The sequence below is a fragment of the Anabas testudineus genome, chromosome 9, assembly GCF_900324465.2.
Source record: "Anabas testudineus chromosome 9, fAnaTes1.2, whole genome shotgun sequence".
Classification (NCBI taxonomy): domain Eukaryota; kingdom Metazoa; phylum Chordata; class Actinopteri; order Anabantiformes; family Anabantidae; genus Anabas; species Anabas testudineus.
In genome coordinates this window covers 1,510,655-1,612,153 of record NC_046618.1, presented here as the reverse complement: position 1 = coordinate 1,612,153, position 101,499 = coordinate 1,510,655, and the positions used below count along the sequence as shown (strand labels likewise).

Genomic DNA, 101,499 nt, shown 5'->3' with positions numbered 1-101,499 from the left:
TCACAGAGCTCAGTTGATCTAAGCCCTCTAACCTATCTCAAATATCTCAAATCACAGTGCACTGATAGATAAAGCATGTTGAAAGCTTTATTTTTCAAATTCAAATTCGGCCTGACAGTCTAGGTCAGGAATTTCATACTCTACTTCTTAGAGGTTCTTCTAGATTAATTTACAGCTTAGTCAGCATCAACATCTCTTCTTCTAAGGTCTTTTCCACACAATAACACAGGTCTACAAACTTGAGTGAACACCCAGATTTCTCTTCTTTAAACAAAACAGGGCATCCCAGAATCACAGCTGATTGACAGACCACTAAAAGAGGACCGACTCTAATTTTGAGTTCAAATTAACTAATAAGGCTAGATGTTCAAACACAAAGATTTAATATTGAATCATTTTTAAGAACAAATAAATTATTATATAATCAATTTCAATTCTACTGCCAAACAACCCGAAAAAAAGAAAAAGTAATTCTTTCTAAGTGGCAAGTGGAAAACTCCTATTCAGCAAATGCACATGGTTGAACTGATGCAGTTTGGTTGACTGCAGCATTAAGCAGGTAAAATGGGGTAAAGATTGGTTAATTAAGGCTAAGAATCCCGATGTAATTAGGAGCAGCAAAGATTAGTGGCTGAGGATTTGCAGGTAATAGACTTATTATTGGGGCTGCCTGAATGTTACTTTATACATCTGAATAAACAAAAACAAATTAGGAGCAGTCGTCCAATAATGGGTTATCTTGTCAAGGCCTGACAGAAATCCATGCCCCTATAACACAGTGTTAATTTTATGCACCACTGACAAGCACAGTGCTAATCAATAACACTAAAATAAGGTGAAGCATCAATCTGCAGCGAAGGTGTTGGAAGGAGCTGTGATCTAGAGAAATATGTCAGTATTGTTTTTGGAGAAATTTACTACTTTGTCTGTGCTCAGGGTGCAGTGCATCCACACAGACTGACACAAGCAAGAAGGGAGCAGCGAGTGCTGACTGCTTCTTCACTCCAACTTTTTACAGTACAACACAATACACTCCTGGTCTAGAACTGCTATGTCTGAATGTAAAACAAGACATTTCCTAACAGCCCCAGACTACAGCCCACAGATCATGTGTCACCAACATGCTTACTTATATGTGCTACTAATGATTTATAAATTTATATTTGAGGCAACAACAGTGCTTGGAGCATTGCTTTGTTAATGTAGAAGCAGCACAGGAGGACGTGCAGTTGTGCAGAGTTTCTTGAAATGAAGGAATGGGTCCCTCAGCAGCTGTACAGTAGCTATGTCTAGTTTAGGAGTCCGGATCACAGATGGAGGCAGTAACTACAGCACCACTGTTTCCACAAGGATTTTCACTGCCATGAATTAGTATGGGAATTAGTATGGGATTAAATCATTTTAGATCCATGTTCATGTATGAAGCACCATAACAAGGCATGGAGCAGTGGATCCAGTGCTTAAAATGCAAGCTCATGACTGAAAGGTTGCTAGTTAAATCACACCACCTAGCAGATTTGGACAAGCAGGTACCCTTGAGCAAGGCCATTAATCTCATGAATCTGCTGGTTGAGATCCATGTAACTGTGTTACCTCCTTTTTTTATTTGGCCACTACTATGACGCATTAGCATGCCACACATGACATGCCAAAATCTCTGCTGCATTTGTTAATCTTTTTATTTATTTGTTGTATTTCTGGGATTTCGGGAGTTGCAACAGAACGGTTAAGATGAAAGAGTTACTGCAACAACATTTTATACATATAACATACTTTTTTAAACATTTAATAGTATTTTTCAGCGGTCACTACAAGAAATGGTTTTTCGTTTTCCGTACCTCTTCTGTATTGTTGCTGCTGTTGCTGCTGTTTCTGCGGTGACACTATTTCCTTGGACCCGATCAATAATCTCATCTAACCTCATCTCAGTTTACTGAACTAAATTCATGTTTCTCGTCGGATGCACAAACAGTATTCCAAACTGCTAGTAAAGGCCGTAATCTAATCTAATGTTTCCACCTGATTTGTGGGATTGCTGAGGCATTACATTCACATTTACAATTAGTCATTTGGCACACTCTTTTAACCAGAACCACTTACAAGTGAGGAACACACACATCAATAGTGACAGAGCTGCCATGATAGCTTCTGGCCATATACAGCTTCATGTTCTGCATTTTCTCTCGTTCTCTGTCACAGCCCAGTTCAGTCTTCCCTCTTCTGCCTCTATACATACGGATCTGCCTTCACTCTGGTCTCCTGTCGCTCACTTACACTCTCACCTTAATCACACAATTCCGAGAGTTATTAGTCTCCTTCTACATTCCTACTGTCTTCCTGTGAGTATTTCACTTTACTTACTCATTTGTATCATTCTGCTTTTGCAATTTTGAAACTGTTTGATCGAATGTACAGGACGCAAAAGGATTTTCTCAGAGGGAATTTGTTTTCACTAAATAAAATCAATTGACCAGTCAATGTTATAACTGCTATGCATTTCTTTTATCACTGGTATGCATCAATGTTAATTTGTTATGCTACCAGGCATCAAATCAATCACCCAAAGCCAAGCTGAAATAGCACATTAACAGTGTTAGTCCATATAATTTGTTAGCAACAGGTCCAAGTCTAAGTCTAAGTCAGTAGTTTCCTGACTGCTTGTATATCCTCTACCTAACCATAAATCAGCTTGTACTGCTATGTACAAGCACCATGGAGTTCCTTCTCTTTGTTTGCTAAAATCTATAGTGACAAAACAAATGGTCAAAAGTAAGACACATTGCTCATGTAGAGATTATCTTTCTCTCTAACTTTCCACAGTTATCCCCAGCTATTCTTTTTCTTTTCTCACGCCATTGTCCACTTACCCTATCCAGTTGTGGCAGATGGCCGCCCACCCCAAACCTGGTTTTCCTGGAGACTTTCTTCAGTTAAAGGGAGTTTTTCCTCTCCACTGTTGCTCTTGTTCTATTCTTGGGACTTGGGTTTTTCTTGTAGGTCCCCAAAACACTTTAACTGCTACCTCAAACACCTACCAGTCCAATAGTAAGAGTCACAGGCATGTGAGTTGATTGTTTGAGGCATTATGAGTTGTTCAAGGAAGCTCTTCTTTTATCTTTTAACTTACCAAATGTTAATGATAATTATCACTGTTACATCAATAATGTTTTCATCACGGTCAGCATTATGATAATACCAAGAAATCACCATCAATTACTGGTGGTCAACATTAGCAGACTGGGGGAGGGACTCACTTAAGACCCCAACAGCCAACAGAGGAGGTCGGTCAAAAAGGGTTCAAGTAGAAAAGGCGTATTATTGTTTATTTTATTTCATTTTATTTTATTTTTGTCCTACTCCCCCCACTTTCCAAAAACATGGCTTTTTTTAAGAAGAGCTCCACTTGAGATAAACCCAGACCTGTGGAGGGATAGGACCACCCACAGACCCTTCAGGAAGGAATCCATCTGTTGACAGATGAGTCATTTTCAGTGTATATACATTGAGAGTTTATTCACATTCTTTGGCTTGAGTAGTGTTTTTGGTTGGAGAAGTGTCTTTTTTCCCTTGCATGGACCAGCTCAGACCTCCTCTGCCATGTCCTTAACACCAGCAAAACCCCCAAAACTGCCAGAAGCCTAAAATGGCCCACTGAGCAGAGGGTGGCTCTCTGGGATTAGGAAGCAAAGATAACAATAAGATTAGTGTGCACTAGTCTTTCTGTGCTGGCACTATCTGGCCGTTCAGCAATTCAGCAAGGCCACAGTTTAAGAACGTGTTTGGGATACCTCAGCCAGGTCGGTTTCTTAGATCAAGTTTCCTTTCTCTGTTGGTGCGTTCCCCAGGGTGAAGTGTTGGACGTTAGTCTCAGATCAAATTTATTGGAGTGATCCAAAAAAGCCAAAAGCAAATAACCACTTCAAAGGCAACCTGATAGGTTCACTCATCATCCTCATTGATCAGATAAACTTTTACGCTTCCACAATTTTTTTGTTTGTTTTTGTTTTTTAGAAATTTCTTCTTGGAAATGATGGTGGTTTCAGATGCACATTCAATGTAGAAAGTGTTGATTTAGCTCTGGTAGAAGTTAGCTGCTTTCAAAGTTTTATTAGGTTATATTATAGTCGTATTTATTATATTATATTATTATTGAGCTGTGACACCTGATCAGCTGACGGAAGGTATTCACTCAGTCTCTCAGAGCCAATTGTCTCATTGCTGTCAACTGTTAAATCTGCTCCTTTTTTCTGCTGAAGTCAGACAAGTGCATTTTTATGCATTTTCAGAAACATTCTAAGAAAACATGCCTGGTAGACATGGGAACACCAAGATCCCTGCTTTGCATTAGCAGGAGCTCTCACCACAACACCTGATAAGTGATTGATTGAGTTTAAGGGGAGTTCCGGAAGGAAGAGCTCAGTGGTGTGTGCAACTGCCAGCGTGTCCACGGGACTGGAGGATATGGAACATTTAACATGCAAACATGCTGAAACACACAAAGATAGAACAGGGGCCTGCTACTGATGAATGCCTCTACAGCTAAACAGCTGGCAGAGCAACAAACGCAGCTGCTGGTCTGCTTTGCCTGACAAATAAATAGAGACAGAAACCGGTAAAGGCACAATAAGAGTGAAACGACAGTCCTACTAATAGGGGAGCTGTCTGTCCAAAGTCTGTGGTTCACCCTATTGGCTTGAGACTACAACTGACACAGTACTAAAATGTGTTTAATGGGAGCAGTGGGTAAAATTAAGATGGACATGGCGAAGTAATTACCTTTGAACTGAACAGAGGTGTTTCAATTACCTCCTTGAGTTGAACTATTCAAATCTGTTTCACCAGCATGGGTGCTGGTCATGGTCAGAAGTGTTGCATCTATAGCCACAACCAGCAGTGACGTCATGGTTTCTCAACAGATGTTGGAATACGTCACCATCACAAAGTTAAATGTGCCCCTCCTCTCTGCTTTATGCAGCTTTATACTTTATTTTAGATTGTTGTCCAGTTGTCTAAACCTGAAGAGGAAAAACACTCATCATCACTTGCATGCATGTGTGAAAATAAATGTCTACATTGACATTTCAGTTGTTTCTCCATGATTAAGTTATAAGAAGTGTCTGTCAGTGTTCACTCCTCCTGAAGATGGGTTAAAAACAACAGCTAAAACAGCCACTATTCATGAGTTCTTTTTTAGAGTGAAATTACTTTCACACTGTAAGTCTACAAACAATACCCCATAATGACAACATGAAAGAAGTTTGTTTGAAATCTTTGCAAATGTATAAAATGTATATAACATTAAAAATGACAATATCACATGTACTTAAGTATTCACAGCCTTTGCTCAACACTTTTTTGAAGCACTTTTAGCACCAATTACAGTCTCCAGTCTTTTTAAGTATGATGCCACAAGCATGGCATCTATTTCGGGGTAGTTTCTTCCATTGTTCTTTAGTACCTCTCAAGCTCCCTCAGGTTAGATGACGAGCATCGGTGTACAGCCATTTTCAGATTTCTCCAGAGAGGTTCAATTGGGTTCAAGTCTGGGCTCTGGCTGGGCCAATCAAGGACATTTACAGAGTTGTCCTGTAGCCCACTCCTTTGTTATCTTGGCCGTGTGCTTAGGATTGTTTTGCTGTTGAAAGCTCAAAAATCACTCCAGTCTGAGGTCCAGAGGGAACTCTAGAACAGGTTTTTATCAAGAATGTCTCCGTACATTGCTACATTCATCTTTCCCTTGATCCTGACAGATCTCCCAGTTCCTGCAACTGATAAACATCCCCATAGCATGATGCCAGCTGGTAAGCTGTGTCTGGTTTCCTCTAGACATGACGCTTAGCCTTAATGCCAAAGATTTCAATATTTGTTTCATCAGACCAGAGAATTTTGTTTAGTCCTTCAGGTGCCTTTTGGTAAACTCCAGGCAGGCTGTCATGTGGTAGTAAAACTTTGAGGAAAATAATTTAATTTAATATATTTTGGGATAAGGCTGTAACATAACAAAATGTTATGCATGTTATTAGGCATTGTGAATACTTTTAACATGCACCGTAGGTTGATATTGGCTCAATGATTAATATGAGCAGGGGACACTAGAATGTGAAGTTAACTAAAGATTGTTTTGTGTGCACTGGCAGTTGGCTACAATCTACAAATACATGGCTATATCTAAATGGGAAATTTTAAATAATGTTTTGAAATCATGGACAGAGAACAGGGACCATCTGGCTTGTTATCAGTGATGGTATGGGGGTGCATTAATGCTGAACATTAGAGTCGGGTTTGGAGCAGCTATCCAGGTGAGGAATGATGAGCTGAAATCCTATATCAAGCATGAATAGAAAAAACAATAAAGCAATGGGTCACCTTAGCTCCAAAGAGGTTGTAGAGGGCAGAGGTAAACATGCTCCTACTTTTAAAAACACATACATTAATTTGATCTTCTGAACAAAATCTTTTAAGGTGGAAATGCAGTTCCTCTATGAAGGCCTTACCTTACTTGTGTGCTGTAAACACAATAGCCACAAATAGCAATCAGAATCACAGTCTGAATTGATTTTTGTAATAGACACTAGCTTGCAAACTGAGTAAGTGATACAATTACAGCACAGTACAAAACACCAGTTAACCCACACCTGAGTCAATGTAAAAAAAAAAAAAAAAAACTATACCAACTACAACTACACCAGGGCACATAGTTTAAGTGATGAGCATGATCTCAGCTAACTGGTTTGACCCATGATTGTTCATTTAGCAGGGAATATGGATGGTAGAAGCTGATGGTGTAACAAGGTTCCCTGAAAGATATGAGAGGAAAACTCCCAGAGGAAGGAATCCTCCAGCAGGTGAACACCTAACAAGCCTCGCATCCTCCTCACTGAGGGCAACAGCTGCTGCTTCATTCCACCAATAATTGGGATCATGTCTCTGTCTGCCAGTCAGATGCACACAACAGTTCATAGCGGCTCGCCCTTCTGGCCTGTCCGAGTGTGTAACTTATTCTACTCTTGTCTATGAGAAGACCCATTAGAGCTGTGGAGAGGCTTTTGTTTCTTTGTGTGTGTGCATGTGGAGGGATTGTTCTTGTTCAGTTTAAGGGCATTTTGGCCAATGTTTTCTTCCTGCAAAGGCTGTTGTAGGATTTGGCTAAAAGTTAAAGGGGTCATACTACTGTATGCTTTTGGTGTTCTGATGTTACATATGTATTATTGTGTCATTGGGTGCCCATGCTACACATAATCATAGACTCAAAGCTAGAGAGCAGACAGGTTTCGCAGAAAGTGCATTTTCATTTTGTTTAACTTAACATTTACATTTAGAGGCTTTTATCCAAAGCGACTTACAAGTGTTTACTTTTCCCAAAGATGAAACTATAAACCAACAATTGATAAAGTTACAGGGCAGCAATTATCTGTGCACAGACGTGAACATGTTTTCACAACCTGCCCCAGTTTGCAGCAGAAGTTTTGGTTTGGTTGTTGCTGAAAGAAGCTGCTGGTTCAATAGGGCTTAAACACTGGAATTTCAAATTCACTTTCTACAATCTCCTCATTTAACTTTCTTATTCATTCCCAGATTTCACAAACTAATTTCTCTGTATAACTAAAAGTATAACTCACTGAGCATTTTGCAGCAAATGTGACTCTGGTGTGTTGAGAACAAAAGCAGAAGTACGCATCTAACTAGTTTACGTCAACACAATCTGGAATTTTAACAAAAGAGGCCACTGTTTGCCACTCAATGTTTCTTTCTTTTACCCATGATTATTTCTTAAACCAACCAAGTTAACCAACTTCCCTATTAACCTGACCTGCCAATAGAGGTGCCAGATTAAAAGCCCTAAGAATAGTTGTTGAGCACCCGTTTAGCAGGTCTGTCAGATCTGCTGTGGTGAGGCGGAATGACTTGAATTTGACAGCAATGTGCCTGTTTGATGATAAGAGTTCTGTTTTACATGCATAAGACTGTAAAACACCACACACATAAAGAGGCTGTAACATCTGGAACATCCTATTTGAGCTTTTGTTAGGATATGTGAGGAGAACATTTGCACAAATGAAACAGCAAATCATTCACAGATAAATCCAGGCAGGCAACAGAAGTAGGAGCAGAATCCTGCACACATATGCGACTGTAACCTTGACCTTTGGCCACCAGAATCATCACCAGTCCTAGTGGACACTTGTGGCACATTTCCCTCCAAGTGTTGCTTAGATATCTCATTCACAAGAATTAGGTGTCCATTTGGATGGACGGACAGTCTGACATAATGACGACAGCCCTAGCTATTGCTGGTGCATACGCCAGCACGGATCTCAGAGGCTTGGTTTAAACCTTCAAATAATGCATTTTAAGAAGTTTTGTTAAAAATTTTAAAATCATGAATATAGTTCAGTCAACTCTCAGATGTTCATTCATTCAAATGATAATTTCACATTGAACGATACTACTCATTTCTTCCTCTGGGGCTCAGAACAAGCCATCCATCACAGTGATGTTAAAAATACACATACTAAAGGTTTTGCAACCTAGGTCTTGTTCTTTAGTGCCTCCTATTTGACAGCCGCAAACAAACACCAGGGAATGGCACTGACCTTGACTTAACCTCAGCCTTCACTGAGTCCATGTCTGATAGTCCAATGTGATTTCCCAAGCTGACTTTTCCCCTATTTTGCCTCTGCTGTCCTGCCCTGCTGTCCCATACCTGCTCTGTAGTTGTCATCTCACCTGACAAGTTGAGTATACAATGATAAATTGGGCCTTGTGGTCCTTGACCAAAGATTAAAAACCGTTAGCCCAGGTTTCTCCAGTTGACATGGGGTCACTGTGAGCACAGTGGTACATTTTCTCACAGACTGAAGCTTTACTGACTCAAGAAATTCCTCGTGTTAGAAACACACACTCACACAGTTTATGAATTAGGGACATGAGAAGATATAAATCTTTAAGATTGTGTACGTCTTTGTAGATCACAAAGCAAATGCAATTTAAGATGGTACTGACCACTTTATCTGGTACATTCACATTTTACATTTAGTCATGTGGCAGGTGCTTTTATCCAAAGCAACTTACAAGGCACAAGGTGAAGGCAAAGTAAGTGTGAGGAGGTCTTGCCTAAGGACCCATACTAAAGGTAGGTCACAACTGGGAATTGAACCCCAGTCTCCTGCATAGAGGCAATCTTACCTTGACACTATCCAGATGCAATATTGCACCAAATCACAACAAAAGTCATTTCTGGGTACTTTACAGTGTTTAAGGTTTAAGACCTCACAGAACACAATTATATAGAAAACAATCCCAATCCAGAAAAAACTCCCTTCAGCAGAACCAGGCTTATGGTGGGTGGTCATCTGCCTTGCCCGGTTGGGTTGAATGGTTATTACGACCAACTGTAATATATGTTCATTACTAGACGTACCTAAATACAAGTAGTATAAATAGTTTTCATATGGGTAAGTGGACTTCTACTCAGGATAGCAACATGAAAAGTGTGTTGTAAGTCAACAGCGTGTTTAATATTGAAACTATGGCAACTACAGTCCTGTAACATTAGGGAAGAACTTATTTTAACAGTTAGTTTTTGTCCTAACCAGCTGTCTTTGGGCCTCAATGTAACAGAATCACAAAAACCTTTTTATATTTCTAAAGTGAAATTTAACCATGAGTTAATGTTCTTTTGGGTTAGGAGTGCTTTTTATTTCGATGCTCTCCCCTGTTTGCCGGTTTTGACCAGTGTATACATATTGAAATCTCGCAGACACTGGCCCCGTCAGAGGTGAGTGAGGTCTGCAGGTCATTAAATGTTTTCGTTGGCTCTTGTGCTACTTCCTGGATGAAGTGTTGCTGTGCTCTTGAATTCTGAAAAGTTGGTAGCTCCTGCACTGTTTAATAACTGTGCCAGATTTTCTCCATTTGGAGATGAAGCATTAAGTAAAGTCAATAATGTATAATCCTATCTTGTAATAGCTCTCACTGAGAGTCTTTTGAGCCTCAGAGTCTTTGGCAGACTGAAGTATTTTAATCACCTTCTTCCTCATCTCTTCTGGCATTTCCTCTGATTGTGCCATGGTGCTGCTCAGGTTGCTTTTCTTTTATGTCTATTTTGGTTTGTTGATCTGAAACCGCTTATATACTGTATGTGTGTTATATAAAAAAACTGAAAAACATGGCAAATTCCTTTTTCACGCTGCTCAAAATAAATTAAGATCTAAAATGTTGATATCCATGATCAGATGTGAAGTGCCAAGCATTCCATTACAGCACAACATCTTTCACATCCTCTACATTCTGTACATGATTGAATTACACCTGTCTTGTACATTATTGAATTATAATGTATAACACTGCAGTGGGATTGTTTCTACATCATTTTATAGATAGTTATGTTTTATGTCTTAAACTGTAAAGTGCCTTAAGATGACTTTTGTTGTGATTTTATAAATAAATTGAATTGAATTAAATGCATTATACGTTTACATTTCTAGAAAAAACACTGTCCCAGCTTTTCTGACATCATCAACAAATGTGGGCTCAAAATATGACTTTCAAGATAAATGAAGATGAAATGATGCATTATTATTTTATAATAAAATCAAACACAGCACAACTTTATGAAAATATAGTGTAAAATACAGCGTTTGCAAAACTGCTTTTCCTTTTTTCAAAAACATTTCTTTTTCTTTCTTTTTACTTATTCCTTATCCCATACTTGCTCCTTATTCATGGGCTGCTTCAGTGTTCCTGACCACATGCCAGCCAGTTTCTGAGTGACCTATGTGGGGGAGTCTTTGAACACAACACTATCATCGTGATGACACCTCAGCTGGAAAAAGAAGACATGTTTAAAAGCTTCAGAAGCTAGTTAAGTGACCCACTAACTTATTTTCTCTGTGTATCATAGTTACATGTTGTACTAGTAACTACCGTACTGGATGGAATGACAATAAAGTTACTTAATTTCCCTTTAATGTGTAAACATTTTGATGTTGTTTATGTAATGGCTAGGTTTAGACCCCTGTATGTCCTGCAATAGCTTCATTCTTTATTTAAATGCTGTATTAAACAAAAGACAATAGGTAAATGGCATTTAAAGCAACACACTTATTGTCCAGAGACGTGCATTGAGTGGCAGCGGTTAAAGCAGTAAAGATTATTTACTTAGCAAAAGCACTCAACATAGAAATAATTAGAATTATTGATGTATTGTGACTGACTTTAACACCTTATATACACATTTGATTATGTTTTCTGTGTCATTTGAATCAGAAAAAATAACCTATTACCTATAATAATATCAAACCTTATTATAAAAAGTGGAGAAAAAGTAAGATATTTATCTCTGAAACATAGCAAGGTATTAAGTAGCAAAAAAATGACTGCATGATGTTTCATATAATGGTAGCAGCTGCTTAAGCTTGTTTCTGATGTGTCTCTGTGTTGCTCAGCTGTGGTCTGTGTCATTGACTGAACTTGTACTGCCCTCATGTGGAAGACAAGTTTAGGAGAAAAACAATGTGAAACTGTTGTGTCACCTCCAAAGTGAAGTACACTCGAGTATGAGTCCCCTAATCGTGGCACTACAGAAATGTAAATAGATATTTTCAAAAAAAAAGGTACAGCCATCTCTAAGGTTGCGTCCGATGGAGTATACAATAGGCTTTTCCACAATAACACCACAGAGAAAAAAAACTGTAAAAGACAAAGTAATTGGGATAAATGAAGATCAAATGCTTGTGTCTGATTGGCTGTTACATGTTCCTCCTTCACTCTAATGAAAGCAGAAACAAGTTGCTTCATAAACACGTCCAGCTGACACGCCGTCTTTTCTTTGGTAAAACAAACCTCGGTGGAACGCTTCAGGCTGAATAAAAACAGAAAACATTTAATAATAAAAAACATGTGGTACCACAATTCAAAAATGCTGCAAGTTCACTGACAGGAAAATGTAGACAACTTTGCAATAAACCATCCCATAATAAACATGTGAATGTGAAGCAAAAGAAAAACAAAAAAGTTAACATGGTGTCAAATGTCCAAGTGATCTGAATTATCAGTCTACTAAATATAATGAGTACAAAAATGTAAATAACATGAATTCACATCACCAACATCTGCCTGCAGGTAAACAGAGACCAAGTCTGATCGGTCCCTTCACCAACACTGACCTCTATGCACACACACTCTACTCAAGTTAATGTAAAGCTGCTGTTCCAAGTTGACAAGACGTTGATGATGGTTTTGATCTGTACATTTTCCAAACAAGATATGTCCCGCCCCATCTCTTAGTTTGGTCGAGTTTATCAAAACAGAACAGAGATAAAGAGTCTGTGAATGCGACTTGATCTCTGAGACACAAATCACAAAACCTGTTTACATCAAGCAAAACCATGCCCATGACTACACAACACCGGAGCTAAGAGCCTTTTGTTGTTTCGTGATCCGTTTCACAGCCTTTAAAATGTAAACTCAAAACGTCAACACATTGTTTGAACGAGATACACCGACCCAAAAATATTAGTCAAACTTTTCCATCACCATCTGTGTTTGAGTTACAGGTGCTGATGGTGTTGTTGAAGCCCAGTTCAGCGGAGTGTAGGTCCCTGAGTCCACATGAACAGCAAGCGATCCAGATCATGTAGGTATGATACAGTAGCTGCCCGGTGAATCGTTCGTTTTGTTGCTGCTCGCTCACTGACAGAAAGCAGGCTGACATGTAGGTGCTAACACTGAGCCAATGTTGACGTTGCCGTCCATTCATACCATACCACGAGAAAAAGGCATTGACGGGCAACAAACTCCAAAAACAGCAGAGAGGTTCAGAGTGCAGGAGAATTAGAGCGCAGACTTTTGAATGCTGGGTGAAATAAGAGGGTCCGACTAGGAGCAAATCATTTACATGATCTCAAGACAGAACAATGTCATATTTGTCAAAGCTGCTGCACATTTGTGAGAACATTTAGAGAAACAGTTCAGTATTTAGTGAAATACGCTTACTGGCTTCTGTAGGGAAGTTCAGGTAAGGAACACCGTCACATCTGAGCGTTCAAACCGGCGTGTGGTTAGCTTAGCTTAGCATAAGTTGGGACTGGAAGCAGGGGGAAAGGACTAGCCTATCTTAAAACTACAAACAATAACACTAGTTGTAAAAGTACAAACAAACAAATGAGATTCAATACAGTTGAAGAAGAAGTGTTGCTATGTGTCTTTTGGAACTTTGGGCAGTCAGGCTAGCTATTTAATGCTAAGCTAGGCTAACCATGTCACTCCCACACTTACATAAGACTGAATCTGAACACTTGACTTTGAGAAAAATAAGATTGTTGGTTTAAACTATGGACTATTCCTTTAGGTCTACATCACCAACAAAAAAAATCATATTTATTAACTGATATCTGCCAGTGAAGTGACCATACATTAGGTATAAGGGAAAGAGATTGAATTTGGAAAAGGAGTGGCAGAGTGGTATGACGCGGTTTGTGAACTACATTTGCAACATTATTCAACCTAACACTAGATAGGTTATTATTGCTCTGACTAAATTACAATGAGACAAAGTTCAATTTTCAGTTGGTATGACATATAAGCTGCCCTGTAGCAAATCCCATCAGAGTGTGGATAGTTATATATATATAATTTAAAAAAAACAACCTAAATTAAACCATTGGAATTTAAATGACTGAACTGAGTTCTATGGTTCCAATAATGTGAATGAAAGGCAAAGCCAGCAGACACAGTAGAGCAAACAGAGACATGGTGCATGACCAGTTCAGACACCAGTGCACCTGTTGATCAGTCCAAGTCTTTTTTCACATCAGGATGTCCTTCTTCCAACCATTTATTCACATGCAAGGATGCAGCGTAAAACAAGATCTTCTTCAAGACAAGTTTCTTCTTCCATTTATCAGGACACTGTTCCATGCTAAGGAGGTGCACAGTCCAGGTCACCCAGGCCAGAATACACTGAAGTCAGACTGACATGTGCAAGCAGGCAAACAAATTGGTATAAATGAACAGTTCAATGTTCTAAATATTTCCAACGCTCAAAAAACATAAAAAAAAAAAAACAACTTTTACAGACATTATCTTTATGGCAGAAAGACTGAAAGGTTGACAAGAGAAGCGTTAATAAACCGTTCCTGTATCTATATGTAGCTGGCCAAAAGACTACATATTTGGGTCATCATGAAACACTATGATGAACTACTAATTAAATGCAATAATTTGATATAAACACTGTCATAAATGACTATGTAACAAAACAGCACAGTAATTTTAAAACAGCAGAAACTGGACTATACCAGACTTTAGTAAGGTTAAAACATCAGAAAATATGGGATTAAACCAAGGCTAAAACACTTAATCTAATGTGACAAAAGTCATATCTTTTGAAGGGGAAAAAGAACAGTGACTGTTACAGTCAGTGGCAACTCACTGACACCTGATTGAAAAACATGGATACAGTTTTTAAGACAGTGAAAATCTTTAGATCATTGAAGTGCTCATGTATACCAATTTGAGTGCTTCTGTGTAAAACATGAACGTGTATTCCGCATTTAAAAAGGCCACAAAAACACAGGCCTGAAAAAAGGTCCACTGCGAGCCGGCTCAGTCTAGTGAAATTATATCTGATATGCTGTTGTCAGTCCCTCCTCCAGCACCTCCCCCTCCTCCTGTGATGACCCGAGTTTCATGGATGGAGCTGGCAGTGTGAGTGCTGGTGTCGTAGTGGCTGCTGGAGGAAACGAGCGCGGAGCTGGTGCTGGCTGCAGCTGCACTTTGCATGCTGCTTGTTAGGTTATCCAGGAACATCTGAGGCCGGTAATGCTGTGCAGGAAAAACAGGATCATCATTCCCAAAATATTTATGAAGTCAGCCATATTTAATCTGTTGATCTTTCTATTTGAAAGTACAATGTCAGCAGGAAAACCTGGCACAGTTTTGCAGTAAGAAACTGTAACAAACATACCTGAGGATCTGCTTGAATTAAGGAAAACAAATCCAGACCTAAAAGGTTAGAGAGAGGAAAAAAAAATTTAATGAAAGTAGTGTGTTAGTGATGGCGCTTTTAGTTGTCTTATCCAGCTGACTGACTCACTCTGCATGTCTGTGGGGATAGTGGCTAGGGTGGAGGGGTGGAAAGGGACTGCATAGTCAGCAAGCGTAGAGGTCAGGTAAGACGGGTCCAGCGGCTGGACATTTGGCACACGCACAGTGGGCTGGTAGGTCAACACTCTGAATGAAAACAGCAAGGATTTAACACAGAGAAAAATATCGAATGTGCAATGTTGTCTAACATGATACTGAACTGCACTAATAATACTGTTATTGTGGATATTTCTGATTAAAATGTGGATTGGAACATGCAGGTCTATGATTCTCCCAAAACAACAGAAGGCCTTACTTACCCTTTCGCATGCATCTCCTCATTCTTGGAAATGTAAACGCAGCGTTTCTTCAGTGGAGGGTCTGTGTCCCCTTCATCCTCAGAAGACGAGGAGCTTTCTTGAGTCAGATCAATCACATCTGCCTTCTTGATGGAGCTGGGCTCAGGAGAATGGGGGACCACTGCGGGCTGGCGCAAAGGAGCTGAGGTTTGAATGGAGTGGGAGAGGTCTTATTTGTCTTTCTGTCCCATGTAAAATTGAGTCACTGTCACTTGACTCACTGACAAATCCACTGCTTTTTAACATAAATCGTTAAAAAAAAACATAAAAATATGGGACTGTTCACGGTGGTTATGAATTGGTTACCCAGTAGAACAGTGTGGCTCTCTACCTTACTTACTTTCAATTTTTAAAACTGACTGAGAGGAGACCTTGACAGACTCTTTCTTTGGTCTCATTGGACACCAGGTTCCATCCTCCTGAAACTTGATTTCATCCACATCCGAGCAGTCGTTCAGGATCTCCAAAAACAATCTAAAGTATAAAAACAAAAATAGACTGACTTTATTCAAGTACCTGGCCTGGCCTGGGGGCTCAAGCACAGTACGTATCTGCTAAGCTTTCGTAGCAAGTAGCCAGTAATGGTAAATGGTCTGCACTTATATAGCGCTTTTCTACCTAGCTGGTACTCAAAGCACTTTACACTGCATCTCATTCACCCATTCACACACACAAGCACACACCAATGGCAGAGCTGCTATGCAGCTGACCTGACTCCCGGCTGCCGTGGAATTGAACCACCAATCCTGTGATTGGTAGACAACTGCTCTACCTATTGAGCCACAGCCAGCCCAATGACAACATGTCACCAGACTTCAGGGGTAATCAACTAAAATCTCAGTGTACAGCTGTCTAATCCACACAAACTCTTAGGTCATGTTCTGTGTAAAGTGGCTGAAATACTTTAACTAACCCATCAATGATAAGACTCTCGTATGCAGCCTTCTTGTCGCACACAGGACAGATCCAGGTGGGTTTCTTCTCGTTCATCTGTAGGTAGAGGGCAGCATCAAAGCACTGCAGGTGAGAGCAGGTCACTGCCCGGCACGGCACAGTCAGCCGCATCTTCCCCAGCTGGAGGACAACACACAATTTGACAGACAGTAATGCATGCTACTATGCTCATTTGATTCACAGACATAACATATCACTATAATTTGACAGTGACAGTGACAACAATTTGACAGTCTCTAGACTCTATGATGATATTAGCATAACATTCTACACAGGTATATTATTTACCGGGCACATGAGTGAGACTCGAAGACTTGTTGTGGCAACCTCACTGTCGGGATCTGCTGTCAGCTTCTCTTTAACTAGAAGTGAAGGGAAAGAGTGTGATAAAGTAAAGGTTCAAAGTGTGCCAAAAGCAAATAATCAGAAAATAAATCAAATAAGTGATACATCTCAGTTTAAAACAGCTCATGAAACAAATTGTTGTAGGAAACCTTTGTATTTAATCATATTTGTGACTGCTTGCTCTAAGGTCAACAAAGATGAGAAATCAATCAATGTTTCAATTATTATTATTAATTGATTATTGATTTTGTCTACAAACTTTAAGAAATGAACGTATTGCACAGCACACACTCTGTTCGACCAGGCATCAAACTGTCATACAACCCGAATTCCAAGTTGAGACATTCTACATAAAATCTACATACAAACAGAATGTAATGATTTGCTAATGTCAAACTAATATTTTATTCACAATAGATCATAGAAACATATTCAATTTTTTAAGTAATTAAATATACAATTTTAATTATTGTATATTGAAAATGATAAAAGTATTTTGTTGACAAATTTTTATAATGAAGAAAATATTATAACAAATATTATGGTCAAATCTCTGATGAATAAGACGAGACAAAATCATGCTCTGATTTTCAGCTGAAAATCTCTATCAGTCCCCATCAAGAAACACTATTTATTTGTTTTTAAACAATCATTAGCATGGATCTATTTGAACGTTCACATCTTTCTCATCTTTTGCATGGATCTAGTTTTGCGAACTAGCACTCTAAAGCTCAGTATCAGAACTGCCACCACCATGACTGGTGTCAGTATGTGCACTCTAACACACTGCAAGCTGCACAGCCTCATACACAGCTGTGATACACTGTGTGTTGTTGTTCTGATTTAGTCCAATTTTACCCAGTGCCAATACCTAAATATTCAAAAATAATTATTTCTTTACCTGTCACAAATAATTAAAACCTCACAAACGACAAATCACTGAAACTTCAACTTTCGACAAAATAATGATGACTAAAACAAAATAGAAAATTCCTGTCAAAATGAACACTGTTTAAAATGGCCTGTGGCAAAGTGGAAAACTGTTCTCTAGTCAGAAAGAGGATCTGATGGTGTGAGGGTACATTGGTGTCTATTTAATAGGCAGCTTGCATATCTGGAAAGGCTCCATCAATTGCTAAAGATATATCTTGTTTTTAGAGCAGCATAGGCTTCCATCCAGATGACTTTTTCAGAGAAGACCTAACATAACAGAACAAGACCTTTCTGAGTATTTTTCTTTATGTAAAAAATAATAGTTACTTAATGCTCTGGAGTGGTCTGGATTTCTGATACCCTTCATCCTCAGCCTCTGCAGGAGCAGCGGTGATGTAAGTTGCCGCACCAGATACACAGACATAGAATAGGTCTGAAAAAAGAAGAGAGAGAGAGGAGAGGTCACTCTTACTAACTCTAGACGTGGACAGGAAAATAAAAGTCGAAAATACATTTTTGTTCTCACTTTGCCAATTTCAGGTGCCCATGTCACTGAAATCTGATTGGGTACTGCAGATGAGAGTCGGACAAGGGAGGTAATGTTCAGAGGTCTTCCTGGTCTCTTCTGTTCCACACCGTTTTTTGGTGGTGGTGCATAACCCTATAGAAGTAAAATGCATTATCTGTGTTTTTATGGTAGAATAGGTCATTCTGATTATTTTTATTGGAACTGATTTCAAAAACAGGCACTTACTGGCAAAGGAAAAAGTTTCCCATTGACCTTAATACAAAGACTGTTGGGGTAATTATCCTCTTGAGGGCAACTTGTCTCTGACAAGCAAAACCTGACAACAAAAGGAAACGAGTCTGAATATATACGTGGAAAATACATTTACATTACATTACATTACAGTCATTTAGCAGACGCTTTTATCCAAAGCGACTTACAAGTCATTACAAGTTACAAGGGTAGGCAGGGTGAGCGTGAGGAGGTCTTGCCTAAGGACCCCTACTGGAGGTAGCCATAGCTGGGATTTGAACCCCAGTCTCCCACATGGGAGGCGGTGATGTTACCACTACACTAACCAGCCGCCTATAAGCACACTCTTCAATATAAGCACACTCTTCAATATTACATGAAAAAAGTATATGTTTGGTGTTTTCAGTTGCCCTGTGAAGGTGAAAAATGTTGACACAGTCACAAAAGAGTCGTCAATTTTACTAGATTGCTAAGAATATAGAGATGCATATTTACAAGTGAAAAAAACATATATTATCACCTCAGTTGAATTTGAACCATATAGTCCCGTCTACCACCTGGCAGAAAGTCCCTGAAAACAAACAAGATGACTGTCATCATTTACATCACACGTACTTGGATACGTTTCTCATTGATACAACAGTGATACAACACAAAGTCATACCTAGATATGCATACTTCTCGAACTTGCTGCGGTGTCAAGGCAAAGATAAAATATTTTTCTTGGTGGTACCTTTGTGCAGTACTTGCCCCTGAAAACACAAATAATGTCTGTTAACTACATAGTGCTGCTGTTCAGACAAGTGAATAACACTCAAAACAAAACGGCTCAAAAGACACTGTTATTCATAAAATGTTTTTATTACAGTGTCGTAATGTGTCTTTTGTTGACCCTGCTTTGTCTGTGTTACAGAACCGATTCCTGCAAACAGAAATGTCAGTGTTCACTACAGCAGAGAGCTTAGTGACTTATTAGTGACCCTGAAACTGAGAAGTGTTTTACAACCACTTTTGCTGTGCCAAACAAAGCCCATTCATACTTGAAGTATTAGAACTTAATAACACTGCAATATAATTAAAGAAATAGTACTTGGTACTTATTTTGGTATCACCTCCATTGAGGTTCTCCATTGTTCCTGTGTGTATCAGCAACTGCACAGGTGATCATAGCAGTTTCATTTGGTGTTGCTATATACTGATGGAGTACTACTTTTGCAGTGGAAAACAATGACTCTGTAGTTGAAGCACAGCAAGTACAATACTAAAAGTGAAAGAGAGCGAGTAAATTTTAGTCAAGGTTGTACCATGCCGTGAAAAAGTATTATCCCTTAAACCAAAAGAGAAAGCACACACCACTAACCTAGACTTGAAGGCTTGATTAGGATGTCCAACACATCATAGAAGGGCAGGGGCTTCATCTGCACGTCTGGGTGGACAGGGGGGATAAGAGGGGCTGGCTGCTGGAGATTCATGCTGGTTTTGGTGTTGTGCCACACAGCTGTTTCACCACTCAAAAGGCTGAAGTCTGTGTTACAGAACTGATTCCTGCAAACAGAAATGTCAGTGTTCACTACAGCACAGAGCAATAGTGACTTATTAGTGACCCTGAAACTGAGAAGTGTCTTACGACCACTTTTGCTGTGCTTAAAGTATTAGAATTGAATAACACTGGAATATAATTAAGACAAACAAGAAGCTGAGGACCACTAACATAATCCACAGCCAATGCCTTTTTTTTTATTATTTTAATAAAACTCTGAGCAAGCAAGCAACTACAAAAGCAAACATCAAAGCCATACAACAATACAATGCCAATAAAACATGGTGCATGTGGCCCAGAGAAGCCCTGTCCCTCTAGGAAGAGGGGGGAAAAACATTGTGTTTGCTTTGGAATAATAATAAACTATAAATTAGTTTCTTTTTACTTTCATATAAACATAAAATCCCAGGATTATGTTTCAGTGTTAATAAAATGGCTAAAACCATTAGTTAAAAAAAACAGGTTGAAATGACTTCTAAAGTAACACATCAAAAATGATTTAATAGCATTATTTGTACCATTGAGCAATTTTCGTTTTTACTTAGATTTTTCCTTTAAATACATGCAACACTCATGAGTGATGCAGGCCATGCAGTCATGGTGTGAAATGCGTCTCCCTACTAGGTGTTCAAGTGGATGCAGACCTGACAGTGACTGAAACATCACCTACTTCAGCTGGAATACTCTCTACTGTTATCTCAGTAATTTCATCTGTCATCTCCTGGACCTCCTCACACATTACTCATAAACCACACATGCCCTCTTTATTTCTGTCACAGTACAGCTTCTCTAATCACACTGTCACTGACACACGTATTATTAGCATTCTCAACTTGTTGCACCTCAGTTAAGCTTAATGCAACTACAAGCTGTTGTGAATTTGATGTTTTTCTAACAGCAGACTTGCAGCTCCACAGTCAGGTCCTTTCTTTGATTCATCACAGTCAGTGTACTAAGTATGCATGTCGAATTTACTCTTCTAGTTATGTCACTCACCTAAGTGACAAGTAAAGCACTGAGATGTTGGCCGTATACAAAACTGGCGTCTCTTCATCTCCTAACCACATAACACGCCAACAACCTGTTAATAAACTAATACGCTACTATCTACTGGGATTTGCTTGTTATGTCCGTAACATAAAAATGTGCGACATAACTCATCAAGCTGAATAAAACTTTTTATGTTTAAAATAGAAAGTTATGGTTCCCTAGCATTAACTTAACCTTTAGCTAACCCTGTTTATTTTCGTGCTACATGCTACCTATTTGCTAACTAAAATGTTGCGATTGTTAGTACAGTTGTAAGTCACTTAGCATGTTTAAATACCTACATGTATACTGGCAGTGCAGCTAGACGCAATATTATAATGCAACAATAAAATAAACAGAAAACTGCTAGCTACTAATGGCTGGCCATTCGTAAACAGTTAGCATCAAGGCTAACAACCGAATTGAAACCGGACTCATCTGAAAATGCACATTTCGGCCTTGCAGTGCTCTAATCTCTGAGCCCATGGACTCGGGACAACACATGAACTGTTCTATTCGTTACTAGCTACCGTTACATATTGTGCTAGCGACAGAAGTGAAGTCACAAGCAGTGTTTTTCTCTTCACCTACCCGAAACCCCTCATTCTCCGCCATCTTGTTGTTCCGGTCAACCCACCCAGCGTGACTACTTCCAGGTGACGCCACAGCTGGGCGGGTGAGGCGTGTACGGAGCTGTGTGTGTGTGTGTGTGTGTGTGTGTGTTAGCGCTGGTGTTTGTCACGATCCATGTAGTTAAAAAGTATCAAAATATGATATTTGGATTGAGCTTCTCTTTTAATATTGCTTTTACATACCCTAACATTAACACTAAACATTGATGAGTAGAGAAATGATGGGGACATGGTGGACACTAATCTGTGATTCATCTGTGACTTCAATGTTTTGGTATAATAGTCCAATATGCACACATTGTTGCCTTTTACATGTACAGTACGTGGAGTCTTGCTCTGAGGTGCTCTGACCTGGCTCTCCTCAATGACAATCAACAGAGGTTAAATACCTGAGTCTCCCGAACAGTCAGTAATAGAACCGGGCCTTCTAGAAAAACCGTGACCTGGATGACTGAGAATCTCAATGAAAAACAAAAAACGAAAGAAAAAGTGTCATTTAAGAAGACCTGTGTTTTGACTCAGTTCCAAAAACTAGAAGGTGGAGATGTTGGGTTACTAACTGCACAGTTCAGATCACTCTTGTACTGAAACTGTTGAGCACAGACCTGAAGGAAGACAGCTGATGTGTGAAGAAGAGCTGGTCCTCTCTGTGTCAGGAATAGTATTCAGGAGTCAGGTATTGATTCAGGATGTGAACTTTGAGTCTAAGTGGGTGTAGGGTTTGGGTGTGTCCATAAAGACACAGATTAGGGAAAGGAACCAGCGAGTATACTCCAACAATATAGAATACAAACGTCTTATACTTAAAAACTGGACTGATGGAGACTCGATTGATCTTTCCAGCTGCTTCAAAGTTGTTTCTTCTTTTCCCCAGCAGAGGGTACTAACTGCTCTTTAACCAACACTAAAGGAATATAACTTTTTTAAATGACCTATTAAACTGATCACACTTTTGCACACTGTACAAGTGTATACTGTCTTTGACCTTGTGTGTAAGATATTGATTAATTCAAAACTTTTTAAGAGGTTTTACATGATGTGGCGTCTTAGAAGGACAATTTAAGGGAACTGCCGAACCTTTTACTGATTCTATATTGAAGAGACAAAGATCTTGTAGACAATGACAGCTACATCATCAACCTAACTTTAGGAGAGAAAACAAGGTGTTGCCATTGTAGTGAAGGGAACTGTTTAAGGGGGTCAGCATGGGAGAAACATCTGTCCATGGCTGAGTAGCTTTAAGTTTAAGAATTTAGCTTGACGTCAGTTGCTACATTCAACTAACAAATGGTCCTTAGCAAAATCTATATTTTTATCATCTTATTGAGCAGCTTCAATGGACTGACACTATCCCAAATCACCAAATCTCAAAAAATACTTAACTTCCTAGTTCTGCTTTTAAGAGTCAGCCTATGAATATATTTAGGTCATTCCTGCATCGTACATGATGTGTTAAATATTTGCTCTTTTGAAAAAGGATATTGATGGAAATATTTGTGTGCTGAACTTGAGGATGTGTACCTTCATCTTAAGGACAAAGGACACCCATTTGAGGACAGTGACGTTCACAAATTGGACAGAGAAGACAAGTGGTTTGAGAGAGGGGTAAGAGAAGCCTTGCGTTTTCAAATCAACACCCCCTCACTCAACAGTGGTGGAGGACTTAGACACAACCTGTCTTCTATTTATCATGCTGCCCCTTCATCCATCCCCAGAAAGATGTGGCTCAATGCACCAGGTTGGACACACCTAACGATCCATTTTAGGTGTTAAAGAGGGGTTGGGAGAGGTGTGAATATTACATGCTTCACATCCTCCCCTTCCATTGTTCCACCTAACAAGCCTATTTAGGCCAAGGGGTGGAGTGAAACCAAACCAACCAACTATCTTCACGCTGTAGAAACTTCTTGGATGAGTAGAGAAACGTGTCAACCTAACAAGAAGGAAGTCCAGATGCCATGACTCAACTTCCAGATAAACACATCTAGACACACTCAATAGAGAGCTGAAGTTCAGACACCTACAACAAGGTTTTGCCATAAGATTTCCATGCCTTCTACCATTGACTTGAGTAGGAGTGTTGCACATCATCACACACATCTGCTCACACAAATTAATGTATATAGGCCAAATTAAAGTTTTGTTGTCTAGTTGTTTTATAATGTTTTCTTTGTTTTATATTATATTATTTTTATATTACAACAATGGGACACATTTTAAAGTGGGGGTTTCTGTGGTGCAGAGTTCTGCAGAAACAGAAAAACTAACTTTATCTTTCCCTGACCAATTTGCGTTAGTCTAATTTGGTCAGTCTGAAATACTAAATCAAAGCTTTGATTGGGCCAATGTACAACATAGAAATGTACGTCAGGCTTCCTATAAGTCTGGTAGCAGTCGTCCATGGTCAGTTCCTGGACTCCCAGTTCCTTCCAGACACATGTCGAGTAGTCTTTGAAACCACATAGTAGCACCTTCATCCACGGTTTCCCAAAGGAGTCAATGTCATTATTAACATGAATACTAAATAAATAAAAGAGTTTGCCAACTGAGTGGGACATAGACTTAACTAGCGGCTGGTTAGTGTAGTGGTAACAGTACTGCCTCCTATGTGAGGGGGTTCAAATCCCAGCCATGGCCTACTACCAGTAGAGGTCCTTAGGTAAGATCTCCTTACGCTTACCCTGCCTACCTGTCACCTACTTGTAAGTCGCTTTGGATAAAAGCGTCTCCTATATGTAAATGTAAACTAGATGGAAGTCATTGTATGTCACCTGAACCCCTCACAGAAAATAGCTTTCCATGTTAACTAATTTTGTTGTATTGCTACAACGACAATAAAGTCTTTTATATCTAATGCCTTTATTATAGCGTTTACATTTACATTTAGGTGCAACATGAATGATCACAATTTTGAATCTTGTCATGCAGTAAAATGGCTATTTTTCATCTTCTCACCCTTGCGTCATTTAGCCATAGCAATTTAGAGTATCCAATTAATATACCATTCCTACCACGTGGTAAGAAACCAGAAAAGAGGAGACCCCCACAAGGTCATGGAGAACAGTCAACCTGAATCTTTGTGCCACTGGTTGTAGATTTAGCCAGCTAACATCTATTGCTTCAGTCTTGTAATTCAGTTACAATAGATAACTCCTTAAACTGTTTAGACCAATCCCTCTACTGACACTGTATAATAGCTAGGAAAGAGGCTTTTGGTATGATCGAAGGGTCTCAGCTTCCAGTTGTATCTAGAATCAAATATAAAACCTTTGTTATTAACTATCAGGGTCTACGTGGTAAAGCCCACCAAGTTTAACCAATTTTGGAATAGCGTACGTCCTTTGATCATCTCACTTGGAATTGTCCTGCGGTTTGTCTTAACTGATAGTTTTGCTCAGGGATCAAACTGAGCTGAGATGTCGAATGAGCACAGTGAAGTTGAACCACAGATGTTGTTAATGAATATTTATATAGTTAATGGCAAACGTGTGTGATATGTGAAATATAATTTATGTGCATGCAGAAATCATGTCCCACCAAACAACCGCAAATAGTTTAGTGAAGCAGCAGCAGTTAAGTTGGAAGACGATGGGAAAATAGGTTAAATGTGTAAATATGAAACCAAAAATGTGTGGGCCTTGCCATTGTATTAAAGTGTGAAGTAAAGTGTCATGGTTTATTTCTTTCCTATTTAGCACATTAAAATTGGTGGTATGTGATTACAGTGTGGCCCTAATGGTCAACAGTGGTTTGTATTAACTTCAACTGAAACATCTAAAGGTCCCGCTCTAGTGCATCAATAGTTCCATAAAGTTGAACCTAATCCTGAACCATCCTGATGTGTTATTAACAGCCTCTAACGTGACTCTGGGGTCTTCCTCTGGGGTCTTCCTCTGGGGTCTTCCTCTAGTACAACACTCCGTCTCCTCTGTACCACACCACACCATACCCATATTCCCTGCGCGGTGTATGCTGGGAATACAGGAGTTTCAAGATGGCGGCGAGCAGGAGGCTGGCCAAGGTAAATCTCCCGATGCCGTTATTTTATATAGTATTTGCAATGTGTAAAGACGTATCGGCGGCTACTGGACACGTTCGTTATTAGCTTAAACCCATGATTATGTTGTTGTGTGAAGCCGTAGTTAGTGCCTGTTTTAGATATAAACTTAATAAAATTGAGAGGTCACTACTGACTACCTACCCGGCCAAATACTAACGTTAGGTAGCAAAGCACCGGCAAATTAGGCCAGAAAGTCGAAAGTTAGCCTTTCAAAGACGACCAAGGAACTTATGTTTCGTTTACAAACCAATATTGAGTTTCATACAGCAGTGGGGAGTATGACCCAGGGTGTTAGTTTCGATTTAACGCTAACCAACACAAGACCGTCAGCGAAATTTCACGGCATAACAACGGCGGTTGCTAATCAGCTAACGCTAACACGCTAGCCTCAGAATTTAGCTGCGTTCGAGCTAACGCTAGCTAGCCAGTGAGCGTCAGCTAAACTCAAGTCAGTTAGCCAGGTTTCCCAGCTGGTCATTAGAGGATGGGTGGGGATAACTTGGTGTAAATCCTCAGTCAACATCATTGCTGTTACCTGAGAGCGACAGACGGTAAACATTTTGTGTCGTTTTGAAAAGCGGTGATTGTACGTTGCGCAAGGTCTGTGTTAACGTATTCGTATGCCTGTGATTAACGCTAACGTCAGGTTGTGTGTATATCTTCAAATCCCCCTTTCTTTTAACTGTACCATACTAGCCGATTACATAGTTAGCTCATTCTTTCAGCGTTTGAGGTCTTCTAATTGTACGCTACAGTACACAAAGTGCCTCTCACAGAATGAGGAAGCTTCAACGTGAGAATAAGTGTGACTAGATATTTAACTGCTGTTATCCCAGCACAAAATGGTTGTTAATTATTAACTAACGCTAGCATTATTTTTGATGTACATAATCATTAAATTATTTAATGTGTGTATTGGTATGACAGAATTTTTGTAGTTGTGATCACTGCACAGGAAGTGCTGTTTTCCAGATGACTAACTAGTCAGTGAGACTTTTACAGCAGCTAGTTTGTACCTGATGACACAAACAAGTATCGAGCTTTCACAGCCAGTTGGCACAAGAGAAGAAGGAAATCAGCTTGATAAAACACTGAGGCTTTAGTGCAGTGTTGCTGTGGTTAACATCACTGCATCACAGAAAAGTAAAATGGGGTTTAGGCTGTTACCTAGTTACTAAAAGATGAGACAGAATCTGTCAGACTTGGCTCAGCACATGGCAGTGATTGAACAACATGCTTGCACATTGTTGCTTTGCTGTATGGGAATAAATAAGTATGACAGAATGTTGAAAAATGTAGTGTGTAATTCTTAATAAAATAGGTATAAAATATTTAACCTCAGGCTGGGGTTTGGTTAAACAACAGCACAGTCATGTTGTTTTGGTAGCTCTAGAAAACCCTATTATATTTGTTTTCCATCAAACTTTAGAAAAAGATACTGGTGACACAGTTAGATAAGTGGAGTGTCTGGTTGGGTGTTATAAAGATGTTATTGTTTTTGCTTGTCTGCTTGAATATGACTGATTTGTGGGCACGTTATGGAACAGAAGAAGCAGAAAATATGTATATTTAATGCAATGACTTCAGCTAACAGTAAAACTAATACCTGAACGCTACTGTTTAGTACTGTCACAAGTGTAGACAGACAAGTGCTACCTCCATACAAGTTTAACATGATTTCCTTAGTTTCTTCCCCCCCAACCGTGTCTGACCTGTTGTTGACAGGCACTAATGCAGCAAAATATACAGGAAGTCTTGCCAGCTTTGGAAGGTAGCCTAGAATGTTTCTACATTGTTAAGTGGTTACTCAGAGAAATCAGGTTGTGCAGGTAACCAGTAACCTGGTTGCTGTACATCAAAGTTTACATGCAGCAGGATAGTAATCAGACTTGATTTGAAGGCATTCCTGTCAGAACAGTCTTAATTATCAGTAGAGAGACAAACAGAATGGAGCTTCTTTTCAGCTCAGTCTGAATTTAACAAGTACTTAAATGCTCCTCAAGGATGCAGGCTTGTATAAAGCTGATTAGAAACCTGGTAACATGCATACATGGCAAATAAACTGGCATTCTCCTGGAAAAATCTACTTGTGGAAATGAGTTTCCTGTAATCACCTATACAAATTAGTGAGCCTGAAAAGCAGACTATTTCCTACATAGCCTGTATATTAAACGTGTTGGTATAGTGCTTACTATATGGTGTATTTCTGAATATTATTGCTTCTTCACGTTCCCACATCCAACCTTTGACCATCATCATAATCATTATTTATGTCATTCTGTCATCATTGTTTATTGCTCTGCATTCCACCCCTAAGTATTATAGAACTCTTTTACCAGTCTTTAGATTGTCTTCGTTGAGTTTTTCTGTATTTGTGTCGTTGTGGTTCTTTGCTTTGGAATAGAGAGTAGCTCTGTTTTTCTTTATCTTAAAATACAGCTCTGTTTGTCACCTGCTCAGAATGTTGGCATTTGTCATTTTTCTGTAACACTCGTCTGCATTTTCTCTTAGGAGCTTGAAGAGATTCGCACGTCTGGAATGAAAAACTTCAGAAACATTCAAGTCGAGGAATCAAACCTATTGTCATGGCAAGGGCTCATTGTTCCTGTAAGTAGCTATTCCTTGTTTGGCTCTGAGATGTGTGCAGGTCTTCTTCTCTTGACTAACAACCTCTTCTCACTTTCAGGACAACCCTCCTTATGACAAAGGTGCGTTCAGGATCGAAATCATTTTCCCCACCGAATACCCCTTCAAACCTCCCAAGATCACATTCAAGACAAAGATCTATCACCCCAACATCGACGAGAAGGGCCAGGTGTGCTTGCCTGTGATTAGCGCAGAGAACTGGAAGCCCGCCACCAAAACTGACCAAGGTGGGTGTGTTTAGTGTTACAGGGAGCCCCTGTATGTCAGCTGAGCAATCTCACTTAAACTGGACATTTAAATCAGGAAACACCAGATGAAATAATAATATATATAAAAACAGATCCCAGGTATTACATAGATCCAAAATAGGAAAAGCAGTATGTACATATTTTGACTCCACATGGCATCAGTAGGTCCACAGAAGAGGAATGTTTGATATTTCACTGTGGTTAGTTAGTAAATAGTAAATTGTAAAATGTAAACACTATAGCTGGAGTGTCTCTACTGCACTTGGGTACGGTCTTCACACATGTTCGAGCATGTACTGCTGCAGGCTGAGAGGTCGCAGTGGTGAACTGATTACCTTACACACTGTTAACCTACATTCAATTCAAATCTTTTTATAAAACAGTCCTAAGTGTTGTTTAGGAGCACTGTTCATGTCTAACTAGATTTTTTCATTTGTGTGTGTGTCTTGCAGTAATTCAGTCTCTTATCGCGCTGGTGAACGACCCCCAGCCGGAGCACCCCCTGAGGGCAGACCTAGCAGAAGAATACTCAAAGGACCGTAAAAAATTCTTGAAGAACGCTGAAGAGTTTACAAAGAAACACGGCGAGAAGCGGCCAATGGACTGATCACCTGACGAGCGCGTAGCCCTCTCTCTGTCTCCCCCTCCTTCTCTTCTCCTATCTCACCTGCCCGACCAAATACAGAAGAATCTTCCCTCTTGCTTCTCTGCTTTCCCCCTCTGCACACACCTCACAACCTTCGTCCCTCATTCACTCACTCATGCACTCACTCGCTCACTCTCCTCCACCCCCCGCCCTACTCTTCCCCCCACACACCACCACTGGCCCTCCCTGCAGCTCAGGAGCTGCCCAGCTAAAGCAGGGCAGCAGCAGCGTCCCTTTCCCTCCAGGACTCTCTGTGGATCAGACAGCTTCCTCTTCCTCCTCCTCCTTGTCCCACAAATATCCAGACCATTGCTAACTTTCTACTCTTTTCTTAAAGTGAAAAATGGATAAAAAAGAAATGCTAAGGGAGCACGGTGTTCATATGAAGAGTTAGATGGAAACAGAGTAACGTGTTCATTTTCTGTTGGCTTTTTCCTCTATCTAAACAACTGGTGTATTAAATAGTTCTCACTTAGACACGATTTTTCTCAAGTATTTTATCTTTTGCAGAATGGGAAAAGTGGTGATCAGTTTTTTCCTCTCTCTCTCTTGTCCATCAGTAATCTTTTAAAGTAAAAAAAAAAAAACCCAATTTGACAGGAGAGAAGCTGTAGCTAGGATCTGGAGGCCTGACATGTTTCCCATACTCACCCTCCACCGCTTGTCAACTTGCACTGTACTCTGGAACAAATCCCCTCTCACATCTTCATCCTGACGAGCAGAAACAAACAGCGGCAGGCCACACTCGGACGGTAGAGTTGTTGCTGAAAAGGCCACGGAAGATTATCGAGCGTTAAAATAAAACGAATGATTTGCAAACATGCACTCATCATCAGCAGCAGCAGCAGGCCCGATCACACGTTTCTCAGATGTCCTTTGGTGATTTTTTCTTTTTTTTTTTTTGCGTTACACATTAGTTGCACTGTCAGACTATGCTGTCAAACTGTTTTTCTGCATCTGAAATGGCTACTGTGACTTTTTTTTCTATTCCCTGATTATTAATAGTCATTTGCTCTGGTGAAATTGTTTTGATTGGCACACGGTGTATAAAATTGGTGGGAATGTGGAAAGAAGGTGTTGGGTTCATTTCAAAAAATTGTCCGCGCATGTCTTCTCTACCAGCTATCACATAGAATCAGAGCCCTTTACTACACTGAGACATATTCCAGTGGCGGGTGTGACTGTCAGCTGCCCAGCTGAAAGGGGACCTCCGTCGTTGGGGAACAGGGAGGGGGTGGAGGAGAGCTGGACAAGGATACATTCAGCTGCAGTGGAGCTCAACTCCTGGAGGCAGTCCTAGAAACAAGCAACTTGATGGCAGCTGGGAGAGGGCTGGCTGTCTGGAGGGGGGGGGGGGGGGGTGTCAGGACATGGAAAAGGGACTGCAGTGGCCAAAACAAAAAGAAATCCACCATGTAACAGCTGTTTGATCTGGTCCCAATATTGTTTCATAATAAAGATGGCTAACCATTTGGCCTCACTGTCTGCCTGGTAGTTAAGTCCATGTTGCATGTTTGGCTTGTTGAAAAGGGGATATACAAACCCATCAACCTGAGGTGAATGCAGTGGAATTAAATACTACAGAGTCAAACCACAGTCTCACAGTTCTTCAGTGTCAAACTGCAGCACGGTCAGTCCACGTTAATATTCTCCATATCTGTATCAGTTTGTGGCTGCAGGGATATCCAGAAAACATGTGAAGTCACTTTGTAAATCTCCTGATACTCAAGTACCTACCTAAAGTACTCCACAACAAGTAGAAATGTCATGTCATAATATTTTTCTAAGTTAAAGTAAATGATTTGAAATGTACTTGAAGTAAAGTTACAAGTGCTCCACTAAAATGAACTTCTCTAAGTTACTGAAATTATTTAAAACACAGCTGAAGTTGACAAGACAACATAGAAATAACATGAAAGTACAACAGCTGTCTGTTGGACTATTTACCACTGATGATCTGATCCTTACAGGTAAAAGTCATGCATTGAGGATGTTTCCAATGGTAGAAGAATTGAGAACTTTAATTGAGTTTCAAAAGTAAAAATACTCATTGTGTCTATTTGTCCCAGCAGGGCGGTTAGTAGTAGTGGGCTGGACCTCAGTACACCAAGAGAAGTGGTTTAACACTGCAGGGCTCCACACATGAGGCAGCCTGTATACAGTAATGTTAATGTTATTATGAACACTTAAGGAAGATACAACTCCTGTAGCTCTTATCCAACAAGAACAACGCCATTAACAGTGATTTAAACAGCACAAGTCACAGCACGTGGGCTGCGTTCAAGACTTTAGTCTGTTCCTAAATAATGTAGCACAGCTTCGTAATCTGGATCTGAGTCAAGGCAGTAGCAGCAAGTGCAGGGTCAGCATGTAGAGGCTCAGTCGCTGGTCGCAGACATGCAAAAGAAGAAGCAGTTCATCAGTTCACTGCATTTTGTCTGATCATCCATCTTACAAAGACCTAAAGAGTGACTACTGCATGTGCTGCATGAGTGTGTAAATGTACACACAGTATCTGACGGCCCAGTCCTTGAAATGAATGCTCCAGTTGTGCTGCCATGAGGCCCGGGGCCTTACTTGGTAAACTCAAACTGAACCGGAGGAAAAACCTGCGAGAACCCGAGCCTGTTCTTTTTCCTGTCTAGTCTAGTTACTTCCCTTCAATTTCCCAACCCACTGCAGATTTAGTATCTGAGCGGCACATTTACCCTACAGTACCTTATATCTGCACAGATAAGTGAACAGTGAAATAAAGTGAGTGTGTGAAATGAAATCAACGCTTTTTCTATGTCCCTTAGTAATCATGTACAATTAGGTACAGAAGTATGTGGACAATGACAATGAAAAGCGTTTTTCCGATTTAGCTGTTATACTGTGGACTTTTAAATATCAGATCTCTCTCGTCTAAATCCCTGTTAGTAAATGATTTGATAATTGACCATCAAATAGACTTATTCTGTCTTACTGAAACCTGGCTGCAGCAGGATGAATATGTCTCTCTGTATGAGTCGACCCCCTCAAGTCATGTTAATTATCATGTTCCTAGAAACACAGGTCGGGGTGGAGGAGTAGCAGCAATCTTCCACTCAAGTTTGCTAATCAACCCCAGAGCTAGACATAGTTTGAATTCATTTGAGAGCCTCACTCTTAGCCTCTCTGATCCTAACTGGAAAAATCAGAAACCAGTCCTGTTTGTTATTGTGTACCGTCCTCCTGTCCCTTACTCTGAGTTTTTAACTGAATTCTCAGAGTTTCTATCTGATTTAGTTCTTAGTGCAGATAAAGTCATTATAGTGGGTGACTTTAATATCCATGTAGATGTTGATGATAACTGCCTCAACACTGCATTTAATTCACTATTAGATTCCATTGGTTTTACCTAAAATGAAAATAAACCCACTCACTGTTTTAATCACACCCTTGATCTTATTCTGACATACGGTGTGGGAGTTGATCAGTTAATAGTTTTTCCCCAAAACCCTCTTTTATCTGACCATTTCTTAATTACATTTGAATTTACAGTACCAGACTTTACTAAACCTACAGATAAGATTCTCTACAGTAGATGTTTATGTGAAAATGCTGTTGACAAATTTAAGGAACTGATTCCATCTTTTATTCCAGACCCATGTACCAACACAGAGGAAGGCAGTTATTTCAATGTTACTCCAGCACAAGTGGACTATCTTGTTAATAGTACTGGTGCCTCACTTGGAACAATACTTGATACTGTTGCTCCTCTGAAAAAGAAACTAGTGAGTCAGAGGAAGTTAACTCCATGGTACAATTCACAAATCCGTAGCTTAAAGCAGAAATCATGTAAGTTGGAAAGGAGGTGGTGTTCCACCAATTTAGATGAATATTTTCTAGCCTGAAAAGATAATTTAATAATATATAAAAAAGTCCTCCGTGAAGCTAGGACCTCATATTACTCCTCATTAATAGAGGCAAATAAGAACAACCCCAGATTTCTTGATTTCATGAATTTCTTTACAAATAAAATCATAACTATTAGAGATAAAGTTGATCAGATCCTCCCTGCATACGACATGGATGGTCTCGTATGTACAATAGCTCTAGATTCTTTTGTAAGACCTCACTTGTACTTAGACTGCTTCCTCCCCGTAATTAATTTATCTAAAGCCTCAAAATATCTTTTAGACCCCATCCACCCAAAATGCTGCAGCCAGAGTTCTGACTGGAATTAGCAGGAGAGATCATATTTCTCCTACATTAGCTTCTCTCCATTGGCTCCCTGTAAAATCCAGAATTAAATTTAAAATTTAATTTAAAATTTTTCTCCTCACTAATAATCAGGCTCCATCTTATCTTCATCTTACCTCTCTACATTTAAGACTAGACTTAAAACTTTCCTTTTTTATAAAGCTTATAGTTAGAGATGGATCAGGTGACTCTGAACCATCTCTTAGTTATGCTGATATAGCTTATTCTGCTGGGGGACCTCTACTGATACACTGAGCTCCTCTCCTCTCTCCTTTCTCCTCTATCAATGCAAATACCACCATTGCATGTCATTAACTTTGTGTCTTCTCTCTCCTGTAGTTGTGTTTCCTCCTCTCTGTCTCCCTCTCTCTGTACTTTTCTGCAGGTATCCTCGGCCTGGAGCTGTACATCTCCAGAATCCAGTTCATCTGCCCAATGTTCTTGATGCTTGTTGTTGTCTTTATTGCCTGATGTTCTTTTCTCTCTTCTCTTTCCACTCACCCCAACCGGTCGAGGCAGATGGCCGCCCACTATGAGCCTGGTTCTGCTGGAGGTTTCTTCCTCTAAAGGGAGTTTTTCCTCTCCACTGTTGCCTAAAGCTTGCTCAAATGGGATTGTTGTGTCTCCGAACCTTCAGAACATTTACTGACTGATGGCAGATCCTCAGCAGTGTGAGTGAAGAGCTGAAGTGCTCGTTGAATCAAATTAATACTACTTGAACATTAAAGAGCAAGAAATACTGTGGTAGTAGAGCTCACAAGAAATAGACATGTCAGACTTCAGTCATTTATTCCTTTATTAGCACTCTTGCCTTTTTAAACTCTTGACTTAAAATCGTTTCATTCAAATATAGCAATTCATATAAAAGTTTCACCAGAATCCTGATATATAAAAGTTCAAATCCCCAGACAACAGCTTCGAAATATAGAAATATACAGTACTCCACTGTTACAGGTGATTTTAAAATTCACTTAGAGACACACACTTGATGAGTAGATATACAATGCTACAGTTGTGCTACACAGACCTGAGATCATTGGAAATCATTTCTACAGCTCCAGTTTACATCAGCTACGAGGCTTCAACAGAGGGCCCTGAGGGACAGCTCTTACACTCTTACACAATGTACAGTGCATTTTACTCTGATGGAACACCACCTGACCCCAGGTTGCTGTTTTAACACACTGAAATAACAATGGCCTTAAAAACTGGACTCACCTCAAAGGAAATCTGTGGTTTATTACTGCTTGGATATAGTTGTTATATATATTATATTTATTAGTAATGCTGCGTTCAGACGACATGCTATGACCAGTTAAACTTGTGTATTGTGTCTTAGTGGACGACAACGCACGCATGCACACGCGCGCACACACACACGCACACAGAACCATGGGATGCCAACACCTCTCCTTTTTTGATGTGTCCTCAGGATAAGACAGTTTGAAGCTGATCTCTGGCACTGATGGAAGGCTGTGACTGATCAGGTGTTAACGTTTAGTCTGTCACATCACACAAGTACAGATGAGATCTGAGGACATGGTGACGGGTCAACATGAAGCAAAACTGAACAGCTGCTGGATCTGTTCGCAGCGATGTCACCTCCTCTCCAGATCTCAGCTGTAATCATGAGCAGTGTATGATGATGGAGATAATTACATTATGGAAACCCAAGTTGTGAGAAATATGTGCAATGAATGACATTGGTAGTGCAATACGTCCATCTGTACCTGCAGCAGCACCTGCTATGGCTTACAGTATGTGCAAAACAAACCTTGCTTCACATGTGTCCACTACATCAATCTACTTTTTATACTATTTCAGTTACTGTAGTTTTGTAGGACGCCGTCTCTAGAGAGCTTAAGTCCTCATGTCACATCCTGTCTGGTCTCATTTATTATCATACATTTAGTCATATATAGTGCGTTGACAGAGTGGCAGTCAAAATGCTCCTGTGCTTTCCAGCTGTCTTTTATAAAGATGAGATGTGCTATTGTTACAGACTACTACGGGTCCAATCACAACTCCCTAGGTTTCATTGTGTTGAACTTTAACCTATGACTGCCTTGGGCTAATGGGAAATGGTGTCTGACAACAATTTTAAATTGTTCATAGAACATCCACAAAAAAACAAAAACTCAGACATACAGTACAGAGTTAGCCCCCTCACATACTTTTGTTGTGGGGGTTTATGGACTGGAGAAGTCAGTTTCACCTTGGTTTTTGCAGTGTACATACATGTTTGTCATTTTTGGACAGCAGCAGTCAGAGGTCTTTGAAGGCACAGAGCTGCACTCTCTCCTGGCTGTAGAGTGCCAGCAGGGACGGGTCTTTGAGCACGTTCAGTTCGTGCTGTCGCTCAGCTGACTGGGAGAAGTCATCGGGCCCCTCTCCACAGCCTCCTTCATGCGGATGACTGGGGTAACCTGGGTGAACCATGAGTTCTGCTTTGATCACAGGCTGGCTAGAGCCCGATGCACTGCTGGAGGTAGTGCCTGAGGGCCCTGCAGCAAAGGCATGACTGAGGGCCCTCTGCAGGCTGTGGATGGACATGTTCTGGCCCATTGTGGTCAATCCTAAATACACATCTGGCCACCTGTGAACAAAGTTAGAAAAGGTTTAGAGCTTGATTAGTGTTTGACAGCTATAGACCTTGAGGGATTCAGAACATCAGTCCACCTACCGATACATCTACTTATAGTAGCAGGCTGAGAAGCATTCAGATTAAAAATTAATAGAACACATATCAATCTAATAAGAACACTGACATTATTTAAATGAGGCAAAGGTGCAATCTACAGAAACCAAGTTCTCATCAGCTGTTGTGATGTGAATTATTTAATATAAGTATGAATGAGATAATTATTGACTTTTTAATTACTTTAAAAAGAAAAAGCACCTGATCACCAATTATGCAACATGCTGAGATTCAGACAAAAGGACTGTGGACTCTTACTAATGGGAAAGCCAATGAACAGGATATGATAGGTCAGTGACTTCTGTCCTAAATTAAATATGAATGTGTTTGTTGATCATCTTCATTATCTAAATTACATTAATTATGAATGAATGAAAATAAAATGTCAGATATTAGCATGTAACCCTGGTGCTGGTCTCTGTTGCTGGGGAAGTGGTGCAGGTCTTCAACTAAAAAATGCTAAAAAATAAATTCAAACTACAAATATCACGTGAATATACTGCTTACACATTTGGCCTCAGGTCTGGAAGAATGTAGAGAGCTTCCTCTTAACTGTATTTGACTTAATTTTACTTCTTTAAATGACAATCCACATAGATACACTACAGACCTGATTCCATAACGGGAGAAGACGGGGATGGAGTCTAGAGCGTCCTTCTCCACCTGCATGTAGAATCTGTGGAGGTGTGCCGGCAGCCATGTGCAGCTGTGTAAACCTGGCTCCACTGGAACACGTGTGTATGGAATCCTGAGATCGGACAGGACCTGAGCAAACACATCACGCACCTCTGCAACATACAATACAACACATCTATAGGCTCAATAAATGGTTTATTGATTAACGGATGTCATTCTATCAAATTTGTTGCCATTATTATGCCCATGAATTAGTCACTAGTCAACATTAGTATATTAATATTAGAGGTGAAACAATCCATTATCAATGACTAATTCATAACTCAGCACATTTCAGTTTGGGAGTACTGCTTCACAAGTACATCAATAAAATCAAGATTATAAATATATATTCAATTTAATTTTATTTGTATAGTGCCAAATCACAACAGAAGTCATCCCAAGGCACTTTACAGTGTTTAAGGTTGAAGACCTTACCGAGTATAATTGTTATCAGAAGCATGTTTGTAGATTTATTTTTGGAAAAATTGCAATTTCATCTATCTAAATCCAATAACAACCCATAATGGTTAAGTGCTAACATATTCCATATTATTCCTTCCTCCTCAAAGAAGAAATAAGAAAGCTAAGATCTCCTTTTAAAAGAGAGACAGATGTTTTTAGGGACTGCAACAGGAAACTTGTATAAAATGTAGCATTTTGTTGTGTTTCTGCCCTTAAAAATGACAAACAACACTAACAAATTCCCACAGCTTTCTCTCCAAATCCTCATTCGTTTTAATTTGTCCAGCTGTGAGCAGCTGCATGTTGACTTCTGTGAGTTTTGGACTTTTTTTTTTTTTTTGCATTACCTGGCAGTACATGAACGTGTTGGTGTCCGTCCATGTGGTGGGGGAGATGACCCGTTAGCTCTATGAACAGCCTGACCTGGGCCCTCAACTCCAACTCCACCTGGGGGGGAAAAGGTTAATGTAATGACGACACAGGACTTCCTCTGGACAACTGCATATTTACATAATATTAATATGTTGTTGTTAAATGGTTAACTGACTGTAACATTGTCTTTCTGTGTCTTAACAAACTGATCATCTCCTGGGTGTGCAAATTGCACGTTTTGCATTTTTATTTTGCATTTTCTGTCAATGCAAACACAGATGCACTAATGTAATTTGATGGCTGGCTAGGCTACAGTGCACTGGAACATAGTGCATCAAAATTTCTGTGTTTTACACTTGCACTGTTTTATACAAATTAAATGATGCATTCAAACAGTTTAGTGCTTCAATCTGAATGCAGATTTATACACATAACAAATCAACATGCTTGACACACACCTCATCCCTGTGTTGTACAGAGAGAGATTGTAAAATTAGGAAGTTGTAGAATAATAAATAAAGAGATTCATCAGAACTCTCTGGGGAAGAATCAGCTGGCTGAGGGGAATAATGTATTGTAAGAGAATCCTGGGTTTATAGCCCCGTAGCTGCCTGTACCATGTTCAAGGCTTTGACAATTGCCTACCCCCAGACTTTCATCCAGGTCTTTAATTGCTCTCTGCCAAAGAACTGCGTCTGGTGCCCTACACCACACAGCAAAGGATCCCAAGCAAAGCTTTTATTGCATTTTTTTTTTAGTTCAAAATGTATACAAGTGAACGTTTCTGCTACAAGTGAAAGTGGGCCTGTTTAGCCTAAAGTTTGACCTACATCTACATGACCGAACCTGACCTGACTTCTCAGCTACTGATCGCTCCTGTTGCGTTGGTTTCGGGTATCCTCTCTCTAAACCCATGCACCTGTTTCATACTGAGCTGGCCTCTCTCCAGGGCCTGACGAAAGCCCATCTTTCCATGGAAGAATCCACACTGGTTTGTCAGCGTAGAGGCCTGGAGGCTCTGACACACCGGAGTGCCCTCTGACAGGTTGGCATGGAGGCCAATAGGGATACTGTATCTGACAAGACAAGAGAAACTTCATTACATCATTAAGTTTAAATCTTTGTTTGTATGTTATTTACCAGAAATAAGGCATTAGGCCCTTGAAAAGGAGAAGAAAAAAAAACAAACAAACAAAAAAAAAAAACCGCCTCTAACAAATATGATTATCTATTTTCCAAATCCCTATTTTTACTTTTCTAAAATGCATTAACATTTTCAGATTCAGAACTTAATTGTATTTTGTAAATATGAGCAAATTGAGTTTGAGGCTGCAACTACACAAATACACGTTCAAATAAAATTGAGATGGAGACCAATTAAGTCTATAAAATATTCAAGTAACACTGTTCTGGATGATTCATTGATGCATTAATATATCCTGCCATCAAGGCAACATTGTTTCTTGAGAAGTCAGTGGATACTTAAGCAGGACAATGTCAAGCAGTCCAGACATGTCTTCTATTAAAAATATATGACAATGGTGAACAAACTGTTGAACAGCTGAGATCTTGAATCTTGTATTTTACCAGCAAAACTGCAAAGAGTAGTATCTTTAGTTCCCAAACCATTAAAAGGTACCGATAAAAGAAAAGGTGAAGTAGCACATTTTTCACTCTGATCCAAAAACAAAACACAAAGTGGTCAGAGAACATACTAAAAATCTTTTCTTTGAACAACACTGGGTGGTAATCTCAATGTGAGACCATGCTAAGGCCAATTATATGACAGAATACGAATAATACCACCAACAGACAGTGTGTTATTTCAGGAAAACAGTGTTTTATCAGCACCTACGCTACCGTTTAGCCAGATCTGCTGCATCTTTGGCAGCAGAGGCATTGACCAGCAACGACACATTGGAAATCCCTCCAGCCAAGAAGCAGTCCACAATACCCCGGTTCCTCCTGGGACAATAGCCGAAATCATCTCCCGTCACCACCAGCATCATTCTGGGCTGTGGCATTTTTGCTGGTCTCTGGAGAAAACACGGGAGACAGAAAAACACTCAGGGGCAGATATGGTTACTTCCTGAGGAGACTCAGGTCCTTTAACGTCTGCAGCACCATGCTGCGGATGTTTTATGAGTCTGTGGTTCCAGTGTCATCTTCTATGCTGTGGTCTGCTGGGGCAGCAACATGAAGGTGTCAGACACTTACAGACTAAATAAGCTGATTAGGAGGGCTGGCTCTGTCCTGGGGGTGGAGCTGGACCCTCTACATGTTGTGGCTGAAAGGAGGATGCTGTCCAAACACCTTTCAATCCTGGACAATCTCTCCCACCCACTGCACAGCGTGTTGGTTGGACAGAGGAGCATGTTTAGCCAAAGACTTATTAACATTAAATGTTCCACAGAGCGCCACAGGAGATCCTTTCTACCTGTGGCAATCAATCTGTACAATTCCTCCCCCCTCTGTAAGGGGTGGGGGAAGTGAACCTGTCATATACTTGCTGTGAATATATTGACCCAATTTCATTTATCTATTTACGTATTCTGTATATATATATATATATATATATTGAGTTTTTCGGTATTGATGTTATTGTATATTTCTGTTTGTGTATTTATGTTGGTGTAGGATCTTTCCTGGTTGTGGTTCCTTTTCTTTCTGTCTGTTTTGAGAACAATGGTAATGAGGCAAACCAATTTCCCTCCGGGATTAAAAACTTTTTTTGAATCTTGAATCTTGAATCTTGGTTCAGCAGGCTGACCAGCCCCTGCTTGGCTTCTGAAGTCTGTATACTTGTGACTTGTGGCCAAAAATATTACCGGACTGTACTTTGTCATATTGATACTTATATCATTATCCCAAAAATAATGTAAAATAATGTGATGAAGTTTCAAGTATATATCGCCCAAACCTAATGGGGGGAAACAGATCATCTGGAACACTTTAATAGTTTGCCTGCCCAGGTGTTCAAAACCAAAAAAAAAATAAAAAATCTTAACATAAAGGTTAAGACTGTTGAAAACAGCTCTATAATGCAATCTATATAATAATCCAAGTGTAGATAAGTAACATCTCACTTACATTACAGTCACACATATACACATACAGTGAAATGTAGCCTCCTTACTATGAATCACTGTCATATTTAATACAGTCAGAGCCGGTCTACTCTAGCGTTAGCTAACCACGTATTTCATTAATAACCCTGTGGTAGAGATTATTTTGTATGTGTTTCTCGACTAACGTCTTACACTTCTAACACAAGACATGTTCAGACGACATTACTGCTCTCTGTTGTACATTTTCTGTTTTTCGCCGTCGTCGTGGGGAAACTCGACACCACTCCACAGACTGCTTGAGGCTACAACTCTGATTTACCTGGACAAATAAAAATTGAATTAAAACTAACCCTTACCCATTGTCTTACACACGTTTATCCATATATTTCGGAAGCCACACAGGAACAGAGGAAATAAACTGTTCCGGCTAGCAAACCGCATCGGTGTCGGTTGAAGCGGACTTCACCGGATCACGGAGCCCGCCCTCTGCAGGAAGGAACATGGCGTCTCCGGTAGGAAGACGGGCAGCTTCAAAACTTCAAAATAAGACGCCCGCGGGACAACAGAACTGTATATTCACATCCTAAATATACACTTTAGTTTAATCGTCTCTTGTTTGTAAGAATATGTATATGTTTGCTGACATAATTATGCTGTATTTAAGTACAGCTATTACAGTTGGTCTTGTGCTATTACACACATCTATTTAATTAATACTTGGCATATTGATTCTTCACATAATAAAAACGAACCGTAGCATTTTACAGTACAGTTTACTGTATATTTTATAGCGTTTTATTATGAAAAACAACATCCGCTCAAGCGTTCAACGCCAACGTGTTGCTCTCCACGGACAAGACCGACACCATGTCGAGCTAAGAACACTAGAAAGCTCGTTATATTTAATAACATCACCACTACGCCGTACAGGTTTGCACATTGGTCAAGAGTCAATCAATCTTACCAACCTTTTCCCAGAGCAGCATTTTTGAACGCATCTTCCACAGGGAACAAATCAGTCCTGACTCTGTAGCATCACAGGTGTACAGGTGTGTCTTTCCTCAGGTGTGCCCGTCACATGACAGTTCACACAGGATCCAGGACCTGAGCTCATAATAAGTCTGCTCAATAGCTCTGTGAGTAGGGGAAAGGGTAAAAGTGCCCCAAGAGAAATGCTTAGTTAACATAGCTTTTCTAATCTTACTTCACTCTTTGGCTGTTTTTGCCTTATTCTTAGCATTTTGTTTTATTGAGTATTGTATTACAGGCAGTATTATTGTAAAGTACTTTCTAACATTCAAATAAGTACTGTATAAATAAAGCTCTTTACTACTAATGGACAGCTGTCAATTTTCTATGAATTGATATGTAGCCCTGACTACTGCGCTGACATGCCTGTCCCTGTTCCCTGTTGTCACTTTTTATTTATATATCAAAAGAAATTATATAAATGCAGAAAAATGTGTGTGCTTTAACATGACAGCTGCCACTACTTAAAAAAAAACATGCAATGACCAATCAAATAGTCCCAGACTCCCAGTGTTATTGTGTTTCAACAACACCTGTCAACTGCCTCAAACTCCAACCATCTGACAGTGAGCTGTCCCTGCAGCAACCCTAACCCTGCTGCACCACTGAGCAAAGTTATTCTACTTCTCACCAGCCTTCATGTGTATGGAAAACAACGCAGATTGAAAAATAACTACAATTCATGTTTAATTGTCCAAATAACTTGTTATTCACTAGCAGAACCCAGCAGGCTGAATTCAGCTACTAATTATGGTCTTTCATCCACTGCTCAGTCCACTGAACTATCTGCTCCAAGTTGCGTTCCAGGTCCTCAGGAGTGTTGCTAGACAGCTGGTGGACGATCTCCTCACTGTATGCCTCCATGGCCTCCTCGTAAATGGTCTGAAAAATCTCACACTGCACGTTGTCTTGCAGCTTCTTCCCTGTGTATCCTCTTTGTAAAACAGAGAAAAAAAGAGACCATCTCAGACAAGCCAAAGGAGATAAACAGAAACAACTCTGCTACTTTGGGTCTGACAGTTCAGTTCATACCTCAATTTTTGTTTTTTGTAGGTGTTCACAGCTTTGACCTGCACTCTGTTGTGTCTCAGAACATCTTAAAACATGGATGACGTACCCTTAGTACACTCAATTCCACTACTTACTAGTAGTCAACCAATATGGGTTTTTCAATGTCTAATGCCAGTATTTATTAGCTGCATTTGTGTTGCAGTCTGTCATTACACCCCAACCTAAAGAGTAACTAAAATTTATCATAAAGGTTAGGCAGCATCAATTACCCACACCAGGTGGTGGTTGGTAGGGATTTATCAGTGTGATGTTACTGTGCAGACTGACTGCAGGTTTGAGACCAGTTCTCAGGGTTATGTAAAAATCCCACAACAGTATAATCTTAGGTCGCATTCACACTTTAATTCGTTTGCTTTGGTCCGAATCAGTTGATGACTTTGTTACATTGTAGCAATTTCTCCTCGGTTCGGTTTCGTTTCACACTGAGTAAAAATCCAAACGAACCAAAACACGTCACTTCAAACTACGTGAGAACGTCCTGTCCGCTTATTGGTCAGATGTTTGTGCCGCGGGAACAGAAAAGGTAAACAGGAAGTAGGTGAAGTGTTGTGGACTACTGTCCGTTTGTGTGTCAGGAGAGAGATGAGTTTACTGTGAATGTTAACACAGATTGGTCATCCTGTTGATTATTGTTTATTACGTTACATCGCTTGCAGAGTCATCAGACGTGGTGTCTGTGAGACACTTCACCTCCTTACGTCTCCACTTTTGTCCTCCATTAATCAGACAGCATGTTTTTGATGGACAAACGAAAGAAATTGGAATCTACACACTACCTAAGTCCTCAAATCATGAGATTCATAGCGTTTGATCCCGTTTTAGTTTGGTACACGTTCTCACCAGGAGGACCGCACCAGAGTTCGCTAAGTGATGTGGATCGAGACCACCTCATTTTGAGGGTCTCGGTGCAGTTGTTTTGGTGTGCACTCGAGTGTGATTACCGTGTTCACACCGGACAAAACGAACCGCACTAAGAGGGAAAACGAACTTGAGTCCGATTTAATCGAACTAAATCCTATAGGTGGGAAAGCAACCTTAAAGTCAGATTGCAGTCACCAATTCATATTCATTCAAATAGAAGTACGAAAGTTACCTGCTCTCCAACCGTGTGTACAGCTGGGTGTTGTCTGTGCGGAGGACAAAGACAATGTGAAACCAACGTTCGGGAAACAGGTCACAGCCGTGATAGTCAACTATCACACCACCTTCTACCATCTTATCATCAAGCTCGTCCACCACCTGCAGGACCAAAGCAAATCACAATATTTGACATCCAGCCTAATTCTGTACTGATAATTTATCCTGTTGGTTATTAACAAACACAATTAAGCTCAAAATCCCCAAAGCTGTAGTGATGATTTAGCTTATAATTTGTCTGCCTTTTTTTCACAAGGAATCTTACTCACCCTGTCCTCATCCAAAATTGGACACTGGTACTCTTCATCATAGCCTTCATAAAGCTGTCCTGGGGAAAGTCAATCAGGATCATTAGCACCAAGAGCTTCAGGAAAGCTCTGCAAAGTATTGTATTAGCAACCTATTCAAAACTGAGTTAAATGCCCCAGCAGAGCCAGCTACAACAGCACAAGGACAAAAGCTATTAAGGGGTTTAACTTGTGATTCAACAGAAGGATGCTCTATCCTGTAGGAATCTAAATTCTATTAGCTGTGAAGGTTTTTACCTTCCTGGGCCAAGTCTCCTATGTTAACATAGGTCAGCTCTGTCCGCTGGGCTAGCTCTTTTCCCAAAGTGGTCTTTCCAACACCAGGGGTTCCTGCAAAGAGGATGAACATTGGGCAGTGAGATTATATCCAGAACCTATAAATTTATGGATGCCTTATTTCCAAGAGAAGATAATACACATACTGTGGTATGTACTGTGGAGATCTGATCATAATGACTCTGAGTTTTTGCACCACCCACCGTTATTATATTATCACTGTTTTAATAATTTAGGGTAAGAAATTATGCTGTTGGTACTAGGAGATTGTTTTCAGCTGCTGCCGCTATCATCACAATGAAGACCACTCTCAAAATGTGACCGTCGTGAGAGTGTTCGTGCTGTCAAAGATAGAATATGAATCAGATCTAAGACCACATATCAAAGTGGCCTTGATCTGATATGAAAAATATGATTGTTTATTTTACTATTGATAACACTATTGATTGAACATGAATGTACAAGTCTCTTCTGGATTTGTTCCACATGTGCTTTATAAATAAGGTTTCAGCAAAAATCTAAAATGTCCAGGTATTGTTAAGTTAATTTAACCTGATTTCTGAACATTGACTGTGAACAATTACTAACATTCATTTAATTTCTTTGTAACACCTGAGTCTCTAGTTAGTAGTTTAAAAAAAAAAAGATTTTGTGACAAATCAGTGGAACTTAAACATACCTACTGTAAACTCATTTCACATTAGGGTAATAACATTAAAACTATCAAAAGTTAAAAATATAACAAAGAAAAATGTAGTAGTGAATGAAGGATTAAGCAAAAAGCTACACATAGGGTAAGATAAAGTAACGTAAATGCAAGTACACTCATAAAGTACAAGTATTTCAGAATTGTATTTAAGTAACTTACAGTACCTGAGTAAATCTACTAGGATACGTACCACCTTTGGTTTTGTCTTATTTAAGAATAGTCAACGTTATACATGAGCTAAACTATTTAACCTAACAGGCTAAAAGACAGTTTCCATCACCTGTCAGCAGAATGTTTGGTCGTTTCCTCATCTTCATAGCTTGCTAGCAAACGACACGTGTCTGGACAACCACCTGAAAGACACAAAAGTCATATTACATCTTTAGGCCATAGTAGAGGGACTCTAATTTTTACACTAAATCTGAAGAGACAAACCTGAAAAGAAAAAAGCGACAAAATTGAAGACTTGTGTGGCTAGCTAAGTTTTTAGCCGACGAACCCCGTGAAGTGCAGAATTCCACAAACAAACCCTGCCGCCAACTGACGCTTCACGATAGTTTTACGTCAATAAACAGTCTGTTTACGGCAAAGAGAGTTCCCGGAGTTTAAATAGGTAACGTTCAACTTCTCTTTGCACTTCAGTAACGTTACATCGTATAATCACAAGTTAGTTTTCATTGTACCCGAACAAAAGTTTAAAGTGACGGATACACCGCAGTCTTCTCCTGGCATTTCAAATGGTCAGGCAAGGTAAGTTAATTCAGACTCATCATATTAGCTTATCTAACTAAAGTGAAGCTATGTTACTTAACCAGCTCCCCTATTTTGCATTAAAATGCGAAACGTGTGAGATAAAATATGGTAAATTGTAGTTTTAGCAAACATTTGGCACTCAAATTTTGTGTGTGTTCGACGTGTACGGATATGTGAACGCAGTTTTAGCAGCACAATAACAAGGTAAAAGTAGTATGGCTAAAGATAAGGAAAGTCTCTAAGTACCGTTATCACCCTTTCTTTATGCTGTATGCTAATAAAAATGAAAGTCTTGTTTTGCTACCCCGTGTTAGCCAAACCTAACAGCATCCTACCATCAACGGCTCCCACACCTTCCCAGTTTCCAGTTCTGCTCCCATCAATGTGAAGCTACACGGTGGAAGATGAACAAGCTTTCTCTGGGAGACAAGACTTCTTCAAGCAGAGTAAGTTACATACACAGTCGTCTCATTTTATGGTGGTGAGGACACAGATTGACATAATACATTCCCCAAATACCTTAACCTAACTTTAAAGGATGACTTCAGTGATATTCAGCTAGCTACTATGAGTTTGGGTGGGTGGCTACAGGCACACACCTCCAGTCAAAAGTTTGGATACACCCTCTTCTTCAGTGTTTTTTCCCCTTTATTTTTATTATTTTGAACATCCAAACTATAAAAGAACGTGTATGGAATTATGTGATCAACAAGTGCTAAACAACATGTTTTATATTTCCAATTCTTCAAAGTAGCCAGCTTTAGCTTAAATGACCTCTTTTCACAGTGACTCTGTGTCAAGGTTTCAGTATTTATAGGCTGCTTTTCAACCAATCCCAAACCATCTAAATTGAGTTCAGACCAGGTGATTGTGGAGGCCAGATCATCCAATGCAGCACTCCATCACTCTCCTTCTTTGACAAATAGCTCTTACATAACCTAGAGGTGGGTTTGGGATCATTGTCCTGTTGGAAAACATACAATAGTCCCACTGAGTGCAATGAGATTGGATGACATGTCACTGCAAAATGCTTTGGTAGCCATGTTGCTCAAGTAATTAATTTTTACTAAGTCAGCAATGGTGTATTCAGCTAATCCCTATAACTCCTCTTCCATGATTCAAAGCAGAAACAACACATTCAGGAATCATCCGTTCACTTTCTCTTAGACACTGTGGTTAGAACCGAAAATCTCAAATTTAGACACATCAGACCAAAGCATAGTTTTCAGATCGTCAGGCCTTATATCCTAAAGTAACGATGGACTGTCTTTTCCCTTTACTTTTCAAATGTGAGTTAATTTGTTTCTACACACACATTTTGCGATGTGTACAAAGTACACACACTTGGCAAGTATGGGTAATCCATCCATTAGCTAAACTCTCTTATCCTTAAGGGGGTAACGGGCAAGTATGGGTAATCCATCCATTAGCTAAACTCTCTTATCCTTAAGGGGGTAACGGGCAAGTATGGGTAATCCATCCATTAGCTGTACTCTCTTATCCTTAAGGGGGTAACGGGTATGTCGTCCCCGTCCTAGCTGACACTGAGCAAGACGACGGATGCACTCATTTTCGTCTCTTTAATATAAAATCTACTTTTGTCAAGTAAACTTTAATGTGTCCTCACTTTCACTCAATTATTCCCATTAAATCTATTTTGTTTGTGTTTACAATAGGTGAATCGCTGGGTGGATCCCTCTTTCACTGATATTCCAAGGGAAAGCTTTTCGCTGCCTGGAAGGAGAAAGGGCAGCCAAGGGTTGTGCTCTAAGTCTGAGCCCAAGAGGCAAAGGAAGAGAAAAGGGGAATCTGACAGCTCAAATCCTCATGTGTCCTTTGTGTGGAAAGATTCAGCCCAGAGGGATCAGGATGAGCCATGGGTGGACAGACACTCGCCCCGCTCACAGGTCGGTGATGATACCTGGGAGAAATAATAGATGTTCATTTACATTTTACATTTTAGTCATTTAGCAGACGCTTTTATCCAAAGCGACTTACAAGTAGTAACTACTACTACCCCAGTCTCCCACATGGGAGGCGGTGATGTTACCACTACACTAACCAGCCGCACTATTTGATGTTCACTTAGTAGATCATGTTCACCATATGGGAGAATATTTCTGGTTTGTGGGTGAAAGGGGAACTTATAGTTAGGTAACTGTGGACATTGATGAATGTGTCTGGTTAGTTTGTTGCAAATATTGTTAATAAACATTTGGGCCGCTCAACGAAAACTTCCATTTGCTCTGCTTCACTGTGTATTTGTGAGGAGCTGTCCCCTCAAACCTTGCCTGTCCTGCTCTCTATGTAGAGCAATGGTGTAGGTTTGTGAGTGTCTGGAGGCTGGTGAATTGTCACTTGTATTACTAACTATGATAAAAGTTCAAGTTTGAAATATATTGTATTTAGTAATGGTTACAATTCATGTTTGTGTAGGTGGAGCTTGCTGTCCACAAGAAGAAGATAGAGGAGGTGGAGAACTGGATAAGAGCTCACACAAACTCAGCTAAGGTATTTGAAGGTTTTTTTCATCCAAATAGTTAGTGATATCACTAACTAAATGTTCGTCCCCACACTAGAGTAATTATCTAAATATTTTTCTTAGAGGTATTAAGTGAAGCTGAAGGTTCGGGTCTAGCTGGTCTTTGTTCTGCAGGGTGGCATCTTGCTGCTGACAGGACCATCGGGCTGTGGAAAGACTGCTACGGTCCAGGTTCTATGTCAGGAGCTAGGCATCAGGATTCAGGAGTGGACCAACCCCACCAACCTAGAGCCATACAGCAGTAGACAAGATGGTGAGGAGAAGCTTAGTTTTATTTTTAATATGAATAGAAATGTCCCTTTTGATGCACAAAAATGCTCCAAACTAAGAGAACAATTTGATAGGATTTTTTGTTGACATTGTTGGGATTGCTTTATTTTGGAAGATGTTCACATAGTGTTTGCAAACAGGGATGGCTGCAGGCCTGCAGTTGTAATGTGGTAAATAATCTCATGTACATGCACAACTAGTTAAGCTCTGCTTAACTGTGTTTTTGATAGATGTGTCTCTAATTCTCTGTCATCTGTCACCAGACTGGAGGATGAACGATTTTTCCTTCAGCTCCCAGTTAGCACAATTCCAGGAGTTTCTCCTCAGAGCCAATAAGTACAACTGCCTGAGGATGGCAGGTGATGGAGGAACCACAGACAAGAAGGTTATATTGGTGGAGGTAAGAAATACACTTTCAACTGAATCCCATATTTCTGTAGTTTGCCTGCAGTGTCCTTACCATACATTTCTAAATATATATTCTAAATATTCTAATAGTAATATACAGTGGCTGTAGAATATTATCACAGTATAAATGACCTTGAAGGTAATTGGAGCTTGAAATCTGTATTAAGATTTATTGTCACATTTAAGATTTCCATCTTTACAGTCAACTTCTAAATAAATGTTTATGCTGAATAATGTATTAATAAATAAATCATTGCTTAGCAACAAGGAGGAGGTTTTTAGCATACCCAAGAGTTGATAACCACTTTAGGAATTTATTTGCAGGTATAGTACACGAAGGGGAGAAGTACTTGGCATTAAAAAATGAAAACAAAGTCATGCTTTGCGCTGATGCAAAGAAATGTTATAAAAAGTCAATGACTTGAATTTATCTTCTTTTTCAAATACTAAACTGACTGACCTTACTGCTTTGTACTTTGCATTAATATATTATTTTCTTTACTTAATGTTGTGTGTTCGCTTCTCACACTGACTAATTAGTCTAAAGCTGCTTTAAGATTAATATGAGTATTCCTTTCCCAGGATTTTCCAAACCAGTTCTACAGGCAGCCTGGCAGCCTTCACGACAACCTCAGGTAAGAGCAGATAAAGTTTCACACTAAATTTCCTTTCATACTTTCACACGGGAGAATAAGAAAAGTTATTATGATGCACAGCTCTGAAAATACACATAAGTAATGACAGAAGCATTGTGACCCACACTAACACTGTGTCCTCTTGTATCTTCCAGGCGCTTTGTGAAGACCAGTCGATGTCCTTTGGTATTCATAGTGTCTGACAGTCTGAGTGGAGACAGCAGCTCACGTGTTCTTTTTCCACGAGAGGTTCAGGAGGAGCTGGACATCAGCAACATCAGGTTCCAAATAATGCTCACTGTGTTAGACCTTAATAATAACTCACGTTAGACCATAGATGAAGGAGGAGTTCTCCTGTACATTTACAACCACACCTACTAAGTAAATAATGCTGCACATATGTGCACGGTGGTGTTTCACTTTGTAATCAGTCCCTGTTTTACCAAGTTTATTTGCTAAAAGCTCTGTCAGCTCCTGGACTGAACCTGGCAATGGTAGGGGATTGTCTCTGCCCTCTGTCTTCGAGACCTGCTCGTACATCATCTCCGAATTCATGGCTCACTGACCAGATCTGTGAACAATGCACAATGCTCAGGAATGCTGAGAGGAAGTGGCGCACGTCCAAGGCTCCATCTGCTCTGGTGAAATATCCAGAGATACAGCCTGCTGGCGTCATTTTCTCACAGCGTCACAAAGGCAAAAACTGAGTACTTACAGGACAAACTCAGCAACTCCAGTGACACCAGGAAGCTTTCCCCCACTTTCAAGTCACTCCTCTACCCCCCCTCCACCTCTCTTACTGGTGATCACTTTGCCACCTTCTTTACCAATAAGGTGGCAGCCATCAGCTCCCATTTCTTTTTCCAACAGAGACACACTACCAACCTCATCTAACAGCATATCTCTCACCTTGTTTGCTACTCTGACTGAGGACGATGCATCCACCCTCCTCCTCTTAAACCATCCTACCACCTGTTCTTTTCATCCTTTTCCCTCCACTCTCCTTCAAACGACTGCATCCACACTTATCACAGCTATTACACAAATCATTAACACATCTCTCACAACAGGCACTTTTCCCACCTCATTTAAGCAGGCCCAGAACAGCACACTCCTTAAATCTTGACCCCTCCCTTTTAGAGAATTACAGACTTTGTCAGACTTCATCTCTCTTCTTCTCTTCCATTCCCGACCAAGACCTTTGAACGTGCAGTCTTCAATCAAATGGCTGACTTCCTTTCTAGGAACGATCTCCTTGATGTCAACCAGTCCAGCTTCAAGAGTGGTCACTCCACAGAAACAGCACTCCTGAAAGTCATGGAATCCCTGTGGGCTGCAAAAGCTGCAGCTAAATTTTCTGTCTATTTTTCAATTCAAGTTTATTTATATTGGACCAAATCATAATAGAATCTCAAAAAGAATCTCAAGGCACTTCACAAAATAACATAATCTTTATAAACTGATAACTTTATTAACTCCTTTAACTTTAAGGAAGAAACCTCTAGCAGAACCAGGCTCAGGGTAGACGGCCATCTGCCTTGACCAGTTGGGGATCATTGCTATACTGACGACACACAGCTCTTTCTGTCATTTTCACCAGATGACTCCACTGTCTCACTACATATTTCTGCATGCCTCACCTACATTGCTGCCTGGATGAGAGAGAGGCATCTTCAGCTCAACCTCTCCTATACAGAAGTTCTTGTCTTCCCAGCCATATCAATAAAGCAGTAAAAAAACAGTCATCAGCATCAACATAGGGTGTACACTTATTGTCCCCAATAGCACTGCCAGAAATGATCATTGACGATCAACTGAGAACAACGTGCAGACCACAACTTGTGGTCCCCTCATCTCACCTTAAAAGATCCCTGGCAAAACTTTTCTGCTCTGTGATTCCACTATGGTGGAACAACCTATCCACCTCTGCACGCTCAGCTACCTCACTCTCAATTTTTAAAAACTTGTTGAAAACAGAACTCTTTCAAATCTTTGTCTGCACTTATGTCTGCACATAAGTAACTTTAAAGTAGAAGTGACTGCAATTAACATGTAACAGCATACAGTGTTTCTGTAAGGGGGTGGCTGTGGCTCAATAGGTAGAGCAGTTGACTGCCAATCACAGGACTGGCTGCCACGTTACATGCCAAGTGTGTGACAGTGTCCTCGGGCAAGATACTGAACCCCTAGTTGCCCCCGGTGAGTCAGGTCAGCTCTGCCATCAGTGTGCTTGTGTGTGTGAATGGGTGAATGAGACGCAGTGTAAAGCGCTTTGAGTACCAGCTAGGTAGAAAAGCGCTATATAAGTGCAGACCATTTACCATTTCCTCAGAGCAGCACAATGTTGAGTATGACTTGACTCTGCTGTCCTGATGGAATTAGTGCTATGTAAATGTAGACTGATGACTTAATCATGTGAGCCCTTTGTTGTACGGGACATTTCTTTACCTCTCAATCTTTTGGATTTATTCGGGGAACAAATTAGTTTCTAGGACTAAAGCTGAATACCGGCCTTCATCTGACTGAGTAAAATGTAGATTAACGCTGAATAAAACTGTTCCCCATCCTGCTAATCTCTGTAGCGCCTCTTAAAGAATCAGGGAGACCACTAGATTGTTATTGACCAGTTTTGTGTGTTGTTCATTTCCAGTTTTAATCCAGTGGCTCCAACCACAATGATGAAAGTTCTGACTCGCATTTCGAGCCTGGAGGCAGGAAAGGTGAGAGGCGGCCTTGCAGTTTGTTATACATTTTGGTAGAAGCTTTGTATGTTTTCTGCAGTATATTCTCCCATAATTGTGAGCAGAGCTGCGGAAGGATATGTGTCCCAGACCAGGCCATGTTGGAGACACTCTGTACGGGAAGCTCAGGTGATATTCGCAGTGCCATCAACAGCCTCCAGTTTTCCTCACTTCCAGGTCAGTGGTAAAATCACCACAACAGAGGAGTACTACAGTGTACACCTACTTAACACGACAGTTATTATGAATCCCTTTACTGAAAACAGATATTGTTGCCCTCTCTCACAATCCGACCTCAAAGAACAACTTCTTATTGTAACTTTACAGATACATCATTGGAAAAAGGGCTATGGAGGATGAAGGACAGACCTTCTTCATCACTGGGAAAAGCTATTTCCAAAGCAAACCATAGGAAGAAGAAGTCCAGACAGCCAAAGGAGCGGGAAGAGGAGCAGGCAATTGGAGGGAAGGATGCTTCCCTGTTCCTGTTCAGAGCACTAGGAAAGATCCTGCACTGTAAACGTGAGTCCCAGTGTCCACGAAAGCCTTTTCTGTTGGTTTCTTGGTTTCTGCAAAGACAATACCCCTAACAGCAGTGAAAATATTCTACTAGCCAGTAGTGTGTATCAAAGCCTGGCACAACTGATTCCTCTATTGCACTGTTGTACTGTATGTCACGTTCCTTTATCACCATTACAGAGGTGTTCACAGTTCTACTCAGTTCTGAGAAACATAGACCTGATGTGGGTTGTATTTAAATTCTTCTCTATCTAATCTGGTCAGGACAACACTATCAGTTTACTGTTCTGGTCCTTTCCACCCTTCATAATTGTTAATTATATACTGATTATATATCATGCAGTCAACCATATTTTGCATTGTGTCTAATTATCCTTATCTCATTAACGTGTTCAAGTCAGTTCCACACATTCTCACTTTGCCTTGGATGAATCAATTGCACTTTGGGTTCACTTTGAGTTTTTCCACAGGGTTGCTTTAGGTTGCATCCACATGCACAATGTAGTTAATTTTTTCTCAGTCCCATTACAAAGTACTAAAAGACACACATTGTTATAAGAAATAATATAGCCAATATAGCCATATAATACCAAGCTTGTATTTTAAGATTAATTTCAAAGACAAAAAGGAATTTGATGCAGAAGCATGCTTATGCATTATCTAATAAGTACTTTGAGTTGATTCAAGCATTAAGCTTTTTCCTTAACATTTGGTTTTGTGAGGACTGCAAAAAAGCACAGTGTGTGATTAAATCACATGGTTTCTGTTTCTATCAACAGGAGGAAACCATGAAGGTTCTGAAGCAGACAAGGCTGCGCCTTGCCCTGGTCTACCGCTTCACCTGTCTCATCATCACAGAGAAGCACTATTAGTTGACCCCGAGGTACAAAAAAGCTTTTTGTCTAGCATGAACAGGTAACAAACAGTTTGCCTAAACTTCTTTTTAGCCTCTCTGAATACTCAGAGCTTCTTTGTATCTTTGTTCAGTTGGTTGTTGATCGTTCACACATGCCTGGAGAATTCTTCAACCTGTACCTCCACCAGAACTACTTAGACTTCTTCTCCGAAGTAGAGGATGTGGAACGAGCCAGCGAGTATCTGTCTGATGCTGACCTCCTCACTGCTGATTGGACGGTCAGTCTTTCCCTAGATATTAACAGCTATTGAAGATAATATAGCATACTGTCAGTCTCACAGACAACCCACATACCTTTGAGCTGACTAATATTTTGGAGCTCTACAAAGCTTGAAGGTGAGAAGATAAAATAACACCTAAGAAGACCACTTAAAGGAGTGGATTATAATACACAGAGAGGAACTAATTTGTTTAACATTAACATTTTATATTTAGAACCTGGTCAATGGTGGATTGACTGTAAACGGTAACCTGTGTTGTTTTCAGAGCCGCAGCACCATGGGGGATTATGGGTCTTCAGTGGCTACCAGAGGGCTCCTTCACTCCAACTGTCAACAGGTGTCTGTTGGCTTCAGACCACTGCACAAACCCAACTGGTTACTAGTCAACAAGAAGGTCAGGCACATTATATCTACTGACATGTCATTGGCTCAGCTTAGTTTTTTTGATCATGGTAGTAGCTGATCAGGTTTGTGGGCTAGATTCATGCAGTTGTCAATAAACAGTGCTCTCTGGTGGACAAACTGTGTCATTTATACACAGACTTCTTTGAGTTCAGTATCTCTCTGATTCCTTTCATATTGTTGTTGTTCTGTTCTTTATTGTCTTTCTTTCAAGAGCAATGTGATTTGTAATTTGCTGAAACTGAACTCTGGTGTAACTCTCCAGTGACATATGGTAAAGGCAGGTGATTAGGGTTCAGTCACGTAGGTCAAACTTTAGGCTTAATAAGTGGACGCACAGTTTAAGACATGACTGCACCACACAAATAATTAGACAAGCACTAAAATGTCTGCTTCATTTAATGATGAAGAGAGACTGATGTTTCGACTTACAGGTCTTCTTCAGAGTCAAACTCGAAGACCACTAGAAAAGCACAGCACAAACTTAACTGCAGCAGGCATGGTTCATGTTCGAATGTAGGTACGGCCACTACACCCTGGGGGCTTGTGTCAGGTTCAGAAGGAAATAACCCTCCTCAGGTATAAACACCAGTTTGCCAGCCTTTGATAATATGATACAGTTGCTCCTACAACATCCTTGAATATACAGGTAGCAAAAGTTTCTCTGATCACAGGATTTGATAATGAATTAATTATCTAAACAACTGGACTGTGTTGTTGTTGTTACTGCTGCTGTTCAGCTCTAGATCTAAATCTAGTGTGTGTCCGGCAGATGTAGACTTTAAATTAATTGCCTCTGATGTTCCTCACAGCATCGGGAAAACTGTCAGGCTGCCCAGTCCTTGTTCAGGAACTTCTGTCTGACACCAGTGAGATTGCAGACTGAATTGTTGCCGTACCTGGCCAAACTCACCAACCCTATGAGAAACCAAGGTAACACACACACACACACACACACAAAAATCCTGTGTGTTTTTTTAGATTGTCCGTGGCTGTGGCTTTGATGTTTTGACAGTAGAGTTACACTATGTCTAAGCCTACGATATACAGTATTGCCTAACTTGTATTGCTTACAGGCTATTGTTGTACTGTATTGTGATATGTTTCATATTGCTTTTGTCTTTTTGCTCTGTTGTCCTGAGAGAACTATAAAGCACTGATTTCAAACTAGTTAGTAAGGAATTTAGTATCAAGTTTATTTTTGCTGCGATAATCTGGTATGTCACCATAATCATCATCATTCATTAATACAAGTGTTCTGTGCTTCACTGTCTCTCTCAGCTCAGATAGCTTTTATCCAGGACGTGGGTCAGATGTCACTGAGGCGGTTCCCTGCAAGGTACAGCACAAACTTTATTTTCACTTGTCTCATAATGCAGCTCACCCCAGAGATCAGGCCTGCTTTACAAGCAGCAGTGTGTACTATCATGTATGCACACAAACGTTAGTGTCTTGGTTCAGTCTCACTGCTCTCACAACGTCGTTTTTAGCCAGATCAGAGAACAACTGCATTTTCACATCAGTTTCATCCATTTTTGCTTGTTGATTTCAAACTCTCCTGCCTGTTTAATATTGGACTATGAGAGCTGAATGATATTAAGGGCATGAATTCAAGTTCCTATTAGCTCACATGCTGTATGCAAAGCTAGACATTTGTTCCCCCAGCACACTGGACTTTAAGTTGGTCTGACAGTATCCAGGTCAGACTTAAACTTGATATAATGATGCAGAACATTTCCAACTGTTGTGACTCTCACTCTCCTAAAGTGACCAGGGTGACGTGAGATCAAGATGTTAAATTGCTAAGTGGTTTCCGTATCATACTGATATGTTACTACATTATTACATTCAGCATTTGCTGCTAATCTGACTCCACCGCAGCCAGTAGACCTGTCTCCCTCTTTTGCCCTCTTTTGTCCTGGATTTTGTTACTGAAAAACAATGTGACCCACTCGGCATTTTAGTGTTTTTCTCTGTTTTAGACTAGACGGTAATGATTGATGACATTGCTTCCAATATTGCTGAATTTGCTAGCACCTGCAGCAAAGAGTATGCTTGCATGTGCACCAGTATCCTGATGATGAGTTTTGGAGTGTCCTGCTCATGTTTTGCACATCATACAGATTAAAACTGGAGGCTCTGACAGACAAAGAGCCAGGTCAGCTGGAGCTAGAGGAGGAAGAGGAGAAGGAGGAGAAAGAGGAAGGTCAAGGTTGTGGGGAGGATGGTCTACCAGCCAGTCAGCCTCAACCTACAACAAGCCAAGACCTTCTGGAGGAGGACCTGCTCATAGAGGAATATAACAGTGACTAACACACGCACAGCTTTACCCGTTATACTGTGACATGGTTTCATTTTTTCCATTTATGTTGTTTGGATTTTTTTATAAATGGAATTATGGTTTAGTATGAAGGGCAAATAGAACTGTGTGAAATAAGGTCTGTTACCCTCCTTTTTGTATGTTGATGACTGTGACAGTACTTCTGGTATTACCAGTGTTTTTGCCTCACAGAGGCGTCCTGTGTACAAGATGTGATCATTTTTCAAACAAGCTTGTTTTCTTGTAGAACCAGAGTTAAATATTGTCAGTATTTATTGGTTTTAAGTGTGTGTTCAGCACTTGTTTCTGTAATTTACATCATTTTGCTTTGCTGATTTGCCCAGCCTGTAACTGACATCTTTTTTTTTGTTTTACTTTCCCATGGGTGGAAATTGCATTAAATGCTTATTGAGGTATAACTTGTTGAAATCTGAATAAGCAGGTAAATAAAAAGAATTTGTAAAAAAAAAAAAAAAAGCTGACCGTGGGGCTCTTTACTTTACTAACATTATCTTGCTGTTACACTCTTCCCCTCCCACACCCTGTCATCCAATATTTACTCAACAGTTTCACATTAAGCTCTTTGGAATATTCTCTGGTGATGGTGACTCACTGTCGCTGGAGCTGGAACTTCTTTCAACTTAAAGTCAAGAACTCATACTTCAATACTTTAATGTAGGCTGCTCCTAATGCATTTCACATGTAACTAATAAATAAAGATTGTTTTGTAAAAGGTCTGACTAGATATTTTATTACAAACAGCATAGAAAGGTTTTGCATTGCACAACTTTCCATGTCTGTGATATGTCAGAGAAGTCATTTATTATTGCTGTATTTTTTTTAGTCTGTAAACATGCACAGATTTTGCGTTAGTTTTATAGAGAATAAAAAAGACATTTATTTTGAAAGTAATGGCCGGAAGGGGCTTTAACTTGACTCCTGGAGGACTCAACGCGGCAGGTGAACGGCGAAGAAGAAGAAGAGCTACTAGTGGAGTGTGTGTTGTGACTTCATACGGATTAAAATTAAAGTTGTTGTAGTCGACAATCAGCTGTTTAACACTATTCTGTGTGTGTCTGTGCGGAGACTGGGAATCAGCGGCGAATACAACGAGTGTTACTTCAAAGTTCCAGGTAAGAGGAAGTAAGTCATAAAAATCCAGCCAGCACTAGGCTGTAAAGACAATTCCGCCTTATGGGAGAGCAGGAGTTATTTCTTAACAGATATCATACAGTTCTGGTTTGATTTAGGTGTTTCACAGTTCTATTGATTTGTTATAAACGTGCCACAGACAGAGCTGATGATATTACTGAAATCAATATATTTGATAGATAGATAGGATATGACAAATGGTTTGGATCATTTATCAGTAAATGGTCAATTAAATGAAGCTTTCTGACAAATATGGTTTCTATCATGTATGACATGTGTTCTTTGACTGTGTTTTTAAGCTGCTCAATTCTAAAAATTTATATTATTTATTATTTATATTATTATAATGTAACCTAATATGACAGAACAATATGAATAAGTACATGATAGACACACAGAGTTATGTCTAAATATGCTCACTTTGCATCAACATGTGTTCTAGTAGAAAACAATGCACTGTTGTTACATTTACATATAATAATAGTGAAATATGAAGCTGTAAGTACACAGTAGGAACTGTTCAACAAGCTTAGAAGATGTGTGGTTGATTTAATTTAGCTCTTTTACACCAACAACTTAAACAACTATGATATAAAGTTGTAAAAAAACAAGTGAAAGATGACAGCAGAAGGGTGAATATACTGTATTTATAAGTACTTTATATTGGATGTTTTATATTTTACTTATATCATCACACTAGTACAGAAAAAATATTTCCCATGGTGTAATCATTTATGAACATCTGTTAAACACAGATCCAGATTTTTCATCTTTTTTAAGAAAAAACCTTTTTTGTGTGTGTTTTGGATAAATGTTTAAGCTCGAATAAATCACCACTAAACTGTGGTTTGGACGGAGGTTTAGGCTTTAACGCGGTGCAGATGCAGGAGGTCAGTGAGACCTGCAGCTTGGACGATGACATGGTGGATGGAGACCTGGGTGACGGGATGGAAGTCAGGAAAGCAGCCAGCTCCACTAGGAAGAAGAGCCAGAGCTTAGGCAGCGTCTCAGAACCTCTGCTGCCTGGAGCAGGAGAGGCAGCCTGGATCCCCAGACTGAAGATCGCAGAGGTCCAGCAGAGAGCTCGCTGGAAGCTGCCACCCTGCGGTAAGACTGTGTGTGTACTGACTCTTTACTGTTACAGAGATGCTTAACAAGAGTCAAAAGACACAACATACTTTCTATTTTCTAATTTTAGCTTTGAATAAAATAACTGACCAATTTTTCCTGTGCTGACCCCTACCTACCACGCTAACTGAACAGTTTAAATAAGTACAGGAATCATCCCAACTTCATCAGCTTTGAGCCCTTAAAGCTTTTTAAAGTGTCACTTTCCACATGTCTTTGTCTCTGATCTATTTGCTGTGACTCTGATGCACGAGTACACTGTGTGTGAATCAGCAGGCTCCTTGGCTGACCTGTCCAAAGAAGAGTTGAGAGACAGACTACAAGAAGCAAGTGAGGTATGAAAAGTGAATACAGATTAGTAACACCTACGGTACAGGTGATGGAAGTGTCCACTCCAGGCTAGTGTGCTGTCACTGATGGTTGTTCTGTGCTGACAGGTGATTGACGTGTTGTGTTGTGAGCTGGAGGTGGCGCACCGTTACCTTGAGGGCAAATATGAAGCTCTGAAGATCTTACAGGCGAAGGTACAGGAGCACACTTAAATACAACACTGAACCTGACGCAGTGTTTTGGCTTTCAGCTCATGACTCTTCTTCACACAGGCCATTCTTGACAAAGCAACGAGTCACACTAAAAGTCTGCTGCAGAAAAGTGAGGAGAGGGCCAAAGATCTGGAGAAGGTACGTTTTTTTAAAAATTCTTGTTCCTAAAATTGTCGACTGCTCAAATAAAGGCTTGGTCTGTTTGCTTTAACATGGTGCTGCTCAACAGTCAAGAGCTACAGTAACTGTTTGCTTGCTGTTTATCAAAGGAAACGCAACTGCAGCACTGCAGGAAATAGAGAAATATCTTCACTGTTTACAGTTGCATGATTGTTTGAGCAGTGAAAAATGAACAGAAAGAATGTTTGTCTGGATTATGCCTTGTTTTAAACCATGTTTAAAGATCCGGCAGCCAGCAAATAAGAATGTTCAAACTCATAGTAAAGTCACAGGACTTTACATTGGGGTTTGTGTACTGAACAACCTTATATATAGAACTATAAAGACATGGAGTTATGTTATCCAATCACAGTAAAACAATATAAAACTATAAAACAAATGTGAAATGTGCTAATCTTTTGCAGGAGGTGAACAGTCTCCAGTGGGAGCTCAGTTTCAACCAGGTCCAGATGAAGAAGTCTGAGCAGTCCTGGGAGCTAAAATACAACAGGTGGCATTTAATCCACACACACCTGTGTCTGTGTTACTTTCACTGGTTGTATTATAACGTTACTGTTGTTGTCGCTGTAATCAGAACTGTGAGTGAGAACAAGACTCTGACTGACAACTTGCAGGAGAGAGAGAGCGAGTTCCTGCAGCTCCGAGCAGAAAACGCCGGTAAATGCTGAATATTGTATGTTTTAAAGTGACCTAGACATGTCTGTGCATATTATCTCCAGCTGTGAAGTGGAGTGGATCAGTCTGCAGGATGCTGTGTTTAAGGAGTCAGGACAACCAGTTGTTCTCCAGAGTTTTAGCTGGAACTCGTGGTCTTTGTCAGCAAATGATTTACTGTAGTAACTGTACCAAACATGATGTGTGTTGCAGCTCTAAGTCGGCAGTGCTTGGAGCTTCTCTCCATGTTGAATGTGAAGGAGCAGAAAATTTACCAAGACACCAAACCTCAGTACAGCCCGGAGAGAGACGCACGAGTTCTGGAGGTGAGAGAACACACAAGGAGCTTTTCTGTTCAGAAAACCAGTTGGGTTCTACATTAGTGAAACACGTTCTGAGCATTCGGACCAGAAGTAGCTTGGTTTGGAACTAAAATATCGGTTCCTGGCAAGAAGCAGATGCAAGACACATTTGAATGGGAGCCGTGACGACATCTGTGTCCAAACCTTCAAAATCCAGAAGGTGGCGCTAAAGCACCTAGAACTAGCTTTGCTACACACCACGTCCAACTCACTAAACACGTTGTGTGTTTTCCAGCTGGCAGTGTTGGGGGCCTGTCAGTGTCCTGGTGTTGCTGAGGCTTGTCCCTGCAGTCGGACTGCTGCTGCCAGCAGGAAGCAGCTTGTCCAGGTACAACAGGAGGTAAACTAGCAGCCTTTAAACCATTGTTGTTGTTTATCACATCTAACATCTGTCCTGGTCCTTTTCTGATCTGCTCTAGTTCAGAAGTTTTTGTCGATCATCTCCACTAGGCTTTCAACCAATTCTGTCTTGTAATTAGATTTTTTAATTCAGTGTTTTTTATTTTTATTTTATTTTATTTTTGTTTGTATCAACATTGTACATTAATACTGAAGACACTGAAATGACATACTATGGAATATAGAATTATGTAGTGAACAGAAATGTGTTAAATAACCCAGAATATGTTTCATATTATAACTTAAAGTAGCCAAAGTAATACAGGATCTTCTTTCACTGACAGCTTCCTCACATCATTAAGAATCTTCTCTCCGTAACTCTCACATAAGTCAGATGAAAATGTTTCAATATAAATGTAAATGGATGTCAAGACACCATGATGTAAGCATGTGTGTGTGCATATGTGTGTGTGATCCAGCTAGATGCTCAGCGTTCAAAGAGAGAGGAGGCGTTGATGGTCGCAGATGCTTTTCGCATTGCCTTCGAGCAGCAGCTGAGGAAACGGAGTGAACACTTCCTGCTGCTGGCTGAGGCCAACATGCTAAAATCTCAACATTGCAAGACTGAAGGCGAGTCTGCTCACAGTGCTACCTGGATTCATGTGGCCCTGTAATGACAGATGTTTCCCCATTAGTCCTTAATTGACTGAAGGCTCGGCATGTGGTATATTTAGGGCTATCAGTGATATCAGTGCCAATGACTGGGCAACAAGGTCCAGTTTCCACCACTGAACTGACCTGCTACAGGTTGTCAGTGGAAGGTTCCTGGTACTTTTCTTTAGTCCAGGAGTCTTCATTCATAGGAACTGTGATTTGTATTTCTACAGCAGACACAAAACCCTGAAAAGATTAAGCAAATGAGCTCGCTGACATATCACTGTGATGGCTGGTAGCTTTTTACTCACAGTACTGTACAGTGGGTTTTTAGAAATGCCAGGTATGGTAAATACTTTGAGTCAGTGATGTTCAGCACTACAGGCCTCAAACTGATAGTTCCAGGACCTTTGTTCAAGTTCTAAGAGAACTATGGCCTCAAAACCTAGTTAAGCTGACCCTGGTTCCACAAAACCAGAACCTAACTGCAGTTAGATAGAGGAAGTAAATTCTAAAAAAGGTTCTTGGTCCCTAGGAAAAGTGGGATAGCAATGAGCCTTAAGTATCAGATGGTTGGGATGCTTGGAGGGTCTAATGGAGCTTTTGTAGCTGGATTGAGCTGGAAACAGAAGAGCAACGTTAAAGAAGCACAGAGTCAGAGGTTTACTGTTACTTTCTTCAACACACTCTCTGATTTCCCTATAATTCCCTATATTTCCCAAATAATACTTTGTTTCGCCGTGTCATCATTCCTGTTTGCTGAAACACTAGAAAAACATGTGCCTTCTCCTGCCAGGTGCTAACAGGAGTCCTTTGATCAGTGTGAGTCAGCGGTTGAGAGGATTGCTGCCTTCCAGTTTGGATGTGAAGATGTCTGATGATCTGTTAGTGACCCTCTACAGACTGCTGGACTTGGTTAGTAGCTGACATCTGTAGCACTCACAACAACAGAGACCACTTTACATTTACTGGCAGCGTTCACCACCTGCTGTATACTCAACTTATGTATTTTCTCCATGAGAATGTATAAGTTGCTCCTTAGTCACTGGTGATGTGTTTCCTGCTCTAGCTGAATGACAAGGAGGAGGCCTTGGCCCACCAGAGGAAGGTCAGCATCATGTTAGCCCACAGTGCAGAGGAGCTGCAGAGACAGCTGCATCTAGATTCAAATTGCCGGCCATCAGGTTCCTCAGAGTCCGGTGTCCCGTCAGAGCAACCGCAAGACCCATCTGAGATATCTCGACAAATGTCCGATCCAGCAGAGTCCAGCGTCCAAGCACAGCAAGAACCAGATCTGACAGAGTCTCAGTGCCAGCCAGGATAACCAGCACATGGGTCTGAGTCCAGGACTGAAGCACAGGGGCTGTCAGACCAAACACAGACTGACATCCAGACCCTGTGTAACCACTAGAGCCATTAGTCTGAAATCCAACAGACAAATCCTGATCCACCCACAGCACCAGACAAAATGAATGAATGAATGAATGAAAAATGAATGTGTTACACATGGGTGCTACCTGAAGCTAGACATAAGTAGCAAGTAACAAGGAACCATTGTTTAATGTACTGATATCACATGTAAACATTACAGACTATGTAGGTGACTGGTGTAAAATGGCGTGTTGGTGTTCAATAACATGTACTTATGGATATGTACAGTATGTATGACAATGTGTGTGTGTATATACTCTGCCTATCAAATAATAATTAAGTCATTTACACTGTACTTTTATTACTTTTTGTTAAGTAAATGGTCTGAGTACTTCTTACATCACTGCCTATCGCATTGCATATCACATGAACAAAAAAGCTTATGCACTTTATACGGACGCATGTAAACCAAAATAACAGCTCGTTGAATGGAAAGTGCAGGTTTTCCGAGCAGCACTTGAAGGCAGCATATCTCCTCCAGCCACAGTGCCGTCGTGTGTCCAGCAGAGGGCGCTGCAGCTCCACGCACCGACCTCCTCGGGTTGCAGGGGCCGTGTCTGCGCTGACGCTGGCGGCCACCATGTGACCGTCCTGACACACCAGCATCTTGACTTCTCCATCAAACACGTTGTGTTTATTTAACACCGCGTTTTCTCCGCGCCGGCACACAGCGGCCGTCTCTCCGTTAATTTGACTCTCAGCTGGCAGACCGCGCGCCCTGCGGGAGCTGGGCAGGGTCTGGGTCTGGGTCTGGGTCTTTAGAGGCGCCTGCCCCCTGTTCGTGTCTCAGGATTTATCGTGAAGTGGGTCTCTGAGGCGTCCCGGACTGACACAGTACGGACAGAGGACAGCAGAGACGGCAGATGATTGGATCGAGAATGGAAGCTTTAGGATGTTGATGAAGGCGAGGCCTCATCCTCTGTGCAGGCCACACACTCGAGTGCGGTGTGTGTGTGTGTGTGTAGGTGTTTGAACAGCGTGGAGCAGGTCGCTGGTGTGTGTGTGTGTGTGTGTGTGTGTGCGCAGTGCGCAGAGCTCGGATGGACGATCGCGTTGCGCACGGAGGGAAAAGCGGAGAATGATCGATCCTAAATCAGATCCACGTGGAAAAAACAACCTAAACACACACACACACACACACACACACACACACACACACACACACACACACACACACACACACACACACACACACACAGTGTTTAGAAGTCCAGTGTGTGACCTCTGAGTTGATGGTCCTGTTGTCATTTACTGTCACTGCGTCACGGAGGAAACAGTTGAAATGAGTTCAAAATGTCAACAACCAGTCACGAAATAGTCAGAAAATATTCAATTTTATTCATTTGGAATAAAGTAATTTAATGAATTATTTCATTATTGCTTATTATTAAATACTAATTGTATTTTTTTTTATTTTTGAAATTTTTTTGCACATTTCTAAATGTTAAAAATCCCAAAAATGAAAAATGGGCTATGACCTGAATTAGTCTTCCTCATGTATGAAGTGAGATAAGTGTAGAGATAATGTCGCAGTGAGCTTTACCAGCAGAGGACGGATTGTCGAGGTTTAGACATCTGTCCAAATCAGCCAATAGAAGACACATTAGTGATATTGGAAAGCGGGATTAAGTCCACTTTCTAATCTGATGCCAGAAGCAAAACAGCGGCTCCACAGACACGAAGAGAGCGAGGAGGAGCCGTCCCAGTGCGCTTTAATAAGACTGTTTGAATTTAGTATGAATCATTTGAATTTATCCTCATCACCATCATCATCATCATCATCATCATCATCACTCTGATGACGAGTTGAATATTCTGCTGTCGGCTTCAGAACAACACGCTGCGTTATCGGAGCGTTTTGTATTTTCTTTCTTTTTTCTTTTATTCCGTTTTATTATTTAACATCTGTGTATAATTGAGGACAAATTCAAATGTCGATATTTTCTAGGAAAATAAAAAAAGAAGGAGTTAAAATAACAGAGCAGATCTGAGTGGTTTATTCTTTTATTTTGTTCTTTTATAAATAACCAGCCGTGAACTGAATTATCACCGGGTTTCTAGAATATTCTGCTTTATATTAATAATAAGGGCTGATTGAGAATGATCGTACTGTGAATTTGAACCGTTTCACTCCAAGTCTTTGTCTGAAGTGTGAGGAGCTCTTTACAATGAGGATTTCTACTAGTGATTCATTCTGATGCACTCTTTCATCCTCCTCAGGTGCTCGTTGAGTCTTTTCTGTGCAGAATCCGATTCTTTTAACTCATTTTCAAAAAAACAATTAAATTAATTATAGCGTGAGTTTTATTTCGATGCGTTTGTCTCGTGTCAGCCTGGAGTTGTTGTGTGTTGTTGTGTGTTGTTATCGGATCTTCTCATTATTGATCGGACCTTTTATATCTTTTGGGTTTGGATCATCTTTTCATTCATTACACTGGGAGTTTGTGATCACAGATCCCCTGAGCCTCTGATGTGGAGCCTGAATCATTAGAGCAACAGAGAATTCACAGATATTTAAACTGTTTAAATGTAATTAAGATCTAATCATTCCAAACACATCTGATCAAGGAGATGCCACAACACACACACACACACACACACACACACACACACACACACACACACACACACACACACACACACACACACACACACACACACACACACACACACCCCACAGTCTACTGTCATGGAAGCTGCGCAGTTATCTCCAGTGCAAAGCTACACTGCGCAAAATGCTTTTATTGATGAGCTTATGTGTCCAGCACAGGACTCAGTGGATTAATTGCAGTTTTTTCTATGTAGAGAAAAAGAAACAAAATAAAATAAATAAATATATAGATTAGAATATGTCAATGACTGCCTGAGTTCGACCTGATGTGGGATTTCTGATATGAATTCGACATTATATAGGTTTATGTTCTCCAGCAACACCTCAGTGTGAATTGAGCAGGCTCTCTGGAGCTGTAGTGCTGCTATAATACCTTTACATTGTGTAATTACCATGTAATTAATGTGTAATTACTTTGAACAGTTTTATTTCATGTGTATGTTGTGAACTAAATAAATCCCATCATTAGTGTATGTGGAGCTCCTGTTCAACTCAAACATGCTGCTGTTTCAACATCTTAATTTCTAACTGTTACACAGCACTGTATACAAAACGTATTTGTTGCTAATGTCATTGTCATACCAGCAATTATGTAACAATAGTTTTTTTTTGTCAGTAACAGGAGGGAGGGTGACTAACAGGCAGTTGTTTGCTGCTGCAGGCAGCTGCCATTATTCTGAAGTATGGCTGTGCTCTTTCACTTAGAGCTGCTCATTAACTCATATTCATAGAGCACTAATTGACGTTGTATGGGTATTTGTTTGCAGTGTGGGCCACATGAGTGCTTGCACATGTTTTTCAAACTTGGTGCCTTCCAGCCAAACCACACGGTACTTGTAGAATCACAAATCAGAAGTCCATGAGCTTCATGGCAGGAGCTGATTCCAGATCAGCTGTGTGACGCGAAGCTCACCACCTCAGGCCTGCGTGTGCTGAATAAATGGAGAATCTGTCCTTTTACACAGTTATAATCACCTTTGAGCTGCTCAGTGTAAAGCTGAAAAGCAGGTGAACACTTACTCCTAATTGTTACTATTCAAAGGAAGACAGAAAGGTGTTAGAGACATACTAAGACAGGACAGGTCATCACATACAGGAGGAGTTAGAACTGTGTGGAAGAAGTGCAGTTTAATTTCAGCTGGATTAACTTGAACTCTACGGGGCTAAAATGAAGAGATGCTAAACAGAAATGTTGTTTCCATATGGTTTGGACACAAAGAAAGGCATCATCTGCAAACTTGATCTTCATAATACTGCAAAAGGACTTAATCTGGATATAAGTATGAACAAAGCTGGCAACTGGGCCCAACACCTCGAGAACCCTCAAAGACTCTAGGTTCATTTTCTTTGTGGAAATGTAATTTATTGCTAATTCGTCTGTAAACAGCACATGTACAAATAAATCACTAGATATTAGACGAATGCTACTGTTAAAAAAACTCTTTGTGGCAGCACAGAGTGCAGCTGATCAGTCACAAACAATAAAAACACTAATCCACCGGAGTGATTTCGAAGATAATTATCTTACCAGCACTCCTAGAATAACAAGCTTTTCAGATTTAGCAGCAGCATCATGTAACATCATTCAACAAACTACTGAAAACTCACATTTGTGTGAACGCACATTCCTGGAAGAGGAGTTGAATGTAACATCAATGAAATAATAATGGTTTGTCTGGTGATGGTCAAGGGACGGAGCATAGAACATCTCCACTGTGATAGTTCGTCCCTTCTCGTTCTGTGAACTGCAGGGAACTGTTTCGGTGTCTGTCACTCAAACTGGACTTCATCTGCCCACATGAACACAGCCTCCTATGTTTTTTTAATGCAGTGCTATTTTCAGTCTGAATGTGGCTTTAACAGGAACAGTGCAGCTAGTGTGGAGCAGATATAGTCAACAGGAAAATATATTATCTGTAACCGTCATCGTGGTACAGAACGTGATGTGGGTTGCATTAAATGTATCTGTGATCAACTTTTAGTTGGAGATGGGGCAACTACATCATTTTAAGAACACAAATACATACACAAAGTCCACTTTACCAGGCTGGACTGGTCACGGCCTCTGTGTGTCTGCAGTCCTCACTTCAGCTGTACAGTTTGGCAGCTCTGTTCTCACACGCAGTGGAGAGCAGTATTATGTTTATGTCCATTAAAGACTGAGTCCATTTTGAGGGAGTGAGGGGGCTTCTGAGTGGAGGCCATCTGGTGGCTTTTACACTAGCTAGCAGGATCCTCCCCTGGAAAACGAGTACAGTGTGTTCATGCAATCCTGTCTCCATTGAAACAAAAATGAAAACTACAATATGCAACATAAACTAGTGTTTGAATGAATACACTGGGCTCTGACCAGCCCGCCCTCCTCTACCTACACTGTGCCATACTCTGCACAGAACTCCAGGTATTAGTCAGGATCATATCACGATAATTAAGATGCTTCAAAGTCCAAAATCCCTGTGTCTCTGAATAGATCACATGTGGAAAACACTTAATAAAATCCTTCAGTTTGTTACAGGCGCACATGCATATTATTTCTGCCTGCACCACTCCCTCTCATCATAGATATGTTTACAGCTACCAATTATGATCAAGACTTACTGTCCCATAAACTCATTCATTTATTAATCACGGCACAGTCTGACCTGCTGAGGCTCCTGCTGACTCGGTGTTGGCCTCAGATATGAAGTTGAAAGATTTCGCATTCAGCACAAGTGAAACAGGCAGCTGAAGTGAGAGTGGGGAAGCCAAGTGGGTTGAACTCATTTCGCTGATTGGAGTCTCACTGGAAGTTGGGAGCTAAGAGATCGCCTCTTGTCTCGTTAATGAGTCAACATGATGTTAATTAACATGGGTTCAGTATTGGCAGGCAGGAATAAACAGCCTCTGTCTGGCTCGTTGCTCCTCTAATGAACCAGTGATCAGCTGTTACTGCATCTCCATAAACAAATCCCACAAATGAACTTGAGCAGGTAGAGCATCCGAAATTCAGCTTTTAGCACTTTGACCACAACAGTGTAATTACAGAATAACCATGATGCATTCACTTTGGTGTGTGTGTGTGTGTGATTTTGAGCTGTTCAAGGAGTTAGGCAAGATAAGATTAATACCCATGTATGACACAGGAGAGCCACATAACATCCATATCTCCTCCACCAGCTCTAAATATCAGCCTTTAATGCCCATTGTCGTGTAGGTACTAATGGTACCGATCCTACTGATCCAGTATTAATACTCAACAACGCAGTAGATTTTGTATTTGTGTATCGGGTCTTGTCAGACTTGTCTTCACACTAGCTGAGGATTAAGAGAACAGGTCTGATGACTGCATTAACTAGGTGATTTGTTGTCCACAATATGTGCACAATAATTAGCAAATAACACATGAAAGCAGCACATGAACCACAATACATCAAACATGGTCTACGTCCGTGCAGATGTCCTGAACAGTCACAGTGCATTACCGACAGCCGACCACTGTGTCGTCTCTCCAGTCATTCTCCTTCTGCTGGGACTCATGTTACAGAGTGGACGTCGTACCATCCACTGTGATTTTTTTTATTATATACTTCTTCAGGCCATCGCTGTGAGAATATGCTTTAATTTATGAATATGACACAGAGAATATGGAAATCATGGCTACTTTTAATTCATACTCATACATGCTGAAGTTCAAATTCTCTTGTAACTCTTTCCAGACTAGTGAGAATCTTCCACTAAGGTCTTCAATAATATAATAATAATCTCCGTTACTAAGACCAGACCCTGGTAATGAAGACCCTGATTGATCCCCTTATACCTCTTTATCTAGTTTTAGAAAACAGTAAATTAGTAAATAGAGTACATTTTAAAGCGTTGACAAACTTCAAGCTTTCACTACATGCTCTAAAAATCAGAGCCAGGTTCACTTCACTCAAATTAGTCCATATATATTATGTTCAGGTAATGTTTTACTTATCTTTTAGACTCCGTCTAGTTTTGACACTGAACAGACTTCTCATCACTTACTCTAGGTTTTTCCTCCAGTCCAGAGACAAGTCATTGTTAATGATCACTAAGCCTCTGTCTGAGGGAACTTAAAGGCATCACTTAAAGGTGGCAAAATGACAATATGACAGATGCCCTGTTTAGACTACAGTCTGCATACACTGACACACATGCATTACCCTAACAGGAAGGGATACAGTTACTAATAGACCTCTGTCAGGTGAGTGCTTTAGCAAAGACCAAGGAGATAGTTACCATGGAAACAGACATAAATTAAACCCCTTAAACAGGCAGGGTGGGGATGTCCATGCTCCACTTGTTTCCCCTCTAAAAGGTACAAAATTTATGACCATCTAACAGAGGAAGTAACTTTTCAAGCAACATTTGACATTTTGGGCTTGGATAGTGTATAAAGATGCCAAAATTGACAAATTGAGACAACAGCCAAGTACAGACCTTGAGGAAGGTCTCAAACATGGCCGAGCACTCACTGCTCATTTTTCATCTCAACAAACACCGTGTGAGCTCAAGAGCCCTTTAGAAAGTGCAACAGATAAAACAGGACATTTTGAGAATAGATTAAATAGCTCTCATTATCAGGCCTGTGCCCCCTCCCCCCTCCTCTCCCCCCAAAAGAGGGCAAATAGTGTTTAGTGTGAGAGAAGAGAACAATGTTTACATGCATATTATCAGCGGCTAGTGTTAATCACCTCTCTGCAGGCTGCAGAATGACAGGCCCCCGTGTCAGATTCTATTTTCTGCAGTATCAGTATTTCACGTTAAGAATATGTTTCCCCTCACACAACTGTTATCACAACAATAAAACACAACGCTATTGGAACTGTGTGGGTCAGTTTCAGCAAGCAGCAGGGCTTCCTCCTCACCTCGTTGTTTTGAAAACTGCTCACTTTTGGATTCAACTGTTTGTCTTCCTTACATACAAATTCCAAATAAGAGCAAAGTGAACTCCAATGGATACAACCTAGTGAATCATTAGCTTTTTAATCATTTAAGAAATGTCAGGCTACATCTTCGTGTCCTTTGGCAGCTTTTACATCTATCTAAAACACTTCAACAGTGAAAACGATATCACAGAGGCTACCTGCAGAGGCTACCGGCTCTGTATCTCTGCTGGAGATACTCTGCCAGAGCTACACTCTGATTGGTCATTTTTGGCTGCTGCACGCTACTGATGCCAGTAAAGATTGATTAGAATAAATGCAACATGGAAGAGAAAGAAAGAGATTTCTCATGGACACCGGTAGAAAACATGCTGCTGTTTGAGTATCTGCCAGGAGAAGCAGTAAGAAACAGATTCAGTTGAATTTAGTTTATTTATATACTGTAGAGCCAAATAACAAAAATTGTTGTGGCACTTTAGGCACTTTACAAAGAAAAGTTAAGAGCTTATGGAATTACACGGAAAACATATATAATTATATAGAAGACACAACTACTCCCCCGTGAGCAGCTCTAGGCAACAGCATGCAGTCACTGGTCCTACCAACCTGCCCAGTGTTTTCGCTGCTTCTTTTTTTTGTTGCCTGCTGTTTTTTTCTTGTTGCCTGCTGTTCTTTTGTTTCTCCTCTTTCCACTCACCCCAACCAGTCGAGGGAGATGGCCACCAGGTTTAGGGTGGGCGGCCATGTGCTGCAACCAGTTGGAGTGAGGAAAGAGTGCGAGATGGAGAGGAAGATGCACAACTATGGGAGATAAAAGACAAGTTCATGACATGCAATAAGTAGAATAATATCCAATAATCCATCTAGAGTAACTTCTGATATAAACATCTACTTGGACTTCTGGATGAATTGAATAATAGAATATAAGCCTGAAGAGGCATCTGAACTGCAACTTCAATGGTTGGGGGAGACAGACAATGTGTGTTTCTGCAATTTAGCGCTGCTTTGAAAAACCACAAACTCTTTCAACTGCTCAAATATCAGTAGTGGGAGAAGGATAGAAGGAAAATATTAAAGAGCTGAGAGGTGGTTAATCAATAATAACCATTTACTATTTGATTATAATTTGTGTTAGGAATCTGCATCTGTTAATAATAATCTCTAATTTAAATTTTTACATTTCTCCCTTACTCTGTAGTGAGGTAAAATCTGCAAATTACGTCCTGGCAACTGGACCTCCATCTTCTTGATGTCATTTTACTGTACTGTATTTTTACAAATAATTTAATGTATAATGCATATAGTGCAATTTATATCATATTATGGACAATGTATTAACATATGAAATTGCAACTAACACAATGATCTTTCCCAAACCCTAACCAAGTAGTTTTTGTGCCTAAAAGTAATTAAACTGTTACCATAGCAATGTTAACTTGTAAAAGGGGAATTAATTTATTTTACGTCACTGGTTTGAACAGTTTACCTCCTGATGGGTTGTGTAAGAGTGCAGGGACATACATATACCTTATCTATATAAAAAGCCTACACTTAATTCAAAATGCTGCAGCCAGGGTTCTGACTGGAATTAGTAAGAGAGATCATATTTCTCTTACGTTAGCTTCTCTCCACTGGGTCCCTGTGAAATCTAAAATTGAATTTAAAATTCTTCTCCTCACATATAAAGCACTTAAAGACCTCATATGTTAATTTTTCCCAGCAGAGCTGTGCGTTCTCAGACTGCAGGTTTACTTGTGGTTCCTAAAGTTTCCAAATGTAGAATGGGAGGCAGAGCCTTTAGCTATCAAGCCCCTCTCCTGTGGAACCTGGAGGCAGACACCCTCTCTACATTTAAGACTAGACTTAAAACTTTCCTTTATTATAAAGCTTATAGTTAGAGATGGATCAGGTGACTCTGAACCATCTCTTAGTTATGCTGATATAGGTTAATCTGATGGGGGACCTCTATTGATACACTGAGCTCCTCTCCTCTCTCCTTTCTCCTCTCTGTCTCTCTGTACAATTCTGCAGGTATCCTTGGCCTTGGAGCTGTATACCTCAAGAGTGCAGTTACTGGTCCTGCCCAAAATTTCTTTGCTGCTTGTTCTTGTTTTTGTTGCCTGCTGTTCTTTTCTCTCTTCTCTTTCCACTCAGTCCAACTGGTCGAGGCAGATGGCCGCCCACCATTTGCCTAAAGCTTGCTCAAATGAGATTGTTTGGTTTTCTATATCATTTTTTTGTATAATTATTCTCTGTAGGGTCTTAAACCTTATACTGTAAAGTGCCTTGAGATAACTTCTGTTGTGATTTGGAGCTATACAAATTAAATTGAATTTAACTGAATTGAATATGAGTAAGACGTGTTAAAGTTCGAGGTGCAGACAGTGTGTGTGTGTGTGAGAGAGAGAGTTCATTGCTTTTTCTTGTCTTAAAGATTCTGTGGATGCCACAATAACAGATTATATCTTTATTTCACAGCTACATTACCGTAGAATGTCCTAGCCCTTTGCTGGCTCCTCAGCTTTGTTCAGCAGCTTTGACTTGTCCCAGCTCGTGAATAAGCTCGCCCTCCGTAACAGTAAAGTCTGGGCTAGCCAAGGAGAAAGCAGCCTTGGCAGGCCGCCCTCAGCCTTTCACATGGACACATTGCTGTGATCCCTAACAGGAGGCAGCAGAGCAAGACACTGCATCTATTCAGCAGGGAGCTGGGCTTTTGATTTGGTTCACGGGGATCACTTCTAGCTGCAGACAAGCATTAACACTGAGTGGGTCGTCATCTTTGACTTGATCAACCAATGATAGGGGAGCAGCGGCGCTCCAGCTTTAAAATGAGTTGAAGTAAAAAGGGTTTCTGTGCCACCAGCGCCTGGCTGAATCAAAATGTTGTCTTTTATTCCAAACCCATTAGCAACCTCCGGACACATGCTATAATAAAAATACACATTTATTTTGGTCAAAATGGGATGAAAACAGCACTTCAAAGCTCTTGCAGACTGAAGTAGCAATTTGGATGTTTCATTTTTTTCCTCTTTCATTGCATCGGTGTGGTTTTGGTCATGAGGAGACCTATTCACAAAGCCCAGGATTGTCCCTTCAGAAAGACGATTCTATAATGAAGAGATATCATTTCTTCTATTAATGTACAGGCTTGTGTGGACGTGTGTACGCATGCGTGAATGTGTTTGTGCGTGTGATTCAAACAGATGTCAATCAAAGGAGACGGAAAGTAGGCTAATGGAGGTTTAGGCTGCCAGACTCTCATTATCAACTCATTCACTGTGACTCACAAAAAATAAATAAACCAAAAGAAAAAAACAACAAAAAACTTTCTTTTAAAGGAGTGCTGTGCTGTGTCAGTAGTAGAGAATCTTTTACAAGAACTGGATCTGAAAGAATTGCAACAATGGAAGGTAAAACATTCTGTATTTCTTCAGTAATCCTGATCCAAAGAGCATGTTGCATAATCTCTGGTTGGTGTGATACTATGCTTAGCACTGGATTCTATTAATGATGTAAAGATAGTCAAAGACCCCATTTCCATCAATCAGATCACAAATATGCAGAGCTAGTGCTGGTGTACATGCCCACCAAGACAGATTGCGTTCGGATCACTCAAATCACTTGTTGCATTTGTCTGGGACAAGTTTGACCACGTACCCTCTGTAGCGTAAAAGCCAGCGCACCCTGGTATGGTTATTCTGTTGTTGTTATTCCTCCTGCTCAAACTGGCCATTACAATATTTTTTTACTCTCAATGCAATTTCAGTATAAGTGATCAGGGACATAGGAGTCTGTGCTTTATACTAAATTAACAAATCAGAGTTCCAGTGTCCAAGGAAATTGAAGTCATTGAACATTGACAACATAGACATTGAAGACATCTAATTGATTAACTCTGACAGATGAAGTTTCATTTAAGGTTCAGATGATGCAATTTTTGTACATTGAATTTGTCCCTTATCATTTCCATTAAAAAGGAATTAAGTGGAGGTGCATTAAGAATGAATCTTTTTTTTTGTTAGGGCTCTGTAAATAATTATTTCTTCAACAAGACTGCAATAGTTTATGAAAGCTTTGTGTATTTAGAACATAATAGCTAGTCAAAACTAGAGGTGGAGGTGATTTCCTGATAGAAGTTATACACACGTGTGAATGTCTTTGTAGCATTATCATTTTAGCAGTCCTGGCACTGCACGCAACCTGTAGTGCATACCTTTGAGTCCTAGTGTACAACAGCCATTTTAACAGCATCAGGGTGATGTTAGCGTATGTAGCTTTGAGTCCCAGTGGGTCTAATTCAACACTTGTTTGTGGCACTGTGGCACCTTGAGACCAGCAGCCTGATGTCTGACATGCTGTTGCCCATGGCTGCTTTCCAGCGCAGCATCAGTCGGGGATCAGCAGCCGTGTAAAACAGGCCCACGCGACCTGAAACTTTAATGCTGACACAAAAGGCTAGTAGGATCCTGCTCATCCCCCATCCTGGGGTGCTGTGGGACTTCTAGACCTGAGCAGTGCAACTCTCGATGGTGTACGTGACGCCGTATCTCACCTTAAACTTCATCACAGGAACATGTTAATGAATACGAGGGATTCATTTACAGATGTCGCAACAAGTAAGCCATGCGACAGCAGAGGTGCATTCAGTAATGGCACCTCTCTCTCTCTCCCGCACACATGCACTGCTCCTAGCTTCTGCCTCACTTCCTCCACCGCACCACGGGCACTCTGTGAGCAGCATGCAGTTAATTATTGAGCACCTGAAGAGCAGCACAGCTCTCAGCCTGCTGCCGTCTGGCTGTTTAAAATAGCTCTCTCCACACACACACGCACACACTCTGTGTGTGGCACACATACTGTTTACACCAAATCACATACTTTTATGTCAAGTGTTAAGCTGATATCAGTAATACTGAACCTTTTTTTGTTTTTTAAATGTGACTGCATAATGTCCACAGTGCTAATTCTACAGTAATGTTGGTGTCAGAGTCCAAAATCTTACCCCATTACTGGACTCACACACATACATACACACAGTGCAAAGACAGTGTAGTCCATCCCAGTGATTTGATGTTTGAATACAGATTGTATGATGCTTGATTGTATGATCACATTTGTATCAACACTGAAAGTGAAAACATTTTACACAATATACTGTTTTTTCTTTTGTGCTTCTAATGTCCGACCAAGAGATATTTAAAAACACGGGAACATTAGTTAACGATTCACTGAGAAGAAAATTGCATCTTGCAACTTGTTCAGATTAATTGCAGAAGTACTTGAACATGCCGCTGGGCAGCAATCAAAATGGGATATAGCCAAGTCTCAATTATGTACTTCACTACATGTCATGTGCAACATTTAAGACGCCACCATTTCCCTCTATAGTTTATTTGTGTTGTATCTGTGATCATTTGCTGTCTTAGAATGTCCAAAAGCTACTTGGTTTTCTTGGCTTTATTAGTTACTCATTAGTTAGTTTGTATAATATAATTTATCTAAGACACATTTCAAACAAAATTCTATCCTTGTAAGTAGTGATAACAAGTACTCAATTCAAAATGATGTCACCTTCCCTTGTCATCTGAGCTATTAGTGAACATAGATTGTTCACTATGTCCTTGTTTCATGATAATGTCTAACTTATTAGAAAAGATGTATTTAAATTGGAAACATTTTTTGGTTTATTAGATTGAATTGAATTCAATGTATTAATAAAATTACTTAATGTTGCATATAAATGGGAAAAGGCTTTACCAGTCATAATTAAAATTCCATAACTTCCAGTATTTTGATTTTGTTTTAATAAAACATTTTCTGTTTCCTCCTATTTAATTTGCTTACAAAATGTTATAATTTGCTATATATTTCACTTATTCCAAGGTCCACTCAAAGCCCTAATGGAGCTTTTTACATTTAATGAAACTGGCCATTAACTTCCTCTTTCAACATCTCCATTTAGCCAAGACCCAAAACCTTACAAACATTGCATTAAGTGTTTAGTCATACCCAGTCTTAGTAGAATAAGATGTGATCCAATGTGATCCAATGTGGTGATGTGCTAAACCTAAGCAGACTGAAATAGCAACAGCAGCTACGGGTAGAAAAGAGTAGCATTCTGTCTTTTTCCCTACGCTTCACATTTCTCACAGTGTCTGAAGATAATCAGTGTGGTTTGAGCTTAGCAGTGGTCCTACCCTGTATGGTGCTTTGGGCAAACTTCCCTTAATTGTCCCCTCAAAAGAGATAGACACAAAAATGAAATGCCTTTTTCTGCCATAACTGTACATTTTTAAAGCTTTCGGCACATCTGAACAATGCAACAGAATTTATCATTTGAGCCCAGATTGACAAGATAGATACAAGGAACCAACTGGACCAGGGGCTTTACTACCAGCTAAGATACAGCTCAGCTACTGTAAAGGTCTGTAGTACAGGTGTTTGTCAGCGAAACCTGCTGGATAAGTACAGATAAAAAAACAAATCATACATACAATTCTGGTCAGGAGGTGGATTTCAAGCAAGACCAAATATAATAGTATTATGTATAAGTGTTAGACAACCGCTCTAATAGCTATGACGCGTGTTTGCCCACAAGCAGCTCACAGGAGCACAGTTCCAGCTTCACTCCACTGCATTAAGTAAAGAATGAAAGCAGCTTGCTTCCATGTGATATTTGTTATTTTTAGTTGTAAATACTGTCGTAATAAAGTTGCGATAGTAATGTCTATGATAGCATACCACAAATGTAATGTGCAGACATTTTGGCATTTTATGTTTTTTTTGTGCTCCTTTGTGTGTTCTTGTTTATTTCCAGGATTGTGTGTGTGCAACTGAGGTACAAGTTGGTGTGTGTGTGTGTGCGTGTGTGTGTGCTTGTGCGTGTGTGCATATGCATGTGCATGCAGTTATATGTGTTTGTCTCTGAGGGTTGTGCTGTCTGTCTCATGTTTTAACGAGATATGACTCCCAGTCTTTTCCAATCAGTGTTTGCTGGAGCTACTCTGAGCAGACGCCTCGAACAAAACAATGATTATATATATATGTGTGTGTGTGTGTGTGTGTATATATGTATATATTAATACACAGCCAACACATCAATAAATAAACATTTCCATGTTTTCCTACAGCATCCCTTCCTGGTAACAAAATATATCTATCTATACATACATACACACACACACACACACACACACACACATACATATATATATATATATATATATATATATACACACAAATATATACTTAGAAAGATAGATAGATAGATAGATAGATAGATAGATAGATAGATCGATCGATAGATAGATAGATAGATAGATAGATAGATAGATAGATAGATACAACGTCGCGCACACAGACTACAAAAAAAAATAGAGAATCTTTAATGTTGCATTTAGAGTAAATCAGGCAGGCAGAGAAACAGGCAGACACTCCCCAGTGACCTGAATGGGGAGTCACAAGAGAATACCCATACGAGCTGCTCTCTGCTAAATGCACTCTCATATTAATATTTTAAAACCGTCCATAATGCTGGAGGAAAAAAGAGGAAGGATCCAGGAGGAGGAGGAGGAGGAGGACACATACATCAATTTGCCCAAGGTCCTCACTCTGGGAACTTGAAATAGAGGGATATTTTGCCATTAGATGAAACTGTCCATTGTGCTGGCTTCTCAGAAGCATATAAACCACCACTCCACCCTCTCTCATACACACTGTAAAGACGTGCATCACTGGGCCACACCTTGGTGTGAGCAGGAAAACGCAGGCCGCTCATCAGAACTTGCTGCACCGTAGAGTGACGTTTCAAATTAACTGTATATTATTGTAGTTGACAGATAATAATTCCTCATCATACTTCACTGTTTCCTTGTGCTAATTTGATGAGCGTGATTCAGATGTGGTACTCAGCCCCTAGGCCATTTGCAAAATAATCTATATAATGTTTTTTTTTATATAAATAATTTTTTAAATTATGATTGTAGCAGGCACACAACTTTCAGAATGCAGATTGTTGTTTTATTTCTTTATTTGATTCTTTATCTGATTTTCTGAAAAAGAAAAAAAAATATTCAAGCGGTCAGAACAATGTAATAATTATTTAATAACAGTAAATAAATAATGATTAAATGTTGCACATTAAGAACAAACTGAAATGTTCTATGTCTAGACAGATAAGGAAAGTCTACTTTCCAAATCTGACACATGATACACTACTTTATGTCTTTTAGTATAAGACACCAGAGATTTAATGCACACATATTTTTAAAATAGTTAAACATGAGGTAATAGAGAAAGCTTATAGGGAAAAAAATAAAATGAATATGGCTAACTGCTAACATAAAGATCTGAATAAGCTTTGCTGCTTAACACATCAGACTTTGTCATCATGTGTAAATCCTGGGATCATGCTTTTGTTAGCAGGACGGGATGCTGTAGGAAACACGGGAATGTTTATTTATTGATGTATTGGCTGTTATAGCAGACTGGGCTCCCAAGTGGTGTCCCTGGAAAATGCAGTATTACATACTGCATGATGATGACACTGCTCTACAAAATCACAGTTTTTGTTGTAGTCTAGCTGAATGCTGGAATGAAATATTAATCAAAGATGTTTTAATAGAAGCCAGTCTGTTAATTGTGATTATAGCCGCTGCCAATGCTAAAAACAATGTGCGACTTGATAAGTTGCAGGCCAGCTATACCAAACAGTATTTGGTCCTCTTAGTGTGCTGGTTCTCCATCCCTCACCTTGCCGGATAGTTACTTTCACACATGTTTCATGTCAAACTCATTAGCATATCATTGCCTGTGACCATAATTGTTTAATGAGTCGTTAATAACTAACACAGTAATTAGCATCGGTGGCATAATTATGTGTAGTGGGTGCAGCATTTTGTTTTGGAATAATTATCACCATTGACGGGCTTTTCCACAAACAAGCAGAACCATGAGAGGCGGTGGAGGGTGTACACAAACTGCTGCAGGAAACACAAACAGCACACACCTCCTGAGAAGAAACAAATAAAACAGGCATCACAAACACGACTGTGGTTCAGGGCCGGAGCTGAGCTTCCTCAAATAAGGAGGTCACGAGTCCAAACCCAGCAACCTGCCTAACCAACTACACCCCACCCCCCAAACAGAAAAAGAAATCATTTTTAAACTGGGAAATCTTCTTTGTCCATCTAGGTTTTGTACGGTTACAGTAACGATTCTGTACAGTTTATTAATCATTTTAATCTGGACATACAGGAAAACTAAATCTTTTCCAATAAAATACTGAGATTTGTGTGATTTAAAATAATGGAGAAGGTCTAATTACTTTTATTCCATTTAAATTTTTCTTCAGATGAGAATAATTCTTCCTCTTATTATTTTTACATTGATGTTATTACATTGTTCTATTTAACTAATAGAAAAAAATGAATGAAACACCCCCCCAATATTTTTCCAGTGCTGGAGAATCATTTCTATTTAATAAATGTTAATTTTCATAGAAACAAATAAATATTTTGAGTAGATTATTATTCCATGGTATTACTATTATTTTTAAAGTAGCTTGGAAGATGTGAAAAACACAACCAAGAAGATTTACAAGATATGATAAATGTTACGAATTAAGATACTGGAGATGCACAAAGTGGGAAGAAGCAGCAAAAATATCAAATTATGAATTAATAGTTAACAATATATATTAAATAATTACTATTAATATATGTGATGTATTGTTATGTGTATTATATATGATTTTCTGCACTTCTCTGAGTGTATATTTGATGCAAATTAGCATTAAGCTAATTCTGGAACTGCTCAGTATAAAATAATACATAAATAAAAGGAAAATACATACTATATATAGACCATATATCTTATGTGCAGACCTACCTGCACCGTGCAGTCTATGGATTAAAGGCTCTGTCTATAAATTTTGGCTCACCCACAGCTTGACATTTGCTCAGGGGGCCTGTGCCTTTAAAGACCCTGACAGCAGCCTCACGTCCACTTTGATGAAGCAAATGTAGCTGAAATCGTTGGGGTGAGCTAAATGTGAAAGAGGCAGCCCGGTTTATTTTAGAGGGCCTGCAGCCTTGTGTGCTCTGTGAATATGAAATGTCCTGAATGTCCACAAAAAACATTTCTTAGAAAATGATTTTTAAAAAGAAGCGATTCAGTGAAGGAAGGCCCTGCTAGTGTAAATGGAGGAATACAAACAGCAGGATGTTGGCAGAGCAGACAAAGACATTGGAAACATTCTATAAAACCTGCAGCACTTGAGCTCACTCTGTCTGCTATCTGCCTCCTCTCCTCTGAAACACAATTATGTGGCCATTGGCAAACACTGGCGCCAAACACAGCCATTTTTCCTCCTTGCCACCAGATGGTTCCATTGAGAATAGATGTACGGCCACTGTTTGTCTTCTACTTAGAGCCGGGGTCGTAATGGAGTCGCTAATGATTATAAAACACCTGCTCTGAAAATAAAACAAACAGAAAGACTGGCCAGGGCCGGGAGCTAAATACCTATGTGATCAGGTTGAAAAGGTGCTGGGCTTGTGCTCGGCTGGTACTTATCCAGGGACACAAACCCTCAGCAGATGTCCCACCTATAGAGTTAAGAGGCTGCAATCTCATCCACAAAAAGCAGACACGCACACACGCATCGTCACAGTCTCCATAATAGCTAATTGGCTGTTTGTTCAATGGAGAGAAAGGCTTGTTTCCACAAAGGGGTCATGTCTGGGATGGTCTGTGGTCTCTTCAGATGCCAGGCTAGAGTTTCATGTGGTTTGGAGGTTATCAGTGCCCCAAAGCTGCCTTACAATAGAAATGTTTGTACAGTGGCAGGATGAGCACGAGGCAGCTGTCGGGACACGACAAGCAGAAGGGTTGAGCAATAAAGTAAAATGCTACAATCAACATTGTCATAATCACTTTAGTTATTTACTTAATGGGTTAATCATTGCAGCATGTTCTCGGTGCATCCGTCAATTGAAACCATGTTGATTCCTTCTCTTGCTGTATGAAGAGTTTCAGTTGACCTCAGTGCACCTGCTTTGTCAAACTGACCTGAAGGCCGATCACTTCGATTCAAACAAGAGGATTTTCTACCGATAGTTTGAACCGACCAACTATACGTCTTTTCAATTGTAAAAGAAACTTGCTCATTTTATATTATCTTATAAAATACATCAGAAGGTTGTTAATCCAGAGCCTGAGAGAAGGAAAGGAGCAACCTGGAGTATTTTACTGAACCTTCTAAAAAGACTGGAGCCGCTGGATGGACGAAGTTTTGTTCATATTCACCATATGTTTTGAATAAAGTGAGTCACTTAAAGGTGGCAGGGAGGATGGTGGGAGAACAGCGTGCATGACTGTTCCACTAGAAACTTGAGTTTTACTCTACAGAATCACAGAACCCACTCTTCCTGTAAACTCTGCTGTGAGTGTCTAGAGATTTAATAATGCTACACTCACTCAAACTGGATGTTGGATTGCAAAATGGCATATTCTAGTAAAAAAAGTGTCTCAATGTATCCTGATTATGTTATCACAAACTGTAATGCAGTCTCAGCTGTGTTCCCTACAAAAATGTACTTGTGCCTACATAAAGAAGACAGTTTTTAGACAACAGGGTTCTGCTGTTACAGTTTAAAGACTCAAAGGGGCAGGTGCTCAATTGTAAAAAAGGATCATTGATCAATAGGGAGAATAACCTATTTCCCAATATAACAAATTTATTTATTTGTGTGTATGTATTAAAATACATATACATACATATACATCATCATCATTATCTCCCTGGTAATCAATGTAAATAAAACATGGTATGAATAGTAAATAAATAACCTATAGGTATTTATTTTCACCTTGATTGAAATAATTAGGGAGACTGTGTCTCAGCTGGCAGAGCAGTTGTCCATTAACCCCAGAACTGGTGGTTGGACTCACGGTTCCTCTTCGCCACATGTTGAAATGACCCTGGACAAAACCCTGAACCTTAAAGCAGCTTAAATAAAGAATTTTCCCTAGAGGTTTAATAAAGTATATGTTGCTGTCATTATTATAATTACAACAAAAAGGCAGCTTTGCTGTACGCTTTTAACACGTGGCCTTGGGCTGTACATGGGAGACATGTAAGACAGTAAACATTAAAATGAATTTTGTTTTTCTTTTTCTTTATCTCACAACTTTTAAACAAAAGAAAAATCGTTACTGTGTAGTAGCTTAAAGTACAGAATGTATACATTTTTATAGATAAGAAAATAGACAGTAGAAAACTGAGGCATTAGTAATAATCATGGGCCTTTCTTGTGAGGTTAGTCATTCTGGGCTCTTGAACAAATGACTCATTCACTGTTTCCTGGTCTCTCAGAAAAGTGAACTGCTTTTGCTGTTGACTGATAAAACAATTTAGCGAATAATCTTATAAATAATTCGTTTAATTCAATCTATAATTAATAATATATAAATGTATTTCACAATAATTTGTTATTTATTTGGTACAAAAATAATTTTTAGTACATGTATTATTAACTAAAGAAATACATGAAATATTAAAGACATTTACCTAATTAAACTGAAAGTAAAAAAATAATAGTCATAATTTATTTAATTATTGTTAAATATTTTTTTTATTTTTCTACTGTATTACAAGAATGCCATTCATTCACAACTCATTGCTACTGCATGTGATGTTAATATATGGATATTGTTCTACATAGAGAAATAAATATTATATATATATATGCGTATTTTGCACTAACAATATGCTATGAGGAGGGGTGCTAATGCTACTGGTAAATTTGGACCCTTCTCAGCAATAGAAACTGGATCAAGACCATCATGCCACCATTTAAATTCATCAGCATGTGACATTTATCTGTCAGAAGAAGAGGAAACCCTTCGCATTTGAATATCTTTTGTAGCCGGAGACAAAGCCTCCGCGGTGTCTATAACTGTGAAACATACAGAGTTAACAGGCTGCAAATCTGCATGTGGGTGGGGGCGGGGTGTGTTGCTGGAGCTTCTGCTCCCCTCTGGTCTTCAACATCTCAATCATGTCTCCCGGGCCCCGCCCCCTTGTATTAGCCCCCAGAATGTGATGGACATCCTTTCACTGGCTGCCTGACCTCTCGTAATCCTGTTTCACAGACCAGCTCCCCGCTGTAGCCGGCACAATGGCAGGCGCTCAGCCTCCTCCCAGCTGATATTCTGACAGACTTGATCGAGCAAATTAGTATCCTTTGGTAAGGGCTTGACCAAAGCCCTTTTCAACACCCTACCAGAATCAATAAAGACCAGTGAACAGCATGTTTCTTTCTTTTTTGTCCTCTCCTTCGCTTCCTGGTCACTGTGTGTACGGCTTTATCCAGGGTTCAGGCTGCCATGTGTGTTTCCTCCAAACTGCCCCTATTACTGGTGGAGATCAAAGGTTAACATGACTGACGGTCAGTATGTAATCAGGATTTCACCCTACATGATGTTTAACTGAGGGTGGCCAATGGTAGGGATAAAAGAAATATTAAAAAATAAGGTGACCATTTTTCAAATGAAGCTATGCAGTAGTCTGACCTATGCTTTATATAAGCAAACAAAGTTAATGGAAACAAAGTTAATGATGCATGTTTCACGGATACAGCAAAGAAAAAAATTAACAATAAAAAACCCCTTATTAGACTCAGTGCAAAAATCAGGAATCATGTATGAAACAGGATATATGTGACAGTCTGACGTGTTTCTGATGCTGCTGTGGGTTTATTTGGAAGCTTAATGGTACAGCTGATCATATTTCCCACTATTCTCTGAGAAACACTGCCAATTATGATGATCAAACATATCCAAATGTCCTCTCAATGTAAACTGCTGCTGCTCATAATGACTGTTTGACGTGCTTTTAGTGTCCACTTTACGAGCTCAGCTCGTCTCCCGTCCTCAGTAACACGAGTCGAAGGCGATGATGCACCTGCAGAACTAAAGGCAAAGCTGCCTCATTCATGTTGGATCGTTGGAAAGTTGTGTAAGATGTAAATGAAAACAGACCACGATCATTTGAAAATCACTTTAAAACATATATTTGATTTCAAAAGGTACAAATATAACACAGCAAATGCAGAACACGAGCAGATACCATTTGACTATTGCAGAACAGTACATTAATTCCAATTTGATAGTTTTGCCGTCAACATTTCCTGTGCTTTTACTTAGTGTCAGTGTTTGGCAAATAGTGTTTCAAAACACATTTGATCAATAAAAAGTGCTCAAGAGACCTCAATATATTTAATGTTATTTTTTATAATTTTGCATTTTTTCCACCAAAAACAAAAAAACGATTTTGAATGAATAAGTGAACTGAAATAAGGACCCGTCCAGTCAGAGCTGGATCTGATAAATGCTGATGGTTCCACATTTCTGTGCAGCCTGACAACAACAGGCTGCAACCTTTCCTCTCCTCTGTGTGGGCTAATCCATTTTCACTCAACTTTTTATGGCTGAATCTAACCCTGTGTAAATTAGCTGTGCCTGATGTAAATTATTGTTTATATATATATATATATATATATATATATATATATATATATATATATATATATATATATATATATATAAAATTTGCTTATCACTGCCATTTCCTCAGCAGAGATGTAGCTCTGTCATTTTAAGCAACATTAATTATTTTGAGCCTACATAACCACCAAGCTATAATTGTACATTGTGCAAGTGTAGTACAGGCATAATTTTACTCAAAATTGTAAATAACATTTTATCAAATGTGCAGCTGTTGATGCAAAAATAGTTCTTAATTAATACTCTGAATGAGCTGACAAGTCATCGTGTGCATTCCGTGAAAGACAGAGAGGTTATACACATGTTTGTGATTAGAGAGGATCTCACCAAGAAACAAAGAAGGGTGTCATCATAGTGTTTTTGTGACAGTACATCAAATATTGAGCAGAAATGAAACATAGATCTACAAGCATCAATGAGCTGTATGATAATCTATTTGACATGCCAAGTGTCAAAGTTTAAATTATCATCATCTCCTGTAGAAACAGCATCAGTCATGTGACTTAATGTAGGTCCAGGTGATATTTTTCCTCTTTTGAAGGACCCATTTGCATGTTTGAGCGCATTAACTGCTAACCATGTTTACATTACTGCTTACCCTGTTCCAGAGCACAATGTAGAGTGTTTTGATTCTACATTAATTAGCGGCTACCATTTATTTCCATATGCTATAATAATCAACTTGCAAAGCCCTGAAATATGCTTTAATTAAGTCATCTCAATTAGCAAGAGAAAGATGAACAATAACATTCATTTTAAAACATAAAAAAACGTATATATTGACACGGAGGTAACCAATGTGACGCTGCTAGGTTCATGGTCTGCACTAAAAAACATCTCAACCTGACTAAATTGTGCTAAAACATAAACTGTCCTCAGATAAAAGGGTCACTGTGAATCTGATGAGCGAAAATAAGTTTTCAAAACTAATGGTTTGTTTGGGGGGGGGGGGGGGGGGGGGGGGGGGCAATTACACATACTTTGGGCTCCTGCCATATTTATGACATGAGCTCCTCCCTTCCTGCTGTTGGGCTCCTTAGTCCCCTTGAGGAATGCCTTTCAGTTGTCAATATTCAATTATCACCAACAGGACCCTGTAGAGGGCTGTTTTTGCAGGCAGATGTTAGGACACTCCACGGCAGGTCACTAATTTACTCTGTCACCGTGTCCTCTCCTGAGCACTGTTCAACCCTGCAGCTCCCCCAGGCCCTGCCCTCCAAACAGACAACAACATCACTGGAATCCTATGCATGCAATAGGAATCCCAGAATGAATCCCAAGGGTGTGATTTCCCCCGGGACGGTGGGTTGGGGGCAGATCTTCCTCTTTTGTGCCCACTACTCACTAGACATTCGTGGAGATGTTTTCCCTCTCACCTGAAAGGCTTCATCAGTTCTGACTCGCTGGTTATTGACAGTTACAGTAACTCATCATCATGGCTGGATAATGGTCAAGAGACTAGTATAAGAAACGTGGCACTGTCTTATTATCCAGTTCAAAGAAGAGAGACATTTCCAAACCTATCACTGTTGTTCACAGATTTTTGGATCATTATAAGTGACAATTTTCTGCAAACAATGTTTTGGTGGTTGAGGTTTGGGAAAAACCTGATTGGTTGGATGGTGCCAAAAGAAGATTTCCTGTCTCCTGTATTAAAGACAGACATGCTGCACATCCTTCCATCACCCTGACCTCCACTCTCTCATTTTCCACCTCATTATTTAAAGAGGACACTACTTACTGTATTCACAAATAAATGTTAGTCTGAACCTGTCAAAAATTGGTGATGAATCTGGATCTGTCTTTACATAATGGTTTGAAATCAGAGGTGTTCCATATCAATCATGAGTATTGAGCTCAGGGCTGATCCAGGCATAGTTTAAAGGATCTAGCTTAGGGCCAATCCATCATCAGCTAAAGTTCATCCAACGCTGATCTTTATTTCCCAGAATTCTTCTTTGGTCCTTAAACTGAGGGCGTCTATTCTACCTCTGTGTAGGATAGGAGGGGTGTGCTGCTCAAAGACAGAGTGGAGAAGAACGGAAGTCTGCTTCAGTGAACAGTGCTCAGGTGGTTTATAACAAACATTCGAACACCTCTGTTGAAATGATAAAGCTTCAGCTTTAGCTGAAGAATTGCATACCTGTCATTAACAGTTGCCCTTTGACAGGGGAAACGTGGGTAGCTCAGACAAATGTGCTGTGCATGTGTACTGTTGCACTTGGCTGATTCCTGAGCGTATGATGAATGTCACTGGGTTAGATATTTGCAAAGACAAGCAGCAGGATATTGACAAAGTTTAGTGGCTGTGCTTTGTCACAGCAGATAAATGACACCTTTCCCTCTGAGCAGCCGGGCCCTTTGAACTTGTCTGCTCTGATAAAGAATCAATAGAGTTGCTGCTTCTCACAGGAGACCGTCTGCAAGACCGATCACTGTCTGCTCGTGGACAGCAACACAGTAGCATTCATGTCACTTTTAGACTTACTGTAAACTGCCATTACTGCTTATATCAGTCTTTTCTGCTACACTTTGTGGTCTGGGTCATGGTTGTAGCAATTTAAACAAGACAGCCAAGAGGTATTTCTCTCAAACTCTAGGTTTTTCCAGTACAGACCGGTTTATTATTTGTGTCTGTCCCAGAAGTGTGCTACCTACAAAACTCACTAATTTCAACTTGAAGGAACAGCAGTTCGACCTGAGCTCCACTGTCGTGTTTGCGTTAGCAGTTTTTAATAAATCTTCGGATTGCAGCAACCTTGCATGTACCACTATGCATTTATTCCCTGGTGTCCACAGTTAGCTACATTTGTTCGTGTTTGGTTCATGAATAAAGCTGAAAAGCTGATGAGTACCCGGGGACCATCTATAGGTGCAAGTGCAAAGGTCAAGGACCAATTGTTTACTGAGAGCACTGTTACAAACTGGACCTGAATGAGCAGCATTTCTCTCACCACTGGAAGGCGTAGGAGACCAAAACCAGCGTATACTTGTATTAAAATAGAATTAATTGCTCACTGCGTGTGCAAAACCAGTTCACTATTGTTGTAATATTTTTTATTTGATTTTATATTATTCAAAAAGAAGCCAAAGTTTGAATATGACTGATGTTTGAGATCCAACAGGGGCGGTTCTAGGATTTCATCCTTAGGACGGCTTAGCTTTCACTGTATAACATCACTACTGATGTTAATCCTCATTAATATGTTGATGGGGAATTCCATTATGTATTAGCATCGAGCTAATAGGCTAGTTTACAATCAGAATATGCAGAATAGCAAAGAGAATAAAAAATGTATGTCAAAAAATCATCAACAAAAACGGATAATTGACATGTCCTGCATTTCTTAGTTATTTTAATTTGGATTTTAAAAAGTAAAAATTATAATTCAATAAATTTTGATAGTTGATCATTTGTGGTGGCTGAAATGGCAGACAGGTCTAGAACCGCCTCTGAGATCCAACTTGAAGAAAATGCATCAATTTTCTAATCATACCCTTTAAATGTGCTGTAGACTTTACCTCTGCTTTACAGTTTAGGCTTTTTTAGTTAATGTTTGGTTTAATTGGTGTTCACACAGTGTTTAAAACAACATACAAAAGGGACTGGAAGACAACATTTCTTCCCAGCTTCCAGCTGATCTGCTTAAAAGACAATATATGGTGCAGTTGTGAAGAAAGGAGCTCTGTGCTCAGTCGTACCATAAGTTAAAATCAACTCCCTGACATGTCCATAAGCAGAAATAAAATAAAAGGGAAAGAAAGAACCACAGGAACCCCCTCAGGAGATGTATCAGAGCCATTCTCTGAACTTGTCTCCCTAAGGAGGGTCAAGAGTAGTGAGCAGACACTTTCCTTTCTGAAGGAGGGCAGCCAAACAAACTCAGCTAAGAGAGCTCTCCAGGGAGCTCAGAGAGGAACTCTAAAGAGATCCTGGATTTATTGTCAAGCTCTGAATAATCTGCAACAGTTGCAACAATGCTGTGAATTTTGGGAGAGGTATTTGTTTAGAATGATTTTTCTTTTTTATGATTGCTTTGAACGTACTATATTATGATGGCATGAAAGTATGATCTAGATACTAGTTCCCTTCCTTCCGTCCAAAACTGTTGGTTCTATTGATGCTGGGATTACGTTCCAGGCAGCACTCGTTTGTAATTATTAAGTGGGAACCAAAAAAAAAAATCAGGCGGTGACCTTGGGTCCATTCTGTGCGGGGCAGCGTGCAGTTCCAGTGAATGGCCGAACACAGCGGGACTTGCAGGCACCTGGCCGGACGGCCCGGGCGCTCAACAATGCTGTCTGGGGGGTAATTACTACAAGGTATTCTTTAAAAAGACCAGATGGGGATGAGGTCCCACCCCACCCCATCATTTACAACAGAACCCCATTCAATGACATACTTAATCCACCCACCGGTTAGCTCTTTCAGAGTCTGCTGTTGTTGTGCTTGTTCCTTTATGCTAATTCAGCCTCACCCCACACCTCCCTTACAAATAGAGAGAGACAGGGGGAGAGGGAGAAAGTGAGGAAGACATAAGTGCCTCACGGGATTCAAAAAGCATTATTCATTTTCAAATTGTTTCCGCCACAGCAAGTACAGTAACATTTGTACCTCCCCTCCCTGCTCTTCTGTCTCTCTGCTGCCCCGAAGTGCAGCTTGGCTCTTTGAGCACAACTTACCCGGCGACAGCGGGAGAAAAATAACAGGGGGAAGGGCAGGAGACCTAGGCGAGAGAGACTGGAAGAGAGAGGCCTTTATAGGCAAGGTCAAGTCAGGGTTCAGGGTTCATGGTGGCACCAGCTGAGGTTGGCGTGGGGGTGTGGGGTAGTGGTGGGGGCACCTGTAATTTTGTGCACATATATCTGTTTCGTTTCCAGCTGGATGACCCCCCACCCCCATCCTCCCCTGCTTACCCAGTGCTACCCCAATCTAGTTAACCAGGACCCCCTCCTCTCCCAGCATCCCCAGAGAATACATAATCAGATCCTCCTCTTTTTATAGCCATGTACTCTTCTGCTCATCGCAGGCTAATGTTTCATTCGACTCTGGTGACTGGAGCTGTGACTTCTTCTCATCATTGCTTCCTATTAGTTTTTCTTTTTTTTTTAATACAGAATTTGAGCTGTTACACAAAAAAGTGTGATGGAAACCTTTCCTACTTTTACTGTTTATCAATGAATTAAACAAAGAATTGTGACACATGTAAGACAATTACGCCCACTAGTAAAACCTAACAAGGAATACTGGAAAGAAAAGTCGAACAGAATCTTTAGTTTCTCAGTAAAAATACAATATTATAAAGTGAATGATGTGAATTGTTGAGTAAAGACGTGATGTCCTGTGAGTTACAGGGTGTATAACTCAGATCAATATGTTAATGTAGCTGTTAGACCCAACAAAACCTGTCAGAACATATAGTTGAACCATACAGTGTTATATCATTATATTATTACAATGATGACTCTGTTTGACTTTTCTTCAGCTGTACCAAAAACTAAAACTGAGGTAAATCAAGACAGTTACTCTTCAGGAAATGAAAACCATATTTATCTGGTGCAAAATGAAAAATCAAAAGCTCAACTATCAACTGTGGGTAATTCTTTCCTCTGTGATAGTTTCAAGTGAAAATAAATTCTTCACATCCAGTGACTTTATTGTGCAACTGTGTACAGTCACACACATTAGGTTTAGTGGTAAATGATGAATAAATACCTCAAAGCTCAAGATACATATATTTAACTTTAAATCTAGTTTGGCCCAAATTAGTTTCAAAGCTACACTATAAATTGTAATTGGTCTGCACTGCTCTTCCTTTTTGGTGCTTTGCACTACTTCTCATTCACCTATTCGATAGTAGAGCTGCCGTGCATCGTGACCCACCAGGGGAAAACTTGGGGTTCAGTTTTTTACCCAAGGACACTTTGAACCAACGACTGTGATTATAAAATGCAACCTAAGGACAGTTCAGCTACTAAATATACTTCACCTGGTAGCTATCCCACACTAGCTCAACTCATTACATTTGATGCTGTCAGCATCATTTTTATTGTTGACCTGACAGTGAAATCTCATAAAAATGGAGTCACCCATAAGATGAAAAATAAAATAGAAAGGCTTTTGAAGGTTTAAATGCTCAACCTGTTATACATTAAATTGACATGAATCAAATGAATTAAATCTAAACCACTGGAGCTCATTTAAATACCAATCAAGAAAGTATTCTGAATTGTCACTTAAAGTGATTTAATTAGGATTCTATTCCTTTAGTTTGTTTGGAATACCAGAGGAAATTTCCCAACAGATAACCAAACCTGTTCACAAGTCACAACTTTAAAAATGAAATCGTACAGTGATTTTGCTGTGGATCATTAAAACAACAGTCCAAAGCAAAAGATTTTAAAATAGGCGCAAGCAAGAACATTTCTCATGAGTCGAACCCAGAACCCAACCCAGCACCAAGCTCTTTTTACCTGCAAACCACTTCTGAGAGTGAAAGTGCCTGTAAGAAGACACCAAGCAGGTTAAAAAATAAACTCAGTGTGAACCCATAGCCGCTGACAAGCCGCGAGCATCCTACGTACAGTACAATTCAGCAGCTTTATCTCCAGCCAGGCTATTTGTATTCTGATGATGAATATTTTATTGTTTTCCAAGTGCTGTTCTAAAATCAAGCATTAAATGAATATCCATAGTCAGCGTTACTCTTGACTAGCATTGTATTGTGTGCCAAATCACTGAGTGCTTCCAAAAAAGACTTTTATATGAAAATCAGGGAGCTTGGGATGAAAGGCAGAAATGCAACAATATCCTGCAAATTTTGTCCTTTGTCTGAGAGGGATTACTCCATTAGGGAAATTTATGGAAATGCAGCCGATTTTACTTTGTTGAACTTTCCTTTATGTAGCAATATCGTTTTAAAACCTGAACAAAAGTATGTGATTTATTTGGAATTAAGATAAGAAGAGGCAGTTATGCATTCGGATGGGTAATTTTGTGTTCATACAAAGCAGCAAACCTTTTGGCAGAAACTTCCTGTCATCAAATAACAAGGGTCACGCTCAAATTATCTCATGGCCCAGAAGCTTACTCCTGGGCAGATGAGACACATGGAAACGTGTGTGCTGATGACTTGCAATGTTTCTTTTACTGGCTGTCATCTTTCACTTCAGTTATACGTCTTCCAATTCTAATTTCTGTGAGATTTTGTCCCCCACAGGCTGAGTGACGCAGACTTTTTTTTTTTAAAGTAACATGAACAATACACTATTTCTGGTGAGAGAAAGGCGTTATGTCTGGCACTGAGGGATGTTGTCCTGCTGATTTCCAGAAATGCAACCCCGTCTCCTCAAACTTTTTTTTACTGCAGCATTATTAAACTGCTTATGGTTGTGTTTAGGCACTTGTAAAAAGTTAAGCAAAGCTTGTGGTTCACTGTGAAACAAAAACACAATCTTTCTCTAACCTTAACCAAAGGGTTTTGTTTTCTCAAATGCTTGTGGACCTTTAGAGTCAAAGTTGAATCTGCACTGTGGCAGCCAGGCCCTTTGATTCTTCACTCGATTATGCATTAGAACATAATCCATCCAGTGCATTAGAAACTCTAGGTTATAGTACTTCATTCAGAACTTCATGTTTGACTCAGGATGCTTAGAATACACAATTCTTTAGGCTAAAAAGCAACATATATTGTGACCTTACTATGTTTTTTAGTGCTTACGCCTAACCCAGATGTCTTCATGCATAATCCCAAGCAAACATGTTGTTTGCACGATCGTAACCCAGTCATGTGATATATTGTCATGTGACAAACATTATGCAAAGTTAAGGAAGTAGTGACTTTTAAGGCAAACTAAAATGTTTACTGGGCGTAACTGTGTTTATTTTGTACCTAAAGCTTAACCAGAGGTTTCTATGCCTAATCCCAACCAAATGACGTTGTGTTGTTTGTGTTTGCACAGTGAAACAGTTTTGTCCAGTGTTTTTGATTATTCAGGGCAACTGTTTCACCAGATGTCATTTTGGCATCTGGCGTCAAAAGGGGTGCAATTTCCACAAAAGCCTGTCTACATATATAGTGGTGGCTCTAACACCAAACCTATGAGAATCATATGTGAAGGTGGAGACAGACAACCTATACAGGTGTTACGGTTCGTCGACTTGTTGTTGTCTAACCTTCCCTACAAGACTATGATTAGTTTTAGATGATTGTTTGTTTAGTTTACTTGCATATACACATTCAGAGGTCTTCTATGGTACACTGTCGTGAGCCTCTGAAAATATCAGAAGGTCGTGAAATGGCAGTGATTAGTGGAGCCAAAACAGACAAAACCAGCTGTTTGTCTGGAGGGTTTTCACTGGATTATAGCTGTGTTGTCGTCACAGGCTTTCTACTTGCTAGTAACATTGTGACTGAACACAAACACATAAAACAACATTAGTGCTTTGCTGAATATTGTTTGTAGACTCCTCCTTCACCCACCCCCCCACCGCCATCCTGAACAGCCGGCAGCGAAGCAGGGCAGAGGGCAGATCTCTAACACCCCTCTATTCTCTGCCTGGTGCAAGCAGCTCAACCCCATCAGCAGTGCTCCCCTCCCTCATGTCCAGCCTCCCCAGCAGGGTGTTTACCCCACCACCTACTTTATCAGTAAATAAATAATGGCAACATAAAGTGCAGTGTGGAACAGGAGCTGAGATTGGGTAACAGTCGGGAAGGCGTGGCGGACTCTGAAATATTAATGATCCTGATTGCTTTCTGCAGCGATGACACAGGCCTCCTCAAATGCTTCATGACAGAGACGGGCTTTGCGGTGGAGGAACAGCAGCAAATACAGAGTTGTAGAGATCAGAGAAATGTCAGCGGAAATATCAGCAATTTACTTTGTGGCACTGCACACGGGAATGTGACATTGCCATAGTGAAGTGAAGTCATACTGAGGAATTTGGTGTAAACCATTTGTCCAACATACAGTGTATGACTGTAAATAGATAATTATATGTACTGCATATGTGTGTGTGTCCATTTTGTTGTTCTATGGAATCAGAAATATGATGTACTATTATTCTTTTTTCTAATGTATTCCAACTTTCTAAGAAGCAGCAACTTTAATACCATTATGCCATAACAATAAATGAATCTGCTGATGGATCTTGTGTGTTCTAAAGCCTAAAACCTGTTTTGGGATCACCGTGCCACAGTGAACAAAGCACAGCAGGTCTGAAATCTCAATAGGTTCCCAAATAATTAAATGCAAATGAATAGGTGCTTGGTGGATTTGTGCAACAATCAATAACACACCAGTATGCTCATGAAAGGAACTATTTCTAAACGTGTGTGACTGTGGTTAGTGGACAGGAACATGCAGTGAAGTCAGCAGCCCTAGATGAGCATCCTCAGTATCACTTTAGCTGAGGGTGTTAATGTGGAGGAGGTCCCTACATTTCATTGTGTGTCACAAGTAGTTTTATCCTCAGTAGACCTTTTTCTCTGGGGCTCGCTGGAGTCTCCAGATGCCTACTGAAAGGAGAAACACAATGTAGACAAACCCCCTGACAGAACAGGGCCCCTCTGAATTATCACTCCACTCCTCCTGGCTAATTAAAATTTTGCTTGTAACTTATGTCAGCCATTTGAAGGCTGACAATTCCCTAACCTCCCCCTTATTTTAATTTGTGGCACGTGTGCATAAATTGTAAGGGAGAGGGGAGTGGCAGCAATGCCTGGCGCAAATTGAATCGTGTTCTTAGCCACTCTATATGCTCTGCCTCTTGCTAGGTGGGGCTGGCTGGGATTAGAGCCCCTCCACTCCTCTGAAGATGTCTTGATTGATAAATGCCAGGGAGGATTTGTCAAAGTGACTACACTGCCCCTTGTAGGATGTCAATATGGTTCATTTAGACCCCCACTAGGCTTAGACTACCTGTAGAGAAGAGATGCTACAGAGACCAGTAGGGAACTGTGGCTTGAGCCAGGCAGGCAGCGTTGCTGCTCTGTGTACAGGCCTGTGTGCTACAAGAAAGAAAATGACTAACTCCTGTATGGAGGGATAAACCAGCGGGGCAGTTTGTTCTGTGTGTGTGTGTGTGTGTGACTGAGAAAGAGAGAAAAATGGCGAGAAAGCAAGCTAAAGTGTGAGTGATGTGTGTTTGTGTGTGTGTGTGTGCACGCATGTGTATGTACGCGGGTGTGCGACGGAGAGACAGTGACAGCAAGAGAGTGAGTTTGTGTGTGTGAGAGTGTGTATGATGCCAGAGTGCTCAAGAGGAGGAGTGAGGGTGATCCAGGGTTCAGTGTGTGATTGGCTCGGCTCAGCTGGAGGAGCTTTTAGTCCATTTCCCAGCAGCCTCTAGGACAGATGCACTGCCCTGAGCCATAATCTGTGTCTCGCTTCAAATGACAAATGGCACAGTGTAGAATATTGCATTATATATTAAGTACCAGCAGTCAGTAAGTTATAGGATGCTGCGGCTGCTGCCTGCAGCACTTGTCGCTCACTAAGCAGACTCTGTTTTACAACAGTCAATTAGACCTAGACCATAACCTGCTACTAAATCCTGACCTGCTTAGACTTATCTTTAGACATGGACATTTGAGAAGAAGAAAACCAGCACAATGTGCATATTGTTCTAAACAATAGGTTGTAAAGAAGATAAAGAAAAAAATCTACATCTGCTCACCCTGCATCATTTTCAATAAATGCAATATTTCTCTATTATCTCGTATCATAAATAAATAATGCATGTTAGTGGATTGTATTTAATTGTCATAAACACTTCCTATTAAAGCAAATGGATGTTATATGTTAGAATATGAAAGTAGCAACAGATTAGTTATATATATATACATATATATATATATATATATATATATATATATATATATATATATATATATATATATATATATATATATATATATATATATATATATACACACATATATTATATATATATATATATATATATATATATATATAAATATATGTGTGTGTATGTGTGTGTATGTAGAGTGGTAAATAGATAGACAGACAGATCGATACATGCTTAACTCACTATAATTATACTGATCACATTTATACTTATCAGACCTCCATACAATGGCTGCCTGATGTTTCTGCCACTATGTGTTGCACAGACAGAGAACACAAGTGAACACATTCTGGGGAACGTCTTGAAATTTTCAATTTTCTTGACATTTCAAAATAATACATTTCTGTGCTGTAACAATACCGCGGTACAGTGAAACCAAGGTATTTATTTTTCAAGGTTATCATACCGTTAGAATCGTTTACCAGCAAAACTAACATCTATGAGCAGGGGAAGGCAAGTTATATTTATATAATTATATTTTAATCTTATGCCTGGAACACTAGGCTGGTATATTAGGCCTAGCTCCTGTTTAAAGGATAGAACCTTTTGTGTTTAACTTGGAGACCTACAGTCCTCCTCTGCCCCTCGGTCTTGTGGTGCTGCTCTATTAGGCCATATCCTTTTTAGTTTCTTCTTCTATCCTTCTTTTGCCCCTGGGCTCCATCCTCAGAAAACATGATATCTTCTTTAACTGCTATGCAGATGACTGTCAGCTCTAAGTTTCACTTTACTTAATAAGAAGGATGGTTTCACTGTCAGTCAATTACTGGAGTGTTTAAAGAACATTAAGGCCTGGATGGTTATAAAATTATATCGTTTTTTATATGTTAATGTTAGGACCCTTTGTTGAATATGCTAAATCAGAAATTATAAACCTTGGGTTTAAAATGTATGCTGATCTCAAGCTCGAAAGCTAGATCCAATCTATTTTTAAGTCCAGCTTCTTCCACCTGAGTCAACAGTAGTTCATGCCTTTGTCCTGACACGGCTGGATTACTGAAATGTGTTTTAGTGTCTCGTCAGTCAGTCAATCTGTCTCTCGACTGCAGTTCGTCCAAAATGCTCCTACATATCTTTTAACTCAAAAATATAAGCACATCTTCCCAACTTTATCTTTACTTCACTGGCTGCCTGTGCACTTTAGGATCCATTTTAAACTTTTTTTATTCACCTTTAAATGTTTAAATGGTGCTGCCCCACCATACCTCTGGAGCTCCTGCATCCAGACGTTCCACCATGTTGCTCAGAACAGCTGACCTGCTGCACAAGGGTGTTTCAAAAACTAAATAATAAACTAAAAATAAGTAAGCTCAGAGGGGACCGAGCTTTTGCAGCTAAAAAAAATGTATGTTTGTATTTAAATGTTTGTGTATAGGTGCATATATATGTTGTGTGTACAGTATATGCATGTATATACAGTATGTGTAAATGTATATACATGTACATATTTTCTACTTATCAACCTTTCAGCAAGTACCATTTCTGATATGATGATAAAACATTTATTACATTATGGACTATTATCGCTGTAAAGACAACAAGACACATGACTTAAAAGAGGCCAAAGACTTTCATAGAGGATCTGGAGAGGGCGACCTCGTGTTAAAAGGAGAGCAAACACAGGTGAACTACAAGCACAAACATCAGAAAAAGTGAAGGAGAAATAGTTTCTGTTGACTGCTGAACTTTTCACACCAGTGCATTTCATCACAGCTCTGACCCTGTGTCCTCACTCTGACTCCAGCACTGTAAGACGGCCTGCATCACAGCTCTCTTCCAAACAATTAGGCACAGTTGTTGTCACCTTAGCCTGAAAGGGCACTGCAGGATTTGGGGTAGACAGACAAGCAGAGGCTTTCTCACTGAGGGTCCCGGTAGGTGGATAAAGTGGGCAGAGATGCCTTGAAAACATCTGACCTACACGAAGGTTTCCTCTGGTCGCATGCATTACAGGGCTCTCAACAGACCTGTGAAAACCTCCAGAGACAGCAGCAAGCACAGCTTCTGTTCCTGCAGTCAGAATGGATACTGCATGTGCAGAAAGAATGGGGAGGATATAGAAAAGATGAAATATACTTACTGATTGAATGACATTGTATGCAGTATAGTATAGTATAGTATAGTAGTATACTATATATATATATATATATATATATATATATATATATATATATATATATATATATATATATAATTCAATCAGTATATTTAATCTTTTCTAAATTCTCCAAATCTGAGCCTGGTTCTGCTGGAGGTTTCTTCCTCTAAAGGGAGTTTTCCCTCTCCACTGTTTTCTAATGCTTGCTCAGATGGGATCGTGGGGTTTTCTATAGAATTTATTATACAATTACGCTCTGTAAGATCTAAGGTAAAGTGCCTTGACATTACTCGTGTTGTGATTTAGCGCTATACAAATGAAAGAAAAAAAAAAGATATATGTTTTTGCAACATACTTGGCAAAGCAAATGATTCTTACATTAGTGTATTTTGGAGAAAAGAGGGTTGAAAATGGAGACCGCAAAGTCAAGAAGAAGAGTAACTTGAGTGTGAAATAGAGGTGGATGCTGTACAGTTTAAAGCAGACAGGCTGTATTGTTTGATGGTCATAGTTGGTGCATCCAATTAGAGAAAATCTGTTGACTGGCACCACGTCAACAGCAGTGACAGCTGCCAGCTCAGAGAGCCGAGCCACTCCAGAAATTAAGAGGACATAGTGAGATGCCAAAGTTGATGCCAAGAATTGTGTAGCTGTACACCAATAAAGTATAGGTGCCAGCTGAGGAGGTCAGAGGACATCCTTCTTGCTGTGTGTCTGTCTCTATAATTGGACACTGGCTGCTTTAGAGAGAAAAGCAGCAGAGGGAAGAAGATGCAAATCTGGCATTGAATGATTGAAGCAACAGTTCTTGGGTACAAATACAGATGAAATGTATGGGGCCCATCCAATAACTTGAAATCTGCATAATCTATAATTATAATGTGTTTTTATGATCACACAAAATATTAAATCCCATGAATCTGCATTGTGTTGGGAGAGAAAGACACAAAAATCTGAATGAACAGAAACTGCTACAGTAAATGCAACTCAATCAATATCAATATTTCTACAAGAGATACATTTTTACCTGTCCCCAGTTGTTTAGTACTTAGTCATTATTAGAAAATATACATAATACAAAACAGACAGTTGCATTACTTTTTTATATCAGCTTAAGCACATTTGTGTATAGTTTATTCCAAATAAAAAAGTTTTCAAATTAGAATGTAACAGCTTCAAACTCCTCCAAATTGTGCCACACTTCTGTGAATGTGTGGCCTCTCCTGGTCACCCCATTACAAAGATTTCTAGATCTGCCCCTGTCTGTGATAAACTTTTCTCCTTCCTAAAGATGACATCTGTAGTTATTTATTACAGTATAAATCCAGAAAAAATATATTTTGACTAATTTGACCATCTCTCATCTAGACAGCATAATATAAATAGTCAACATAATGCCGGGTTTTGTAAGTAACGTAATCTCAGTTTTTCTCAGTCTGTGGTTGCCTGATAAAAGAGACAGACTGAGAAGTTGACTGAAAAGACAGGAAGTGAAGCCTCCAACTCCGCCCAGTGTAATTCTGTTTGCTGTCAGAACGCGCCGCACTGCAATTATCAGACTGAATGGTGCCTGTAGAACATAATTGCTTTGTTTTTCAATTATTTCATGAGGCTGTAGTAATTTACTTCATTCTATTAAAATATGCCAATTAGACATTATAATTACAGTTTTTACCGTATCACTTTTCGCTGTCACTGAAAAGATGTAATACTGCTATTAAGGGAGAGCATGGGGACACTTAAATATTGCCCTGCAGAGTCAGTGCTGTCTTGTTTGGAATTAATACAGATCTGGAAAAAAGCCAAATGCTTACTTTTATCTGCTTGTATTTCACCAAACAGAAAGATATGCATAAGATAATAATGTTTATTATGAAATGTTCACTTAATATCTAAAAAGAAATCAAAATAACAACTATGGCTGCTTCTACGTCCAAATTTAAATACAGTAAATACAGTGTTCAGAGGCAATGGTTTTTTGTTTTGTTTTTGTTTTGTTTTTATTGAGAGAAACAATACATATATGGACCACACAGGAGTCACGGGGAAGGTAAGCTTGCAGGATGTGGCTTAAGACACTGATGGTTTACAGAAACACTCCCATCACTTTGATTAGGGTTAGATAATATTTACTTCTTCTCTTCCTTTTGGCTGTTCCCCCTCAGGGGTCACCACAGCAATTTATCTGCCTCCATTTAACCCTATGCTTTGCATAATCTCTCACACCAACTAAATTCATGTCCTCTATCGCCACATTCATAAATATCCTCTTTGGTCTTCCTCTAGACCTCCTCTTGGCCTAACCCTAACCCTAAACCCTAAACCCTAGCAGCTCCAATCTCAGCCTTCGTTTACCTATATGTTGACAATCTCTCCTCTGAACATGTCCAAACCACATCAATTTGGCCTCTCTGACTTCATCTCCAAAACATCTGACATAGGCTGTCCCTCTGATGTACTAACTGGAATCCTATCCATCCTCGTCACTGCCAAAGAGAACCTCAACATCTTAATCTCTGCTACCTCCAGCTCTGCCTTCTGCCTTTTCTTCAGTGCCATTGTCTCTGAGCCGTACAGAATCACTGGTCTCATCACTGTCTTATAAACCTTTACTTTCATACTTGTTGATACTCTTTTCTTCACCCGTTCCATCCTGCATCCTCTGCTCCCTGTAACCTCACTGTTCCAGATGGTTCCCTCTCATTCACACACATGTATTCTGACTTGCTGCAGCTAACCTTTATTCCTCTGCTTTCTACAGCACACCTCCACCTCTATAGATTTTCCTCCACCTGCTCCCTGTTCTCGCCACAGATCACAATGTCTTTTGTGAACATCACAGTCCATGGAAATTCTTTCTCTAGATGTAAGAAGACACAATGCATCTCCATTCTCTGCCCATCTCTGTACTTCTCCTTCAGCATCCTGAGAGCAAATACTGCCTTTGTTGTACTCTTTCTGTGCATGAATCAATATAGCTCCTAACAAATGTTTACCTCTCCCCCTAGCCTAGTTTCTGCTAA

At 39.9% G+C, this 101,499-nt stretch overlaps 6 protein-coding genes across 14 annotated transcripts; 3 read left to right on the top strand and 3 right to left on the bottom strand.

Annotated features, from left to right (window-relative positions):
- Positions 1-11,863: 11,863 nt before the first annotated feature.
- On the bottom strand, positions 11,864-21,640 carry pias2 (protein inhibitor of activated STAT, 2). The gene is made up of 14 exons (XM_026343904.1): positions 21,599-21,640; positions 19,799-19,983; positions 19,103-19,190; positions 18,959-19,009; positions 18,433-18,523; positions 18,205-18,339; positions 18,006-18,111; positions 16,689-16,762; positions 16,360-16,520; positions 15,787-15,920; positions 15,408-15,588; positions 15,098-15,234; positions 14,969-15,006; positions 11,864-14,826 (listed from the first exon to the last, which is right to left on the bottom strand). The coding sequence occupies exons 1-14, from the start codon at positions 21,610-21,612 to the stop codon at positions 14,608-14,610; spliced, it is 1,614 nt and encodes a 537-aa protein (XP_026199689.1). The 5' UTR covers positions 21,613-21,640; the 3' UTR covers positions 11,864-14,607.
- Positions 21,641-25,549: 3,909 nt separating this feature from the next.
- On the top strand, positions 25,550-30,724 carry ube2l3b (ubiquitin-conjugating enzyme E2L 3b). Its single transcript, XM_026344007.1, has 4 exons — positions 25,550-25,660; positions 28,211-28,306; positions 28,386-28,572; positions 29,046-30,724. Exons 1-4 carry the CDS (start codon positions 25,634-25,636, stop codon positions 29,198-29,200), a joined length of 465 nt encoding a protein of 154 aa, XP_026199792.1. The 5' UTR covers positions 25,550-25,633; the 3' UTR covers positions 29,201-30,724.
- Positions 30,725-34,245: 3,521 nt separating this feature from the next.
- Positions 34,246-42,298, bottom strand: ydjc (YdjC chitooligosaccharide deacetylase homolog). 3 transcript variants are annotated; one of them, XM_026342827.1, is made up of 6 exons: positions 41,710-42,298; positions 39,534-39,709; positions 38,593-38,749; positions 37,649-37,748; positions 36,772-36,949; positions 34,246-36,059 (listed from the first exon to the last, which is right to left on the bottom strand). In XM_026342827.1, the coding sequence occupies exons 1-6, from the start codon at positions 41,737-41,739 to the stop codon at positions 35,729-35,731; spliced, it is 972 nt and encodes a 323-aa protein (XP_026198612.1). In that variant the 5' UTR covers positions 41,740-42,298; the 3' UTR covers positions 34,246-35,728. The 3 variants fall into 3 exon arrangements, with proteins under 3 accessions (XP_026198612.1, XP_026198613.1, XP_026198614.1); XM_026342828.1 differs by having other exon boundaries at positions 38,593-38,743; XM_026342829.1 differs by lacking the exon at positions 41,710-42,298 and adding an exon at positions 41,098-41,226.
- Positions 42,299-42,432: 134 nt separating this feature from the next.
- Positions 42,433-45,840, bottom strand: ak6 (adenylate kinase 6). The gene is made up of 6 exons (XM_026342830.1): positions 45,707-45,840; positions 45,552-45,624; positions 44,524-44,616; positions 44,248-44,306; positions 43,935-44,080; positions 42,433-42,704 (listed from the first exon to the last, which is right to left on the bottom strand). The coding sequence occupies exons 2-6, from the start codon at positions 45,586-45,588 to the stop codon at positions 42,515-42,517; spliced, it is 525 nt and encodes a 174-aa protein (XP_026198615.1). The 5' UTR covers positions 45,589-45,624; positions 45,707-45,840; the 3' UTR covers positions 42,433-42,514.
- Positions 45,841-45,855: 15 nt separating this feature from the next.
- rad17 (RAD17 checkpoint clamp loader component) lies at positions 45,856-57,116 on the top strand. 2 transcript variants are annotated; one of them, XM_026342826.1, is made up of 17 exons: positions 45,856-46,021; positions 46,386-46,470; positions 47,701-47,931; positions 48,461-48,535; positions 48,681-48,819; positions 49,100-49,236; positions 49,827-49,879; positions 50,035-50,160; positions 52,530-52,599; positions 52,686-52,797; positions 52,948-53,142; positions 53,919-54,022; positions 54,127-54,273; positions 54,542-54,670; positions 55,491-55,611; positions 55,960-56,017; positions 56,802-57,116. In XM_026342826.1, the coding sequence occupies exons 2-17, from the start codon at positions 46,429-46,431 to the stop codon at positions 56,989-56,991; spliced, it is 1,929 nt and encodes a 642-aa protein (XP_026198611.1). In that variant the 5' UTR covers positions 45,856-46,021; positions 46,386-46,428; the 3' UTR covers positions 56,992-57,116. The 2 variants fall into 2 exon arrangements, with proteins under 2 accessions (XP_026198611.1, XP_026198610.1); XM_026342825.1 differs by having other exon boundaries at positions 46,339-46,470.
- An 835-nt stretch (positions 57,117-57,951) lies between these two features.
- Positions 57,952-63,778, top strand: ccdc125 (coiled-coil domain containing 125). 6 transcript variants are annotated; one of them, XM_026342306.2, is made up of 12 exons: positions 57,952-58,131; positions 59,015-59,257; positions 59,555-59,613; positions 59,716-59,802; positions 59,881-59,958; positions 60,405-60,490; positions 60,575-60,657; positions 60,868-60,980; positions 61,252-61,356; positions 61,835-61,985; positions 62,806-62,924; positions 63,079-63,778. In XM_026342306.2, the coding sequence occupies exons 2-12, from the start codon at positions 59,032-59,034 to the stop codon at positions 63,331-63,333; spliced, it is 1,362 nt and encodes a 453-aa protein (XP_026198091.1). In that variant the 5' UTR covers positions 57,952-58,131; positions 59,015-59,031; the 3' UTR covers positions 63,334-63,778. The 6 variants fall into 6 exon arrangements, with proteins under 6 accessions (XP_026198091.1, XP_026198092.1, XP_026198087.1 ...); XM_026342307.2 differs by having other exon boundaries at positions 59,552-59,613; positions 61,252-61,344; XM_026342302.2 differs by having other exon boundaries at positions 59,552-59,613.
- The last annotated feature ends 37,721 nt before the right edge of the window (positions 63,779-101,499 follow it).

What these genes read in the sequence shown, in the direction of transcription:
- pias2 (XM_026343904.1), bottom strand. An exon ending in GAGAGTCTTATCATTGATGG is followed by an intron (nt 15,921 to 16,359) that starts GTTAGTTAAAGT and finishes TTTATACTTTAG; the next exon opens with ATTGTTTTTGGAGATCCTGA. An exon ending in GAGGAGATGCATGCGAAAGG is followed by an intron (nt 15,235 to 15,407) that starts GTAAGTAAGGCC and finishes GTTTTCATTCAG; the next exon opens with AGTGTTGACCTACCAGCCCA.
- ube2l3b (XM_026344007.1), top strand. Translation starts at nt 25,634, where the DNA reads ATGGCGGCGAGCAGGAGGCTGGCCAAG. An exon ending in GGCAAGGGCTCATTGTTCCT is followed by an intron (nt 28,307 to 28,385) that starts GTAAGTAGCTAT and finishes TCTCACTTTCAG; the next exon opens with GACAACCCTCCTTATGACAA. An exon ending in CGCCACCAAAACTGACCAAG is followed by an intron (nt 28,573 to 29,045) that starts GTGGGTGTGTTT and finishes TGTGTCTTGCAG; the next exon opens with TAATTCAGTCTCTTATCGCG.
- ydjc (XM_026342827.1), bottom strand. Translation starts at nt 41,739, where the DNA reads ATGCGTTCAAAAATGCTGCTCTGGGAAAAG. An exon ending in AAATGCTGCTCTGGGAAAAG is followed by an intron (nt 39,710 to 41,709) that starts GTTGGTAAGATT and finishes TGTTTTCTCCAG; the next exon opens with AGACCAGCAAAAATGCCACA. An exon ending in GCCAGCTCAGTATGAAACAG is followed by an intron (nt 37,749 to 38,592) that starts GTGCATGGGTTT and finishes TTTCCCCCCCAG; the next exon opens with GTGGAGTTGGAGTTGAGGGC.
- ak6 (XM_026342830.1), bottom strand. Translation starts at nt 45,588, where the DNA reads ATGAAGATGAGGAAACGACCAAACATTCTGCTGACAG. An exon ending in ACCAAACATTCTGCTGACAG is followed by an intron (nt 44,617 to 45,551) that starts GTGATGGAAACT and finishes TCCTCTTTGCAG; the next exon opens with GAACCCCTGGTGTTGGAAAG. An exon ending in AGGAGACTTGGCCCAGGAAG is followed by an intron (nt 44,307 to 44,523) that starts GTAAAAACCTTC and finishes GACTTTCCCCAG; the next exon opens with GACAGCTTTATGAAGGCTAT.
- rad17 (XM_026342826.1), top strand. Translation starts at nt 46,429, where the DNA reads ATGAACAAGCTTTCTCTGGGAGACAAGACTTCTTCAAGCAGA. An exon ending in GACACTCGCCCCGCTCACAG is followed by an intron (nt 47,932 to 48,460) that starts GTCGGTGATGAT and finishes ATGTTTGTGTAG; the next exon opens with GTGGAGCTTGCTGTCCACAA. An exon ending in CTGAGGCGGTTCCCTGCAAG is followed by an intron (nt 56,018 to 56,801) that starts GTACAGCACAAA and finishes CACATCATACAG; the next exon opens with ATTAAAACTGGAGGCTCTGA.
- ccdc125 (XM_026342302.2), top strand. Translation starts at nt 59,032, where the DNA reads ATGCAGGAGGTCAGTGAGACCTGCAGCTTGGACGATGACATGGTGGAT. An exon ending in CTGGAAGCTGCCACCCTGCG is followed by an intron (nt 59,258 to 59,551) that starts GTAAGACTGTGT and finishes TGTGTGAATCAG; the next exon opens with CAGGCTCCTTGGCTGACCTG. An exon ending in GACTACAAGAAGCAAGTGAG is followed by an intron (nt 59,614 to 59,715) that starts GTATGAAAAGTG and finishes CTGTGCTGACAG; the next exon opens with GTGATTGACGTGTTGTGTTG.